General features: G+C 37.8%; 5 protein-coding genes and 1 long non-coding RNA gene across 9 annotated transcripts; 2 read left to right on the top strand and 4 right to left on the bottom strand.

Moving 5' to 3' along the window:
• Nucleotides 1–25,093: 25,093 nt before the first annotated feature.
• On the bottom strand, nt 25,094–33,338 carry otomp (otolith matrix protein). Its single transcript, XM_084410943.1, has 9 exons — nt 33,197–33,338; nt 32,420–32,556; nt 32,079–32,181; nt 31,350–31,535; nt 30,927–31,101; nt 30,286–30,353; nt 29,659–29,843; nt 28,129–28,300; nt 25,094–26,502 (listed from the first exon to the last, which is right to left on the bottom strand). The coding sequence occupies exons 1-9, from the start codon at nt 33,273–33,275 to the stop codon at nt 26,492–26,494; spliced, it is 1,116 nt and encodes a 371-aa protein (XP_084267069.1). The 5' UTR covers nt 33,276–33,338; the 3' UTR covers nt 25,094–26,491.
• A 1,554-nt stretch (nt 33,339–34,892) lies between these two features.
• acvr1l (activin A receptor, type 1 like) lies at nt 34,893–45,436 on the top strand. Its single transcript, XM_084410942.1, has 11 exons — nt 34,893–35,103; nt 36,243–36,315; nt 36,837–36,916; nt 38,661–38,912; nt 39,237–39,451; nt 40,763–40,862; nt 40,993–41,139; nt 41,236–41,511; nt 42,577–42,774; nt 42,902–43,032; nt 43,680–45,436. Exons 3-11 carry the CDS (start codon nt 36,850–36,852, stop codon nt 43,812–43,814), a joined length of 1,521 nt encoding a protein of 506 aa, XP_084267068.1. The 5' UTR covers nt 34,893–35,103; nt 36,243–36,315; nt 36,837–36,849; the 3' UTR covers nt 43,815–45,436.
• A 1,480-nt stretch (nt 45,437–46,916) lies between these two features.
• d2hgdh (D-2-hydroxyglutarate dehydrogenase) lies at nt 46,917–52,429 on the bottom strand. 2 transcript variants are annotated; one of them, XM_084410941.1, is made up of 10 exons: nt 52,263–52,429; nt 51,378–51,708; nt 50,652–50,709; nt 50,425–50,564; nt 50,094–50,287; nt 49,429–49,597; nt 48,992–49,135; nt 47,963–48,105; nt 47,699–47,864; nt 46,917–47,305 (listed from the first exon to the last, which is right to left on the bottom strand). In XM_084410941.1, the coding sequence occupies exons 2-10, from the start codon at nt 51,703–51,705 to the stop codon at nt 47,043–47,045; spliced, it is 1,605 nt and encodes a 534-aa protein (XP_084267067.1). In that variant the 5' UTR covers nt 51,706–51,708; nt 52,263–52,429; the 3' UTR covers nt 46,917–47,042. The 2 variants fall into 2 exon arrangements, with proteins under 2 accessions (XP_084267067.1, XP_084267066.1); XM_084410940.1 differs by having other exon boundaries at nt 50,425–50,709; nt 52,263–52,404.
• A 172-nt stretch (nt 52,430–52,601) lies between these two features.
• Nucleotides 52,602–61,438, bottom strand: znf622 (zinc finger protein 622). The gene is made up of 7 exons (XM_084410170.1): nt 61,317–61,438; nt 59,853–60,413; nt 57,723–57,968; nt 57,438–57,600; nt 53,785–53,900; nt 53,322–53,465; nt 52,602–53,145 (listed from the first exon to the last, which is right to left on the bottom strand). The coding sequence occupies exons 2-7, from the start codon at nt 60,409–60,411 to the stop codon at nt 53,012–53,014; spliced, it is 1,362 nt and encodes a 453-aa protein (XP_084266296.1). The 5' UTR covers nt 60,412–60,413; nt 61,317–61,438; the 3' UTR covers nt 52,602–53,011.
• Nucleotides 61,439–62,857: 1,419 nt separating this feature from the next.
• LOC311292815 lies at nt 62,858–65,421 on the top strand. The gene is made up of 5 exons (XR_014627811.1): nt 62,858–63,258; nt 63,668–63,719; nt 63,921–64,149; nt 64,233–64,330; nt 64,539–65,421. It is a non-coding gene; the product is annotated as an uncharacterized lncRNA (long non-coding RNA).
• A 4,587-nt stretch (nt 65,422–70,008) lies between these two features.
• On the bottom strand, nt 70,009–136,933 carry LOC311292211 (single-stranded DNA-binding protein 2). Of its 3 annotated transcripts, none has more exons than XM_084411809.1 (18): nt 136,707–136,933; nt 124,944–125,016; nt 121,399–121,460; nt 116,706–116,790; nt 87,508–87,597; nt 82,072–82,155; nt 80,147–80,206; nt 79,313–79,379; nt 79,117–79,184; nt 76,720–76,784; nt 76,565–76,610; nt 76,314–76,349; nt 75,717–75,771; nt 75,126–75,196; nt 73,734–73,812; nt 73,598–73,626; nt 73,402–73,503; nt 70,009–72,484 (listed from the first exon to the last, which is right to left on the bottom strand). In XM_084411809.1, the coding sequence occupies exons 1-18, from the start codon at nt 136,760–136,762 to the stop codon at nt 72,455–72,457; spliced, it is 1,158 nt and encodes a 385-aa protein (XP_084267935.1). In that variant the 5' UTR covers nt 136,763–136,933; the 3' UTR covers nt 70,009–72,454. The 3 variants fall into 3 exon arrangements, with proteins under 3 accessions (XP_084267935.1, XP_084267937.1, XP_084267936.1); XM_084411811.1 differs by having other exon boundaries at nt 72,003–72,299; XM_084411810.1 differs by lacking the exon at nt 82,072–82,155 and having other exon boundaries at nt 72,319–72,484; nt 136,707–136,907.
• Nucleotides 136,934–144,179: the final 7,246 nt, after the last annotated feature.

The raw sequence follows: 144,179 nt of genomic DNA, 5'->3' as shown, positions 1-144,179 counted from the left end.
GAGCAATTTCTACTCTCTTCGTCCACACCAGCCCTGGAGGAAGGTTTGTCTTGGCTGCCTGGCCAGAGCACTTCCTCCTTCAAGTATTCGCTATCCTTTCAATAGGTTGCACATCTATGAATTCCCCCTCTCTCTCTCTCTTCCCGACAAGGTTGTGCTTTACAGCTGTAATCTTCTCAAGCCTGTCCTTCAAAGCCACCGGAGACCCTATGTCAGCACAGCGTTCTTGAGGATAGGAGCTTTAAAGGCTAATGATGTCCATAGTGTGGGCAGAACATTGTTTTTCATTGGTTCGCTGGTGCCCAGGGGGTGGAGGGTTTATGAAAATGTCACTGATGCGCAGAGCGTTCAAAGATGATTGATTTCAATGACACAGTGAGTGACCCTAAACCTTGCACTTCTACAAGCTCCAGGGCTTCTGCCTTCACCTAATGGGCTTAGATGGAATTCTGTCAACACATCATCATCAACAACAACAACAACAACAAAACTCGTTCCCAGCAGCAATCATTGCAGAAGCACTGCTGTTTATTGTACTTTTCTTTTTTATTTGAACATTAAAGATGCTCTCACGGAACTTTTTTTATTTGTCATGAGTATTAAACTGATGTTCCAACAGAAAAAAAGTGATATGTACAGTTCAATGAATAGCAATGTATAGTTTCTGTGCTTCAGTATGCATTGACTAAGTTTCTTTCATGTCCCTGCAAAATCTGGAGTAATATTCATGAGGTTTGAAGAATATATAATATAAGTTACTTCCAGAACCCTTCTCATTGCAGGAGCAGGGTATGTCTTCCATGCTATACATCAGTTTTATAAGCCCTCTCCTCAGGGCCCTAGAATCAGCTGTAGTGTGCTCTATCATCCAGACTTCAGCAAAACGCCCTTTAGTCTACCTCTGCCTCTCAATAGCCGCTTTCCGACCGGAGGAACCTTTTCACAGTTCCTAGAACTATTGGCTAAAGTACCCGGATGTCGGCGTGTTCGCACCGCAGGAACTAGGAACAATTTTAGTTCTAGGAACTCCATTTGGAGGAACTAATTTAGGTCCTACTTCAGAGTAGGGTCTAAACCAGCACTACAGGAACTACCCGTGACGTTAGTATACGCTGATTGACCGAACGCACGCGGAACACCTGCACCCGCCATTTTTAAAACAGCAATAATGTAAACACACAGATTATAGCCTATATATTTACTCCAGAAACTAACTATACAAACATGAAAACAGTGATAGATGGGTTTCTAAACCTTTATGCTGAAGAGAAAATCCAAGGCAACTTTGAGAGGACCAAGCCAAACATATGTTTATCTGCCCAGCTAGCAACACTGGACATCAACCACAAGGCTAATAACCTTTTTTTCATATACTGTCTACTTTCTATAACAGTTCTATCTAATAACATATTAAACAGTACTGTTAGACAGATCGCTAACTAATAAACACAGAGAATGCGAGCATTGTTTGCTCTGGCGTTCACAGCGCCGCCAAATTAAAGGTCCGTCGCGCCGTCAAAATAAAAGTCGCCGTGGTTGCGTCACTCCCTTACCCCTCCTACCAGTTCCTATGGTCACTTGGCCAGTGCGAACGCAAACAGCAAAACCGAGTTTGGGGGAGAGTAGTTCTTAGAACTGTTTAGAAGTGGACAGTTCCTAGAACTAAGTTCCTGTAACTACTTGGTCGGAAAGCGGCTAATGGTTGGCCTAAAAATCCCCTGCTTTTAAAACTATATTTTCTCATTTATATTATTTGATGTAATTACTGTAAATATGATAATCATTAACAATATATTGCACTATATAAAATAATATAAAGTGATACATAATCTAAAAAAACATATAATTAAGTTATAAAATATCACTAACAATACCTTAGTAAAAATGAACAGACAACACAGGCTGAATGGTTTAAAAGCAATGATGCTCATATTTTTTGTTTTTTGAATGCAACCTTAATCAGGGTAGATGTCATATTGAATTTTACACATATGAAAACAAGAGTATTCTTCAAAACCTATCAAAAGAGTCTTTTGGAGTTTTTGTGTACTGAAAGTCTTTTGGAAATATGTTTCATCAGCTGAACAATCGGTATGTTAAACAACAGTACAATTCATTGTACTTCTATCCCTCACAGCCTCATTTTCATTCCTGTCAAAAATTCAATTTGGTACTACCCTCCCTGACTAAGGCCGGATTTAGTTCATGTGACCCAATTCCGATTTTTTGTGACACCGATCAGATATGACCCAAGAACGTGTATGAGCAGGAAAAGAGCACATGGATTCCGATATTCTCAGATCGGTTTCAGGCCTTTTTCATATGTGGAAATAAATATGATATGAGTCGGATATGTATATTTGCATCTACCATGTAAGCAGACAGATCAGATATTCCCCTGTCAATCCGAGACGTATGTCATTGAAAAAGCGACGGTGGCAAATGACGTCAACTCGATTACAGCAGCGATTATTGCTACATTAGCCCAAGGGCTCTCCTCTTTTTTTCTCTGCCTTAAAAAGTAAGTTCACCCAAAATGAAAGTTCTGTCATTAATCACTCTCCCTCATGTTGTTCCAAACCCATAAGACTTTCATTCATCTTCGGAACACAAATGAATACATAAAAAAGTTCATAAAGAGATCCTAAAACTAATCCATATGAATTGAGCGAGCCTCAATAGCTTCTTATGATGAACAGATTTAATTTATGCTTTTATTCATATTTAAACATTAAAGAATTAAACATTTATTAATGATTACATATGGGTCCTGTTTGCTCCATGCTGGGTGGAGTCTACCTATTTGTGGATTTGTCTCCACATATTTGACTCTAGAAGTGTTTCAAAATCCACAAATGCACAAGAAGCGAAATTCCCAAACGAATGCGAGGCAGAGTTGTGTTTGTGACATAAAACACATTTGTAAATATATTTTTTTATTTGCAAATCTCATTTTATTTATTTGTGAATTTTATTCATTTTTGTAAAACTCTTTACATTTATTTGTGGATCTTAATCTATTTATTTGTGAATTTGATAAAAAATTTGTGAATCTCTTTACATTTATTTGTGCGTCTTTTTGTGGAACAAAAATAACTCCATACCAATGCCATATTGCAGACAACTTGTAAACAGTGTTTTACAGATAGTTACGTGACGCTGCTTTTATGTCCTTCCTTTTGCAGATAACAGAAACCAGTATTACTTATTCAGCTGGTTATAAAATGTGTTGAAAGATGTATTCGCTCTGACAACGTTGGTTAGCGATTTAATCATCCACTCTCATACTAACATGTAGGCCCAAATTTTAAGTTTCATGCTTATACTTTGCAAATTATGTTTCATAAGTGTATTTGCAGTGTTTACTTATTGGTTTCTGTTGTAAGTGCATTACTGACATTTAATGAACTATTTCTGTGGTATTCAACAGCATGCCACATATGTTCACCACCCATGTATACAGGGATGATTTCATCCCGAATATTTTGTCCTAATTTTCTCGTTTGACTTCACTTTCAGCATCTTCATTCCTCACACAAAGCTATTATATGGCTTCAGAAGACTTGGAATGTAAAGAATGTGCTTATTTTAAAATTATTTTGTGGTGCTTTTTGAAGCTTGACACTGTTGACAACCACAGTCCATTACATTAAAAAGAGTGACCAGGATATTCATCTTTTAATCTCAACTTACTAAAGAAAGTCAAACAGATGTAAAATGAAATAACGAATGAATGGTAACTGATTTTTTGTTTATGGATGAACTATTTCTAAGTTCCAAGGCTATGGAATATTCTTTTAAAGATGACAAGCAGTATCACAACACTTCTGTAAATCTTTTGAGGGTGTTTGTTCAGTCTGCAACATTTTCGCATTAAGCTTCCTTCTCTCCTCAACCCTATTTACCCTTTCAGCCAACCCTGATCCTGATCAACACATTTCTCCATCTCTACATACCTCCTCCTCATCATCATCTCCTTTTCCTCCCCCTCTTATCTCTCTCTGTTCACAATCAGTACGGCTTCATGATTGTCACCCAGCCCACGTCTGTGGAGCAGATGAGGCCGCAGTCTGCTTCCAGGTTCTCAGTCTCAGTTCCTAGTGTGTATGATGTATGTATGATGCATGAACCGTGGGCTGCTGTAGATTGAGAAGAAATCCTGAGCAGACAGGAACATGATGCTCTCATCCCAAAAAATTGCAGCCCCTGAAACTATTTGGAACAGGAAATTCACCAACTAGCCTCTAATGAGACCCGGTGTGAGATATTGTCATTTGTCTTTCCACCTATGTGCAGGATTGTTGTGAACGGTGCAGTGTTGTCATTACTGAGGCACATTAAACACTATCAGCAGTGACTGACAAAGCCATTATCTCTTTTGCTGCTCCGCAGAGTATTAAGAAGTAAGTGCTAAGTAAACATCGCTTTTTTTTATTTTAACGCAGTAAGAGGAAAATGCTTACCAGTGGAATCAGTTACCTGCATGTAAAAAGTGCAAAACATTATTTTCTTGATAAATATTTGTGTGTTGTTTACCAGTACAATGTCTAAACATCCTTGAAACAAGATACATTTACTTGACAAGCATATTTGCGTAAGATTTAAAGGATTAGTTCACCCCAAAATGAAAATTTCCTAATAATTTACTCACCCCAATGCCATCCAAGATATCCATGTCTTTCTTTCCTCAGTGGGAGAGAAATTATGTTTTTTGAGGAAAACATTTCTGGATTTTTCTTCTAACAATGGACTTCATTGGTTACCATAATTTTTAAGTCCAAATCAATGCAGTTTCAAAAGTCTTTGAAGTGTTTAAACGGGCTGTACGCGATCACAGCTGAAGAAGAGGTTGTTATCTATTCTAGCGAAACGATAGGTCATTTAAAAAAATATATATATAATTTATAGACTTTTTACCTTCAATAGTTCGGATTGAGCTGATCAACAAACGGACAGGGAACTACGTCATCACGTTGAAAGGTCACGCTGGCGCCGGCAATACTATTTGAACTACTATTCATATTCATCAGAATGTTATTCATATACTATTCATATTCATATTCACTGAATACTATTACTATATATATAATAGCAAACAATAATATTTGAACTATCCTCCTACGTACGGTCGCATTGTAAACAGTGGGGACGTGAGGACGTAGTTCCCTGTCCATTTGTTGATCAGATCAATCCGAACTATTGAAGGTAAAAAGTCTATAAATTATAAACAAATTTTTTAAATGACTTATCGTTTCGCTATATAACAACCTCTTCTTCAGCTGTGATCGCGTACAGGAAATGTTTTCCTCAAAAAACATAATTTCTCTCCCACTGAGGAAAGAAAGACATGGATATCTTGGATGGCATTGGGGTGAGTAAATTATTAGGAAATTTTCATTTTGGGGTGAACTAATCCTTTAAGGCCGTTTCACACCGAGCGCGATAAACCTTAGCGAATCGCAGATGAACGGAGCTTTCACACTGAACAGCAAACATTTGATTGCCTTCGGATGATTCACACCTGTATGATAGGTGGCACTGACCGAGAATACATTTTTCCTCATGTATGTATCTAGATTTTCCCATTTGGCTTTGACCTTGTACAACATTGTACAACATACAACAGTAAATTAAGATAAATAAAGTTTAAACACAGAAACCATCATGGAGTGCGTGTAATAACTTCCGAATGCGATCTAAAGTGGATTTTGATTAAATAATGGGCAGGCATGCATTATTTGTAGTATTTTATAATAAACTCAACGCTACTTGCTTAGCATTTCTCATGCTAGCATTTCCATTCTTTATTGTTATAAAAAAATATCCCGAGCCACATGAAAAAAAACCCATTCAGAACATATATCGTCACAATCATATTTATTTGGCTTTATGTTTCATCTTGGCTATAGAAGCTTTTCTCTCAGTTATTTTTGTGAGGAACCTGTGCGGAACTCAGAACGAGGAAATAAACACAAAGTTGTCATTCGGAAGGGCAGGAGTTATGATCACATAATATGGGCCTTTACTTACAAATTGATATCTTGAATATATTTATTTATTTATTGCAGGGTTTTTTTCTTGTTTAAAGTCGGCATGAAACGGAAGTTGTGATAGTCTTTTCTTCCCTATTGTGACGTAGAAAACGTAGAAAAATGTAGGGCGGGTGATGATTCGTCCTGGATCGTACGTATAAGTTTTTACTTTGCTAACAAAACTGAGGCAGATCTGAATGCCAGTTTGCAGTCAGTTGTGGAGGACATTTATTCCCACCCTCTGTCGAGAGCCACGTCATGAAGAGAGCAGAGGCAGGGTATTCCAGAATGCAAGGTTAACTTACCGTCACATATACTCTGAACTCTGGTTAACCCAAACCTTGCTTTACTAGTATGCAGGTTCCTAAACCGCGGTCTGAAGTAAGATCAGTCAACCCGGAGTATGAAACGGTGACCACACAAAGACATTCTCAACCGAGCAGTGAATCCAGGAGTCACCATGGTCACTATAAGAAGCGTGCCATACTTCTTTTGTTTAATGCCGATTTACAGTCTTAGTGCATATCGACACCTACAGGGGAATTGTGCGGTATATTTTTTAATTATATTTTAATCTTTAATCAGTTTCTTATTACTGTGAACAAGCATCGTATTGTTTGTTTGTTTGTTTTTAAAAAGTATTTTTTGTTTAGCCATTTTGCTTTCACATTTCTTGTAAGGTGAAATGTATCCCATATGTATTTTTATTACAAATACATTATATAGAATGTTGCAAAAAAGTGAAAAAAATATATATATAATTAATGAAAATTAAATAAATTTGACAGATTTTTCTTTTTCCATGGTTGTAAGTTATTTATTTATTTATGGGGAAAAAATCTTTAATGAGTATCTTTGTCTTGTTTTTCAGTAAATGAAAATTCTCTAAACAGTTACACTGACCTGAAAAACAGAATATAAATATATTTTTTGTCTTGTGGCCTCTGCAGGTTTTTATTTTTTTAATACTGGTTTTAATGGTACACTTATTCATTTTGATCGTTTCACTCACTGATACAATGGAGTTCTTTGACTTTATACTGACATCTATAGGTGTGGATGCAGCCTGACACAAGAGCAAAAGAGTAAGCCTTTAAATGCAAAACCTCAAATTTCACATCTCTATATTAAAAAAGATGACTGATTTGTTGGGGATTCTACAGAGGCAAAAGGAGACCTCTCTGGAGAGAATCTTTAAAACTTGGCATTCTGCATTTTTCCATTAAGCTGTCAAAGTAGTTTTGTAATATCATGCTCTTATCGTACCATCTCCGAGCCCAGGAAGCTCCTGAGGTTTGGTGTTCCGATTCACTTTTGCTGTCAATGTCCCCTTAACCACATACTCATCTGTCTTTATTCTGCTTATGGGATTTCACTTTTCCTTTCAGCGAAGATCTGTCAGGACTCGGGGAGAGAGACAGTGCGGGATCCTGTATAATTGTGAAATTTAAATTTCTTGAGTGTGTGCAAGGCACTGGAGATATTTTTTATGGCAGAATCTGAGATGAGTTTAATTTGATTCATACCTTTATTGAAGAGGAAAAATGGCCAATTGCTATTTGGAATCGATCACGGAATTGCTTTAAAGTGTCCGTTCCTATTTCTTTTCTGACAAGTTGATGCACTTGGCCGGAGAGGCAGCAATCTTTTTGATAACAGCCAAAATGACCTGTCTGAACTGTGTTTGAGGACACAGATTCTCGGTTCTGACAGCATCTGTAAAATCAAATCCATACATCATGCCAGCTCTTGTCACTGTCTTGCTTGTCTGCTACCCGTGACTGGCCGAAGGAAGATCGGAATATGAATTCCCAGCCCTCCCTGCGACACGGCTTCGTATTAAAATTGCATGATAGTAGCATGATGGAACTGCAAGGGTCTTTCCCTTCGGAGACATCTAATAATGTCACCCTGCAACATTTATCACATCATGACAAGTCTGTTCATTAAATCTGCCATGTGATGTCTCCTCGGTCTACATCTCTCCCTCCCTTTTCCTCTCTTGTTGTTACCCTAGGTGGGATGCAGGATTACTAGAATAGCTAAAAACAGCCCAGGCCCATCAAAGTGTGGCCTGGATCTGTGCTCGCTCTTTGAAGGCAGAGCTGAGGGAAGCGGCCGTATCAAACATAATGAGGCCTGAGTTATGTAGGCCACTCACCGTTTTTATGTCATTTTTAATTGCTGTTATAGCATGGCCTCTACCCAGATTCCCTGGGCGGACGACCTCATATGGCAAAGGACAATTAGGGGCCATTTTGTCAGAATTTACGTCTTCATCGGCTATTAGACAAGCCAAAGATATGTCATGATTGTATTTTTCAAGTGGAGAATCTAATTGGTCCATTATGCTCTGACAGGAGACATTTGTACGAGCAGATGTGCTTTTACCACAAGCTACCTTGTTAAAAGGATTTTTTTATTTTGAAATTGATGTTTTTGTCACTAATGTTATGTGTCGGAAAAAAATGCCATTTATTATGTTGATACATGGCCAAATTAACTGATATTTAAATAGAAGAATTACTGTAAGTGCTCTGACACAAAGACATAGAGATAATTTACCCAAAATAATGTCAGCAAATAAGAAATTAATGAAATAACCATGTAAAGCCTGACATATGAAAGAAAGTCTGAAAAATGGAACAGTTTAGTGAGCTTTTTGACAAAATATTAAAATAGATTGTGAGAGCTGTAATGTAAATCAATGAGATCTTTATAATAGTATAGTAGAATACTTACATAAAATGAATATAAATATCAGTTGTCGCTCTAATCTCTCCTAGTAAGATGATATTTAAACACTTAGTTTTATTATCAAAGATCATAGTTTTTATTGTGGGGGGCAAAACATAATGCAATACAATGATGATTGAGAGATGTACAAATAAACGTTCCTCAAAAGCCTGATGTATATAATATTCTCACAATTTAACATGATTTTTCTAAAAATGATGTATGGATAATCAAGCTCACCTAAGCTGCTTTCGTCCAGCTTGTGTTAGCCAAAAAAAAGACACATACCATGACATGAAGGTGGTCATTTTTATCAGTTTTGATCATGTTGATAATTTAGAGGCCTTAGAAATGTGCATATGATACAGCAGGCTTATAGGGATACAAATCATTTGTTTTTAGAATCCAATTCTCATTCTCGGTTGCTGCAAATCCAATACGAAATGGAAAATGTGATATTTTAATATGGTGTATATTAGGCTATATGATACATGTGGTATTTAAATCATGTCCAAAACACTTTTTAAGCCTCTGTATCTTTCTGCTCTCCTGTCCTTGTTTTTGTCAATCTAATCACTAATGAGCAGTAATATCCAATGCAAATGTTTGCCGGTCGATGTCTCTCATCACAATGGTAATCAGTTTTAACAGCACTTATCGGCCGAGTGATTTCGGCGACTACCTGGAGTCTAATCAGATGTAATCAGCAATGGCGCACTGATAATGACCACGGTACGATCAATGTCCTCTAGTTGCGAGAGCAAATCATTAGGGGAACATAATCGTTAACTTTGACAACATTAAAAATTGATAATTTCATTTGCATCTTGTGAAAAATTGCGAGAGCAATATCCATGTCTGCAGACCCACTTGTCATCGTAATCACATTTGACTAAACAGCACCAGGTAAGGTGAAGGCATCAGAGCGCAGATGATCACTGCCAGCACTCTCCAAAGTGTGTTAGGAGGCAAAATTGTTGCGTAAAATGTGATTACGCGTTAATCTCTGGTGTATCTTTACACCATACCGCTAAGGTTGAACAGTATACCTTTTTGCGAGCTTTGGGTTCCTAGCTGATGTTGGCCAGCATGGCAGGGACTAAATGTTCTCAGTCAGCGTGTGAGATGGGCAGGAAGGATGGAAGTCCACTACCCTGCTGTTTGATGAATGAATGTGGAATTAATGTGGATGGGCTCTGACTGAAGGGATTGATACTTTTATCAATGCCCTTTTCCATAGCAGCAGATACATCAGCTAGCTTTGGGCATTGATAGAGAGGGAGACCGCATCTTTGTGTTGTATTTGACTGTCAAGCTGTGTTAGACTGTATCTATATTTGACATTTCAGATGTAAGAGTCTCTTATCTTACAGTTTCTGTCTGTTGGTGTACAAAACATTTATTTATGAGTCTTGAATATTATGTTCTTAAAGTCTCCCTGTGGTGAAAATCAAGCTTTTAATGCTGTTTATATGTTAATGTGGTGTTTTTTAAATGCTTTAAGACAAACTATGTGCAAATTCATAGTCAACACCATTGCTGAGTATTTTCTCTTTAAAACTGCAGTGAACCAAAGACAGTCTCAAAAAAGCGGTCTGAAATCACAAACTACCTTGTAACCAATCACGTCAAAGTGTGATCATTAACAAGTGGATCTTTGAGCTGGTGTGAGTGAGTGGAGGCGGGGCTAATTTGCATATTCATAGAACCGAGTATACTAAATGAGGCAAGGAGTTAGCCTACATTCAAGCTTTTAAGGCATGAAGAAATTATTTTCAAGGAGTAAACGTTTAAATATTACATTTTGGCGATAAAAGATACGTTTTAAGGGATATAATTATTGACTACAGGGGGACTTTAAGATACTGAGTGCACACAGTGTTCTTCTCACTTTAGGCATAAGCACTTCTCATGCAGATTTAGGGGCTGTTTACACGACACCGTTTTCTACTAAAAACTGAAAGCTTTTTATGAGTTTTGGCCATCCATTTACGACGACGGCTTTTGACAACTGTACTGTTATTGTCTCTGTGTAAACTCATGCGCATGCGTTCAGTCTACAGGTGCATAGGTTTTCTTCACAAAGTGACCTCGCCAACTACTGGCCTGGCATTCATAATATAATTCATAATTGTCGCACATCTGTGTAAATGGGGATCTTTTTGACAACGTTGACAAATGCAAAGGAAATACGATTCCTTTTTAGTACATTGTTGCCGTGCAAACGTGCCTTTAGACAGAATGACACTGAACATGATGCTAGATATATCTCCTATGGAACAAAAAGTAATCTATGATGTCTGAGATATAGCCTAATGATTAGACTTTACTCTGATGCATTGGTGTTCATGCAGTTTTAAATCTGGCCCGTGGCATTTTGTGATCCTGTTTTCCTCACTTGTCCTTGATCTGTCTATCTATCGTCCCTGTCTGTCTGTCAGTCAGTCAGGCCCACTTGACCTCGTAATCTTATTTGAATAAACAGCACCAGGTGAGGTGGAGCCATCAGAGTACAGATGATCACTGCCAGCACTCTATAAAGTATGTTAGGAGACAACATTGTTGCATAAAATGTGATTACGTGTTAATCTTCGCCATATGGTGTATTTTTACACTGTATCGCTGAGGTGGTACAATCTATCTATCTATATGGCATACTACACCAAAAATGTTTAATGTTCTAGATTAAATAAATTTTGATTAATATTGAAATGTTTGTTTTAATATTTATTTATGTATAAATTAATGTCAATGTTTTAATTAAAATTAAATATAAAGATTTTTATCGGTGGTATTTCATGAATTCAGTATTAATATTATATGAATTTTGTAAATTTTTCGTCATTTCAATACAGCGTATTACTGCTTCCTTGAATTCGAGTTTGAATTACGAATCTGAATTGATTGTTCAGCTGAATTCTGAATCATGCTCTACCAATATTGTCAAAATGGCATTAGTTAATCCAAATCAATTTAAGCCATGTCTTAAATATAATTTATACATATTCATATTTATGTACTTAATAATGATTTTAATGAGTTATTTTAACATGTTCTTGTGAGGAATCCAAGCAGATGTGACAAAATCTTTTTTTTCTGCTGGTCTTACAACAATGCATGCAGCTCTGCGCTTTCTTTCCCTTCTGTGCGAGTTTCCATCAACGTCCATCTCAGCTCATCTCCTCAGGAATAATGTGATTCTGCCGCACTTTGTTAGAATCAAACTCGTCTGTCTGATAAGCATCCAGCAAAATGCCAGACTCTACCATCTCCATAAAACAAAACAATTAAGCCCATATTCATTATGAAGCTCCATCTCAATAAGTGCCTGTCTATGTGATTATGAATTTGCTATTGTGAATAAAAGGCCTGTTTTAAATGGCTGTATATTTATCAAGTGGTAAATGCCATTGCAGACATGCACAGCAACCGAGAATCTGATTATAACTGAGACATTAATGGAAGGCTGAGACGTAACAAAATGCAAATGGGGTTTTCAAAAAACAAATTTATTTTCAAGTCAACATGAAATCAAAATTGACGCTATTCACTTCCTTAATGTATGGGCTTATTGAGCATGATTCATCAGCACATGTTATTCCTAAATAAAAAGACTTATTTGCATGGCCATCTGTTTTCGTACAAACATAAGGTATTCATTGGGGGTCAAAGGGGACAGGGTATTACATCTACCACTTGACCTTCATGATGAAGTGTTCTTAAACCCTAAAATCCATTAGTCCAAAAATCCTCGTTAATTATTTACCATCCAAAGCCATCTTGAAACACAGAACTTCCCCCATACGATACATAAACGAGAAGCCAGATTTTCAGAGGGGTGCGATTTGAAAGAAGAAAATCTGGCATGTGTGGGTGTGTGATATATGTGCCCATTTCTGTCAGGTATTATGGAGCATTAAATACATTAAGGTCTGGTAACCTTGAGCAGAACGCTGAGTTAAGGAACTGTGCCTGAAGCCATCCCTCTTCACCAGCCCAAGTGACGGAGCAGAGGCTGCTTCATTAGCCCCCATCTCAGTCCCCTGACAGCTTTACACACACACTTAGTGTGTATATCTTAGTGTATGTGCATGCACATCCTCTAAAATATATATTCCACTAAGGTGTCATTGGTGCTGAACGGAAGAGATTATCTCCAGAAAACTTAATAGCTGCCCTATAAACACTTTAGAGTACGTAAAAATGTGTCATCTGTGCTGCGAGTGACACAATGCTCCCATTATAATCAACAAATCAATCATTCAGTTGCACTGAAGAGCTAGTATAAAACTTCCACTGTTGATACACAATCAGACTTTCATGATAGAATTCCCAAAAAACAAAACAAAGGGCTTCCTGATATCAATAATTCACGGTAATCCTGAGGTCTGGATTATCCAAATCCTGGTCTGTTTTGGGGAGGGTATATCCATTATTGTCTTTGCCTGCCCTGGTGGTTTTATTGTCTACCCTGCTCTAGAGAGATAACAACTACAGCTGCCATTCTGTTTGATATACAAAGAGAAATATATTTATGCAGTGACATATGAATGGAAATATGAAAATCCCATTGCCAAGTACGGGGTAAGCAGTTCTGTGAAATTAATGATGCGCCACAGATCTGTTGTGCGAGGGGGTTCATATCTCAGCCAGTCTGTGCTGATATTCTCTCGAGCACTTGAGCTACATTTTTCAGGACACAAAAGGTTGCTAACACCACAAAGAGCTTGATGAAAAAAAAAAAAAAACAGCAACTGTAATTTTATGAAATATGATTTCATATGCCAGCAGTTGGAATGCCACTACATCTACCGGATGCTGGATTTTCAGCCTGTAGGTGGAAAGACAACAAACAGCAGCAGCAGAAACGGCAGCTTTGCCCTTCAGACTAGAGCCACCCACTATTTATTAGAGAGCGAACACACTCCAACAAATGGCTGTGGGGATGTTTACAATTCCTCTAACAAAACCAGAAGAAAGACTGATCCGCAGTCTGCCCCACTCTCTCCTTTCTCCATTAATGATTGCTCAGGTAGAGGGAGGGAAAGAGTGATGGATGCCGGCCGATGGCGTCTCTCCCCTTCTCCTCTGTGATGGAATGGGAAAAGTCAGCATTTGCCTGCGGATTGAGCTGCGGGTGATTAAATAGTCCAGTTAGTCCACAAAGTCGTTAAAAACATTAAGTGCTGGGTAATTAATCAGAGGCGCTGGGCAAATGAGTAATTGATTTGCCATTAAAAAAAGCCTTTCTTGCTCTTGGTCCACCCAGAACGCTGTTGTTTTTTTTGGGTGAGCCCAGCCTCTTTTGATACTGCAATCTCATTCTGCATCAATTAAGGCATCTCTCATCATGGAAAATATTAACTCCTTATACACTCTGTATCTGCTGAGTGATGCTCGTCGTGTTTTAGTTTTGTCTCTGAGGTAAGGTTGTGAAATAAATAGTCATACTCATTTAAATATTTATGGTTAAGAAAGCGTTTTTAGTTCCATAATTTAAGGAGGTAGAATTAAGCTTCAATATATCACATATAGGCCTAAATGTTTTCACAGAAAATACTGTTTATTTACACAATTTGATCATATTAATAATAAAGATTTGAAATGCAATCAATACAAATGTATTTTATATATATATATATTTATATACATTAAATTAAATTTTATTTTAAATCCTTTAAAAATTGTATTCCAATTATCACTATTAACTAAGACTCTTGCCTCTATAAACTCCTAATTACTGCGTATTACCTGTAAGGTCGTTGTCATGCATTAAAATGTGCTTCGGGAACTAATAAACAGCCAATACACATGCTAATAATAAGCAACTACAGTAGTCAACATTTGAAGTGGATCAAAGTTGTCCAAAGATAAGAACGGGTATTGTTCAGAATTCATTTATAATTTTGCTGAAAGGTTTTGCTCCACTTCAAATGTTGACTACTGTAGGAAGAATTGGACCCTAAGCTAAAGTGTTACCATTGTTTGGCTTTTATAAAATGACATGAAAACAATGTGGACATTTTGTGGTTCGATACGGCAAAATTGAAGTATGTTTTGTCTGTAATAATTGTTTTGGCAGCACTTAGCTTCTGAAATATGTCTACTCAGTTGTGAAAATTTGGTACATCTCAGGGAATAAATGGATACAATTAGTCAAGAATAATAGCTTTGCAAAAAAAACACACACACACACACATTACATTCATATGTTGTGTAACTGTTGTGAATTGGCAGTTCAGCCAATTTATTTTCCTATTCAAATACACACTCATAAATTGAAAGATTTCCAAAAAATTCTAAAGTTTAATCTTTAGATAAAAAAATCTGTAATCAAAAGTTAGATTAATATTTCTCATTAAATTTGTCATAGAGCAAAATATCTGACCTATAATAATCCACTTTCATTTTACTCTTACTGTTTGCCTACACTTGTCTCATTTGTTTCTACGATGTGAGAAACATGTGAGACAAAGTTTATATTAAATATATGTCAAGAAACCTCTCAGCAATAACATTGTCCCCTAGGATCGGCTCATTCTCAGAGTTTGAGCTCTTAGAATGAAGCCGCCGGTGAATAGCAAAGTAAATCAGCAAATACCGAAATACTGCAGAGCCACTCTGCACGATTCTAATTGAATTAGGCAGTCATCGTGGAAAAGACAGAGAGAGCACGGATCTGTACTGGAAGAGTTAGAACCCCACATAAAAGAAATAAATCCATTATGAAAATGGTCTTCGTCTCAGATGGGCAGGACATGTAAACAGAATGCCACCATCCCGCATCCCTCACTCTATCCTCCATGGCGTTCTGGAAGAGGGAATTCGTCACACTGGTAGACCAAAGCTTCGCTTTAAAGATGTACTCAAACGAGATCTGTAGACTTTGGCATACAACCTGAATCCTGGACCGTAGCGTCAAGGAATCGGGATCAGTGGAGGGCTCAACTTCACAAAGGAAGGCAACAACCTTCAAAAGTTGAGGGAAAGACGGCTGAAGTCAATCAACATGGACTAATGTGAACTTCCCAAGCATTGTCATTCATGACAGATGCATGCCAATCATCGCTTGTGAAACAACCACAAGCTTTCCATGTTATACTTTTATATGATCATGCTTTGTTTGACCCATAATGTATAATAATCATGTTTAAACAGCATGCTTTGGCTCCCAAAGTGATATTGATTCTCTCATTTGAGTGAATGTGGTTGAGTATTGATTATGCAAATCATCCCACAAAATCGTAGATTAATCATTCCATCTGACCACATTTGCACACTCTCTTATACTTAATTTCACAATATTGTACACAAAAAACAGGGTGTAACCAAGCAAAAAGCTACATGATTCACCAATACTGAAGTGTGCTACACTTAATGGGATGCAGTGGATTGTGGGAGTTGTGTCTGCCTGCCAACATGCCCGTCAGTCTACACTACCAGTCAAAAGTTTGGAATAATTCAGAATTTTGAATGTTTTTGAAAGAAGTGTCGGATAAAAGGCTGCAATTATTTGATGAGAAATAGGCTACAGTAATATTGTGAAATACTATTACAATTTAAAAGTAGTGTTTTTTTGTTTTGTTTTTTATCTTACAATATTTTAAAATGTGTACATTTATTCCTGTGACGGCAAAGCTGAATTTTCAGCATCAATACTCCAGTCTTCAGTGTCACATGATCCTTCAGAAACCATTCTGATATGCTGATTTGCTGCTCAAGCAATATTTCTCATTATTATTATTATTAATGTGGCTTGACATTAACACCCGCCAACCCACAAAATGCGGGTGGATTTCAGCAGTGGCGTTTAATGCTGTCACTTACTTGCCACTTTGGCGGGATGAATTATGTACAATTTTCAATTGTAGTCTTTTAAAAAGGCATCTGAAATGATAAACAATGTAGTGCAATATGAAGTTTTATGTAACAAAGTTCGGGAGGAGCATGTTCAGGTAATCATCCAATCAGCACAAGAAGAAGCCAGTATAAATAAAGCCTTCCCTTACCTCCTGTCTCATGACAAATTTCTCAGCATCCCGCCACCACCCCATCACCTCACATTCAGATGGGTCTGCTCATAGATACCCATGATCTATACATTCATAGGGGGGAGTACTCTGGGGTCGGGCCGAATTCCGGGCTCGGAGCCCTCCCCCCGGACAAATACGCATTATAATATTACATCAGATTTCATTAACATGTGAACTCGTGAAGTAGTGTTATCGATTTTTCGATACGATACTGAAATATCTGAAACGCTTCCAATACTCTCCAATACATCTCTCCAACAGCGAGTTGACACACAAATTTGCCTCCCCTCACTCACTCGTTTCATTTGCTCTGGATGAATATTGTTGGTGATATACAGGGCTTGAGTTTCGGCCTGGGATTGCTTGTTTTGCGCATAATTTTACTAATTCTCGCAGATTTTGTGCACGCACATAAATTATTTTTCGCTGCTTATTTCGCTTAAACAGTCAATACACATAAAATAATGTCAAAATGCCAGTCTTGGCGAGTATTCATGTAAACACAGTCAGTTATTTTTTAAGTGGACGTAAACAGTTGAGAAAGAAAAGGCATGTGTAACAGTATAATGGATCAGTGCGTCAGGTCTTAAAGTGACAGCAGCCTAATACCTGCTGCCAAATTATGATATGGAAAATATCTATATGGCAGTTTTTCTAATAGTATCGATGTCAAAATTGTCGCCAGTGAAAATGCTAAGTGGAAAAGGCTAAATTTGAGATAAGATTTTTTTTAGATAATACTTTTATTCAGCAAAGACGCAACAAATTGATCAAAAGAGACTTTATAATGTTACACACTATCAATATGTATTGCGGTTTCCACAAATGTTTTTTTTTAACATTGATAATAATAAGAATCATTATTAATACTTGAGCAGTAATAATAATTGATGATAAATGAGCACCAAATTAGGATAATTTCCGAAGGATAATGTGACACTGAAAACTGAAGTAATGGCTGCCGAAAATTTAAATCACAGAAATAAGTTAATTTTATAATAATTTTATAATAATATTTCACAATATTACTGATTTAACTGAATTTTTCATCAGATAAACTTGGTGAGCGAAGGAGATTTCTTTCAAATAACAATCTTAATTATTCCCAACTTTTGACTATAACAAGACCTGAAAAGAGCTGAGGCTTTTAGTTTATGGCCTTACATGCATAAACACACACACACACACCCTGACAGAGACAGAGATGGTAATGAGGAGGTGAGACTCAGCAAGTCATCTGTCGGGCAGTGGGAGATTGTGTTCCCCTCCACTGAGTCCTCTCTCCCCAGCCGCCCTCAATTTCCTGCTGTTAGTGCACTCATCAACGTTAGTGCTCTAAATCCTTAAACACTCCTACAGACCAACATTACCAGCCAGATTTTCTTTGGCTTGAGTCTGGAGTCTGCGGGCAGGCCGTGATTTCAGCGATATATCAGTTTGTGCTTCCACACACACACACGTCTGCTTGACATTTGTCTTATTTCCCTTAAGGATGTGGTTGGTGGCTGTTTGGTTGGGCTTCTGTGACAGTACTCAGGCGGAGGCAGATAGAATGACAGTGTGTGTTGATAAATTGTACACAGTGATACGTCTACAAATGCCCGTGACACGTAACATCATTATGGTGCTGCTGAGCCGAGCCAGGCATGTCCATCACCTGCAGAGACGCATAGCGATGAAATAGCGCCACCTAGTGATTAAAGTTATTTGAAGCCTTATATTTCAACCTCTATTTTCTAAAGCCCTAACGAGGATCTGTAGTTCACTGGAAAACCTGTATTTAACTGCCTAATATTTCTGGTATGCAAAGCTCACGGGCCTGATTGAGTTGTAGTCTTATGCAAATGTCAGTCTAATTTGTGACATATATAATTATGCAGATGAGATAAGCATCCAGTCGCAGGGGGAGGTGTGTGAACATCTGGAGTACTTGGCATAATTGTACTTGGCGTTTTGATAAGTGTTTTCCTGTACTGCACCTGCATATAGCTTATAAATACGCAGAATTGCGCTAAAGAGGCTTCATCTCAGCAATATTTAACTGTAAAAATAGTCATATTGGGAAATATTACATATGATTTAAAAGAACTATTTTGATATATTTTATTTAAATTCATCCTGTGATGGCAAAGCTGAATTTTCAGCAGCCATTACTTCAATCTTCAGTGTCACGTGATGATTCAGAAAACAGTCTAATATGCTGATTTGGTGCTCAAAAAAGAAAAATGTCTGCGAAAACTGCAGATTTTTTTTTTTTATGATTATTTGATGAATTGAAAGTTTAAAAGAACAGCATTTATAAAAATACAAATCAAGTAATGCATCCTTGTTGAATAAAAAAATATATATTTTATATATTTTGACCAGGTTTTTATTTATTTTTAAGACAGTGTCGTACTGTTACACAGAAGTAACGTGCAAATACAGAATGTAAATTATATATGTCTTTGATCATGAGTCTCTAATTTAGTTTAGATTAATTCAATAAATATGTGTGATATGACATCTGTACCAACTGTACGTGTGGATTCATAAGAGAGTTAAATTTTTTACGAGAGGCAGACATATCTCTAATTGGATTCAGGATTGTTTGGGTCCTGTAATGAGTGAGCTATCTAAGATCCAAGCAATTACCATAGTGCTAATGATGAGTTCAGGCAGGTGGAAAATATTGCACATTCCAAACGTGTATGAGGATGTGTGTGTGTGTGTGCGTGCGTATGTGTGCGTGTGTGTGTGTTTTAAAGCAGAGAATCACACACCTTGGACATGCATTACCTGACTACAGCCATGACATTTGATGGATGACTCCTCTACATCATGTTGTCATGTGTCAATTTTCATCCTGCAGTAGCTGGATGAGTTGTGTACCTGGCTTATATTAACCATGATCCTGCATCATTCATAACATACTTCAAGGCTCACTTCAATTATACTCATATTGTGTTTTATCTCATTTAATGTCTCTGTTTATAGCCGAAGTGTTGCAGAAGGAGGACAACCAGCTGACTGATGTACTTTTTTCAAACCCAGACATGAAATTACCATGTTCACCAGCTGTTATATAAATATGCAAACAGTGCGCTTTAATGAAAAGAATAAGCTTTAAAATGACGATCGCTAAAAAAAAAAAACATTCAATATAATTACGCACTCGGAAGTATCAACATATCAAGATCGATCCGCCCCTTGATTCCTGTAGGCAGCTGAATGAAAACAAGACTTGTGCTCTGATATGGCATTTCATTTACACCACACCAAAGCCCAAAACCTAAGCTTACCTAAAACTTTTAACACTATTCTCTTACTGCCTTGAAAGCACTGCTGTTTCCCTTACGGAAATTCGATTCTGGCCCTAATTGAAAATCAATCAATCAGTTCCAATCCGCTAACAAGTCAAATCCATTAATAATCCATTAATCAATCAAATAGCCCTCATCCCCTGCAGTGTCATTTTAGCTAAAAGCCTCAGTATAAAGGACGAGTGTGTGTGTGTGTGTGTGTGTGTGTGTGTGTGTGTGTGTGTGTGTGTGTGTGTGTGTGTGTGTGTGTGTGTGTGTGTGTGTGTGTGTGTGTGTGTGTGTGTGTGTGTGTGTGTGTGTGTAAGCTGAGGGTCAGGTGTAGCTGGCCTGTTTGCTGTAACTGATACATTACACATCCAACAAGAGCTCTTTGATAAGCGCAGGAGCTCAGCTTACCGGATGGAGAAAATCCTGTGTCAGTCACATTCAATCGTACATGCATCCCTTATCATACCCCGCACTTCAGCTGAAATGATGTGTGACGGGGACGGAGAAGGCATGGGGTGTGGGCAGAATAACTTTCACACGCATCGCCATGTAGTGTATACGTATACTGTATCTGCCTGACCTGAAGCTGTAATATAGAGGAGTTAAACCTTCTTGTGGCTCCATTTGTGGAGCCAGAGCCTGACTGAAGTAATGGTGAGCCTGGGTACACTAGCAGGCCAGACTTCTCTCCCACACAAGTGAGGATCACTGCACAAGTGTACCTGAAAGGTCTGTGAAGCAAAGTGCTTTGGCAAGACGGCTGCCAAATACATGGGCCTCTTTGCCATCTACTCTACACAGATCTGGCTTTGTGCGAAAGGTACCAGCTTGCGCCCTCAGGGGACTCGAGCCGACGGCCCCATGGGTGGTCTGAGGAGAACTACTGTAAGAGTGGGAATTATGTGGGAATTTCAAGTTTTCTGAGCAGAAGGCTTGCTTTGAGTTTTGTTGTGTTAGCATAGCTCCTTTCACTTTGTCCTACCACTGAAAGTGTAAGCATCTGTAGATATTTTTTTTCTGAAAGTCATTAACATCACATTGTCATTTCCACTACATTGACTATGTTATGGAAATGATGGTGATGGAATTTATATATTTTTTAAAGTTAATTTCATAGCTAGAATTTTATGACTTATTTACCTTATGCACCAGAGAAACAAGCGCAGTTATATTAATAATTTTGTGTTTGAACTTCCGTTTTTGCGGTAGCTCTGTATATTTCTATGGCATCGCTGTCGAAGAGTAATTAGCTTGTGAAGTGGATGTACTTATTGTAGAGTTAACGACAGTTATCATGAGTTTTGTTTGAAGCGGATGTCATAACAAATGTCAGTAGACCGGGAAGATTTTAAAACAAGCGGGTCATTCATGAATCCGTAAGATCTTACCTTCATGCTGTGAAATTACAAACCGCAAGACAGAACGCAGCGCTGAAAAGAGGTGGGCCTACATTAAGACTATACACACAATTAAATATTTTAATACTTTATAAATAATTTCAATGTGTTATATTTACCTTGATTCTTTATTTTCTTCACACACTTCTGTTTTATCTCAAGCATCCTCTTCACTGACTGGAAATTATGCCTGAGGGGCAGTCATAATAGTTATTATGATTTATTAGAATTAATTCATAATAAATATTGCAACATTAAAAGTCTGTGTCTGTGACAAGACTAAATTAATAAAATCTAAACATAAAAGACAAAGTATCAAAAACAAATTAAACAGTAAAATGTTTCCAAAACAGTTGTGCCCATTAATATGTTAACAAAAAGTTTAAATCTGTTAATTTAAATAAAAATCACACCCTGGTAGCCTACATTAAAGTATCTGTGGAAATATCCAGTATAATTTAAAGGCATCAGAAAAACAGAAATAAAAAGCTTTCCTTGAAGAGTACAAAAATACCTTGATCACTATGCATCTACTTTTCAGCTCTTCTGTTAATAGCCACCAGACTTAATAGTAGCTGTCCTGTGGATCCATCAAGTGTGGGTGTTCATTTTCTTTCTCTGTAATTCACTGCAGGCTTCATTCCCCTCTCCTGTCAGTCACCAGGCTGAATCCAGTGTCCCTCTTTGAGACTGTAATCAAAGCTACCATCATCATGCCTTAATAGCCGTCTCTCTCTTTCCCTCCCTTCAATCCAAATATAATTATGACTTACTGTCTGTATTATTTGGCAGTTTGTGTTTTCAATGGCTACATTCACACAGCAGAAGAAAACGGTTTAACAGTTGGGCCTACGTCGTTCACTCACAAAACGCAGACATAAAATGTTATAGTTAACCTTCCACTAAGAAAAAATAATCAATCACAACATATACAAAACATTCGCCCTATCAACAAAACAAGCACTGCAACAATGTTACAGTAATAATATTTCTGGTGAAATCCTCTGATGTCATGTTCACAACAATAGACAGCTGAGAGGCAAGATTGCGCCAGTTCCGTTTGTTTGAAACAAGAGCGAGTCTGCGGGTTGATTCGAGAGAGTTTTCCTGAGAGACGCTATCTATCTATAATATAACTATCCGTATAAATAATATTAAATAACACTGTATCAGCTGTACGTTTTTTTTAAATTTTTATTGTGGACGGTAGAGTTGAACTGGCTGGCAGCTGGTCCTGTCTATGAGCAGTTAGGTGAAAGAGTCATTTCCGCTGGAATCGATACGAAATGATTCTATTTTAAGATTCAGACGAGTTCAACCGATTCAATTTCCGAATCGGACTTGTTGATTGCAAACAGACGACTAACTGTTCAGTAGCCTACACGCGTCTTTGTTTCTATACCTTCAAACTAAAATAGCTATGTTGAAAAATCTATGATTTATTAATAATAATAATAATAAGAGTATGACGCTAGCTGTTTGAAATAGTCAAATGCTTCAACAATCACTTGGGACACACACATTTTTGCAGTTTAGGAACACTTGACAAAATAAATGAATCAAACCATGAAAATCAACTATTAGAGGTTCAGCTATTTTCACAGCTATTTTTGTTCTTGACAATGGCCTCTCAGTTTGAGTGTGAGAGTGAACGCTGCCACTGAGTGTGACTATGCATGACCCCCTCTCTCCCAGGAGTGCCCCCAACCACCAGGATAAGCCTGAAACGTGATCGAAGGGATTGTGAGGAGCAGAGATGTGAGGTGTACCTGAGACCCCGTCATGCCCATGCAGGGAAAGATTATCCTGAAGGAAAGAGTGAAGCTGCCCGTAGCCTAATCCTTTACTTAAGCAGGTGCCAGATTATTCTCTGGACTGGACAAGAGTCTGATATGCAATCACTGAAGTCTATGTGTATTGTGTTTATGTATTAGAGAGGAACAAACTGTTTTAACGAAAGACATAATGATGAAACAATAATACTGGTGTCTCTGTTCTATGCTGATCCATGATTTAAAAGGGATGTGTTTAATTTAAAAAGGCTTTTGTGCCTTTAAGGATTGTAAATGGGGATTATAAATTAAATCTTTTTATTTTTATTTCAGTTTTTTTTTGTGTGTCATGAAAAATTATATGAAAATTGAATGGGATAGTTCACCAAAAAATGAAAATTCTGTCATTATCACACTCATGTCGTTCCAAACCCATAAGGCTTTCGTTCATCTTCGGAACACAAATTAAGATTTTTTTTTTTTTTTGATGAATTCTGAGTGATTTCTGTCCCTCCACTGACAGTTTTCCCTTGAATCAGAATACATTTTCGAATTATGTTGTACTTTAAAATCTTGAATTAATGATATCTGCAATACATTCATGTTGGTTCTGTTCTGTTTACCCTAAGGGGCGTTATTGCTGCTCTCCCGACTCTTATCCATAGGCTGCATGGATGTGCAGGGAGTTCTTGCCCAGAACAGAACCATACCGCCAATCCAAACTGTATGCTAATTGTCAATCGTATTTGACGAAAACGGTCCTGACTGAACTTATATTTCAAAAGACCAAAGAAGATCCTTTTATTATAGTAATACCTTTGCTCTGCCAGTTTAAGCCCTGTTTACACTGACAGTGATTAAATATACTGTTGCCTGACTAGTATACGCATTGACTTCACAGTCTGTGCTCTCCTTTGGTAGTTTGCGTCGCTGCTCATTTGCATAAAGTAAAATTGACATTTTTTTTTCTAAATCAGCAACTCTCTTTGAAAACAAAAGACTGTCTGATATACAGAACAGAATTTTTGTCTTTACTGAGTCATTGACAATAAGCAAACAAAGTTTTGACACAAGTATTAATGTCTGTAGTGATTAATAGAGGATGTATACTTGCATACAAATGGATTAAAAGGCTTCAGACTTCATTAACTTGTGTCTGTGTTAATGACATAAGCTGCAGTCACAGCTCATCTTGCACTACTGCTGGTGAGTGTCATCTACATCTCAGATTAATGAAGCCCGTGTTCATAAACAGACCCACTCGATGTGTGAGCTGTAGGACCATCTGGTACCATCAAAACTTTCTTCTTAAACCAAAAATATTTTCCCTCTGTCTACATTTTCATTGGTCTATAATTGTTATTCATTGTGTGGCACGCAGTGTGGCAACTAAGACAGTTCAAGTCCACTTTTCACCTGGACATTTTTATTTATGCACTAATGACTTAATAATCATAGGCTCCGTAAAGCAGCAGGGCGTGCTGCAAAGCCTAAGAGAGAGACAAGATAATTAAACTTGTATTCAAGATAAATAAATGATGAAACATCTACTGAAAACACAGAGAAAGACAATAATTATGTGAGCGTGTGTGCGCACAAAGTTCTGACGAACATTTTCAAGGACGTTGGCACAAAATCCTCAATTAACCTGCAATCAATTTTACAAATGTTCATTAGCGATGTTAGAATGCCATAGACAGCTCATTATGAATTCATACGAGACGCTATTGTCATTAATAATACATTAGCATTCACACACTAGAGTTGGATGAGTTCATTTGAGTCATGGAGTTGATGTTGGCTAGAATGCAAAAAAGAGAATTGCAAATGTTTGACAACATGGATTTTTATTAATAAGAGAAGGCTCTATAAATCTAAGAGTGACGTGACTATTTACACAGTAGTTCAAGTTGGTATTTTGTAACCTTGAAGGGTCAGGAAACAGCACCGTTAAAGCACCTGTGTTATGTAACAACCAACCATAAATCTGTCCACCTTTAAGAGTTTTAATGTCCTATTATGTGCTACTTTGAGTATCTTTATATGTAATAAACTTTCCTTGATATCTGCACACTGCTAGATTTAGATACACAAAGAATATGAATATTCAAGTTAAAAGTCATTATCAAGCAGTCAGAAACATATTATGCGCAAGTACGCAAACTCAGATGTGACTGAATATGGACACTGCAAAAAAAAAAAAAAAAAAAATCTTACTTTGTATTTTTGTTTTGTTTTCCAGTCCAAATATCTAAACATTGCTAAATCAAGATACTTCAAAATACATAAGATATTAAGACTTATTTTCTGGAAAAAATAAATAAAAGAAATCCAAATTAAGTGAGTTAATGCTTAAAACAATAACAAATATCTGCCAATGGGGTATGAAAAAAAAAAAACCTGTTTTCTCTTTGAATTTAGTTTATTTTACTTACCCCGTTGGCAGATTTTTGTCTTGTTTTAAGCTTAAACTCACTTAATTTTCATACATTTTTCAGAAAGCAAGACTTAACATCTTAAGTCATTTTCCTTCTCATGTATCTTGATTGAAAACATTTTCAGAAAATCACTTTTTCGCAGTGTACGTACTGAATGTTTTCTTGCAGTCAGTATTAAATTCTATAGTCTGTGCCATTAAAATAGACATGACATTATTCAGGCATATAGTTGATCTGAAATAGAAAACTTGATGTAAAAGACACTAATTCCTGCTACAGCGACACTGAATAAAACACATACTTTTAGTCTGATGCCTAAAGAAAAACAATAACATATGAAATCAAACTTGTTTAACCAAAATCATTTGTGTTCATGTACTTGCGTAGAGTATGCTTTGGCCCTGAATGCAGACCTCATGTATTTTGTGCTCAGAAAACTTTGCATCTCCGGTTGAACTGTAAAGAATGGCATGGATTAACTAACAACGGTCAAGGCAAAATACCCTTCATGGTTTGCGGTGTGTTTCCCTCTAGTTCTTTTCTGCATAGAAGTTTGGGTCTTTTTGTGCTTATTTTTGTATTTTTCACATGGCAGGAACTTTAGCTTTAGCAAAGAGGTGAAGAAAATGTGATAAAATGAAGCCATACAAAGACTGCGAGAACAGAACAGTAATAACAGTACTACAAAACACAGGCCAGAGCTGGCTGGTGTTCAGCCCATATACGAGAGTAGCACACTTTACACAGAGTGCTTTAGGGTTAGTGTGAAAGCGTTTCCTCTTTCCTCATCAGATCAACACAAACCTGTAGTGAGAGAGAGAGAGACCAGAGTTAGCTCATGTGTACAATGCAGGTCATCTTTACACATCTGCTACATGGACATCTTAAATCCTATTATGAAAAATAGGAAAAATGCTAATAAAAAAAAAATATATATATATATTATCCAAACATTAGGGGTAGGACAGTGGCATTGTTCACCATCACCAAAAAAAAATGTAAGAGTTGTAAAAATGAAATTTATTCCTGTGATGACAAAGCTTTTAATATGCTAATTTGGTGTTCAAGAAACATTTCTTATTTATATCAATGTTGAACAAAAGTTGTGCTGCTTAATATTTTTGTAAAAACCGTGATTTCAGGATTTTATTTAAATAGAAATCCTTTGTAACATTATGAATGTCTTCACTGTCACTTTTGATCAATCTGATGCATTCTTGTTAAATAAAAATCTTAATTCATACTGACCCTGATTTACACTGATTTATTTCTGTATCTGTAATGTTTTTACCTGTGTATTTTTTTCAATAAAGGCATAAGGCTTTTTAAATAGGAGAATTAATTTGAGAGAGAATCATGATGCATTGGTGAATAACATGCCTTGCAAACATGCTTTCAGAACTCAAAACCTCAGTCCAAAAGGATACTTAGATCTTCAGAAGACCTTTACATTAGTCTTAAAGTTATAGCACTAAAGAATAAAAATGGTACTGTGCCTTTAATGCTTATGTAAATGATGATTTTGATGCACCTTCACTAACATCATAAGTATTCCCGTAAAATAAATATGACACGGAAGGGCGGGAATTGATTGGATTGTTGTGGTTTGCTATGGACCCTTTACACAGACTGATAGTAAAGTGACTAGTAAAGTTTTGTCATCTCCCGTTCACTATTATAGACATTTACCCAACTATGACGACTTTCACTTCTGAGAACCCCGAAAAAGTGAAAATTGTCCATTGCTGTGATCTTATGTAAGGAAGCTTGTTCCCGCCACAGAATAAAACATTTTAAAAGATTATTGCGACTTTTTATCTCACAATTGCATGTTTACATTTCGCAAATCTGAATTTATTTCTCAGAACTGCGAGATATAAACTCGCAATTGCAAGAAATAAACTCGCAATTCTGACTTTTGTCTCGCAATTGCGAGTTTATATGTTGGAATTCTGACTTCATAACACGCAATTGCGAGTTTATATCACGCAATTCTGACTTTATAACTCGCAATTGTGATAAAAAAAAAAAAAGTCATAATTGTGAGATAAAAAGTCGCGATTACCTTTTTTATTTTTTATTCTAAGACCGAAACAAGCTTCCATACTCAATGTGAGTGACAGGTTGTCCCGCCTTCCCGCCATGTAAAAATATCATCAGTGAAGAGAAGAGATATTTTGGCGAGATATTTTGATTAAAGATTATGAGGGCACATTTGAAAAAGAAAAAAAAAGATGTAATCAAATAAATTATTGTATGATGAACACTGCAATGTTCCATAAACAATAAGAATTGTTTTGATTTCATGGTGAATTTGAGGATGAAAATAAAATTACACTATGACCACTATAAGCCCCTAATGAAACATTTACAATATTGATGTTTGCATAACACAATAACTGTCTAACAGCAGTGCTCCAATCACTGTACCTTCACACTCGAACGCCTTCAGAATAGTGGTGTAACTGGGCCCCAGCCAGGAAGTGTAGGTCCCCATAACACGCAGCAGCTTTTTGGTGGAATCGCTGAACAGCACATCAGGCTGCCCATAATTCACCGAGCTGAACAAAGAGAATCCTTCAGTGGCATTAGCAAATGCGTTCTAGAAGACAGAAACACATAAAATAAAATAAGAAAGAGAAAATGCAATCAAATGGAATTTCTGGAATACTAGTAGCAAAGCAAATAAAAGACAGGAGTGGGTGTTAGTTGAAATATGCATGTTTTGTTTCATTTTCAAATATTGGATGTTCTCGACAATCTTTGCTCATATCTTGCACTGTGGTTTTCTCAGTATATGTGTGTGCATGCGTGCTAGTCCTGCTCTGGGATTTTAGAACAGAGCTCAATGTAGTTTCATCCTCCCCTAATAACAAACTGCAATGTAAGACGGTGTCCTGTGAAAATCAATGATCACCACAGGGCTCAGGCTGGATGTATTGAATGCATAAGTCAGCCTGATGTAATCTGTGTAATACTCCAGACATTTAGAGATACCATTGTTAATATAGGTTTTGGCAGGGTTCGTTTAATCATACCGTTGACCGCTAATGTTCAGGAACAATATTTCCAATGAGATTTTCATGCTCTGTATTGTACAAAGGGTATTTCTTGTTCTTTTTTTCCTCTGTTTTTTTTTTGTGTGTGTGTTTTTTTACTGTTTTTATATTATTTAATGGATAATGTAATAAAAAGTTAATCAAACCTGTTATCTACAGACTGTGTAACTGTCTGGCAGTACAAATGTCATTATATAATACGTGGCATTTCTACTGTGTGTGTGTAGTAGTGTTATTTTTGTATCATTGAGATACTATTGTAGTTTTTATTGAATCAGTTTTTATTTTTTGTTTTCATTTTAAATTGTAGTTAAATGTTTTTAGTAATTTTGTGTTTTATCATTTTTAACCGTATTTTATCGTTTTTCTTTAAAATATGTCTATTAAGTTTTTATAATTTCTTATTTCAGTTTTAGATTTAGTTATTTCAGTACATCAAGTTAAACTAAATTAAAATGGGAAGTGTTGCCTTGCAACTAGTTTTTTTTTTTTCAAGTAACAAAAACGTTTTTTTATGGTTTCATTTTTAGTTATACTATAATATAACTATAATAACCCTGGTGTGCAGTACAAATGCGGTCCAAAAGGTTTAAGACCACTAGTTCTGATTTAATAAAATTTCTCTACATTAAAAATGATAAGCATTACAATTTTAGTCAATTGTTACACATTTGAATTGCCTAGACCTAGAAAAAGTAGGCGAAGAAGTAAAAAAAAACTACTTTTTGACTTAACTACTACTACTAAAAGTAGTGCAGAATCTTAAATACTTCTTCATTTCACACAATAATACATTTCTTTGACTTTTTTTCCAAGGCTTAAGTGCAAAAAATCCTGGATTTTCTAAGTGTTCTCAGACTTTGGGACTCCAATGTGTGACTGTGTGGCCTTCTCTCCTGACCTGCACACGTTCCAAGAACTTGTAAACGCGGCATTTGTCCTCCAAACGTACTACCACAGCATTGGTTGGCACTTCAGCCAGGTGGCAGCGCTCATGTTGGAACAGGTTAGCTTCACTCCCGTCAGGACACAAGAGCTTCAAGTCTTCCAGCTCCATGTCCAGCGCCCAGGACTCCTGGTTCTTACCTTACATGAGTAATAAGCCAAAGGTTATTTACAGACGGTGAAATTTCTAAAACAGGAGGCATGATGGTATCCAACATTTGGATTAAACTTTGAAATATAAAGTAAGAAAGCTTGCAAGTCACGCCAGATTTTTTAAAAACCAGATGCTATTAAACTAGCATCTATAATCCTTGAACTTGGCTAACAGGGTTTACTGAGACTAAACAAGGGTTTCACAGATCCCAGCAGGCACACAAAGTGATGCATTGTTATGAAATACTGCCCCCCTGTGTCTGTCAGCCAGTGAAACATGATACAGATCATGAAGTAAAGGCTACAATTGTCCTCTTTCACTTCCTTAAAAAAAATACATTTAATAAGAAACCAACTTGAAATCCTTACTGCATCTGGACATTTTTGACCTCCTGTTTAACCAGCTCTTCTTACGCTCTGCATTACTTACCCTGCATGTTGTCGAAGACTGTAGTGTGCTTAACAAAAGCAACATCCCCGAGATTCTCTGCCACACACCTGCATTTTTAAATAATATATAATAACACATAAAAATGTATACACTATTGTTCAAAAATTGATACTTTTATATAGCAAGGATGCAATAAACTAAGAGAAAATTACTTTCTGTTCATCCTTCATTTAGCAACCCAACCATTTTCAACTAATAATAAGAAAAAAGGTTTCATGAGCCCTAAATCAGCAAATTAGAATGATTTCTTAAGGATCTTGTCACACAGAAGACTGGAATAATGTCTTTCCCAGCTTTGCCTATTGCCTATTCTAAAATAGAATAGTTATTTTAAATTATTTTTTAATTAAAATATTTTTCAATTAAAAATAATATTTCACACTATTAATGTTTTTGATTAAATAATTGGAGCCTTGGTGAATTTTCTTTTCAAATACATAAAAAACTTAATGACCCAAAACTTTTGATTGGTAGTGTATTGACATACACATACTGTAGCAGTTTGTTCTCAAGAAACCATTAAGCAATCCAATACTCTGGCTTTACAAAGAATATTCATATTTTGAATAATGGTTCCACTGAGACATATGCATTCTCTCACATCTCTGATTATACAGCACCTAAGAGCTCCAGCCTCCCCGAAGTGCCGTTCCCGAGGGTTGTTGGCGCAGATGTGACGGTCGTTCTCGTCACCAATGCAGGCCTCACACAGGTTCCTTGGGTTGTTTCCTTTGGGATCATGTTCTGGGTCCTTCACTCCTGGGACACAGCTATAGCCAAAAAAATCTCCTACCGCTGTATACCACAGGGAGAAGGATATGCCTTTTTAAATTGCTGCCAAAAGTTGTAATTAAATTCTCAGTTTGCATGTGAACCAGTTTTATTCCAATTTCCAAACATAAAACATTACTTTGTGTATGTATGTGCAGCTCACGAATAGTTAAACCAGATGTTAAGTACTTAACAAAACACAAAACAACAGCTTTGTTGTTATCTACAGTATAACTATTAGTATAATGAAATAAAGCCCAGTAACATCTCACCATGGGGAAAGTTGCACTGCTCATCCACACTGATCTGTGATGTGTTGACCAGGAAGCCGATTGGGACAGTCCAGCCCACTGTAGTCCGCATCCCTGGGTGACAGGAGCTGCGCTCGTGCATCTCCAGCAATGACAGATCACTTGATGATGTCCGAGCCAGAGCAACCACGTAATAATTAATGCCATCTGTGTCAGACACAAAACATCAGTGACATCAAATGAAAACATTTTATCCAGTGTTGGAAGTAATGCATTAAATGTAACTTGAGTTATGTAATCAGATTACTTTTTTCAAGTAACTAGTAAAGTAACGCATTACAGGAAATGTACAACCAAATATCTGAGTTGCTTTTTTTCCCAATTATTGACTGACAGCCATCCTGTCCCCATGTTGAGAGAAATCGAGAGTAAGGTGCAGAGGCATTGTGTGCGCTGTGTAAACATGATGGTTACTGTACTTCTACCGTTCAGCCGTGAATTAGCAATTCCTTCAACCTGAGGCTTATTCATTTCACTTTTGCTGTGAAAGGGCCTTTACATTTTAGAACTTTTTTTTTTTGTTATTAAAAACAAAGCCCAGCCCAGATGTGAGAAAAAGTAACGCAGCAGATTACTTTCCATAAAAAGTAACTAAGTAACGGAGTTAGTTACTTTTTAGGGAGTAACGCGATATTGTAACGCATTACTTTTAAAATGTATCAGATCTTTGACTGGTGTTTAAATACTCACCCACACCATTATAGGACTCTCCCACAGCCACATCTAAGCCATAGCAAAACCCAGCCGTGTAGATCTCATCAGCATACATAGTTGAGGCATCTGCAGTGCCATTCTGTTTGAATCACAGACAAATTATCCTAAATCATTTATGGAACCATTTCCATCTAAACATGTAAAAGATTCTGTAAGATTGAATTTTCAGTTGAGAAGGTAAGAAAATCAAAAAGGAGGAGCAAAGATTTGAACAATTTTAAGGTTCAATCTGAAATCTATAAACCTTGTAATATTACAGTTGTTTTCTTGCAGTATTTCTGATTTGATTTGCTTCTTGGGAAACAATTTCCTACAACCTTAATTTGCTTCATGCAGTCAGTTGGACTTTGGCCCCTCACACACAGTAGTTGTCCGCGGATGTTCCTGGCTGTGGCATTCCCAGCTAGATCCAAACACTTCTGCTCTTCGACATCAGACACTGTGCACCATCTGACTGCAAAGAAAAAATATGAATTCAAAATGTATACTTTTCCAAATGAATGAAAACATCAAATATATTTGTTAATTGTTCACACTACCAATCAAAAGTTTACATTGTTTTTTATTCATATTTTACACATTGAAGATTAACAGTACAGTCAGTCAAAAAGTGTAGGTGTATTCAATAGTCAAAAAATTACACAAATCAAAACAATTTTATATTTTAGCCAAGCCATATCAAACCAAATCAATCTTAATCAACTTAATTAGGAGACACTTTGGATACAAACAGTATTGAATGAGTAACCATGTATGCTGGACAATTGTCTTACATTTATCCTTCTTTTCCATGAATAAATAATATATCTTTATATTAATTGATTAAAATAACTATTAATAAAATAATACATTTAAATTCATAGGTAGGCACGATTTATATTTCCTACAAAAATACTGTCAAGCATGTTTCAACGAAACATAAGTTTAAGTTTGTCCAAAAACTTTTCATAATTATTGCTATATGAAGTTCTCCAAGCAAGGTGTCTCCTGTGTTCATTCTGATCCAGTGCAGAAAGCCAATCCAAACAAGATGTTACATCCAGCCATGTCATAACAAGATCAGAAAGCTGAGAACATATAAATATAGTACTTACTAATGTTGTTTTCAGTGGACATAGAAACCAGAACAAGCAGATACAGAACCACTGCAAGGTGTCCTCCTGGATGATCCATGCTGACTATGAACAGTAACCTTCCAAATGGGCTCAGACTCACAGGGTGCTGTGGGAAGTAAAACTAAAAAAAGGAAAAAGACAGGAAAAAAGGCTTGGGGCTCATATTGCTCCCTTTTTAGGGTACCCAGAAGTCTCAGAAACCAAGAGGGGAGGGAAAACTTTCCATTAGGTCTTTGCTGAAGTTTCTCTGTTTTTTTTTTTGTTTTTTTTAGATCTAACATTGTTAGGTTATTTTCCACTTATCCGATCATGATGGGCATCTAGTGTTTCTTTCCTTAACCAATGGGACCTCATGGCATGCAAGCTCTTGCACACTTCACTGCACCTGGCACCCGGGCAGGTCAGATCATTTCTGAGGTTATAATTAAGTAAGATACAATAGCTTTTTGTGGACAGCTTCTAAAGCCCCTCAAGATTAAACCAAAGGTCCTAAACTAGCCAAGTTTGATTAGAGATATGGATGGAGGGGCAACAGGAGGTTCTTTTGTGCCACTATGCAGTTGAGGAAGCATATAGGCCACTTGATACCTTCTCTGAATCCTAATTCTCATGTCACCTTCCCCATAATCAATGCTTTATTGAAGGAGACACGAGTCAGCTAAGAGATAGGAGACAGCATTTCAGAGCCAAAAACAAACCTATAAAGGTACACATACAATGATGTCCACATGTGGCCAAAACATTACAAAATCCTTGTTAATAAATGCAAGAAAAAAAAACATATATTGAATAATAAACAAAAAAAAATTTTTTTTTTTTTATAGCAGCAAAACAGTACAATATTTTATCAGTAAAGTCAGACTTTAAAGTGTTAACTAACTTCAGAATGCTATATTCAGTAACTAGATATATCCCTCTATGTTTCATGTTGTTGCATGCCAAGGAGGGAAAAAAAGCAAAAGTGCATTTCCCACAGAGTTGCAATTGCGTTCCACACAACATCGAACCCCATGCCATAAATGCCCCAAAAATTGCATTGCTTTGATTATACATAAAAAATCTATGATATTGCGTGGAACGGAATTGCCACTTGAGGGCCGTCAGACGCCTTATCTCCCTGCCCTTTGGTGTCCCTGACTCCATATCCTTTTTTCCCCATACAGAAAATGACACGGTCATTAATCAACAAGCTATTTTAGAGCAAAAAACTGTCAGGCCACTGGCTCCTTGACTATCATGGCAAGGACATTTGCTTTCTTTAAGCAGAGAGGCTATGTGTGTCTCTTTAACAGATTGTAAATAGTAATAAAAATGATCATACACTTTTAGGTAAACTGATAGGCCTACATGGAATTGATGGGCAGTATAAACTTATAGGTGATGTAAGACCAGGCTATTCCTGGTATGTATATATATATATTGCCTTATTGCTATCCTAATGTTCGTCTTGTAAAGAAGCATCAAGATGTAAATATTGTAAAATAGATTGAATTCATCACTATAGCTCACAGACAATCAACAACGTAACTTTAATAAACAGGTATTTTTATTAATTGGAGAGAAAATTGGGCACACTATCAGTGAACACTTAAAAAAAATGTTTGTTGACGAACTAAATTTCTACCTTGAACTAAAAGTTGTGTGGAACAAATGTGTCTTTACAAAATAATCAAATGCTGTTTTGTGCTTCCTGATACCAAATTCGGCGGACTGTGGTATCCCACAATGCTCTCGCGCGTCAGTTGTTTATGGTGACGTCACGGCGCAGTCTTTTCAGTCTCTCTGGGTGGCGGCAGACAGTCTGTCTGCGCTTAAAACACGACTTCGAATAAAACAGTGAAAACACGGAACGTTAACACAAACATGCATCTGCATTGCAGCTGAAGGTAAAAGCGATCTTAAATGTCACTTTGAATGGCTGGAAATAAATCCAGCGAGTAAATAATGGTCGTTGTTAGCACAGTTAGCACAACTGCTGCAAACAGGCCGTTTGTTAGATATAACGTTAGTAATAATACAGCCGTTGTCATGATATGCGACAGCCTCTGTTTTTGCGAGTTATTTTATATATTTGTTGATGTGTGTGCGTGGATCGTTGCTGTTAGAGATCTTTGATAATAATGTAGCGACTTGTATCTGTTAAAGCAGATCTGTAGTGTTATTGTCGCCCACCTTCGTGAATGCAAGAGCCTTATGTAAATAATCTGCTTGTATAAAAGGTTTTCATTAACAATTATGGGTGTAATACCATTGTATGTCAGTCGTCTTGATTGTTTTGTTGCATGTAAGACTCTTTCAGATAGTGACAATAAAGGCTCGCTCTGGTCTTTACTGAAAAGGCTCCCACGATCACTGAAATCTGGAAATACCAGTGCATGTTAAACTGTGATTACCAGGTCTATTCTATTCTTAACTATTACACTTGCTAGAAAAGTGTAACGTGTACAAACTCTATGAAATCATATAACACTAGCCTATATGTAATATGATCCAGGTTGTAAGAGCTTCGGAATATGAATGAAACCTTGAAACAGTATTGTGAAAGCATTTGGAGAAAAAATGTTACGTGAATTTTTCATTTCTATTTTAAGGTCTCTAATATTAGGGGAAAAAAATACATTTATCATGTGAACTACTTTGTACAGACAGTCGGATGTTGTTTCTTCCATTGAAGCACAAGATGCTGCTGTCATTAAAGTGAAAGAGCAACCATTCATTTGAATTTTCACTCAAATTGTTATGCTGATAATCGTAAAAAAACAAACAAAAAAAACAATTCTATTACATCAGACAAATGCAAAACAGAAGCATTTAGGGATCCCATGTCTTTGTAAAACCATAACTTTTTAAACATGGGTAGCAGCAGAAGGGAATCAGCTCTCTTACTATCAGTGTAAAGACACCCAGGCTCCCTCTTATCCTGTCACTCACTCCTTCCTGAAGAAATGACCAGGGAAAATTCACCGCTGTGGGAAGAAAAGAAAAAAAGTTTAACATGCTGCTTTTGTCTCTATCTTCTTTTTAGGATCCAATGGGAAGACAGAGTCTTGCTGTGCGTATACTGAAAGGCAGTGCTGCGAGTCACCTGAGTTGTACAAGTAAGCCTGTCCTTGTGTAAAATTGCATTTTGGTCATTTTGAAGTACTTTTTTTTTTTTGTAAGGATTAAAGAGGCGTTAGATAAAATGATGCAACAAGGACTCATAGTCTATAATTAATCATGACTCCCTGATTTGTGTCCTTGAATATTACACCGTTACGGTGAGTTCCTACACCCCCAAAATGCTTGTTCCTTTCTGCCTCTCCTAATGTGCTCCTCCACTGTCTTTGATGTCGTTCCATAATGGGCATCTCTCTCTCTCTCTCTCTCTCTGCTCCGTTGGCATGGAGACAGACCCCTGTCTGAACACACACACACACATACACAGGAGTGAGAGAGGCAGAGCACAGCTGCACTCTTTAAAAAATGTAATTAAGTCGTCATCTTTGTGTGTGTGTTTTTTTTAATTGGTGATTGATTCTGGCCCACTGTTTTGCAGAAGTTTTATTTAAACTGGACGGGTGATATGTGGCGTATCTTGGTTTAAATGTGCATTTGTAACACCTCACTTTCCTTTCAGTGCAGTGAACCAAATGGGGCATTGCAGCACCCGAATCATCGTCCTTTTCCTGCTTCAATTCTTACGGACATCGGCTAAAGGTAAAGACCTGGCAAATATAAATCCTTTTTTTATTTTTTTATTATTACGTTATTATGGTTTTATAATGTTTTAAGTTATTATTATGAATAAGAATGGTTATTATTATGAATCATATAACTATAATAATAGCAATTATCTTTAAAAAATAATAATAATTATTGTTATTTATGTATTTTATGTGATGTTTAGTGATGGGTAATTCTTAAAGTCCCCCTTTGGTGAAAATCAAGCTTTTAATGTTGTTTATATGTCTATGTGGTGTTTTTAATATGCTTTAAGGCAAACCATGTTCAAATTCATAAGTCAACACCATTGCTGAGTATTTTCTCCTTAAAACTGCAATGAACCAAAGACAGTCTCAAAAAAGCGGTTTGAAATCGCTGGTGTTTCTGACGCCACAAACTACCTTGTGACCAATCACGTCAACGTGTGGATCTTTGAGCTGGTGTGAGTGAGTGGAGGCGGGGCCAATTTGCATATTCATAGAACCGTGTATACTAAATGAGTCAAGGATGTAGAGTTACATTCAAGCTATTGTCAAGGCATGAAGAACTTTTTTTCCTTAGGGAAAACATTTAAATATGTAATTTTGGTTATCAAAGGTGAGTTTTAAGGGATACAATGATTGACTACAGGGGGACTTTAATTGCCAACTCACAAACCCGAACATAAATGTTGGGACAAGTTTGTTTGTGTTGGGTTTTTTCCAAGGATACATGACTGAAAATTGAGCCGAAGTGTCAGTAAAGACATTTGTAATGTTACAAAAGATCTATATTTCAAATAAATGCTGGTCTTTTGAACTTTCCACAAATATATGAAGCAGCACAACTGTTTTCAGCTGTGATAAGAAATTGGCTGCTGAAAATTCAGCTTTGTCACCGCAGGAATAATCGTTAAAATCGTACTTAGTACTATTTATTTACTAGTTAGTATTTAGTAGTTTTAGTGAACAGTCTTTGGTACAAACTGACAACTAGTTGGTTCTCTAAAGAAGCAGGCTGGAAACCTGTTAATGAATTTCCTTTAAAAAAATTAAAATCTGCCATCATTCACTCACCCTAATGTCATTCAAAAACTTGTATGACTTTCTTCTTCTGTGGAACATACAAATTTGAGAAATGTCTTAGTGTTTTGTTACCATAAAAAAATTGTGTTCTGCAGAAGAATAAAAGTCATACAGGTTTTGAGCCAGATGAGGGAGAGTAAATGATGACGGAATTTTTATTTTGAGTAAACTCTCCCTTTAATGAATGGAGCTGGCAATGTCAACCATCTTTTGCCATTCATGTGCACAAATGTGCATTAACCAGCAATAATTCATAGGGAAACTTTTAGCCACAGCACTGTAGGAATGGTGTACCTAGTAGTAGTTGTTGTACTTTCATTAGGTGTCAGTGGCCTCTCTTCTCGGGCTCTGTTAGCGTGTCTCACGAAGGGCATAAAACATGAATGCTGGGTTAATTGATCTGTGTCACTGATGCTCTCTGGCCTTTATCCTGTGTAGTCAATTTGTAAAGTCGACAGTTCAGTGTCACAGGAAATGAAGGCAGTGAAAAGGGAAGAAAACAGTCTCAGTTATCAGGCAGAGAGAGTCTCGTCTGTGAGGACTGGCGTCATGCAGCTCTTCCTTAATTAATTTCATTGTTCCCAGAGTTTTTGCAGCTGGGGATAACTGGCGTCAGACTGGGTCCCTTTTTCCTAGTTTTTTTTTTTACTACCTCACTTTCTGTCTCTGTCCAGATGTCTCCATTGACTGCATGTGTGTCGGCAGTGACTGTAATGAGCAGCAGTGCACCGGAGACCAGTGTTACACCTCTGTTATCATTATCAACGATGTGACGACGTTCAAACGTGGCTGCCTGATTGGGCCAGAGAGCAAGCGCATGACCTGCTCTGCAAATCCCTCTGCCAGTCACATCGTAGAATGCTGCTCCCAACACATGTGCAACGCCAACGTCTCCAAAGAGACCCTTCTACGACTACTGCTGACAAGTAAGTCAATTCATTCAAATGCTAGACAAACAAGATTTGTAATCTGCAACCTGTAGGAGATTTGAATACCAGTTTTGCTGTGGTACTGTTTTGTAAACAGGGATCAAGAGTAAGGACTTTACTGGCTAAAGTTCAGATATGTACCTGCCCTGCGAACAATTTCACTGACCATCAAATTAAATAAGAAATACAATTATTTGTTAGTTTTAATAAAACAAATTTTAGTTATAGTTGTTTAATTATAGTTTAGCAACTAATAAATAATTTAATGCATGGTAAATTGTAAATGTATGGTAAATCTATTTGCTTGTGTTTTCTGAAAAGGTCCAGAATCAGAAAAGGCTGTGCATTACCGTGTGGAGATGTTGGTTCTGTTTGTGTTCGGGCCGTTTGTGGTTCTGGGTTTGCTGTCTGTGCTGGCTTTGCTGGTGTGCCGTAGACTCCATCATGGGCGTCTGGAGAGACTGCATGAGTTTGACACTGAGCAGGGGGCCATCGACGGCCTTATTGCATCTAACGTTGGAGACAGCACACTTGCGGTACGTTATCATTATACACTACAACTGTTTCTGAAATATATATTGTATATTACAAATATCAGGGCCTGTATGGAATATGTTACATTTATTTTATTTGGTGAGTGAATTGTAATGGGAAACTTCACTCATGAATCCATTGATGTTCACTCATTCATTCAAAAGTTTGGGATTTTTTTTTAAATGTTTTTGAGTCTTTTGTGCTCTCCAAGACTGGATTTATTTGAATGAAACAGTAATATTGTGAAATATTACAATTTAAACTGTTTTCTATTTTAATAGAATTTATTCATGCGATGGCAAGGCTGAATTTTCAGCATCATTAATCCAGTCTTCATTAGCTACATTTCCATCCAAAGTTGCAAATGTAATTTATGCGCAATTTTTTTTTATATCGCGTAAAACATTCCCGAATAAAGGACTGTTGTCCAGTGAGTCGAAGAGAAAATCATCACTTCCTGATAAACTGAAGCTAAATATCACTAAGAAATGTAGGAGAAGCCACTGTATATAATAATTTTCATATATAATAAAATACTAGCAGTAAATGTGTTATCTTACTTTCGGAGGCTGAGGCTGATGCTGTTGTTTTGGGAATGCAGTCATGTAAGAGAGTAGAACTAGAGGTAATTCTACCGAACCACTTTGACGATCTTTTGCTCAGGCATTACAGAACAACCAAAACAGGATTTCAGATGCTGTACAAGACGACGGCTTGCTGGTTAGATCAGTTATACCATCCTATCATGCAAAGTCACATGATTTTTTTGATGCGCATCGAAGAATTTATTTCAATAAATGTGTTTCCATTGCAGTTTATGCGCATGTTCCGACTCAAATGAGCGCATACGTTTTTTAATGCGCATTTTTTAACATTTATGTGCATCTCGGCATTTCCATCCACCATTTTTCGCAAAATGTGCATAAAAATAGGTGGATGGAAACATAGCCAATGTCAAATGATCCTTCAGAAATCGTTCTAATATGCTGATTTGATGCTCAAGAAACTTTTCTTCTTATTAGCAATGCTAAAAACAATTGAGCTGTTTTGTCTTTGAATAATAGAAAGTTCAGAAGAACAGCGTTTATTTGAAATATAAATGTTTTTATACCAATGGAAAAGGCTACACTGTCACTTTTGATCAATTTAATGGAGCAGTGCTAAATAAAAGTATTAATTTCGTTCAAAACAAAAAATCGTACTGACCCCAAACATTTGAATAGTAGCGTATGTTGCAGTGGTTTAGCTAAAGTTGTTCTGTATTCCTTCTTTTAATGGTTAGATATTGACTCATCGGTCTTGTTGTTTTCTAGGACCTGATGGATCATTCTTGCACATCAGGCAGTGGTTCAGGACTGCCCTTCCTGGTGCAGAGGACAGTTGCACGGCAGATCAGCCTGGTAGAATGTGTTGGTAAGGGCCATTGGGTTTTTGGGGCCTTTGTATAGATTACACAATTATGTAATCTCTGTCTAGACAAATGTGCCACAAATTGGGGACAGGGATGTATGTGATATGATTTCTTTGTGTTTTATGTTCTCAGGTAAGGGACGGTATGGTGAGGTGTGGAGAGGTCAGTGGCAAGGAGAGAATGTAGCCGTGAAGATCTTCTCCTCCAGAGATGAGAAGTCATGGTTTAGAGAGACCGAAATATACAACACTGTTCTACTACGACATGATAATATATTAGGTGAGTCAGACATATTTTTTTTCTGACTCATAAAGAGAGGATAGCATCTTTTCAAAGCATTGTGGCTAATGTTATTTTAAACTCTTTTCTTTGCAGGATTCATGGCTTCTGACATGACCTCCCGAAACTCTAGCACTCAGCTGTGGCTCATCACACACTATCACGAGAACGGCTCTCTCTATGACTACCTGCAGCGTGTTGCCGTGGAGATGGCAGATGGACTGCACATGGCGGCGTCGGTAGCCAGCGGGCTGGTGCACCTGCACACGGAGATCTTTGGCACTGAAGGCAAACCGGCCATTGCTCACAGAGACCTGAAGAGCAAGAACATCCTGGTGAAGAAAGATCTGCAGTGCTGCATTGCTGACCTGGGTAATAATCTGCTGTGCTTTGGGGTTTTTTTGCCTTTTTTTTTTCTTCAAATTTGACCCTGTACACATATATATTTTTTTAATTCTTTTTAAAATAAATTTTCTGCAAAATGTAATGAATTTCTTGTAGTAACTGACCTAACCAAGGCTGTGCGGACAGGAAAAAAACATTTATTAAATCAATAATAAATAGGTTCTCTTCTTCTTTCTTCCAAAACGTGTTTTGTCTTAGCCTGATTCACTATGGTAAGCCTATTATAAGTGTTTTATATAGACCTGACAGGATGGTTTTCGTTGGAAATTGTGTACTTGTATTTCTCGTCTGTCCGCGTCTCGTCGTATCCGTCAATAGAGAAAAGTTGCTCCGGCTACTTTAACGCGTGTGTGGTGTGGGAGTGTCATAGGTTAGTTGTCACAACGAGCGAGAAAGGTTGACAATGGAGCTCGCGAAATCTCCAGGGAATCACCAGTTAAAAAAAAAACAAAAGCAAAATGCAGAACAGAGGAAAGTTTGCTGGCAAAAAGAGAATGCGACAGGGCTCGTACTAAAATGAGAATCAACATTGGCTTGCCTCTTCGGACATGGCAAGAACTGAGGGATTTGAAATGGTTTAAAAGTGCATGAGATTGCGTTTTTATTACTCAACAGGTGAACATGTCTTCTGTGGCTGCATTCTACACTATGAAATGAATCCAATTAAATGCTTTTTCGACTACTTCTGGTAGTAGTAGTAGTCATAGTAGTTCGACTACACTTAAATTTAAAAGTTTGAGGTCGATAATAAGTCTCTTATGGTCACCAAGGTTGTATGTGTTTGATCAAAAATACAACAGAAATATTATAAATGAACTGTTCTTACAAAATAACATTTGTTTAAAATATCTTTAGTAACAAAGTTAAAGTCTTTACTGTCACTTTTCATCAATTTTAATGCATCCTTGCGGAATTAATTGTGGAAAAATTTTACCGAACAAACTTTTAGTGTATAATAGTAGTTTTAGTGATTCACAAATGTACTTCTCTCCTTCGTCTTTTGTTCATTCCCTTCCTTGTATCTTCCTATAGGTCTGGCAGTAACACACACGCAGTCTGATAATCAGCTGGATGTGGGAAATAATCCTAAAGTAGGAACCAAGCGCTACATGGCACCGGAGGTTCTAGATGAGACCATTCAGACAGACTGTTTTGATGCCTATAAGAGGGTGGACATCTGGGCCTTTGGTTTGGTGCTGTGGGAGATCGCTCGCAGAACCATCAGTAACGGTCAGCTCACTGGACACAACATTATATTTTGTCCGTATTTAAGGGCAGTACAGTTATTGCCTATATCTGTTCAGACAGTTGTCCAAATGAATGCTCAGTGACTGTTTCTTCGACTGTTATCCTGTAGGAATCGTAGAGGAATACAAGCCACCTTTCTATGACCTGGTGCCTAACGACCCCAGCTTTGACGACATGAGGAAAGTGGTTTGTGTGGAGCAGCAAAGGCCGTTCATTCCCAACCGCTGGTTTTCAGATCCTGTAAGTACTGAGGAGACATCTCTGTGTCCCTGTAAACCTGTCTAGTGGATGTGTTAATAGTCCACTCATATAGAGTGCTGCAGGAATGAGTACTTGAACCCAGAGATGAGTTAATTTTTTCACTTCTAGTTGAAATGTCTTGAAAAAGACTTGATAACAAGTGGCTAAATTGGCCTACAGAGGTTGTGAGGGACATTCCACATCATCACGCCTTCGATGAAAACTAATCTGCTCACTAGTCTGTTTTTACAACTTTCCAGCTTACAGATTTTGAATAAAGACTGAAAGAGTTGTCGAAGGTTTAGTGGTGGTGATGTCGAAGCCATGCAACCGTGTTGTAGTTCGTTTATAGCCTTATAACTTTAGCTTGTAATCATCATAAACTTTTGAGCTTATTTTCTGTTATAATCTAAAAGCAAATTTAAAAAGTCCTATTGGCTTTTTGTCGAGGGAATCAGGGTGACTCTAACCTCCGGGTTGACCTACAAAAGTATGTTTTCTCTGCAGCACTCACTATCTTTAGACTAAAAATAATCAGTAGTTGTGATCCCTGTAAGAAAAACAAGGAACTAAATGTCTGATTATGCTTCTAAAACATTGGATCCTCACCATGATCTGAAAACAAGTGTTTGTGTGTGTGATCACAGACCCTGTCTGCTCTGGTGAAGCTGATGAAAGAGTGCTGGTACCAGAACCCATCGGCTCGACTCACCGCCCTGCGCATTAAAAAGACTCTGGATAAAATCCACAGCTCCCTGGAGAAGGGCAAAATCGACTGCTGAGAAGAACTACTGACCGCTCATTATACAGACACTGCTATATCCAGTCCATTGGATTCAAGCGCTGGCATCTGTCCCAATCCTGTTTATTCGCTTTGTTCTTCCTGTCCATTGGCCTAAAAACGTTTTATAGGGAATTCTGCTCTTTTATGGATCGTTTTTCCCCACTGAACCCGGTGGGACTCCTATCTCCCCTCAAGAAGCAACATAAAGAAGAGATGCACAGTCAAAATATAGACAGTCTAACAGGCCTTGAATTGAACCCTCTATCATGGATTTTTGTTTTTTTGTTTTTTACACAATCACATTGTCTATTTAACCATTGGCAAACTTTTAAGATTTGTACTTTTCGGAAAAACGAAGAGGACAGATTCACCCGCTGAAATGCAATCAGTACCCATAGTGTGTGTGTGTGTGTGTGTGTGTATGTGTGTGCATGATTCTTATTACAACCAGAAGAACTTTATAGCTGTAATGTCACTTGCTTTTAGAAATCTGATGGTTTTTGAGCTTTTAAAAGGTCCCAATAATTCTTGTAGATAAGTTAGGCAAAACTCAGTCACAGGTTTTGAATTTGCTACAGTAGACTTGTGTTATAAAGCTCTTCGGTTACAAAATGCCACTATGTACAGTAGAGAACTACAGACTGTCTTTAATTAGGCTTGTTTAGTGATCAGACTTGGTTAAAGGTATAGTTCATCTAAAAATGTCATTTCAAACCCAAATTACTTGACCAGGAACTGTCGAAATCCCTGAAAGTGACATAAAAAACAGTTGTATAGGTTTGTAAAGACAAAAGGGTGGTTAAATGATGACAGAATTGAGAAACTAAGAACTATCCCTTTAATTCCCAGTCTGGTTATGCTCATAGCACCCCATGAGGGCTTCCTTTGACAAGGCCTTTCTGACCTGTTGCCTCTATGCCTGCCTGACAAAAAGCCATTGTAGCACATCATAGTGCTTTTTTTTTGTAGCTGTTTGTCTTTCTCTTTGCCCTCACCGGCATGCATACTTGATGTTTCTTCACTGACAATCAGCCGCTGTCCAGTAGGCCTAAATTATTTGCTAATGTTGTGTACAAAACCCTATTTACGAGTGTTCAAGCTGACGCGTCAACACACTAACAGAGCTATTCAGTCATAAACGGACTCTGGTTTTGTGAATTTGTTTATCCTCACGCTTTTTCACACTTTTGTATCAGTTTTAAACATACACCATAAACCGAGAGAATTTTAAAACTATTTAAAAGTGCGGCGTCACTCTAATATAGGATTTATGAGGTTTACAAAGGAAAACACTATCGTTACATCCCAAGTCGAAAAGGTTTGTGTACGTTGCTTATGGATTGATTTGAGTGAAGTTGTGACGTTTTTTAGGAATTTGAAGATGCCGTCATGACACGGCTGTGTAGCGCTCAACACTGGTCACTTTTGCTCTCACATAAATGGCTGAACGTTTACATAATTGTGTTCTACAGGGGAATGATGTTAGGAATTAGACAACAGGAATTGTTGCATATTGAACTGTGAATATGTTATAATGAAGAACCCATATGTATGTTACTGGAATATAAAATGCAAGACAGTTATGAATTAAAAAAAATGCTCTTTTCATTGGTTACAACAGTGGAATGGTTTTTCTTTGTCATGTCCTTGTGCTTAACAAAAGGTAATTCATGCTGTAATAATGCATTCTTTTTAAGCGTACATTTCGGGAATTGTGTTGCACAATATCATGCATCTGTCTTGAGATTTCCTGTAGAGGGAGAAGAGCTAAATGAGGCATTAGAAAAGGTTTCCCATTGTCTGACTCTGCTGGGAAATGACCTGCTAATCTGTGGCCTTGTTTACAGGAGGTCTGGAGCCTCTCTTGGATAACCAGTGCTTTTATAGCTGGTAGTAAACGGGCTGAAGCTAAGGAGAACGTACATGCCAACTCTGCCACAGACGCAAGATCTTTAGTAGCAGTCTTTATAAAAAAATGGCTCTTAAATAAGCTAAGATAAAGTTCCATTGCTTTCTTCCAGAAATAGTTCTCCTGTTGACCTGGAAAGGAGTTAAATGTGGGTTGCACTTTATTTTAAGGTGACAGTTAAATTGTACTTACTCAAATAAGTACTGAGTAATATTAATAAATTACATGTGCCTACTATAGAGGAACGTTTAGGGTTAGTTACTTGTAATTATGCATAATTAACTGTTGTTATTATAGTAAGTACATGTAGTAATGTGTAACTTCCACCTTAAAATAAAGTGTTACCTAAATTTGTTTTCCATTTAGCACAACGGACAGATGATTTATGAATTTATTTGTACTTGATGGGGGAAATTACTCTGTTTTTATGCCAGTAAAGAGGCATCAGCCATTGTTAACCAAAATATTCTTTTGTATAAATGAATTTAACTTTTTGTTGGTGAGGAACATTAGACAAAATCTGATGTATTTACATGATATAAAATAAAATCTCATGCTGGGCTTTCATTTGAAGAATTCAGTGCTGATTTCATTCTTGTCTCCAACTACATTTTTATAGATGGCCATGTGGCTCAGTAGCTTTTAATGCCTAAAAACTGTTAAGGGCATATTTTTTGCACCATCAAACAAAACAAAACAAAAAAACTCCTTATCATATGCCAGTCAACAAACACCATTGGTTAAGCAGTGTTTTCCAAATTAACACAGTTTGAATTACTTTGGTCTATTTTCCTAAAAATAACCTTGCCAGATTATAGTTTCCACCATTATTTGATATGAATAACAATTGTCCATTGTCAGCATTGCCAAACTTTTGTAACGTTACTTTAAAACAACTGATTTCATCGTCAAAGCAACAACAGCATCTCTACCTGATCAATAGAATTGTTCAGATATCCGTCTTCGCGCTGATTAGGCGATCACCTGTCGTCATCATCATCATGGGCACAGCGGTGAGGTGTGCCTCGAGTCTACAGATTCATCCGCGCATAATAGCAGAGCCGAAGCACAACTCGCGTAATTACCAAAACAATGTTCCTCCGCAAGTAACTTGTAGTTTTATGTTTCAACCTCTAGAGGGCCAAAGGTTACATAGTGTAGTTTTAAAGCATCACTTCTAAAACACAACACTGAACAAAATAAATACTTTGATTTTAATCTATTATGCTCCGTTCAACATAAAATAGTTTTACAATAACACCGTGGTAAAATAAATACAGTAATTTTTCATAGAAATCATGAATACCATCAAACTTATTAGTGTATGTTGTCTGGCAGCATTTTGTAAGGGTTGAGAATGCCTTTAGGATCCAGCATGGCTTTAATGCTGCCCATGAGGGCGACTGTCTCTGAGGATTTACTGTAGTAAATGTAGTTTCTCTTCTTCAGACCCAAGCCATGCTCGGCACTGATGCTGCCTTTCCATTTGGCTGTCCACTCGTACACATACGGCTCAATGGCAGCCAGTAGAGCGGGGTCTTTAGAGGGGGACGTGATGTTCAGATGAAGATTTCCATCACCTGAAAGAAAAGAAAAAAAGAAGAAATACTGAAAACCAAGATATGAATTATGGTCAGGGTTTGAGGAGGTCTGAACCCACTGTTTAAGGCTTTGTGCACATAAGTACACTATTGTAGAATTTTTTTGTTTTTGAAAGAAGCTAGGCTTGATCAAAATCAAATAAATATGACAAATGTAAAAAATATGTTCTAAAATCAGCTTAAAATATCAAACATGTTTGATGACTAGATGACTAGACTAGAATCAGAGTCTGCGCACGATTTCCATTACAGAATTTTCTGTGACTGCAGACTTGCTCTGACTTTTGCAAATCATAGCAAAAAGTCAAGTAGTCTATTCCAGCTTTAGACACAGTCCAGCAATTATTGTAAGAAAAAAAAAGGTAACCATACCAACATGTCCATAACCGACAACATTCTTGGCCATGTCTCCAAGGTGCCCCCTCATATCTTGAACTAAATCGTAGATCTTTTCCACAGGGAGGGAGATGTCATATTTGTAGGTGTAGCCCTCATGTGTCAGAGCTTCTGTGACTCTCTCCCTCAGAGACCACAATGCCTGTATATAACACAAGACCTTTAGAGCTAGACAGAACAATCGTCACAGAAAAATGTTGAATTCTGCCAATCGATCCACTACACAAGTGAGCAGAGTGCCTTGATTTTTGTCGCCTCTGTCGCAACTGTCCCATCAGTCACCAGAGATGATGTCATGACCTCCTCAAGGAAGTTGTGTAGTTTTTCTTCATCATGGGTTGCGTTGGATCCAGCGGTCTCGATGACAATGTAAAAGGGACTTTCTGCAACACAATCATTCTACTTTAAAACATTTAAGAGTCCAATAAAAACAAATGAAAAATCTTCATTCATAATTTTAAAGTCCACCTGAAAATCCATTCTATTTGCTCTAAATGCATGTTTAAATGTAGCTTTTAACAGATAGTTCACCCAAAAATGAAAATTCTGTCATCGTTTACTCATCCTCGTGTTGTTTTAAAACCGTAAGACTTTCTGCCTTTCCTCGGTACACAAATGAAGATCTTTTTGATGAAATCTGAGAACGTTGACAGCTACGCAACTACCACTTTGACGCTTCAAATGGTGAACAGATTGAATTTAGGCTTTTATTCACATCTAAACATTCATCAGCTCACACATCAGTTGTGGCAAACGTAAGCTCAAGCATGTTCGCTTGACGTGGGTGAACCAATGAGGTTCATTCTCGTGTTACACATCACGTTTCAGCTTCAGCAAGAACCAATCAGGTTCATTCTCGTGTTACGCGACACGTTTGAGCTTCTGCATGAGGTTTGTTCTCGTGCGTCAAGCAGGTTCAGTTGAGCTTCTGTTTATGTTCGCTGATCAATGTTTAAATGTGAATGGTTGGTGAAAAGTCTAAATTCAATCTGTTCATCAATTAAAATTTTTTTTTACTAAACTGCTCAATTCATATGTATTAGTTTTACGATCTCTTTATTAACTTTTTGAAACGTCAAAGTGGTAGTTGCGTAACTGTCAATGGAGAGTAGGCTACAGAAAACTCTCAGATGTCATCAAAAAAATCTTCATTTGTGTTCCGAAGATGAAGGAAAGTCTTACGGGTTTGGTAATTAATGACAGAATTTTCACTTGTGGGTGAACTATCCCTTTAAATGCTCTTGTAACAGTAATGACACTACTGTTTACCAGTGATGGGGTTAGTGAGTTTCAGATGCTTTTCCAGAAGTTTCATACAGGAAGCATCTAAAAACTCAAAAGCAGACAGGATCTCTCCCAGCATCCCTCTACAAATCTGAAATGTTTCCAGCAGTTGCTGAAAGCTGGAGCACCCTGCAAAACACATGAGGAACTGCAATAAGTTGATGTAGCCACACAGTAAAGGCCAGTTTACACCAAGCATGATAACTATAAAGACCACAATGTACAATTGCGTGTTATGTCGTCTACTGCTCTAAATGCTCAAGCTCTTCTGTGTTGTTATATATCGTAATAGTTGTGGTGTGGACTTCCCTATTAGAATGATTATTAATACTTTATAGTTATATTTATCATCCTTGTTGTGAATGGCCCATAATATCTTTAGCAAGTTTGAAATGTACTTTACATTTGACGTGTCATTTTACCTAAAAATGCTACATTGACAGCTTTAGGCTTGCGGGGGCACAGGATGGAAACGGCAGTAATGACCCCTAATGTCCCTTCTGAGCCAATAAAAAGCTGCTTGAGGTCATAACCAGTGTTGTCCTTGCGAAGTGCGGCCAGGCTGTTCAAGACCCGCCCATCTGCCAAAACCTACACGTGAAAGATAGGCAAGAATACAACTTAAAGCCATTCAGGGACTTTTGGATATCATATAAAAAGAGCCTGAATTCTAACTCCACACATGTTAGAATGTATCAAATGTAACAAATGTAACAAAATAAGCTAAAATAACAATGAAAATCAAGATACTTCTTATCGTAATTCACCCCTTCAACCTGGATATACTGTATGAGATGGCCTGATAAAAAAAAATAAAAAATAATAATAATTCCAAGAAAAGATATGCAAATTAATATAATTTCACAATTCCATGGCCATTTTACTATACTTCATGAATGTACAATGTTGGATGAAAATTATGTTTGAAAATCGTTATCAAGTATCAACTGGACAAGTTATGGAGCCTTGGAATATTGTTGTGGACAATGGGGGGCCTTGGAGTCAAAAAGTTTGAGATCTACTGTACATTCAGAGTTGGAAAACATCTCATGTTAGTGTTCATTTTTGTTAAGATGGAGGTGCTCACCATTTCCAGGCCCAGAACTGTCCCTCTAAGCGACCCGTAGCGCAGCAGTCTGAGACCCCCTGCATTAGTGGACACATTGCCTCCTATATGGCAGCTTCCCTTTGCCCCTAGATCCAGTGGCATGATGAAGTCTTTTTCCTCGAGATAGTGAGACAGGTTCTCTAACACACAGCCTGCTTGACAAGTGAGGATACCTGAAAGCCAGATTAATCTCTTTGTAGTAAGGTATAATGATTTGTTTATTTATATTTAACTGTCCCTAATAACAGATGATACATGTAAAGTTATAACAGATAAAAAGTTGATCTAGCAAGCAGACATATATGCACACCTGAGATGCCGTCAAACATCATGACTTGGTTCATTAGAGAAGTGGAGAGGATTATCTCATCAAACACAGGAACACTTCCTCCCACCAGACCTGTGTTCCCTCCCTGCGGACACACTGCCAGATTCCGATCATTACAGTACCTGTGGAAAAACAGAGGATGATTCAAGAAAACAAGTCTTGTAACCAAATACACAATACAAAATTCAATGTGATCATGGAAATCTGACCGAAGGATCTGAGAGACCTCCTCTGTTGTTTTGGGTCTCAGGAGTACTTCACTATTACCTGCCAGAAACAACAAAAAAACATTAATTAAAATATTACCACTCTTGAATATTAGGGTAACACTTAACAATACGGTTCATTAGTTAATATATTAACTAACATGAACTAACCATGAGCAATACATTTGTTACTGTATTTGTTAATCTTTGTTAACGTGAGTTAATAAAAATACAACTGGTCATTGTTCTTGTTAGTTCACAGTGCATTAACTAATGTTAACAAGATTTTAATAAAGTATTAGTAAATGTTGAAATTAACATTAACAAAGATTAATAAATGCTGTGTAAGTGCAGTTCATTATTAGGTCATGCTAACTAATGTAGTTAACTAATGTAAACTAATTAACCTTATTGTAAAGTGTTACAAATATTACAATCCTCAAACATTATGATTGTTTTTTTTTTTTTTTTTTTCTAAATACTTATTATTAGTATTAAACTACTGAAGATTGTTTTTGAATCATTTACATTAGGGCTGCAAAGGCATTATATTGAGTTTGTACGATATATCAATATATTTTTTTCATAACGATATATTATCGATAATATTTCAATATATTTTTTCAACTAAAATGTGATGAAATCATTTATGTACATTGATAGAACATTCCCAAAACTTTTAAACTATTCTTTAGGAAATGCAAATAGTAAGCAAGATTTGCAAAACACCTTGCACTGTCTTAAGCCAGTCTATATTGCTGGACTTCAGCAGGTCTGGATCAGTGATGCTTCTTCCAGGCAGGAGTGTTCTGAAGAAGGCAAGGTCTTTCTGTGTGACCCTGGAGAAGGGTAACCGTGGAGGAGCATCACCCGGGTTGGCTGGGCTCGCTCCCAACCCTCTGCTGTGCACACAGCGATGCTGAATCAGCTGGCTCGAGGACACTATCAGAGCTCTGTCTGAGGTCTCTCGGCCCACTGCACTGAGAGCAGAGCTGTACTGTGACCAAATGAATGTGGACTTCAGAGGAAGTCTTGCGAACCTCGGAAAGATCCCCATTATCTGTAGTGGAGAGAGCATGACACATACAGAGTAATTACATTTCAAACTGCAAATATCGTAATTTTTTAACCTAGTTTGCCATTATTATATGGACAGATATTGTTATGAGATACATATTTAACTTTAGTCTTACTGCACAGGGATGGTAAGGAATAAATGATGGTTGAAATGAACCAACAGATATATCACAGTGATCACAGTATCATTTACATGTTGCAGAAAATTCTATAATAATGATGCGGTCTCATAATATAAACATTATTATATATTACATTCCGATACATCATTACTATATATATATATAGAGAGAGAGAGAGAGAGAGAGAGAGAGAGAGAGAGAGAGAGAGAGAGAGAGAGAGAGAGAGAGAGAGAGAGAGAGAGAGAGAGAGAGAGAGAATAGATAATAGATAGATGGTTATCCCATGGTTTATATCTGCACCAGTTAAATTAAATGGTTCAGTTTTAACACACATGATTTAGATGCTGGTGCCTTGATCATTTAGTTCATTAACATTCGCTATCGTTTTACAGATAATATCGGGTAGGAAACCTACTGTGTCCGAGGTGAAGGGAGTTTCAGCTGATTTCACATTATATCACAAAGGTACTAAATCTTCTGACATTTTGCCTACAACTAAAAGATCTGTACAAATATTGTTATTAACTTCCTCGTGACCTTCGAGCTTTAGCAGCAGGATTACACGGTGAAACAGCGCGGTCTATCGGCCAGGAGTACAATGGCTCTCAATTACTAGAATAAGCGTTTGGTTCCTGTATTAGTACCTTTTCATTATTTATTTATACCATATTATAAAACAATGATTTCATATCAGTTTTAACAGGCACTACATATTTATATTTATTTTCTGAAAGAAATCCTAAACACCAAGACAGACATTGCAAATTTTATTGATAATTCACACAGAATTATAATACAGAAGTTGTCAGTATAATATTTGTATCTTTTTATATTTTATTAAATCTTGTCAGATTATAAACAATAAAGGTCATTGTGAATACTCTACAAAAACAAAACTGGCAATCCCACGTTGATGCTTGAGCAGCACATGATTTGGATCTCCAGATATCTAAAGCACAATGTTTCCTCGTATACTCAATCACGTTTGTATGACGTTCCACCTTTATTCGTGACATTGGTTTTATTTCCAAGTCATTCTGATTTAATATTAGCAGCAGTTAACATCTCAGCTGAATCAATATACACAGATGATTCTCATGGTAGACTCCACTACTGTTAATAACTCTGAAAAGTTGATGTCTACTGATGCTTATGTCTACCGATTTAGAACATGACTTGAAGTCTGAAATGAGTCTGTTTGGTGGTGTTATTGCCCATGCCAATCTTAAGCATCCACTTGGACTTCATCCTTCGTACATACTGCATGTCCTTCTGCTGCTGGCTCATGAAGCCCTTACCTGCAAGACAAGGCACGTTTTAAACACTCAGTGGTGCAGAAATAAGTTAACCACCAGTGAAAGAGAAGGACTGGTAGAACCACATTTACAAAACCAAATGGTGGATTACTCTACGTCTGGACCATCACTAAAATATTTAGCTTGCACACTATCTACTACAGTAACATGTAACTTACCGAAGTCTCCTGCCCAGCCAAGAGCTTTGTACTGTTTAAGGACTCGACCAACAGCCTTCTGGTTATGTGCAGGAACCAGTGCCCTCTGAGCACCAAACCTCTGCTTATAGTACCTCATGAGGGAGCGGTGGCCGATCTTAGCACCTGTAACAAAGCAAAAACAGTTTGGTCCTATATGCATTTTAAAGGATTCAGAGAAATGTTCTTTCAAGAGTGAAAGCCTGATGTGTCCTCTGTTCTGTGTTTTTTTTTTTTAAATGGGTGATTCCCCAGAAGTTGGAGATTTAGCAGCTCCATGTCAACCTTTCTCATTCATTCGTTGTAACCTATGCCTCCACTTTTTACAAATATGACGAGAGTGATGCAAGTACACAATTTCCCACGAAAACCATCCCATCAGGTCTAAAATATAAACACTTATAATATTCTTACAATAGCAGTAAATACAGCTGTCAATCAGTACCTGATGGCAGAGTGAGCTCCAGCGTCTCGTCATCAATCTCTACAGTCTTTTCATCAGGCAGTTCACCATCCTTCATCTCCACATCATCTCCATCTTTAGCATCAGGATAACTGCTCCTGTCATTTTAGAAGGACAAGAATGTTTAATTGTTTACATTAAAAATACAATATTCTTTTATTACTACTCCTGATGGATCTGTCGTAGAAATTTTAAACTGTATATTAAACTAACCATGTTTATAACATTAACCTTATTTAACATCTAACATTGGAACAGGATGTACTGTACGAAACCAATGGAAAACTTGTGTCTTTGACTATGTGCGTATGTATGTAAAAATAACTTAGTTTTGGGAAATGAAACTAGACAGTCTGTTAGAATCTTGTGATTACAGATGAAGTCACCACAAGATCAGAGTTTGCTTTACCTAGTAACAGAGGGGTTTGCATATGAAGAGCCAATCAAATAGTGGGGATATTATGTAATGCAGCCTGACATTATGTCATACCTCTATACTATCAAAACTGTTGTATATGTGTTTTACGGTGGGATGTCTCAATGGAATTTGTCTGAGATCCTCCGGCCTTGATTCTTCTTGGGAGAGTTCTCTGAGAACTGCTCGAAGACTCTCCCGGCCGTTATTAAAGCATTTAAAGGACAATTGCAGGTCTGTTTATCAATTTATTCCTGCGCAGGAAGCTAGTTTAGGTAGGAAGCTAGTTTAGGAAGTAATTTAGTTTAGGGAAAGATTTCAAAGTGAGGACGTCGCCAGGAGACGATACTCAGAAATCAGCTACCCGAGTAGGGACGTCGCCAGGAGACGAGACCTAGGTAGTTAGGTTAAGTTAAAGGCTGGTGATCTATAGAGTGGGGACGTGAAGAACGGGAACCAATAAATGGAGCCAGGTAGTCCGGTGATCTATAGAGTGGGGACGTCAGGGACGGGAACCAATAGATAGAGCCGGATAGTTAGGTTAAGGGAAAATTCCTTCACAGGTCTGATGAAGTTTGTACTTAAACTTGAAACTCAGTAATGGTGGGGAACACTATTTATATCTATACTTATGTAAAACTTCTTTAAAAATAAGTCTTTTTTACATATAAAAGCCACAACATTTGTTATTCATTTTATACTTGTTGATACAATAACACTTTGAGTTTTTTTTTTTTTTGCAACGGTTTTTATCAAACTAAAACTAAAACTAAAATAACACTGTACCTAAAGTAAATTTATACAACTTCAAATGTTAAAAATGTATTACAGGGCTCGCAAAATCGCTATGTGATCTATAGATCACCAGCCTATTGATTCTCTATTGTGTTTTCCAGTCGGGCTACCAAAATGCATTACTGGCCTGCCCAACGGTCTATCTGAAATAGTGTAATCAAATTCCTCCCTTTATTCACATTATTAAGGAAAAATATGACCCGCCAAGTTTTTGATCATGCTGATTTATCCGCAAGCGCAATTTCTCATGAATCTCCGTGCCTATCACTGTAAAGCTGCTTTGAAACAAAAGAAATGTGTATTGTAAAAAGCGCTATATAAATGAAGGTGACTTGACCATCATATATTCTGCTATATAAACAGCATAAAACAATTAGAGCACCATTTACTTGCCTCAAAAAAGTCTGGTATTATTATTATTCCATCTTAATTAGAAAATGAACACTTTTAGCGTTGTCAGGCTTTAAAACAACAGAGCTGCGTGCTCTGGTTTATGGCTGCTATGAACTTGACCTGCCACAAGGTGACACTGTTTTTAAAACTCCTGATGCTTACAATCTTGTACCGGAACAATCAGAGAAAAGTGTCAAAACTTCAAAGAGTCATTATTTATTTTCATATTTCATATAATCTTTTTGCCCTGACAAGGCAGTTAGTTCCTGGATGTTTTCTGGAATAGGTTCAAGACACCAGAAACATAAAACCCCGGCAAGAAAAAAAAGAGCAGGGAAGTGGAGACTGATGCACAGGAGCACTTCAACATCGAGTGGCATTTTCTCATCTATGACTTCAGTTGATATCTCCGATTCAGAATCTGACACAGACTGATTCATGTTCCATAATGTTCACACACAGTTCAGTTCAGTTAGAACCAGATGCATATTTGTATTGATGATTCTAATTTGATTATTTTATATCCGATTGTTGATATGTGTTTTTAAAAAGTTTTTGCTTGATGTTTTGACTCCTAACTAGTGCTGTCAAACGATTAAAATATTTAATCGCGATTAATCGCATTAATGTCATAGTCACATTTTTATCTATTCTAAATGTCCCTTGATTTTTTTTTGTCACATTGTTTTTTTCTCATTTTAATGCTCTTATCAACATGGAAAAGTGGATCGGCTTGCTTTGTGCAGATGCTTTTTTATTGAAAACAACATTGGCATATACTGTAGTGTTCAATTTCACACTAACATTCTCACTTGGAGCAAATAATCGCATCAGAGAATACTTGGCCATCAAGTGGTATTTCAGACTGGACGTGCTGCGATGATAGCTCAGTTCACAACGACAAAACACACAGATCACTTTGGTCTTGTCAATGGAACCATTTGGCAAGTTTTTAAAAGTAAACTTTCCATTCAGAATCTTATTGGAATCCATTTCGGCGTCTCGCGCTCGCCATCCACTCAAAACGTTAGCCTGCTACACTTCGGCCGGCTCGCAAGCCCAAACAAGTGTGCGCGGCGTACCTGTTGTTTTGCTTCCGGTCTAGCTAGATCCAGTGTGGTGTTGTAGTTTTTCTAACGTTACTAGTTGTTGCAACAGTATGTGAAAAAAACTACAAAGTTTGCTAGGCCAAAAAGAGCGTTAATCTCGTGATATAAAAATTTACGCCGTTAAAATGGGTTTGCGTTAACGCCGTTAATAACACGTTTAACTGACGACAGCACTACTCCCAAACAATTTTCTACATTCAAAATTGTCTTTTTATTTGGGCTAGTAAAATTCATTTCGGGCTACCAAAATCTGAAGAGTGCCTGCCTTAAGTGCTACCAGCGATTTTGAAATTTTGCGAGGCTTGTATTAGAATGTATAACATTTAACACGAAGCAAGGTGAATAAATACTGTAAAAACATTGTCCACTGTCATTTCTTATCAATTATTGCATTAACAAATGTTAATATATAGAATTTTATTGTTACCATAGTTTGTTTAATTTTACCCTTTCTCCTCATTAAAGGGATAGTTCACCAAAAAATTGGTGTCGATTTACTCACGCTAAGGCCATCCAAGATGTACTGTATGTCTTTTTTTCTTCAGTAGAACAGAACAATATTTACCTGTAATTACCTGTAATCCACAGCCTCTGCAAACTGAGTGCTTCCTGTCACATAATTGCATTTTGTTTTGCCTGTATATGTTTCTTTAAGACTCTCAAAGTGACGGTAGCCGTTGACTTGCACGATATGAATCAACAAAGACCACGGTTTCAGCTAGAAGCCCGGTTTAAACTAAAAATCTTCCTTCTACTGAAGAAAAAAAAAAGACACCTACATCTTGGATGGCCTGAGGGTGAGTATATTAACAGAATATATAATTTTTTCCATTTAACTGATTATTAGAAATCATGTAATATGAAAATGACAATCCAACAAAACATCTGGTCAGAGGATATTAACAGATGCCCATGTTACGTACCTGAAGTCGTAGAAGTCTGCAAACTCAAGCGCCGCGTCTCCGTCTGTGAGGAGTTTGCAGTGACTCTTGTCGGTCATGTGTGCCTGAACTGCTTCTGTAGAGTAGAATGACTTGCCTTTTTCATTACACCATAGGCACACCTTACCAACACCAACCTTCTCTCCTACAGAAAAATACACGGAGAAACACAAAGATTGATGGCAGAAACATTTTCAAAGACCAACTTCTAAAAACCAAAAAACAATTCCATGCCGGTTCATAACTTCAGTTCTCTCTCTGGCTTACCCAGGTATAAAATAAGCCCTCTCATGTCCACCAGATACTCAATATCTGGGAGGAAGAAGCTGTGTGTTTTGGTCATGTGAGCCATGTTTCGGGAGAGCGTGCGTGAATGATGTCCACAGAACAGACAGTCTGTCGCTGGAACTGCACCAGGGGCCAGAGCTGCCCCAGATGTGGAGGCCTCCTCCATCTCCTCTTCATCCTCATCATCATCATCACCATCCATATCCTCATCAACGTCCTCCCATTCTTCAATGAAAAACAAACACTCTTAACTAGCTAGCAGTTTCAAAGCAAAGCCAAATCACATTTATTTATATAGGGTTTATACCATACAGATTGTTTCAAAGCAGCTTCACATTATTAAACAGAACAATGGACTACTTGCACAACTACTTCCGCGTTCTAGTTAGTACATATCGGGAGTTTCCGATTAGAGCGTTCAGCGCACCTACATTATCACTATGTTTTATGGCTCCCAATTGATTAAAACAATGAATAATGATCTCTGTATTAATTATCTTGAGCCTGCTGAAATGTTCCTATAAATATATTTTCTTTCCAACTGTGCATTCTGAATAATAAATAGGCTAAATATATTTATCCACTAAGCTGAAGCAGTCCTATATGCTCGTCTTCTCATTAACAGTTTTTTTCTCTTTCTGACATTTCATACCTGTTGGGTTTACATCTTTAAATGAAACTGACTATTAAAAGGATTGCTTGTGTGCGCTGGTGTTTATTCCAGTCTTTTAAAATAGCTGAATGAATGAATGCTCGCGAGGTGCCTGTAACAATGTTAAGTAGGCTAGGCTATTTAATCAGTGACGTACACAGCGTAGATGAGAATGACAGTCAACTACTTTGAATAATATTATAGCATTTTGAGCATAAACATGTAAATAGTGAAAAGATTGACATTGAAAATGACTTGATATTAAAATATTTAATCCAAATAAATAAATGTTTGTGGTTCGTACTGATGTTATTCATCTGTTCTCATGCACTTCAGCGTCGCGGTCACTAGTTTAGACGAACACTGACACCCTGTGGTGAAATTATGACGTATTTTTAACACCCGCTGCTTTCTCAGAATCAGATCGGCTTGGGTTGGATTAAAACTTCATGTTCCGATAAGTTCTGCACACAGTAAAAATCAGAATATACCTTCTGTCAATTAAAATTGCCACATTTTTTTATCTTACTGCGGACACTCATTTTAGGTGACTTTTGTTCAACTCATTGACCACAGTACATTGAAAGTAAACATAACCGGAAATAAGTGATTCGTACTATTTCCAAACGGAAGTTGGTCATGAACCTCAGTGCAAGTGGTCCATTAACAGTGTTAAAGTCCGCGTGAACCGGAAGTTGCAAACGACTTTTCTCCAGTGTTGTGACGTATTTCCCAGTGAAAAGGAATATTGAACAGAGGGCAGGGTTTTACTCTAGCGCTCCTCCTCTCTCCATCTCTCACTCATTACAGACTAACGACTTGAGGGGAGTGGTTAAGCGTTTCCCAAACCAAGCCGTCAAACCCACGTCATCAGAGAAGGGACGCCATTCCAGACCGGAAGTAACTTTTCAGACTTTGATTAAAGATTACGACGGCAAACAATTTTTTTCGGTGTTTTAACTTGCACGGATGAATTGTTCACCACAAGACTAGTAATATGCGCTAACAAAGTAAATAGGGTCAATTTTGATTTCAGTTGGACTTTAATGTTGTAAAATTAATCTTGATTTGATTCAGTTCAGTTCAATAACAGTGTCAATTTTGCAAAGTTCATCAATTATGAAACATTCAATTTCAGCCATAAAGCAGTTCTTCATAAAACAAGTGACTATTCAGCTCAGTTTTGCTCAATGTTGTTTTAATTCAGTTTAATATTCAGCTCAAGTCAGTTTAATGATGATTCAATTCTGTTCAATAAAAGGTTTAATGTTGCAAAGTTAGTGTCATTATCCAGCTCAATTCAGTTCAATTATTTTTTCCTTCTCGTCCGATAGTGTCAGTGCAGTTAAATCGGTAATATTAGTGAATATGAACTGTCTTTAACATTTCAACTGTGCAAGAAAACAAACATAATAATGACAACAATTTCTGTATCTGTGTTTTTTAATCATTCTTACCTTCCTCCTGCTCCTCCTCTTCTTCTTCTTCACCTTCCTCTTCTGTGATCTTCTTGGCCTGCTGTTCGAACCACTGCAGCCGAGGCGGTTTGTCGGGCCGCTGCCTGACCCGTTTCTCAGTGGGTGTGGCTTTAGAGGGGGTGTGTCTCTGTTGCTCCATGAGTGCTTTCTGAAGCGCTTCATTCTGTGCGTCTTTGTCTAGCTCCGCCCCTTTCTCCAGATTCTTCTCGTTCATTCGCTGGACAGTCTCCTGGGCGGCGGCCAGGGCTTTCCTCTCAGCCTGCTGGTGCTTGTTGGACTGAATGTGATTGGTGTAGGCGTTGTCAGTGGAGAACTTTTTGTTGCAGGTGGCGCAGTAGGCCGACCCGTCACCCAGGCTCTGCTGCTCAGCGGCGGCCCGCTGTGCCAGCACTCGCTCCTCGAAGTTTTCTGCGGTGACCGGAGGCATGTCTGCAACCTTTCTCTTCAGATTATAGCGGTGCCAGTCTGTTTTATAATGTGCCCGCTGGACCTCGCCATCAGAGAACTGCACACGGCAGCTGATGCAAGTGTACGACATGACTGCAGAAAAATAGACAATTCTTTAACCCTCTGGTATTCTTAAACTTGGGGTCTCACTTGTGATCCTGGAGTTCAAAACTGACTGAAGACAATAAGCATAATTATTTAGGTTTTTTTTTTAAGTGAAATAAATGTACTATATTATAGTCAAATTATATATATATTTATTATTTTTGATTTTGAGGGTAATTTCAGTTAAGTTTGTTTGTGTGTGTGTGTGTGTGTGTGTGTGTGTAGACTGTGCACAACTGTCTATTTTGCACTCTTGATGAGAAGTGTTTTTGTACAAGGAAACGTCAAAAATATTATCAAAATATCGTTTTGTCCAGCAAAAATTATGCAATTAATAAATTGTGTGGAATAAATACAAAAGAGCTGTATTATTGGTGTAACTTAGCTGTTGTTTACCCATCATCTACAGCAGAAATACGATGATATTGGAATTTGAGGGTAGAGCGGAGCAGAATAACATTTAAGTTATATTTTAAACAATTATTATAACTCATATACAAAGCAAACCACTACTACAAACAAAAATTGTGGAATTGTATTTTTTGACTGTATGATCTTGACATACATCTCGTGACAAGGGGTCTCTTCGCCAGGCTCTTTTAAAGAAACATGCGTACACAACATCAAACACTCACACGACACATAAAGCACGACGTTTTAGCATATAACGTAATATAAAATTACAATTCAATCCAGTATTGTCATATTAGATCGGATCATGCGACACGTTCATTGTGCTCTAACGTTAGTCTAGACTAGAGCAACATAAGAGCGTACCAAACCATTAAGTCTCGTAAAATTTGAGTATACTCATAACAAGAACATGTGGTAAATCTCCATAAAATAAATACATTATAATTCATAGTCACAGCTCAGAAAGTGTTATCTTACTTGGTGTATTCGATCCTCACTTGTAGAAGTTCACAACGTCACAGCACTGACAACACGAGGATGCTGAAACGAAACAACCTTTGAACCCGGTCACAAGTGATCTCACAGACACAGCGCCACCTGCGGTGTGGAGGATGTTTACTTATTTATTATGATTTACTCTGCAACAGTTTGATGCTAATCTACTCACTTATCAATTTGTAGGCGATTCGAATTTATAACTTTCTGTGACAGATTCAATGCAGCACAGGTTTAGTAGTTTAAAAACTGACCCACATATTTATTGACCACTAATGTAAATATATCGGAGGGAACATCCCTTTTGTTGCTTTATCATGCTGTAATTACATGTTTACAGCTTGTAATTACAAATTTCAGCCACCAATGTGCAAGGTTTAGTTTAGTTTCAGTTTTATTTTTATGAACTTTTACCATGTGTCCGAAATTGAATACATCCTATACGTTAGTATGTGAAAAACAGTATGCCAAAAGAGTAGTATGTCCGAATACATAGTATTAAAAAAAAACAGTAGGCCAAAAGTCAATGATGACCTAATTCTTCCATCAAGATTTTGAAGTGCACATTTGATAGAAATTTTATATCCCATGAGGCCATGGGAGAGTATTTATGAATCCCAGTGAAGCGACACAACCAAAGCTATAGAAGCCTGCAACCTTTAGCCAAAAAAGTGTAACAGCTAACGCTGCGGCTGTGGGTACACAGGAAAGGAGACCATAGGCCTTTTTTTTTATTTTTTTTTTTTTAATGGATGTCAATGGAGAAGAGGCTTCACTACACTGAATAAATCGCTTGTGTTTATATTATATATTTCAAATTTGCAGATAGATTAATGTTCAGGACACTTTGCTTAATAATAAAATGTATTTTAGAGTTAATTTTCATGCATATTTATACATCCAGTGTCCTGGGGACAGATATTATACCCATCCGGTGGAATATAGGTACTTATTTTGTAGTAAGTATTTACTTTGCGCCCATTTATAGTATTAAGGGATGTAATATGAATGTAATCCGGACATTCTACATTCACCATGTTGGCATTATCACATGAACTACCAGCGTCAGTTGCGTCGATTCACTGCCATTTATAAAACCTTTCCCGTGGCCTCATGGGATATTAAAATGTGTCCATCGTATGCACACTTCAGAATCTCGCCGAAAGTAGTAGGTCATCCGGGTACTTTTTGCCTACTCTTTTGAGTACTGTGAATTCGGACATACTTCTGTCACACACTGTTCTTCGCCTACTATATAGCAGGGAAGTATTATTTGGATGCAGCCATAGTCCTCATTTTCAGTTGTTCATTTTCTGGTGTCGGTTGTGCTTTAGCACACTGTTACATTGATTTCTCGTGTTGGATACACTGTTAGACTTTTCTGTAATTTCTACAGTTATTTACTTTAAATCCCCCAGTATTATACTGCTATTTCTCTTTACAGTAAATAACTGTGATTCCAATTGCATCATGGGAATTTTCTGTGACATCTAACACCACATACAGAGACTTACTGTATTTTTTAAATTTGCTGTATACTACTGTATTTGACGTAACTGCCTCTCTGGCTGGCACCATTCCACCGTGCTTTTTATTTCCTAATTTTTGCCTTACACCGCGTGTCTACAACGCTATAATAGCCAGAGGCTGTCTATATTGGACACATTGAAGCGACCGGACCTTTAAATGCAAACCTGTTTATCCCTTGTAAGAACTAGCGCGAGCGCTTGGACTCGTATCGGACTAACTTACGTCTGAAATAACGGCCGCGGCGCATCACTACACTGTCTGGGATTTGTCGTGTCGCGTCAGACAGACATCCAGTGTAGGTAATGGGGTCTGTCTTTTGTTGGATCGCGACGTTCGTGTCTGGCCCGGGGAAGAGACGGAATTCACTTCACCGAGAGAGGGATCAGCAAGCAAGGTAAAAAAAAACAAAAAAACAAAAAAAAAACCTTCTGTGTATGTTGACCATAGACTGGGTGTTGACAGGATTGTGCCCAGTTTAACGTATGTTATAACGTTAACGTTAGCCTGACGTTACTCGTCGTCAACATGGCGGTAACGAACTTTACCATGGTAAACGTTTCATTTTACACACTTTGTTAGATTATTGAATTGTCGAGTTAAAATATGCCAACGAGCAACGCGTTTACATTAACAGTAAATGTGAATAAACTAATGTGAAATTCTGTTTATAGCCTAATGTTTGGCCTACTGATGAGAACCTTTATAGTTTTAGCATTAGTTTGCAAACTATACCATATTATAGTTTTTATTTTATTTTATTTTTTTATGGAATTTAATATTTACTTCCATTTTTGTGTTTAAAGGCAACTGCAACAAAGCACCAATTCGCGCCAGTGACTTAGCAAGATTCCAGAGGTAAGTTAGGCCAGCCCATTTGTGATATATTTTGAGATAAGTTTACTGAAATGATTAGCATAACGTTACGGTATGTGAAAATTGCTTTTGAGCCACTGGTGCAGACTAGGTAGCTTACAATATCTCATAAAATCTCTATAAAATTGGCTAACTTTATATCAAATAAGTGACCTTTGCATTATGTCTAACTTTATTACACAGCAAATGAACCAATCAGAAGATGGACCATTGTCTTTGTTCAGTCTCACCAGATTAAATGTATCCAGGTAAGCACTGCAGTAAAACTCTCACTAATTCATTCAGACCAAATCTAGCATTCTAAACAACTTAAGTTTATATTTTTGCATTATTTTTATATTTTATTAGCCAGAAGACTCTCTCTACCATTGCAGTTCCACCTGACTAGGAAGGTCCTAATTTTAGCGCACAGGTGGGTTAACTACTGTAGGAAGGAGAACGATCATCACACAGTGATTTCTTGCATGTATCTTACTGTGTATTTGTCTCAAACAGGTACTCCTTCACTGCAGACAAGCTGAAATGGGCTAAAATCATCGATTTCAGTCTTTCTCTCTATGGATCTCAGCATTTTTGGACAGAATTTAGGATGTGTAAGTATTAAAATTTAATCTGGCATAATTTAATTTAGTTCTTTTGTATGCTATTTATTGACAAAAGCTGTTTACAAATATATATTCTTAAGTTTTTGTGAAAATAATAATAAAAATTAACAAAAAAGGAGGTTAAAAATAATGTGACACTAATATTCTCTCTCTCTCTCTCTCTCTCTCTCTCTCTCTCTCTCTCTCTCTCATATAGTTTTGGAAGCGGGATCTCCTCTGAAGGACTGAGTACATTTGTGTTTGTGGGCACACATGCAGACCAGGGAACACTCTGATGTTGTCAATCAAGTTCTGAACAGGAACCAATCTTTGGAGAAGTTCGTTTATTCACAAAGGTGGACAAAAACATTGTGTTGGCTTTTTAAAGATTATTTTGATGATGATTTTTACTCCTATGCTGTAGAAAAGATGGAGTAGACAGTCAGACATTGATAATAATAAGAAATGTTTCTTGAGCATCAAAGAGACTTCTTTCAAAAACATTACGACACTTAAATACTTCTTTTGGCCACCAGTGTAGCCTACATGAATCCAACACATTTTTGGAAATAAGTGAAATTATTTTTAAGATGGGGTTATGTGTCTTGTATTGTGAAAAGAACTGTGTTTTGTCCTGTTTTGGACATTTCCTTTTTGAATGCTTAAAAATGTATTTATATTCTGCAGTTTTATGAATGTAATGGTTGATATTTCATTATACTTGTATAAGCTAAACAACCAATGACTCTACATTCATTTAGTCAAATGCTAATGTTTTGTTTATGGTTTTATGTATGTTTTCAAAAATGTTTGCAGTGAAGGACAGCACATAATGTGTTAATTTAACACGTTTACACATCTTTGTGCTAACCTCTCTGACATATTTACTTTGTTAAAATCATTAACACAATGAATGAGTTAAAATTAACACAAAAAATGTTGTCTCTAAACTCACCCATTAATGTGTAAAAATTTCACACATCATTTCCAGCATTGGCATGTTTATTTTGTGATATATATGAAATGTTTTAAATAAAAAAATGGTATTTTGTGATAACTTTGTCTAATTGGTTTGTATGAAAGTAGTACTTATGTAGGATAAAAATAAAATTAATCTTATATCAAAATTATCAAATCTAATTTATATTTAGTACAAATAAAAATAATTACAGTAGTGTACTGATTAGCTTAGTTTTTACAGTAATGCACTGTACTGATTAGCTTCCTTTTTACAGTAATGCACTGTATTACACAAAACTGAAATACGGTTTGGTACTGTAACTCTTAATTACAGTAACTTACTGGCAACAGTGTTGCCAGTAAGTTACTGTAAAAAACCCTTGAAAAGTCTAACAGTGTATATGGCTCTTTTGTTTTGTTAATAAAGTAGCTGCTATTAGATACGCTTCACCTCACCTCATCTTCTTCCTCTGACCTGACACTCAATGGCACCTTTTTCTGTGATTAAGCCAATACCACCAAGGATGTGCAATAAAAAGATCAGACATGGTTCATAATATCAATGGACTTCTATTTAATTATTGCAGGTGGACCATAATAAGCTTTAGAATTGGCCTATAAGTATCATTTAAAAAGAAAATCCAAACACAGTGATATAGGTAACTGTTTAAAGTAATGTTCTTTTTGAATAACTGCTCAAAGTGTCGTGACCTCTTTCATGTTTCCTGAAGGCTGAAGCTTTTAGTACAAATTATAGTTTAGGAGATAATGATAATTGATAAAAGAAATTGTTGTGAATATTGTGACCTTGTGTAGCCAGCTTTAAACATGATTCAGAGCTCATGGACATCTGAGGAATGAATTCAAAGCCCTTTTTAATAATTAATTGGCATTGCAGTGCTTCCCATAAGTCTGACACTGGTAAATCTGCATGGAGGCGACGTTTCAATCAGCACTTTCTTTTTCATGACGAGACTCATGTATAAGCTGGGAGTTTGAATGTTTCTATACCTCAGGGACATCACAACCTTGGAGACTTCATAGCATTAATGCTGTTTGTATGACTTCTCGCTGGCACCGCTCAATTGAAATTAATTGCGGCCCAAGGGTCGCTGTCCCACCGTATTACACCGCATTCCAAATTATTGTGCAAATTGGAATTAAGTGTCATAAACCTTAAATATTTTGTTTTTCAATCAAACTCATGGATGGTATTGTGTCTCCGGGCTCTTTGGATCACTGAAATCAATCTCAGACACCTGTGATAATTAGTTTGCCAGGTGAGCCCAATTAAAGGAAAACTACTTAACAAGGATGCTCCTCATTATTTAAGCAGGCCACAGGTTTCAAGTAATATGAAAAAAAAAATGAAAAAAAAAATCTTTCTGCTGCGGAAAAGCGTCAAATAGTGCAATGCCTTGGACAAGGTATGAAAACATTAGATATTTCATGAAAACTTAAGCGTGATCATCACACTGTGAAGAGATTTGAGGCTGATTCAGAGCACAGACGGGGTCGTGCAGATAAAGGTATAATGAGGAAGGTCACTGCCAGACAAATTCATCGGATTAAGAGAGCAGCAGCTAAAATGCCATTACAAAGCAGCAGACAGGTATTTGAAGCTGCTGGTGCCTCTGGAGTCCCGCGAACCTCAAGGTGTAGGATCCTCCAGAGGCTTGCAGTTGTGCATAAACCTACTATTCGGCCACCCCTAACCAATGCTCACGAGCAGAAACGGTTGCAGTGGGCCCAGAAATGCATGAAGACTAATTTTCAAACAGTCTTGTTTACTGATGAGTGCCGTGCAACCCTGGATGGTCCAGATGGATGTAGTAGTGGATGGTCACCATGTCCCAATAAGGCTGCGACGTCAGCAAGGAGGTGGCGGAGTCATGTTTTGGGCCGGATTCATGGAGAGAGAGCTGGTAGGTGTGAAGATGAAGGTGTGAAAATGACCTCGGCAAAGTATATAGTGTTTCTGACTGGCCACTTTCTTCCATGGTACAAAAAGAAGAACTTCCGTAACAAAATCATCTTCATGCATGACAATGCACCATCTCATGCTGCAAAGAATACCTCATTGGATGCTATGGGCATAAAAAGAGAGAAACTCATGGTGTGGCCCTCATCCTCTCCTGACCTCAACCCTATTGAGAACCTTTGGAGCATCCTCAAGCAAAAGATCTATGAGGGTGGGAGGCAGTTCGCATCAAAACAGCAGCTCTGGGAGGCTATTCTGACATCCTGCGAAGAAATTCAAGCAGAAACTCTCCATAAACTCACAAGTTCAATGGATGCAAGAATTGTGATGGTGATATCAAAGAAGGGGTCCTATGTTAACATGTAACTTGCCCTGTTAAGATGTGTTTGATTGAAAATTTCAGTAAATATGACCTCCTAATGCTGCAAATTCAACAAATGACCATTTTCAGTTCTTTACAACCTATAAAATGTTTTCAAACTCTGTTGTGCATTATAATTTGGAACAGTGCATTTTGAGTTTTTAATTTTTTTCGTTGGGTGGTTTGTTCAATGTAATTCGACTTATACCCTAACTGTTGGTGACTTGAAAATTACACTGACTGTCATTTGCATCGACTATTTAGGAAAATCAGTGTAAAATATAATTTGCGTAATAATTTGGAACACGGTGTAATTAATATTCACACGCTTTCCTAAGAGAAAAGCAGCGGCGATTTATAACGGTTATCCTCCTCTTCAGCCACACAGCGAGGGCGCTTCCTGCAGGGAGATTGATGTTGGTGCCGTACACTCAGTTCTCAGGGGAAGAGAGAGAGAGGATGAAACAAGAAACCTGTGACATAACTAACCTCACCAGCACAGCCTGTCCACATAACACACACCATGACAATGTTTCTGCCCACAGAAGTGTGTGAGTGTACATATGTATATATTCAAAAGTTTGGGGTCAGTAACATTTTTAAATATTTTTGAAAGAAGTTTCTTATGCTCAGCAAGGCTGCATTTATTTGATCAAAAATACAGTAATATTAAGTATTTTAACTATTTAAAATAACTTTTTTTCTATTTTTATAGACTTAAAAGTTTAATTTATTCTTCTGATGGCAAAGCTGAATTTAAAGAATTGTTACTCCAGGAATGGAGTTACTGCTGCTCAAGAAACTTTTCTGATTATCATCAATGCTGAAAACAGGATTCTTTGATGAATATAAAGCTCAAAAGACCAGCATTTATTTGAATTTTACATTGTAACAATGTTAAAGTCTTTAGTGACACTTTTGATCAATTTAATGCATCCTTGCTGAAAAATATAAATATGTCTCATTAAATGTTTAATATACAATACCATTTAATTTTTTATTTTTTTACTTAATCAGCAAGGACGCATTAAATTGATCAAAATTGACGGTAAAGATTATTTTATAAAGACATTTATTTTGCAGTAAAGATTTCTTTATTAAATAAATGCTGTTCTTTTGAACTTTCTAATCATCAGAATCCTGAAAAACAAAAATCACAATTTCCATATATGTTTCTTGAGCAGCAAATCAGCATGTTAGAATGATTTCTGAAGGATCATGTGACACTGAAGACTGGAGTAATGATGCTGAAAATTTAGCTTCGTCATCACAGGAATACATTTTAAAACATATTCAAATAGAAAAGTTATTTTAAATTGTAATATTTCTCAATATTACCATTTTACTGTATATTTAAATTAACAAAATGCAGATTTTGTGAGCATAAGAGACTTTTGAACGGTAGTGTATGTAAGCAGGTGCAGTGAACAGAACACATAAAAAGAACACACATTTCAAAATAAATGGTTTTAATAAATTAAAAGCTGGGAGAGCAGGAAGTCTTGGTAAAAGGGGTTATGTTATTTTATTAGTCTTAAATTTGTATCTACAACGAAGGGACAAGCAAAAAATAAGCAACAACTCCATGAAAAAAAGAAATTAGAGAGAGCAAAAAAATACATTATTGAAGCACTTTTTCCATCCTTTTTTTTTTTTTTTTTTAATAAGCAACTTTTAAATCTAAAAGTAACTTTACAATATAAAGAAACATACAAAGAACATCTTAATTTACTACACAAGACAGAAAGAGTCCCTAAGACAAGGATCCAAACTACCCTAAACATGAAATACAAAGCAAACCCAGGAGACAGACTGCTTTATACTCAATACTGCTTTTCGTTTGCCAGAAAGAACAACGGTGGAGGATTTTTTTTTTCCTTTCCCACATCTGAAGCCCCTCCGCACCTCGTCTCCTCGCTAATGTTACAGTATCGTACAGCGTCACAATAGAATTACAGAGATGGCCAACGACGTGAGTGGTTTACATACAGAGGACTGGCCGAGGAGAAGAGAGACTGCAACCTAGAAAACACTATCTCAAGAGAACGGGAAGGACACTTCCCTCCATTTTATTATCATTTTTTTAAATCCTCACCCTTTTTTTGTTCGTTTTGTAAAATTTAAATAGATAAAAATCCTTCATAGTAAAGTTTGCGATGCGTGGTCCCTTTTGCACATAAAGAGACGACTTCCTGTGTTCACGTATGTCCATATAGGCAATGTGTTAAAAGGTGGGCTGCTGTCTGGAAAGTGCAAAGTGAGGACACGTCCGAGAGAGAACGGATGCATCGCGAGGCTTTCGCCCTCCGCAAGCGTCCTCCCGTGTGTCTGGTCTACGAGGAGCGAACGGTACTGGTTACTTTCCTAAAACATGAGCGCTCAGACGTCGTTTACTAAGTAGAGGCTGACAAAATCTTTACATTTGCATGATTTAGTACATCTGTACAGTGGGACAGAGTCAAGGACAGAGAATGGCGACTCTTTACATTTTTTTTTTTTTTCTCGTAGTATTCATTGGTAGTGACTGAAATATCAAAACATGTCAATGATATCAAAATGCATTTTACAGTATTTACAAAGAAAGAAAGTAATAAAATAAGATAAACACTGTATAAATGTGTGTTTCTCGGTGTACATCGTGTCGTTGAGCCGTGGAGAACTGAAAAACAGGTGCTGTGTGATTAATGTGTGTGTATGTAATCAGCAGGAGGATTTTAGCATTTAGCTCTGATATTTACCCGTTCCTTCTGACCCCTAATAACCATTTCACTGAGAATTCCAAAAACACATTTTGTTTAAAGGACACAACAGATATACGCAATGCAAAAGACAAAACAAGAGAGAGAGAGAAAAAAAAGGCTGTCGGGCACATTTAGCTCATATATCCCTCATTCAGTAGTCCCTGGATGTCATATTAATGACCCTTCATTTCATAAGTTTAGAAAAGGTCTGGATGTTGCTGACATCGCATGTTTTTGCACATTATATTCGGTGTAATCATAGACTGTAAAAAAAAAGATGGACGACGTGTCTCCACTTTCTTCCACTGTAGAAAAATGAAGCCAAAATAGCCCAGAAATGGCCGTTGACACCATGCCCCAGCCCGAGTTTGCGCAGTAGTGATCCTGAGATAGGGCCGCGGTATCAAGGTCCCGCCCACACTCCCGTAGACTCAATCGCAAACTAAAACCAAACTTGAAAAACACGTCAAGCGTGATGAGAACTACCTAAAATGACAGAAACCATCTTTGGGAAAAAATTACTTGAAGTGTAATTGGATTTTTTATTTTTTTGGGCTCGCGTCTCGTTCGATTACATGGAGAGGGCGGGGTTTATTACCTATACTACAGCCAACCGCCAGGGGGCGATCAAAATGTTTTGGCTTCACTTTTCAGGACGTGTGTGCGTGCGTCACTCTTGGGTGTAATATAGAGCTCATAATTAACAAAATGTGTTTGAGGAGGAGGATTTTGTTCCACACCTGAAAAAGTATCCAGTATATTGAGCACAGAGCCAACGGGAACCTAATTTGTAGTGAAATGTCATGTGACCTGTTCAGATTCATGCAAAAAGGAAAGCATGTGGGTCTCTGGCGTGGGACAGAACGATACAAATCTTCAGGAGGTATCTTAGACTGGCATATTTACATGTGTACAATATGTCCTGACGGGTCGCATGCGAGACGTGTGCGCGATAAATCAATTCATGACCAAAAACAAAAAATAAATAAGGTGTGAATCACGGTGTCGTGTTTGAGTCAAGTTTAGCACTGGTTGCTAGTATAACTGCATGTTTTCGGCTCTGGTATGACATCACTTCCTCTCTACAGATAGTTTGAGTCTTCAAAACGTGTTGTCAGACACACAGGCTGGTCTGAGAGGTTAAAGTCGCTGCTGGTTTGGGCCTCGCACCTCTTGGCCTCGGTCGTTCACTCAACAGGGACAATGAAACCTGTATACTAGAGACGTAGAATAAAAGGTGCGCTACCTTTTTAATCTGCAGGAGGTAAGATTTCACAGCAAACACAAAACGTGGTGTAGACCGCAAAAGTCGTGACACGTTATTGTGCATTATGGATGTGTGCTTTTTCTGTCAAATTCATGGTTTACATACATACAATGTGCCCCTTTCAAAAAAAAAAGAAAAAAAAAAAAGATTAAAACCTAATCAATAACCATCATTACAATATTAATAAAAATAAAATCAACAATTGATAATAATACAATACATACACAGAATAATGAAAACGCTCATTGCCGAACCCCTCGTAATGAGTTTCCTCTTGCATTTACAAAATAAAATGGAGGAAAAAGGTGCAGATATTTTCCACTGTAAAAACGACTGCATCCATTCAAGATAAAAAAAAAAAAAAAAAAAAAAATGAATCAAAAAAAGTGGAGTGAGTTCATAAAGGTCATAAAGTGTGCAGCCCGGTGAAGCTGCTCACACACACGCGCACGCGCACACACACACACACACACACACACCTGCCTTCATATGTGTGTTGAACCCCGTTAGTGTCCTGAACCAGAGAGGAAGTCCGGGAGGCAGGGAGATTCAGTCAACAAGCTCTTCCTGTGGCTCTGGGGCTGTTTCCTGTTGCCGCTGGCCATTTTGCACAAGCTGGGATGGGCCACTTTCATGTGAGTCCTCTGCTCGTGGGGCATCCCAGAAGGCTGTGCAGAAAAAGCCAGAGTTCCATGGGCAGAGGGTGCCGGGGGTTGATCGACGTGAAGAGGGGACGGGGTTAAAAAGGAACGGGGCAGTCGGAGGGGGTTTGAAAACGAAACAAAAAATAAAACCCCAAACAAAATGATAAAACAAGAAGAAATCACACACTCATCGTCATGTTGGGTGAATACTGGAAAGAGAGAAGGGGAGGGGGGGGGGATATATCGGAGGTGAGATTATGAGAACTCCACACAGAGCAAATACAAGATGGTTATGACATCACAGTCCCAAAATACAGCAAGAAAATGCATGATTTTGTTGACAAAGCAGTAACCAAAGGACAGAAAACTTGGAAATAAAGTGTCCGGGAAACTGCTGGTCTTTTATAACAAAAGCCATTTCCAGCACTCACTCTTGGACTGAGTCAGTAACACTTACAAATCAAATAATTTTGTATCGCTCTTTTTAATTTGCCACCGATTGGATATTCTGTTCTGAGTAACATGGTCAGTATGTGAGGCCTTCTGAGTGCCTGCTGGGCGGAGCCACACTAACATTCCAAAGTTTGGGGTCGGTATGATTTTTTTTATGATTTTGAAAGAAGTCTCTTATGCTCACCAACACTATATTTATTTGATCAAAAATACAGCAAAAACTTGAAATTTTATTACAATTTAAAATAACCGTTTTCTTAAATGTATTTTACTCCTGTGATGCAAAGCTGAATTTTCAGCATCATTACTCAAGTTTTCAGAGTCACATGATCCTTCAAAAATCATTCTTATGTGCTTATATGCGCTCAAGAAAAATGTCTTATCATTATCAATGTTAAAAACAGTTGTGCTGCTTAATATTAATGTGGAAAGCGTGATGCTTATTTTTCAGGATTCTTTGTTAAAAAGAACAGCATTTATTTGAAATAATTTTTTGTAACAATGTGAAAGTCTGAACACTGTCACTTTTGATCACTTTAATGTGTCTTTGCGAAATAAAAGTATTAATTTCTTTCAAAAAATCTTACTGACCCCAAATGTTTGAACAGTAGTGTATATGACTGGCAGGTGACGGGAGTGGCAGGTCTTTGGGTTTGGGTCAGAATCTACTCACACTTTCACTTTGGAATGGGTTGAGGAAGTTGCCTCCCATTTCTCCGTCATCCCGCGGTGTGCCCGGTGGGTTGTTCATGCCTGCCATGTTGTTGGGGGAGTTCTGCAGCGAAAGAGATGTTTGACAAAGACAGTTGAGAATGAGGTGTGAAAACCTTGGGAAAAAATACTGACTGGCAAACTAAAACCTTCCTTACCTTTGGCAACCCATCCATGTCACCAGAGCCTGAAATAAATAAACATAGTAAATGTTCATATTATTAAAAGGCTTTTTGTGGCTCATTAATCATATTTAGACATTATTTTGATGCAGTGTAATAAAATAGTGCTTACCTAACGATCCGTTCATATGATGGGGTTCCATGCCACCCATGCCGCCCATTGGTCCATCTGGACCGGGACCCATGGGGAACTGAGAAACACAGAAACAATCACAATCACATTCACATACAATAAGACTGCGTCAATTATTGAATTCAAGATATAAACATTTTGAAAAGGATGAACATGTCCCCTCTGATTTCTCTGAAAGCATGCATGCATTTTTATGAAAACAATGATCATAATGTGACATTTAGGATTAATATAACTAAGGAATAATGTACAATCAGGAGCTCATTATTACAAATAAATCCAGACAGGTCTTAAATCACACTGAAGGGATTTATTTTGAGATAACGATCGACTGGCATTATCAAGCTTATTACATGACTACTTAAGCAGATAAATAAACAATTGTACATGAAATGTTAATTTGAGTTCAAATCATATTATGTAAGAAGAAAGAGACCACGGAGTGTTATGAGCACTAGCTATTCAACAATATTATTGATCTGACTGTACTGACGCTGTTGTATGAGAACTGAACCGAGCTGGACGATGACATAATTTCTTGCTTTATAGATGAAATTAACTAATTTAATAACAGAACTGAATCAACACTGAACTGACTTCAGCTGAACAACAGCAGAAATGCATAATTTTCCTGTTACTGTTCCTGTAGCTTTTAAACAATCTGTATTGCAAAAAGCGCTACATAAATAAAGGTGACTTGACTAGACTAGCACAGCTACCATATGAAGGTAATCAAACAACAGCCAATTATACAGCTTAGCAGTCATGAAACACAGATATCTGACCAACCAGAATCCAGTATTTTCAACTGCCGTGTAATAAATCAGACTATAGAATATGTAGCTGTGGCACTGGAAAAACACCACAAATGTCAAAAATTCATTATGTGGATAGATATTACACAGTTTAAAAGTTTGGGGTCAGTAAGATTTTTTTTGTTTGTTTGAAAGAGATGAATGCTTTCATTAGCAAGGATGCATTAATCAAAAGTGACTGTAAAGATTCTATATCAAACAGCACAACTTTTTTTCAACACTGATAATAATAAAGTAACGTTTCTTGAGCACAGATTCAGCATATTAGAATGATTTCTGAAGGATCATGTGGCGATGAAGACGGGAGTATTGATGCTGAAAAATCAGATTTGCTGTCACAGGAATACATCACATTTTAAAATATATTAACACAGAAAACAGTCATTTTAAAAAGCTCCATATCACAATATTACTGTTTTACTGTATTTTTGATCAATTCAATTTAGCCTTGGTGAACATAAGAGACGTTTAACTTCCTTCACATTTCTTTCAAAAACATTGAAACAATCTTATAATTGCTCTGGAAAATACATATCTAAACAGGAATAATACATACATTGGGTCTGTTTCCTCCTGGTCCAATTGGGTTCATCATTGTGTAGATATTTTCACTGGAGTTTGTGGAGTCTAGAAAAGAAGAGAGCAGAAGGCCATTTAAGTTTGTTTCTAAGACCAGCACAACTTCTTCCAAATACGAGACCAGATAGCCAATGCTTTAGCGGCACACTAGATCAATACAGAACATGGTTGGACTGGATTAATCACCATAATAAATGTGTTCCTTTAATGATTTATGGCTTGTGTGTGAGAAAGAGTGTGAGAGAGAGAGAGGGAGGGAGACACAGCTCACACCCTTAATCTGTGGTTCAACATCACAAACAGAAGCGTTTGGAGTGGAATTACATTAACGTAGTGGGAGGGGTGGAGCTGAAGTCACATGTTTTGTTTTCCTGCCAGAGGAAGTGCAGGTAACCTTGCAGTGATATTGAGGGTGTTAAATAGGGTGTTTGTGAAGTGCTGAGCATCTTTCTTCCTGGAGAGACATGAACCGTTTCCGGCTGTGCTGATTATAGAGATGAGGTGAGAGCAAGCGTGTAGTGTGTGAATGACATGCATAAGGGGGAGCGACAGAATATATCTACTCTACCTCCTGGGCTTGGCATTATGGGAGTTCCTGGTGGACCACCTCCTCCTGGAGGACCCTGAGGGAGGAAACAAGCGCACAAACATGAGCCTAGCTTTTTAGTGTGTAACAGTATCAGAACTACCAGAGGAGCAGTTTTTAAACAAAGAAACACTAGGCACGGGGGAGCCATTAAGCCGCTTTGACTAATGTGCAGATATTTTACTTTTAAGAGAGGCAATGCTAGGAGCAAAACTAAGCAGGATGGTAATTGCTCAAGTAAAATCAATACATTTAGAAACTTTAATATGTGCTTAGTTATGCTTTTAGTTTCCAAAAGGAAGCACTACATTTTGCAGGGGATTTTTTTTTTTTTTTTAGCTAAAGACGAAGAGGGGAAAAGCAAAAGAACAAACACATTTGTACAAACTTTTACTGTAGATGCGATTAATTGATTTTACGATTAATCGATTTGCATTAACAAAACTACATAATCTTTTGATTAAATATTACAAAGACAGCTTTTAAGTTGTTTCTTTTTTACGTAATAACAATAAGACAATTTATATATACTACAAAAAGTACATTTTGATTTCATGTTGACTAAAGTTTGGTACTCACCACGTAATTGCCTGGAGACGAGGAGGAGTATGCTATCTGTCAACCCAAGCAAAAGAATATGAATACAGTTTATTTGGGTGAGAATAAAACATTAAACTACACCACTTAATGGTAATACTATGATATATGAATATTATAATCGTTGGTATATAATAAAGAACCAGGTCAGTGCAGCAGTAATGCATGTCACATCTCTGTCTGCAGCCGCAAAGTTGCATGCAGATAACAGCGTACAGTATGTATGAACTTACCGAGTTAGCATTGGGGTTTGGCCAGGGGCCACGTCCTCCAGGTCCCCTGTAAAAAGGATAGAAAAACAGAACAGACACAGAAAAAGGTTAACAAACATGATTTAAAGGGATTAAATAAATGGCGACAGGGAGTGATCTCATGTTGAAGAACTCACATGTTCATTCCGGGCATGCCTGGACCACCGAGAGAGTTTGGAGGAGGCCTCATACCACCATAGTTCTGCAATGGGCATAGAAAACAAAAACACAAACTTTTCAACAATGATTTTTATGGAACCATTAAAGGGATACTCCACTTTTTTCGGAAATAAGCTCATTTTACAACTCCCCCAGAGTTAAACAGTTGAGTTTTACCGTTTTAGAATCCATTCAGCCGAACTCCGGTTCTGACGGTACCACTTTTAGCATAGCTTAGCACAGATCATTGATTCTGATGAGTCCAGTAGCATTTCTTTCAAAATGACCAAAGAGTTTCAATATTTTTACTATTTAAAACTTGACTCTTCTGTAGTTAAACCGTGTACTAAGATCGACGGAAAATGAAAAGTTGCGATTTTCTAAGCCTATATGGCTAGGAACTACTCTCATTCCGGCGTAATAATCAAGGAACTGTGTGGCTGTACCATGGGTGCAGCAGGCGTAATGATATGACGCAGCGCCTGAAAATAGTCCCCAGCTCGGTAACTTCTTCCAACGTGACCGGGACTAAGTTTGTCTAACCTATTAGACCTATTTTCAGGCGCTGCGTCATATCATTACGCCTGCTGCACTCATGGTACAGCCGCACAGTTCCTTGATTATTACGCCGGAATGAGAGTAGTTCCTAGCCATATAGGCTTAGAAAATCGCAACTTTTCATTTTCCGTCGATCTTAGTACACGGTTTAACTACAGAAGAGTCAAGTTTTAAATAGTAAAAATATTGAAACTCTTTGGTCATTTTGAAAGAAATGCTACTGGACTCATCAGAATCAATGATCTGTGCTAAGCTATGCTAAAAGTGGTACCGTCAGACCCGGAGTTCGGCTGAATGGATTCTAAAACGGTAAAACTCAACTGTTTAACTCTGGGGGAGATGTAAAATGAGCATATTTCCGAAAAAAGTGGAGTATCCCTTTAAAATCTGTCTGGATTGGAATACAGTATTAACCTTCACCAGTGTCACTGCATTTAAAAATAAATAAATACAATTTATATCATTCTCATTGTATATAAAGAATAATTACATACAAATAAATGCATTGAAATAAATAATTTAAAAATTATATATATATATATATATATTACACATACATACACACACACACACACACACACACACACACAATTATAATACTTAAATTATACTATATTAAATGTTTTTAATAAATACATTTATTTATCTGCTTACTACATTTATTTGTATGTAATTATTCTTATATATACACAAATTCATTACTTCAATGAGCTCATTGTTTGCAATTATTACATTGTTTAAATTAATAAATTTTTAGCTAACTGTGATTTTGTATATGTACATTTCTGAAATACATAACTTAGACAGTTACCTCTGATAACAGATCATTCTAAATTGTAATATGGACTCTAATATGCACTTTCTGTAAAGCTGCTTTGAAATGATGCGTACAGAGAAAAGTGTGAACAAATAATTATTTAAAACATATATTTTTAAGATTTTCTTAAATTTTCTTAAATTAAAATATATAAAAAAACATTTATTTTAATACATTTATTTGTATATATATATATATATTCTATTTTATATTATATATATATATATTTTTTTTTTATTATTATTATTTTTTATTCTAAGAAATATATACAAATACATGTATTGTAAATGAATAATAAATAGATATTTTTATTTTTAAATTAAATAAAAATACAATTTTAAAATAATTATAATTGCATATAAGATTACATTTAATTACATACAAATAGTTGTATTGAAATAACAAACAAATAAATGCACACCGAGTTGAAAATGTCTGTTGTCTGCATTATTTTGGTACACAATTTTTTTCAATTCAGTGTACAAGGTCACAATTTGGGGGAAAAAATGTTTTTCTTTCGCTGTGGTGCTGATGATTCAGCAATGGCGCAGTGTAGGAATTACTGCCCTTCATCCACTGTCGTCCATAGCGGTGGGGATCCAACCAAACAGGTTGGGAAGCGATTGACACTATGCTAACGAAGTTCTGCTCAGGCAGACGGCGGCCCACCTGTCTGGCTGCCCGTGGGTGGAGGGCAAAATGTGACAGAGCCTTTCGGGCCTGAGGCTGCTTCTTTCTAACCCGAGCCTTTGTTCTGCGCTCTACCCAATTTGTCGAACAGATGCTGCACCAGCTGCCGATTTGTGCAGCACCTCGCTTGCCAAGAACAAGAAGGACAGGGAGAGATAGAGAAGCAAGGAGAACTCTGCTTTCAGCACAGGTGAGTAAAGAGGAGTAACAGGGTTCTTCAGACAGTCTTAGTCCTGTGGCGTTTGACTTGGACTACTTGACGACTACCAGAGGATAAATGAGTAAAAAGAGAGCAAAACTATGTGCCTACCTGAGGGCCCATGCCACCCATCCCTCTGGGAGGATTCATTCTCATTGGACCGCCCATGTTAGGATGTCCTGGAAAATATTAGATTTATTTAGATTTAGAGTTATTATACAGGTAATATCATTCTTCAATCTGTATGTAAATGGCTCTGTGGTGGTTATGAAGTGTTGGAGTGGGGGCGAGCGGACCAAGATGCTACCTTGTGGTCTGGTTGGGTCCAAACTGTTTGGCAGGAGTGGTTGTGATCCTGGAACACCTACAGGAGGCTGAGGAGGAAAATGAATGAAGGTCAAGGAAAGACATACATACATCATGTGACCCATCTACATTGGAACAGTGTGAATAGGAGAATTTCCTTCCACCTTTTCCTTTCAGAGGAAATTCAATTAGTCTCTTAAAATTTTACACATGCTAGTATTGCTACAGTACATCGGTTAGAAACATTATTTTACATTAGAACACCAGAGACCAGAAACATTACAAACTGGCTTTGATGTGTCAGTCAAAGCCATTCAAGTGTATAATGAATAAAATGAATGTAAATCAAATCCCAAAAAATCTATTAACACAAACATCATATGATGTTTGGAAACAACCACCAGGATTCCCGCATTCTGTCATTTTAGTAATGTTTATATATACTAATATAGCATTTTTTTATATTTTTAATTAGCTATAAAGTATTTCAGTTTTTATTTTATTTTTTAATTCGTTTTTGTTATTTTTAATATTTTTATTAGTTTTACTTACACTTTCTTTATTTCAGTTAGTTGGCAAGGTTTTTCTTCTATTATTTTATTTTATTTATAACAAAATTATTTCAATTATCGAAAACAATTTAGTTTAGTTTTAGTAAACAATAGTAACACTTTTTTATAACCCATTATAAAAAAAAATTTTTAAAAAAATTGATTCAGAATAGAAATTCCTTTTAAATGACCCTTAAAATATCCTAACATTTCCAGGTTTTTCCCTGATTGTGGTGAGCCTGAAGATGGAAGAACAACTGCCCGTGTGATGATGTTTTCCGTACCTGATTTGGCATGCGAAGAGACGGCCGTGGTCCACCAGGGTACCGTGGAGACATAAAAGGCTAGAAGAAGAAGAAGAGAAAAAAGGAGTCATTAGCAACATGTTGCCCTATTTAAAGAGAACGCGAGAGCATTGTATAGACCAGAATGAATGAGTGCAGCAGGCCAGGCTATAGCAGATGGAATGGACAGACAGATGCACGGAGAGCAGAAGCCAATGCAAGATGCCATCAAATATGTACATTTGACATCTCTCCTTCTGTCCGTCAACACAGACTGCTCCCATTCTGCCTTTTAAACGTGCACACACATACACTCTTGTGGTGTTTCGACAAACGCATAGTAAAGCATCGGCAAAGTCAGACCTCGAGCGGCTGCACTTAGACGCATCTCAAGTGAAAATCTGGTCAGGAAGGAAAGTGACCACAACAACCCAAACGAGGGCAGTATCGTGCCTGTCTCCTGACATACAAACCATTAGAGTCGTGTGGCTGCGCGTCTAGAGATGAAACCCGATGCCACTTCTGTGGTCAAGGCCTGTGGGAAGCTTCCCGAGAGACTCTCGCCAACTTTTAGGGCTCTGTTGAAACATGTCGGCGCTGAACGGAGGAGGGATAGGCTGCAAGTGTGTGTGTGCATGTGTTTTTACAGCTAATTGGAGTGATTTTACCATTGTAGGAAGATGTTGTACAACCGTAGTGCTTTAATATGCAGTGTGTGTGTTTCTTTTTCCAGGAGCAAGGAAGTGGAAGTGTCTGATAAGTGTAGGTTTCACTGTGTTTTGTGGGTGTGCGCATGTGAGTGCACATCCACGCGCAGTCCTTCTGGTTTCAGCGCAGTCAGTGTGCTTGTGTGTGTGTTTGTGAGGGCGCTGTGTGGCGGGAGGCTCTACAATATTAATGTGCTATTGATGGGGGATGGGGTGCGGCCCAGGAGTGGAGGCCCATCTCCAAGAACAAGGAGGGGACTGAATTATTTATCCTGTTCGCAGGGAGTCGACTCTATGGAGGGGGTGGGAGGTATACAGGATACTTCACACTCCCAATATAGAGAAACAGAGGGAGGAAGAAAGAAAAAAGAAAGAGAAGACAAAGGAGGAATGGACTTTAGGGTGTACGCCCAATGAAAATGGGATGTGAGGGATGTACAGTCTTTCACAACTGCATGTTTACCACATTTTTATTGTCCACTTGTATTGTACACAACAGTACAACCTATTGAACTGTACTTCTATTCCTCACAGCCTTTCTTTCAGTTGTAAAATATAAAATGTTTTGAACTAGATCGACTGATTCTTTGAAGAGATCAGATTCAAAAAGAACCATTTGTTCACAAATCAGACATCGGTACTTCTCTCATGAACAACACTAGGTGGATATCAAGACTTTCAGGGAATAACTTAATTGCTGTGTCTTTTTCTTAAACAAATCTATTGTGCGACTTCAAAAGACTTGAAATATAGCGCAAGAGTCACTTTTGTCATACTTTTATGGTAATTGTTTGTTCTTTCTTTCTTAAAGGGATAGTTCCCGAAATTTAAAATTCTGTCATTAATTACTCACCCTCAAGTCATTCCAATACCACCAGTAATACTGGTTTAGAAAAACATGAAGGTGTGTAAATGAACTATCCCTTTAAAAATGGCGTCAACCCTGACTAAAGTCCATACAGAGGACAATTAAGCACAATTCTGCAACGTTGGTTCAAAGAATGTGTTTCTGTGAATGTTTCCAAGAAGAGGACTTGAAAAAAAAAAAAAACTGAGAATTAAAAATAACCATGTAATTTACACCGTTCATCTTGCCCGAACGAGTTGATGCCAGCGTCGCCAACAGTTCTCATGTGTGCAAGTGTGACCGTGTGTATATCGAGGGTGCAAGCAAGGACACGGTGTGTGTGTGTGTGTGAGGATTGCTGTGTGTCTTACCTGGCCGTGTGGTCCCATCATGGGGTTGCTGGTATTGTGTGGGGGAGGCTGTGCGTGTGGTGACGGCTGCGAGCCGGGAGGCCCCTTTAAGAGAGAAGAGGGAGATGAGAGATGCACAGACGGCCTTCCAGTGAGGCCTGCTGCCGCCGAAGCCCTCACACACACACACACACACACACACACACACACACACACACACACACACACACACACACAAGACACAAACTCACTCACTCATTCACTAAATACTGGTGGGAAACCCAAAGCTAGTGTGTGGATTTCAATGAAAAACAGCAGTTTATGAAAATCAAACAAGCAGTTATTCCATCAGAAAGTTTTCAAAACATGGCAGGATTTTTTTTAGACCCACTTCATCATTTTGAAGAGAAAATGTGTTTCAGATGTATAAGTGATGAGTGTGTTCAAATTCATATTTCAACATCAACCATACAACCTCAACAACATCGTGGGACGTTAAACACTCAGCTCATGTTGACAATGTAAAAAAAGATCCAATGCATTGATAAGTGGAGAATTATTTTCATATGATGGCTATGATGCAGAGTTTTGCACACCACAAACATATACTCTTCAGAAAACATAAAATTAGTTTATAGACCAGCAGTGTTCATGTACTGTATGTACAGAAGAAATATTTCCACGAAACGTCACATAAAACCCATTAAACCGCTCAGTCACTCTATAATTATTTCACAGAGCATCCATTAGTGTTCATTAATGATCAACAGGCCATTGAGCTCAAGTCCAAAATGGTTCTGTAAGGAACATGAGACTTTGTGACTAATAACTAACACACAACAAAGGAGCTTAGCTTCTATTCCTCTCTCCCCGTGAACAACAAGGCCGAATGAGAAGCATATGGCATTATGGGTCCTGTGCACCTACATTAGGAGCGTTCATCCAATCACAGTTGCTCTGCAGTTCTGCCTCATTGGGGAAGGATCCCCAAACAGTGATATATAAAAATCACTTCCAACACCTTTGAGAAGATAATAACCTGCCACTTACTGGCATGGCTATCAACAGAGAGCCCTTCAATCTCCATTCTCAGGCCCTAAAGGGGCAGTTAGTTTGACAGTATTCATACACTGTGAATGACGGCCGCAGGACAGCTGCAATAGCTCTTCTCGACCACTCGGGGGCAGTGTTAACAAAGCAAACCTCTCAGTGGTGTTCGCGTAACTCACAGAACAACAATATTTATTTGTCTGATCACTGAACTCTTCACTATTCGAATTAAAAATATACCATAATCAGATACATACATTTCTATGCTAATCATTTCAAGTAATACTGTCTGATGTCAACAGATCAGCTCTTAAGTTGAGTGACTAAATGAAAGAATACTTTTAGAGTGAGACAGTGGTTTCATTGGTTTTTTTTCACTGTATAGTCTGTGTATGCGGTTGTGACCCATACTTATTACCGCCTCTTGACCTTTGGCCAGTGCTCAGACCTCAGACAAGCCCTCCTGCTGGTTTCAGAGGGGCTGAGGAAACCATCCATCCAACACGACCGGAAATCTGCCACACACACACACGCACACACCACAGCCACAGAACAACACATCTGTCCAGGGTATAACACTGACCCGCACACATCAACGAAAATAACACCACTGAATGAAACAGCACATTCAGAGTCGGAGCTGTGGCTTAGTGGTTAGTATACATGCGATTATACACTCTTAAAAGTAATGGTTATTTATTGGCATCTATGGTTCCACGAAGAACCTTTAACATCCATGGAATCTATCCATTGCTCAGAAGGTTCTTTATAGTGGAAAAAGGTTCTTTAGATTATTAAAATGTATAAAAAATTATTATTGGTTATTTTAAGAACTGCTCAATGAAAGGCTCTTTGGGGAACCCAAATTGGTTATTATATGGCATCGCTGGGGGAAAAAAACACTTTTGGAACCTTTATTTTTAAGTGTACACAAATTTTTCAATACAGTTTCACACTCACTTCTTCATAATTTCTATCCTTTCTCGATTGTTTGTGTGAATAAAAGGCCTGAAACATACAAGACGTGCGACAACATTTATCTGTGACCAATTAATGATACAAGCAGGTTTTATAAAAGTATGCATGAGGTAAGGAGTTTTTGAGCTGGATTTTGTAAGATTTGGTTTCTGATTTAGCTGTGACCCGTCTCTGACCTCCCTGGGAGAGTGGATCGCTGCAGGGTCTGGCATGAGAGCTGCTCTACTGACTGTCCCAGAAACCATGCGCTGATACAACAGGAATACATGAGCATATGTGTGTTTTCCCTGGCCACCTGCCTTTTTCAGAGTGGGTCTGAGGGAAGGATTAGAGGGGTCTAGGGATGCTCAAGGCCTCTTTAACTCGTAGTAGCGCTGAGGTCACGACTGTTCATTACACCTCATCACACACAGCAGTGATAGCGCTCGCTCTTGCCGCTCAATGCCTCTGCCTTTCTCTGCTAAACAATCTTGATCCTTGAGTAACACCCGTTCACTTTCTCTTCCTCTCCACCTGACTTCCTAAATAATAAAAGCAGGGGTGTGCAGTATATCTGTGATCACACAGGCAAATATCTGCATTTTTTCAATTAGCACTTCACAGTAAGGTTTCATTAGTTGACATTAGTTAACTACATTAGTTAACTAACTAATAATAAACTGCACTTCTACAGCATTTATTAATCTTTGTTAATGTTAATTTCAACATTTACTAATACATTATTTGTTAACACTAAATGCACTGTGAACTAACAGGAACAAACAATGAACAGTTAAACAAATACAGTAACAAATGAATTGCTCATGGTTAGTTCATGTTAGTTAATACATTAACTAATGTTAACAAATGAAACCTTATTGTAAAGTGTAACTATATTATCTTAATTTAAAATAATGATTCAGGTATGATTCAGGTCAGTTTACAATGTATTCCAATACACTCTATGGTACATAACTAAAAAAACATGATGGTAAATGCCCCAACAACAACAAAAATTCACTGTAGTACCCTGGTACGTTTTGGTAAAAGTGATTTAAATTGTATATTATATTGGTTTGATGCTTAAATTGACCTGAAACATATAAAATCCTAGTTTGTAGCAGTATTTTTATTTAATCAACACATACCACAGTAAAGATAATAATCTCTGCTATTGTACCGGTTATCTGCCATTACAAAAAAAAATCTCTAGTATAAACTAAAATGTATATATTGTGCATCACTAGTAAACAGATGAATGAACCCAAACCCACACATTCCTGTTCTCTCAATGATGCTTTAGAAACAGATCTCAGGAGCAGCACACACACACACACACACACACACACACACACACACACACGAGAACACCTCACACCTCTTCTCTCACTCCCTCAGCGCTGATCTGATATAAATAGCACTCCTCTGCTTCACCAAAAACCTCCTCCACACCTCTCCGTTCCCTCCTTTTCCTCAAACCTTTCCCCTATATAGCTCTCCCAACCCTCCCAATACAGCGGAGATTCCAGACAGCGGTGGAAAGCGTCTCCTCCCTCGACTCGGTCTTATCACTAACACTGCCAAATGCCAGGCCTGTCCATCACTGAACAAACGCTCCACCACCCCCGCTGCATTATGGGAAGGTCTGTGGATGTGTACAAGCATGTTTGATTATGAGGATATGTGTGTCCGTGCTTGTATGCGTGTTGTTATGCGAACTCAATGTTTCATGCAAACAGATGGGAATAAACAGGAAAAAAAGCTCTTTGACAAAATATATCCACATCTCCACTTCAGGACAAGTAGATGAAATTTGTATGCAAGTTAATAGGATTTTCAGTATTTCATAACTAGCACCACCATTACTAGTGCTCCCACCGAGAATTAGGGATTTGAACAAACCACTAACTATTCTGGATGCACCGATATTTAAATACTGGTTATTACAAATAAGTCACTAAATATTTTCATCTTATGGCCTATAACTGACAAATGGGCAATGTTAAAATTCTATACAAATATACAAAATATTTTGACATAATTTTTGCGAATAAAACAAAAAAAATGTAAAATGCTACAGGTGAATGAAAATAGATATCTATTTTGAGATTTGCTAAAGATTACATTTAAGTGTTATTAAATTATTAGTGTTTTTAAAGATTAACATTAGGTGAACATTTAGGTGATGCCAAATGTAATCTAAAATGTAAAAATAAAGGAAATGAGCAAGCATAATTAAATTTCCAAAATCTTGTGGAATCTGTAATTGTTTTATTGTTTCAATAAAAGTGTATTTAAAAAAAAATAAAAAAAATAATTATATACAAAATCAGCCAATCAATTAAATATTAATAATGATATAAAACACTTTATTATTGGCCGATAACATGGTACCAATATATCATGCATCCCCAGTAACATTTCTGCACTGTTTCTGTTTGTACTGCAGACACGAATGCTAACTCAAATCGAGTGGCTTTTCTTCAGGTGGACGATAAAACGGGCAGATCAGAGCAAATAATCAGAGAATGAAGGAGGGAATATATCTAGAAAACATAATATCATAAAGACTTGGGTTTTGTTGACCTGTACCAGCAAGTAACCACCTAGCAACTGTTAATACACTCAGAACCCCTTAGCAACTGCAAAGAAACACCATAGCATCATGGCAGCAATGTTTCATAGACGAAAGAGCCGTTTTTCTTAGATGAACACCTCTCACACTTTCTTCAGAACAAGAAAAAAAAAAAAAGCGACATCGCGTCTAACACCTTCATGAACACAACACGGCCTGCAGAATGGAATGAATAAAGCTGCGAGCAGATGGATGGAGGGATGATGATGAAGAAAGAGAAGGAAAGATCTTAGCAGGGAAGAAAGAAACATCAAAATTTGTTAAAGAGGAGAAACTCATTCAGAAGCACATGAAAAGTGGACATCCCATTCAGTCTCTCTCTCACACTCACAGTTAAATATGTTTTGTAATACAGTTGATTGATCATCAGTCAGCAACTGTTCCCATCGATTCATTATGGGAGCCGTATTACAGAAACATCCTAACTCCAGATCTTATCCGTTCAGTAACCATGGCGATTTCCATTTGGGATCTGAAAGACTTGAGATAGGAAGAGTAATACAGCTCCAGAAATGAAACTACAGCTATTTCCACTAACATTTAGTGCTCTGAACCTCCGTCTTACCATTGGATGGTAGAGGACTTTTTTTTCCAGAGTGGAAAAAGGCAAAGTTGGGAATGATCTCATTCTGATAGCAGAGCTCCAGGCTGCTGTCAAGCCGCCCACAGCCACAGACAGACCCACCAGCAGCCCACGCGCACAGACAGAGAAAGAATGAAGGAATGAATGAATGGATGGATGAATGGAGCGCAGGCGTGACAGGGTGATGAATGGAAAAGTAGGCAAGGAAGAGAATGAAACCAGCTGTGCTTACCTGAAAGAAACCAGGGGGCATGGGTCCGCCTGGCATGCCGTCGTTGGGGGGCATGTTGCCCATTACGGGGCTGGGGGCTGCTGCTGCACTCTGGGAAACAGAGAGAGGGAACAAGTTAGTATAGAGATATAGAATTAGTCAACCCTGATGCAATACTGATATTACACTACTACTTTTACTTTGATTGATGCTGATATCTGGGTAATTCGTGTTATGGAAAGTGCTGCACGATTCTGGATAAATTGAGAATCACGCTTTTTTTTTATTTTATTTTTTAATAGAGATCGCAATTTCTTCCACGATTCTGAAAAGACAAGCGACAACTAAACAAAATAACTAGAGGTAATGTAATGTTAATTGCTGCAGTCTATTTAAAATGTTTAATTAATTGTAATGATTTTGAATGTATGATTCAATGACTCACTCATAAATACTTCACTTATTTCATTAATGGGTGAATCAGCGTTTTTGAACGAATCTCTTGAATTAATGAATGATTCAGTGACATACATTTTTAAGTCACTTGTCGCCACCAACTGGTGTAACACTGTAACTGATACAATCATTATTTGAAGCACAAAGTTACTTTCAGAAGGATTTGCTCTATTTTGATCACTTTCGTAGACATCAGTGTTTATCTCGGTTCTTCTGTGATAATATGAATATTTCTAACACAGAAACAACAATACTGTGTGGTTAAAAAGGACTGTTTGTGAAGCTGTTTCGTACCTATCCATGACAGCTGCTCTCTCGGGCTAAGCGGCAATGCGAGCGCAGATTTGAATGTTCATCCACTTTTTGTCAAAGTTTTAATAGACACAGGCAAATCGTTGTAATTTAGGAATGACATCGCCTGGGTGCTTGAATCGAGATGGCGGTCTTTACATGATCAATCATGCAGCTCTAACATGTCCCTGTCAAGTCTTTATATATTGGTTAAAAATATTAAATGCACAATTTATAAAGATGAAAATCATTCAAGTTACTTAATCTTCTTTTAGATTCTACCATTCTTTTATGGTAGGAGAAGAAATTAAATGTTTCTTTGGCCATCTCGAGCTATAACTGTCTTACCCAAACGAAAGCTTTAACACCATGTTAAGCAGACAAAATACAACACGGACCACAAACAAACATTATAGGCCAAATTTGCTATGTTGGAGTTTGTCTAATTACCGCAAACAAAGCTTTTAGCTGTACAACCTCACTACACGGCTCTTAAACAGAGCATAATGTAAGTATCAGTGTGTAGTTAATACACAAGTAAGATCACTCTCGGTAAACCTGCACATTCAACGCGGAGTGTGTTGTTAACACGAGACGTTAATTTGCATCAGAAAAACGCCTGCACTACAGCACAGCTCTTGTGTATCTGTGTACATACTTCCCCTTGTAAAGGGGGCATAAAACAAGCAAACAGAGCGAGAGGAGCCTCAAGTGGAATCTCCTGAGCTAGTGGAACACTTAGAGACTGGGGCCCCTTTCCTCCGCTGGCCCCGTTCCCTCTCTCTCTCAAACCTCTTTAACAGTCTGCTGCTGCTGGGGGCTTGTGTGTTTGCCAGTCTGCCCTGTTCTACCAGAGAGAGAGAGAGCGAGAGAGAGAGAGAGAGAGAGAGAGAGAGAGAGAGAGAGAGAGAGAGAGAGAGAGAGAGAGAGAGAGAGAGAGAGAGAGAGAGAGAGAGAGAGAGAGAGAGAGAGAGAGAGAGAGAGAGAGAGAGAGAGAGAGGGGAGGATAGGAGACGAGGCACATTGTGTGCGTCTGTGTATGTGTGAGTGAAAACGAGAGAAAAAGAGACTAAACAAGGAGTGAAAGGGGGAAGATAAAGGAGAAAGTAGGAAAAGAGAAAGAGAGGGAGGATTAAAGAGCAAGAGCTGGCAGTCGGCTCACACACTCCCTCCCCCTGCTGTAACTCAAACCTCTCTACAGTCGTCGTACAAACAGCCACGCCACCCCTGACCTCACACACATACACATACACATACACATACACAAACTCACACAGCCTCTCTCTCATACACGCAGAAACCTTGGGGTCAGTGGGCGGAGCTTATTGAGCATGACTCCTCCTATATACTCCAAAAACACACACACACTAGGGCTCGATGATATATTAAATTCTCATGATATAACATTAGGCAACATTGTGATGACTTTATTGTGCTTTTTACTAGTCAATTAAGTTTTCCTAGACTTCTTTCACCATTCCTCCTTGTCGTGCATCTCGCGCAAATATGACATTGCCAAGACTGTGATGATGTCACATACCATAAACTTAAGTAGCAAAAAAAGTTGGTGAGTTCGATTCATTTTTATGAAGCATTTCAAATAAATTTAAATGAATTGATTCCAAATTATGATTCAATCATTAAATGTTTGAGTGCAGTGCACATGTCCCTGAAATATATTCAATATTTTAAAAAATTATGCTGCTGGCGACATAAAATGAAGTTAAATTAAAATCATGATGATTTTAAAATGCTTTTTATTAGGCCATTAAGTTTTATAAAGAACGTGTCATTAGTTTCACAATTCTTTCTTGTCTTGTTTCTCACAAGCATGACAGCATTCATTTAAACTGCAGTAGAAAAAGAGCCATTAGATTTGGCAAGATTGATTCATTTCTGTGAATTAGCTCAAACTGTCCCTTTCAATGATTTAATTAAAAACCGAATGAAGTAATTCCCTCATTTGTTTGTATCAACACTCAAATATGTTAAAGTCGGCATGAAAGGAAAATTCACTTATTTCCTAAATGAATGTTATTGATCTTATTGTGAACAAATCATCCATGCATAAGTTTAATTTCTTACAATATTTGTTAACCTTGACATTTTTTATCAAAATATCATAACTTCATCTTCCGGTGAAGATTTAAACGCTTAAACCCATTTAGTCCACGCAGAAGTAAATAGTTAACAGAAAGTGTCACTTTTCATGTAACAAAATGCCATAATATAAATATAAAATATAAAACATTTTAATTAATATGGAAATGATTAAATATTCTTCCTTGTGCTTTATTTCTAAAATAAAAAATAAAAAAACAGTATGGGTAACAAGTCTTGATTATTTTTTTAACTGTATTTTACTTCTTGCAATAAAAATTTCAAACCAACTTGGTAACAATAAATACATAAAAAAAATAAAAAAATCGAAATTTGAAGAAAAAAGTTTGAAATATATCAAGATATAATCTTCCTAGCTATATCATCCAGCCCAAATCTACGCAAACCAGGGCTCTGAACCGGTTCAAGGAACGAAAACTGGAAACGAACAGGAACAGGGACATAAAAAACGAAAACGATATCAAGTTTAATCGTTCTGAACAAAAATGCTTATTTGAAATTACCATTAACAGGTTAATAACATTACTTTATCGTTCGGTTTAATATTTTAATTTGGCAGTGAACCAATTATGAATTCTATGCAAATGTGACATTGAGGCATCCAACGTGAGTGACATGCCCAGTTGCCAAGTCATCATAGGTAAGTCGCAATAGCAATGTTGGATCTCAGGAGTTTTTTCGAGGAGATGTCACCAATCATTAAAGTCCCCGTGAACCGGTAGTTGCAAACGACTTTTCTCCAGTGTGAACAGAGGGCAGGGTTTTACTTTAGCGCACCTCCTCTCCATCTCTCGCTCACAGCAGACTAACAGTTGGAGGGGAGTGGTTAAGCATTTTCAGCCCAAGCCGTCAAACTGACGTCATCAGAGAAGGAACGCCATTCCAGACCAGAAGTAACTTTTCAGATTTTGATAAAAAATTACCACGACAAACAATGTTTTTCACCACAAGACTAAAATGTGCTAACAAAGTAAATAGGGTCAATTCTGATTTCATGACAACTTTAAAGAATTGCATTTAAAAGTGTTTTGAAACCAGCGAAAATTGCAGGTTAGTATAGAACTGCTACTACTGAGCAAATAAAATAAAAATAACTTTAAAAATTAAACAAGTTAGTATTGTGGCTTTATTATGGTAAATTGTCATTATTAACAATTTACCAAACTCAAGCTCAAATGGAGTTAAGAGGTTTTTCACCAGCCAATGTCGAAAATTTGTGTTTTGTCAGTCATTAGAACCGCATCTGAGGCAGCAAGTGCATCACATTACAACTTACTGGTAACAAAGTTTATTGTAGATATGTGGGCGCTTTGTTTTTCCTGTCGTTTAAAACATTTGGCCAAAATCGTATATATTGTTACCTTATTAAAATTCTTATTATAAAGACGAAGCCTTATTATATTGGCTACGACTAGACGGCAAATACAACTCTTCTCCACTCTTCTAATTCATAAAACATTAGCCTTTACAAACATCTCGTTTTTTAATAAAGAAAACGCAGTTCTTTATTTACCCTTGCACTACAAACAAGCAGAGACGGTCTCCAAAATGTGTTCAGAACTTCATTCACGTCTGAGGCGGTTGGAGCTACTATACGAGGTTTTGCCAACAGTTTGATGATTCATTGGCCTTTACAAGGTTTATCTAAGCTCTTGTATAAAGTATAAGGCAAAAAGGTAAAAAGAAATTGTGTTATTAACCGGTATTTTTTCAAATCAAACCGTTTTCGGAACGGTAATGTTTCAGAAGGAATTTTGAACAGAACAGAAACGTTAAAATACTGATTCTGCTCGGAGTGAACAGATTGATCCCCCTCCCCTGGTTTTTAAGCCCTGACGCAAACACACTCATGAGGCAGGAAGAAGGACTGAGATTGAGTTTGCTCAACCCTGTAAACACACACACACACACACACACACACACATTGTGATACTGGCGGCTGGTACCGATCCAATACTCAAGGGAGGTGAGTGTCTGTGAACAGGGTCTGGTTCCCTGTTTCGCCTGAGATCTGTGGCTCTTATAGAGCTGTTATACAGCATCACCCCCTGTGCCATACACACACACACACACACGCGCCAACCCAACCAATCCCAGCTAACACAGCAGTGCAAGGGGGCGTGTGGTGAACCGTAACCCGGGGCGACCAGAGAGTATTATCGCTCGGGCTCCAGCTCTTTTACGAGGAGAGAGAGAGACTGCGGTGGCTAGATATGGCTTCACACACACATGCACACGCTTAAACACACACAAAGCACTGTGTATACTGCGGACAGAGGGGAGGGACACCAGAACTGCAGTGTGTGTGTGTGTGTGGGTGTGTGTGTGTGTGTGTGTGTGTGTGTGTGTGTGTGTGTGTGTGTGTGTGTGTGTGTGTGTGTGTGTGTGAGAGAGAGAAAACCTAGTCCTGCGAGTAAGATTCGGCTCTGTTCAGGTGCATAAAGAGAGAGTGAGGAAGAGGGGGAGAAAGAGGCCTCCTTCGTCTTGTTGCCATGACAACTCCGACCTCAGCTCTCCCTCTACAGTGCCATTAAAACCCTCAGGCCGTCAATCATCCGCCAGTAGGGAGAGCGTGTGCATGTGTATGTGTGTGTGTATGCATGTGAGAAGGGAGGGACCAAGCTTTTCAGCGCTCGTCTCGTTGCTCACTGATTACTGCCATCATCTCATCAACCCATTAAACAGCAGCTCATTTCGGTATACACACCTCTACACCAGCCACTAAATAACAGTACTCGTGTAAACATAAACATACACAACACACGCTCTCTCGGGTATTACGCTTCAGCACAGTACTCAATACCCGCTGCACAAGTAAACAAACACTCGAGCATGCTCGCATAAACACTTGGGGTTTACATCTCAACACCAGTTGCAAAACTAATATTCGACACCCAGTTCACAGAGCTTGAGAAAATAGACACACGTGGCTCATACTAAAAAGTACTGTGAGTGTACACAGTATGCCAAGAGTATCAGAATGAAATTGTGTGACTACCATATTCATATAACTTACCTTAGCATGGTGAGGATATTTGCATATTTTTAAACAAGGTTGAGTAGAAAGATATATATATCTACTCAACCTTGTTTAAAAATATGCAAATAGTTTATAGTTTTACTTTCTCACAATCTTGCTCGGAATGGTGGCTCCATGTTCTTTCCCCCAAAATGTTCATATGAGAACTTTAAATATTCATTTTGGACATACAGTATAGTGAGGTAAAATACTGCAATAGTTTAAGGTGGCATGTAAATAGGGTGGGGATATATATATTTTAAATAATTAGCATGATGGTACTGTCCAGAAATGATGTTCTGTCATGACAACTCTCTGAGTAATTGGCATGGTAATGGGTATGACAATGTTGGATGTTTGGTCTTGGCGGAATAGATCTGCTATGCTGCTGCTTTTATTTATTTTTTTATTTTTTATTTGCTGTACAATATAGCGTACATGAATTACCCGTAGCAGATCTATACAGGTGGAGCTGGGGAAGGTGGAGGGTTTCTGAAAACGCGCTGCACTGCTAAGGCAAATGCTACCCAAGTATTTGAAGTTTGAGCAGAGAGCTGGCTACTGATATGGCAGGAACCAATCAGCTGCGCCTAATAGATAACAATGTGATTATGAACAGGTGAGTAAAAGGATCTATCAGCCTGCACCATCTAGAGTTTCATGCCAGAACTTTGTATTTGTTATTTTCAACAACACAAAAAAAAGGTAGTATCAGGTTTTTGTTTTGTTTTGTTTTTTGACCACTATGCTTTATTTATTTAATTTATTTGGTCTCATTTTTTGGGGTATTGTTTCTTTGCAAAACAGTTCCTATACACCACACTGCCACTCACAAACATACAGCTCAAGAAAATATGTTTCATAAAAACATCACCAAGGCTGCTTCTCTCATTCATTTGCATTTCAAGCTGAACTTCAGTCAATTAAACCTTTAAATATATAAATGTTATCGGGCCGAGTAGCGGGACCTGTGGCATCCCTGAATGCCTGGCTGCTGTAAATAGTCTCTTCTTTGAGGAAAGACCTTCAAGCAGCTGTGCAAGTTATTAAAAATGATTCAGCAGGCAAAGTGGGAGGCGAGAATCAGACCCTTCAGCTCAGTCCAGCATTCTTAACCTTTGCATATCTCCTCCTCTCCAACTCTCTCCTGATGGCATTCTCTCTGGTGGCTTCCATATCCTTGCTTTCCTCTCATTCGCGTTTCTCTCCACCCTCTCGCCCTGTTCCCATCTCTCTTGTACTCTTCTGTGCAGCTGGAGTTGAGTCTATAAAGATTAGCTGGAAAGACCTGCATGCATAATCAAGCTGAGGACAGGACAGATGTGTCGTTAACTGAATGGGAGATGTGCATGTGTAAGAAGCTGTGAAGGAAAGTGAAGTGAAAGTCGGTCGTGAGGTGAGGCTAGTCCACTAACTAAAGCAACTCCAAGCACAGAGGTACCAGAACCTCAACATCTGTCCTATGTATCTGAACTTTATGGGCCTAAACCCAGTTTCTATAGGTTGTCTGTGCTAAAGAACAGCTTCCATCCTAAAATGTAGCCTGTTTAATGTTTGTTTTATGCTAGAAGTCATATGTGTAGAGCTATGGCAAGAAGAAAAATATATACGAATATAAGAGGATGGGTGAAATTAATGAAAGGCACTAAACAGAATTAATTGGTTTGAAATAACAGTAGAGAATGAACCTTATCAAATTTTGTAATTTTAGCTTTTTTACCAACAACAACTAGCCATCAAATTCCCATAGCTTTCGGGTGTCCTTTGAAATATCTTAAAGCTAAGAGAGACATCATTCTCATTCACTTTTACTTTCGTCAATACAAATACAATCCTCATCCTTTATTGGATGGAAGCACATGCATCCCATACTGACAATCTTCTTCAAAACAGTTGCTAACATGTTACTTTAAAATGTGATATTGAACTAGTGTTAGCAGGTTAACCAAAGCTGAAGCCAAAGCACGTCCATCAGGGCATTATGTTCAGGCCTGGTAACGGTTTTAACGCAAACACACCAATGTCCCCGAGCATGTCCGTTCACATGAGCCTCACATGCCAGTGATCACTGACCCACTCGCTATCACCTTCCACAGATAAGACACAGAGATAAACACCTGTATGGGAAAACACACAGCAGATTCCATCTCAGCAAACTTAACTCAGGCACTGTGAACTACTACTAATGAGGCTAACATGCTGAAGTACTCTAACAGAACAAGAGAGAGAGAGAGAGAGAGGTGAAAGCCAGGCCTTGTAGCCTTTCATTAGGCCGGTGACAGCCCCACAGGGAGAATACTATGTCACAGACCTCTGTGAAACAAAAGAAATGAGGGGACAGAAACGGCTGCCAAGACCACACTGCTAATTGGAGATAATTAATGCCATTAATTAGGCACTGAGAGGGAGGGAGGCAGTTATGCAGAAGAGAAACAGGAGAGGGACGGTGAACAGTACCGGGAGAGCACAGAGTTTCTGGTTTGCGCTCACAGTGTCCAATTCCTCTGTGACCCGGGTAAGAGGGGGTAGATGGCACCTCAGAGCGCACCTTTTGGCCCACGGAAAATCCGCAATGCAAAATAAGGCAGTGCACTTTTAAACTCATAGTCGCGGGGAGAGTTACAGGCAATGGCCCAGCTAAAAGATACAAGGCAGGACTGATAAAAGGTATATTATGTACAGTACACTGGTTGCTCCCTCAGTCCACATACATTCCAGTGAACACGAGTTTATGTAAGTGATAATCCTCCGTTTTGCGTCGAGTGGTTCTATGCCTCCACGTTGTGCATTAAAATCGTTTAATGCACACTGCACAACGTGGATTATCCCGCTGGTATTATCCCGCTGGTACCATGGTACTTATACCATGGTCATCTGCCAGCATTGACAACTTAAAGCTGTTATATATATTGACCGGAAGGGTAAAAATGACGGTTATTTTCGTCAGTTACGGCTCATTAGATCTAGAAATCTGCCCGCCTTTAAATCAGACACATAGATAAAGTAGTGTGTAAGATTACATTTACTTTAATTAATTAACTATAGCATTTAATTGAATTAATTACAGAGAGAGAGAGAGAGAGAGAGAGAGAGAGAGAGAGAGAGAGAGAGAGAGAGAGAGAGAGAGAGAGAGAGAGAGAGAGGTGTGAATTACCTGCATCTGTGCAGTGTGTCTGTGAAGTTTAATCACTTCAAGAGCAGCAACGTTACCCCCCTCTTTGCTGAGAAATATAATGTAGCGATTCAGTATTTATTGATAAAAGTCACAGGGCAGTGTTAAGTTTCTGTGTGTGCACAGCACTATCTTCGAGCCCTGTGTGACGTAAAGTATGTGTATGTGTGCTTCAATGAAAACAGAACATTAATATAGAACGGTAATTGAACTGACTTGGAAATTCCTGTGCATTAAATGGTTTTATAGCACACCTTTCCAGCCAATCAGAATTGAGTATTCAGACAGACCATGGTATAAACATTTAAACCATATAATGTGAATTCCACCAACTGACACAGGTGTGACAAGGTGTTTTAATGTTTTTGAAAGAAGTCTTATGATTTGCAATATATAGAAAAATCATGAACCATTATTTAAAATAACTATTAATAACTTTTATAAATAAGAGCCAAGCCGTATATAAATTTACCATAGCGATATTGGATTTGTGTATTTTGTTGTGTAATAGATCTGCTCATGCAATTTAGGGTAATATACAACAGTACTAAAAAAACTACTCAACCGCTCAAATCTTTACTTGACTAAATGAAAAACCTGAAAAAATATCTAATTAACTGAGAAATACTTGAAGGCTACACGTCACAGTTTTGATTGAATCTTTTAATATTTATATTAATATTTAACTTTCATAATGAAATAATGTTTTCAGTCAAATCATTTAATTTTTACAGGTATTTGAATTGACTACTGAAATTTTGGTATAGTGACACCCTATGCCATTCTAAACCAAGGTATGAGTCTATTACTGAGGCAGAGGGACAGAAAGAAAAAAATATGCTCATAAAACCAACACGTTGGAATGAGCCAGCTAAACTCAGTTGTGTCACCTAATTTCTAGCAACTCTCTCCAAACCCTGCACATTAGCACACTCCTTCCTTACATACTGACCTGAGCCCAAACGTGCAACAAATCCTCCTCATGCTTTTGAAGTGAGCCACTATTGTAAATGAACATGGGTGAACACTGTGGGCCTTTGGGATACGACGTCACTTCGTTGTGGAATGCTTGGGCTAAAATGCAGAACGACTTTAACTCCGATAACAAATGACATTTCAGCGGAAAGATTGATTATATATGGGAGCAGGATTAAAACTCAGTCTTCTCACTCATTTGCTTCTTAATAAAAGGAGTTTGGTTGTGGTAAAAGTTACTAACTATACCATTTAATTATACAAAACGGTTTGTCACTACAAGAAACTTCTCAACTAAGCAGACAGGCTAAACAAGTTGTAGGAGAGATCAAGAAGACCTCTGATAGGTCAACGGGACCCTCTTTAATAGGTTCACGATCTAGCAAAGTCAACAACCAAACAAAAATAAACTACTTTTTTGGCTCTCCATGAGATCTCAATCACCACTGATATAGTTGGGCGATATTAGCGGTCAGCTGGTAGAGATTTTGCTACACTAGCAAGTCTTCCTTGAACTTTAAATGACCTCTCTATGACCAAAATAATTTGGACAAGCGCGGTTTGAGTGACCGGTTTTGGTGTGGAACCTCCTGTGTGCTCCGAACAAGCTCTCTAGTAATGTCCTCAGCAGGGCGCAAGCACACAGGTCAGATAAACAACCGGTCACAACATCTCTTAATCCAGAGTAAAGCCGGAGCTCACCCCGTAAAGAGTGCAAGAGCTCAGAGGATGGGCTGACAGGGCAGCGGACACAAACATCTCAAGCCTTACTGATCATTCTGGTGGTCTATGAAACTGCCTGCATGTAATACAGTGCTAATAGCAACAGGGGGCGCTCTGTGCAGCAAATACACTTCCCTGCCTTATATGAGATTTCAATTTCATGTTGTATGGTTTATGTGTAAATAAATGACTTGACATAATCCAATTATGTTGCTAAATAAATAATTAATTATGAGTTCATCCAACAAGTTCTCATCATTTACTCATCCCCATGTCTTTCAAACCTGTATGGCTTTCTTCTGTGGAACCCAAAAGAATATATTTTGAAAAGTCTTTTTTTATTATTATTATTATTATTTGTTCATAGAGTTGTTTTGGACCCCATTGACTTTCACTGTATAGACCATTTATATATTGTGTTTCACAGAGGAAAAAAAAGCCATACATGTTTGGAACAACATGAGGGCGAGTAAATGATGTCCAGTCTTCATTTTTGGGTGTGCAATCCCATCATTTCTTCAGCAAAATTCTAGCACTAATACTTTAAGAACAACCGCCTGGCATTTAAATCTTCTTTGGCCCTGATCAGATACTGCAGATAAAGAGCGTGGAGTCGAATAAAGTTGTCAGGGCTTCCTCTCGGCAGCTGGCAGACTGCGAACAGGCACTTGCATGTCATTGGGGCAACCTGCACCAGCATCTCCATGAATAAATAACAACACACCTCAAAATATCCCTGCAGGCCATGCCAAACACCACAGCACATACAGCTTTATCACTCCCTCAATGTCATGGAATTTCATCCCTCACTCGCTCACTCTCCTCCGTTGTGTTGGTGCGTGCGAGACAGCGTTACACAACGAGAGGCAAAAGTGTGTGTGTTGTAGGGTGTGTTAGGCATTAACTATACATTTACAGTGATCTTTGTTTTCCTTCAGATGTTTAACCCCTCCCCTCCCATCAATGCTCCTTTTCCATCCAACTTCTGGATCTGATTTGGAAAAGCTCACGCATGCACACATGGAGAATGTTTAAAAGAACTTCCATGTCATTTGTAATCATGTCTACGCTGACATACTGCTGTTAGAGAGTATGATTGCTAGATGCCCAAAGCTACAAATCATTTTAACAGCATATTTACAACACAACATACAAAAAACATTTCCCATTTTGTGAAACATCTAAATGGCATTATAAAGGCATGTTCTTGAGAATCATCGTGGAAAACCAGTAGCCTCGAAGTATACCGGGGAACTTTGCCTTTCTAAATTTGATCATTTAGTTACTGCTACAACACCACGGTTACAGTTTTTTCACCTGTAAAATCATAATAAATTTGTATGAGATCTTTAGGATTCTTTTGTTGATTTTGATATTTTGTTAGTTGTTTTTAAATTTCAGTGCCGACTAATGGAGATCGGCCAAAATTGTTTCTTAACGGTTATTTAAGTGATCTCATCAGAAATTATTATTAATTGTTTTATACTTTTGACATATATGCACATTATGAATATTTTACATAATAATAATAATAACAACAACATCAAAACAGACCCCAAAAGTAGAAAAGTGTTAATATAATAAAAAATAGATGTTATATGTTTTTATATTATGTTATATGATGTTATGTTACATGTTCAGACATATTTTCCACAAAAATCAGCACTGTTTTCAAGATTGATAATAAGAAATGTTTCTTGAGCAGCAAATTAGAATAATTTCTGAAGGATCATGTTTAAATTGTAATAATATATTTTTTGATTAAATAAATGCATCCTTGGTGAGCACAGGAGACTTTTAAACAGTATTATATTATATTATAAAAAATAAAAATAAAAGATTAATAATCTATCTCTCCCAAGTTTAAGTCATAATAGTAACAAATACATTTAGCAGAAACAATGGTTACATGGTATATTTTTCAAAGCGTTGTGGAGACTTAAAAATAATAAAACACAATATAATACGAACAATGACAGTGCAAACCTCCAGGCAACAGACTGACCTAGAACCAGAGACTTTAAGACCCTGGGGAGAGTCGTACCCCCTAAAACGAGCTCACACACACACACACACACACACACACACACACCTAAGAAAATTCCAAGCTCTCCCTCCCCCTTCCTCCTCTATGCTAATTCTGTGAGTGAACGCACAGGCCGCCGAGTCCCAAGAGAAGGAATAGTGTTGCTTGCTTCTACCCTTCCCTCTTGTACTCCCTCTATGGTTTCTCCCTCCCCCCTTTTGAACACCCCCCCCTTTTGCCAAGAGGGGATGGGTGTCAGCAGCTTGCAGAAGCTGTTGCCATGGAGACGGGTCCTGTCTGCTCTCCGTCCCCCAGGCATCCCAGATCAAGAAGGCAGAGGGGGGAAATAGAAGGATAAAAGAGTGAGAAAAATAGAAAGAGTGTGAGTGAGAGGGAAAGAAGAAACAGTGCAACAGAGAAAACTATATTGGTATGGCCGATATTTGGCTAATTTGAGCTTATAGACTTTGTCTGAAACCAGTGTCCGCTTGGCCAATTAACTGTTACTCCTGACTTGGTCAATGCATAATATATGTGTGTGTGTGTGTGTGTGTGTGTGTGTGTGTGTGTGTGTGTGTGTGTGTGTGTGTGTGTGTGTGTGTGTGTGTGTGTGTGTGTGTGTGTGTGTGTGTGTGAACAAAATAAGTATGTGATCAAATTGTGTTAATGCAATTATAACGCTAATAGTGTGTGTGTGTTCAAATAAAATAAGTTTGTGATCAAATTGTGATAATGCAATGATAACGCTACCAATTATCACACAAAAAAACTCAGTAGGATGATCATCATCACCCTTACAAGGTTTATTTTCAGATAATGATCTGCTGACTGAACATTACCCTTCTTATATCACACCTACTTATCAACTAAATAAATAAATAAAAGGACATTAAATATTAATATTGAGCTTTTATTGTCTAAGAATAAAAAGACTGTAGAGTGATACAAGAGACTAGCATAGCCATTTAGTAAATCGGCTGGTCAATTAGCGTCAACCATTAGTGATAAAATCCTACTTTGCTATGGATGACGGATGAGAAATGAGACAGCAAAACATGTTAGTGAAGGAAGAGTGTCATCGTAAAAGTATCATCGGTTCTCCAATCCAGCAAGATCACATATCAAATGCTGTCATGCTGTCAAATGGCACTGTTTAATTGGCTTGCACCCCCATTATGCCTGTAAACTTGCTCCAGAAGTTTAACGCGTCTGTTTCCAGTAGCTAACAGAAGTCAGTCGCGAGAACAAAAGGGGGTTTCCTGCTCTGGCTTAAGGGGGCGATATGTCATAACATGACATGAGAGATGTCACTTTAAACTCTGAAACACACGGAATGAGAACAGAGGAGGAGGAGGAGGAGGAGGCGGTCTGGCCTGAGGTAAAATAACAGATGTCTTTGTCCGCTGACTCCAGACTATCATTTAGACTTCCATTACATAAACTGTGATACCTCAAACAGTCATTTGCGCCCCTCAGGTGTTCAGTGCTGAGGTAAAGCAGCTCTGCGAAGTCACTCCATTTGCCTTTCGCAAGTCTGAAGCAATAAATCCAGTGTGAATATGAAGTGAGCGCATTAATGGCTGATAATGCAGGGGCTGGGAGGTCTTGTGCGAGATAACGAATGCCTTTTGCCTGTGTATGGCCAGCTCATCTGTTCCGTAATTTAACCAATCAGAGCCACTGCTCCTCAGTCACCTTCTCTGTCACCATCAGAGGAGAAAGAGGGAGAGCGGGAGGGAGAGGGAGAGGGAGAGAGGGAGAGATGGAGAGGGAGAGAGAGAGAGAGAGAGAGAGAGAGAGAGAGAGAGAGAGAGAGAGAGAGAGAGAGAGAGAGAGAGAGGGAGAGGAGAGAGAGGGAGAGATGGAGAGGAGAGAGAGGAGAGAGAGAGAGAGAGAGAGAGAGAGAGAGAGAGAGAGAGAGAGAGAGAGGAGAGAGAGAGAGAGAGAGAGAGAGAGAGAGAGAGAGAGAGAGAGAGAAGGGGGGACAGCAAAAGGGAGAGAAAAATTCCCTCTGTGCCTTAGCCAGATTAAACTGGCTTTGTAATCCGCTTGGTTTTCACCCCCTCGTCCTCAGATCCGTGTGTGCGCGCGCGGAAAAGATAGGGAAAAAAACACTGCATAAGTCGAAGTGGGAGAGGGGGAGTGAGATTTCCGTTATAAACAAACCGCACGTGTTCCAGACACTCCAACATAAATATAAATGAGGAAAAAGATAAAAAAAGGAGGCTAGAGAGATTGTGTGTGGGGGGGGGAGGTTGGGATAGGGAGCACGGGAAGCATTGGGAAAAAAATAGTGTGAGTGTGTGGGCTCCTATCGTAACAGGAACGAGGCGGGATAACGCTGTTTGCACACACACTCTCTTTCTGTCAGTCTGATGGTGTTGATGACAGCAGGACTGAACGGAAGATGCCAGGAGGTGACTGCTTCACACTGCTGCCAGATAAAGAGAGAAGAACACATCACATCACACAGCTAGTGGGTGGAAGTATGCGTGTGTGTATACGATCAGCCCACACTCGCTGGTGGGGAAGACCAAACATGCAAACGTATGAAAGCGACGTATGTCACGACTGGCCAACGATGGATTTTTTTCATTTGCCCTTCGTTACTGCATCGCTGCTTTGGAGAAGACACGAATTAAGCATAAAATAATCAGATACTACCTCCAGTACATCTGTGCTTCATGTGGGTCTCTTTTCAGTCAACGATTAGTGTTAGTTATAGTTTGTTTAAGTCCCCTTAAAACTCATCTTTGATCACCAAAATGACATATTTAAAAGCCTGAAATAGCTTGAATGCAATCCACCCTTGCTTCATTTATTATACGTGAAAACCATGAATATGCTAATTAGCCCCGCCTCCACTCACTCACGCCAGCTCAGAGACCCACTCAGTCAACTTTACTGTAGTAAATGCTGCGCAATGGTATCGCTCTTTACAACGTCCGACACATAATTAACTAAACGTAAAAAAAAAAAAAAAAACTCCACAGAAGTTGCGAAATCACGCAGTCTGTGATGGACAGATCGTTAACGGCAGGAAATCCAAACATTCGCCTATCATTCATCGACCTCAAATATGGCTAATCACTTGAAACAAGTCCGCTCGCTCTAATGTTCATCTAGATAAATGTCCGCTACTATTAGACGTATAAGTCTTTGTGTGGAGAGCACGCTTACTGCATGACATACTGGCGCCGGCGCCATCACTTGCATTTAATTTAAAATACTCCGTCATTTTTGGTCATACAGATAAGAGTAATGCAAACTGTAAAGGGTCGACTTTTATTTCTGTAAACTTACAATAACAACAAAACGCTGTGCTTTTGTAAAATAATGAAAACAATCAGGATGCGTTTTCTGCCGTCTTGGTCTTAGTCACGTCACAGAGCCTCACAGACATGAGAAATAGATCTATAGAAAGCTTGAAATATCTACTTTTAAATAAACAAATTCAAATGGAAAAAAAATATTCTCAAATTATGTAATCGGGCATATAGGTAGCTAGGCGGGTCCAGTAGCTACTGCGGAGAGGATGAGTATCATGACTTAATCTCTGCAGCCAAAAACAGAAAACATTATCAATAAATTATTAAAATGTTTAGACAGTCTTCTTATGTTTTTTCACAACACACTCATAATCATTACATTTGCCGGTGTGCTGTGGCAAACTTTATGCGTGCGTTTGAGCGCTGATTAGGCTAGGTAATATATAGGCAATTAAATGCTTGTTATTATGATTTATGGCTTATTAATATAAACGCGGCTAAAAAAATTGTCGGCTAATCGCTTAAATAAACAACTACTAGTCGAACAGAAAAATCTTTAGTCGAGGCCGAGGGCAGCCCTACATAGCAAAACATACAGACACTGAGACCTCAAAATATTTCAATAAGAAATTGGCCTCCTGAACTTAAAACTGAAGAAACGGTTTACATTTTTTATGAATGAAACTAACTGAGAGCACAGTGCAAGCGTGTTTGTGTCAGGTTAAGTGCCTGTTCATCATGTTAGTGGTGACACTGTGGTGTTCCTGTGACCTCTCTGACACTCACCTGAAGCCTTGAGTAATTAACGATACGAAGACGAAAAATGGTTTTATTGGTCTTCTTTAAGTGACTATTCAACTCCACTGAACAGGGTTACAACCACAGTAGTCATGCAAGGCAGAGATTATTATAATAGTAAAACAGATGCTGAACTGGACAGGTGTTTTTTATTTTTTTTATTAGTAAGTTAGTTGACTAACATGACCCATCTCTTGTGTCACTATGCTAACAAGCATAGAAAATGTAATAAAACTGTTACCACTGTAACCATGTCATACTGTGACCTGTGTGTGCGAGGAAAAGAATTCCAGACAACAATGCCCTCGGATGACAGAGGACAGCTAAGAGCCGAGGACGGTGTAGAGCACTAAAAACAGCAGTATTTTTCACATTAACGTTGCCATGGACACCATGTCAAACGTGTGCATGCTGTACGTGCGGACATGGTTAGTTTGAGCCTGTCTTGATGTGCTAGATCTGTTTATACCAACACAAGAAAAGGCCACATTAAAAACAACTCCAGAGGTCGCACGATGACTAAGAACACATCTAAAAAAGCAAATTCCTTCCTCTCCGTCTTCACAGCGAAGACCACCCTCATTAATTCAGGGAGGTGAAGCTCACAGATATCAGTGAGCAGAACAGAAACGCATCCCTCCATAAATGTAATGACTTAAAAAAAAAAGAAATGGAAATAAATCTATTTTCTGAATAAAATGTTAATCTTGCAGCTTTTACAAAAGGAAATCCTTGGTCTAGTCATTACTGCATTATTCTCAGCCAAGTCTCAATGCTGATGAAATCATGAGGAACTAGACCAACTGTTTTAAATATCCTGGACCGATTTAAAGGAGTCATGGATATGAGAAATCAAATTTGCCTTGATCTTTTGACATATAAGAGGTCTTTGTATCATTAAAACATTCTCCAAAAACAGCTCATTTGGATATTGTGGGATTTGTGACTAGTCACATGCATTTGCATATGACTTCCTCCAGAGCAAGACATCGATGAATCGTTATACATCATCGCACCTTAGGCCCCACCCACTGGCACTCTGTCGCTTAACGGCTGACATATGCCTACACTGGATCCAAGCATCGCGTCAAAAGCAAATAGAGCCCATTATAATCAATGACGCTATCTACACTTCAGGTTGAGTCTGTCGTCAACAGGACAATTGGAAGAGTGAAGAGCGTTTGCTTTGACGCGTCCAGTTTAAACAGCTCATTTGCATCTCTATACAGACTTCAGAAGGATCCCAGCATCAGGAACAAGTGGATGTTTTTTTTTTTTTTTTTTAAATTGCATCCTGGATCGCATTGAAGGATTATACGTTTGTTCGGAGCAATTTGTTTTAACGAGACACAATGGAGAGTTCACAAAAAATCTTTTGTTGAAAGATGAAGCAGCCAACTGTACTGGATTTGACAGCAGCTGCATCACAAAACATAAGTTAATTCATAATGCTTTTGTCTTTAAATGACTGTTTTAATGGTGTTTTCAAAACACTTATTCATGTGCAATAGCGAGTGGCATTGATACTGTTTCCTGCGCAATGACGTTAACCAATCAGTGGCTGTTCACTGACAAGCCTTAAAGGAGAACTCCGGTCAATTTTAACATTGAGCTCATTTTTTTGTACATTTGGAGTGCTGTCAATACAGAGAACAACGACAAAAATCGGTGTTGCCTACACCGAGTTATTCTATTTTTAAAATTTGCACCCTATTGACTTCAATGGGGCAAGTAGTAAGCCTGCTTTTTAGCCTCTTAACATCCTTTAAGTGTCATTACAAGTGCACAGAAAATGTGAGTGATTCCTTCTGAGTGAACACGGGTGGATCTGACTGCAGTAGATGTTAGAGATATTAATAAAAATGAAGTTAATTCAGCCAGCGCTCATACCTTTGTTTACATCTTGTTTTCGGTGGAAGGCCATAGTAATCAATTGTCGAGTTCAAAAAAATCCTCTGTGTGTTCAACATCTGATTCGGATGAACTATCCATCAGATCTGATATTCTCAGAACACCACACAGCATCGTCATCGGCTGGGCTGACAGTCTGAGTCTCCACTGTTGCTTAGTTACCTATGATCACGCGCGTGAACTCGACAATCGATTACTATGGCCTTCCACCGAAAACAGGATGTAAACAAAGGTATGAGCGCTGGCTGAATTAACTTCATTTTTATTAATATCTCTAACATCTACTGCAGTCAGGTCCACCCGTGTTCACTCGGAAGGAATCACTCACATTTTCTGTGCACTTGTAATGACACTTAAAGGATGTTAAGAGGCTAAAAAGCAGGCTTACTACTTGCCCCATTGAAGTCAATAGGGTGCAAATTTTAAAAATAGAATAACTCGGTGTAGGCAACACCGATTTTTGTCGTTGTTCTCTGTATTGACAGCACTCCAAATGTACAAAAAAATGAGCTCAATGTTAAAATTGACCGGAGTTCTCCTTTAAAAATGGGTCATTTCAGACATTTTTCTGCATAAATATTTGTTTTTTGTGCAATTTATTTTATTAACATTATAAGTGACCCTCAAGTCAAAATTTTTTAAATCCATGTCATGTCCCTTCAAAGGCTCTTTATGGTCTATTTGTAAAAGGATATGAAAATATAAGGAAACCAAAAAAAGAAAAGGAAAGAAAAAGAAATAAAGGATAAAGAAAAGACATGAAAATGGGTGAAAAAGAAAACAAGAAAAGAAAAAGAAACAAGGGAAGAATAAAAATGGAGGCCTGGTTCTACTGAAAAGCTGGTTCTACTGAATTCTGAAAAGCTCAAAGCCATTAACGCACTACTGATCATCTCCAAAATAATAAGCGAGCATAAACAGGCAGTAACATGTGCCCTTACTGGTTGTTTCATACAGAAATGATAGATTTGTGACACATTCAGTCAGAGAGTGTGTGTCAGGCCACTGATCTGATTACTGTAACTTTCTACGGCCTTTATTAACACGACTCGAGCCGAAAATACAACCAAACACTTCATTTGTGCTAATGCAAAATCTATAAGAATTTAGACGTGCTTTAACTAATTAGTGGGTCAACACCATGAATGTGTGCAACAGTCACACAACTAAGCTTCCCGGAACGTGTGGAAGCAGAGCTGCTCGGAGCATCACATGCATCTAATTGTCCACGGCGTACTGTTCTACATTACAGAGGATTCGTTTTATCGATTTAAAATTGGCAGAGAGCTCCAGTGGACAAGACTCAATCGCAGTCAACATAAAAGTGGGAGCTGATTAAACCAAGCTGTTAAAATAAAATATAAAGTAAATATTTATAATAATAGATTTTGTAAATTATATTCTAAAATTAAAATTCTGATACAAAAAAAAACAAAAAAAACAAAAAAACAAAAAAAGTTTGGGGTCAGTACTATTTTTTTAAAAGAAATTCATACCTTTATACAGCAACAATTGATCAAAAGTGACATTTACAATGTTACAAATGATTTCCATTTCAAATAAATGCAGCTCTTTTGAACTCTATAATCATCAAAGAATACTGAGGGAAAAATGTATTACAGTTTCCACAAAAATATTAAACAGCCCAACTGTTTTCAATATTGACAACAAGAAATGTTTCTTGAGCAGCAAATCATCATATTAGAATGATTTCTGAAGGATCGTGTGACTGAACACTGGACAGCTTTGCCGTCACAGGAATAAATTACATTTTAAAATAGAATAAAATAGTTACAGTTATTGTAAAATGTAATAATATTACACAATATTACTGTTTTACTGACTTTTTTCAAAAACAATAAAATTCTTACAGACCCTTTCAACTTTTGAAAGATGGTCTATCTATACTGTTACGTGGGGTGGGATTTTGGACCAATCAGATTGTGCAGGGGGTGGGGCTACCCAGTGCAATACAACAAAGATAGAAACCAAGCGATTGGCAAAAATGTCCAGTTGCTTATTGTGACTCTGGTTAGGATATTAACTCAGAAGAGATTATCATCGCGTTGTGCCTGGTTTCACAATGCAGGCTGTGGTGTTCTTACGGCAAGAAACCCCAGAAAAAATAAATTAAACAATTATTTGAAATCTGTGTTTTTCCTTCATGCTTTCCTTCACTTTCTCGGTTCTCCTTCATTTCTTTTTTCTGTTTCACACTCTCTTCACTTTTCACACGCTGCAAAAAGGACAGTAGGTCAAGGAAAGAGCGAGCGATGTGCTGGGGTTTCAGTGTGGTATAGAATGTAAATGAGGTGTGTAGTGAGACTTACTGCGGGGCCTCCGCCTGAGGTCTAACCGTACCACAGCTGTGACAAACCACCGCCACGCTTCAGGCCTATTTCAACCCAGTATCGACGAATGCTGCAGGAGTATTATTCTAAATTAAGCCTAGTGTGTTTTGAAATATTTCGAATGTAATGGCCCTTTTAACGTCTACATTTTTGATTGATAAATGAGAAATTTAAGTCACGAAGAGGGGAGGCAGCTCCACAGGCTTATTAAAAACATTAAATCATTGTCTGCCTGCTAAATTGGTCTGGGCAGGTACTGATAAAGCTCTTTTTTCTTCTGCGGTACTCTTTACACAAAAATCAACACTGCAAAGTTCAAATGTTGGTTCAGAGCGAGACTGAAGGCTTTGACCGGAGGGACTGCATGCTTTTGCTCTTTTTCACACACACAGGTAAAGGTGCAAGAGTATTCATCAGGGAGCCATGAGATGCTGCTGGAATGACAACGGTAATCGGAGAGCATTACCGTCACCGGCTGCAAATATATGCAAGACCCTATATATGATATACCCTACACAACTGCAGATACAAAAAAAAAAAAATACACCCTCTACAGCAGATGTCTCAGAATCATTATCATCATTTTGCAGCAAAACTGCCACCTCACACCATGTGCAAGATTTCAGCATCCTCACTGCGAAGACGGAAATTCAAGACATTTGGACTCGATTCGCACTTAAAGGTGACATATGCCCCTTTTCACAAGATGTAATATAAATCTTTGGTGTCCCCAGAATGTCTGTGAAATTTCAGCTCAAAATAACCCCCCGGATCATTTATTATAGCTAGTCAAAGTTGCCCCTTTTTGGGTGTGAGCAAAAACGCGCCATTTTTGTGTGTGTCCCTTTAAATGCAAATGAGCTGCTGCTCCCCACCTCCGTTCAGAAGACAGTCGATCCTTTACAAGAGCTTAGGATACAATAACAAAACACACGAATAATGTCACTCATCCAAAATCAGCCTTACAGAGAGACTGAGGAAGAGGTTGCAACTTTTAGACGCATCTGGACGCTTCTGAATGGTTAGTGGATACATTTATGTAGTTGTTGTGGAGTTACATTGATTCATCTCATCGACTTGCATGTACCATTGTGTTTAACTTTTAAACAGGCTTTGACACAGTTCCTTGAGGTCTTTATAAGGCAGCTGTGACTTTTTTTTTGGTCAAATTGTGTCCTGTGCTTGTCTGTGCAGCCAACGACAGAACAGTTTGCATGCTTTGCTCGAACTTTTGCCATTGTGTTAGAACTGGTTACACTGTTGTCGCTTGCGAAAACCAAATGGCGGTGCCGTCGTGGGTGGAAACATGCAGATTAAGGGGTGGTAATGTTATAATAAGATCCCCATCCTACGTCAGAAGGGAAGCGAAATCTGATCAGCCTATTTTTTGACATGCTTGCAGAGAGAGGCTTACCAAAACAAAGTTACTGGGTTGTCACTTTTCACATTTTCTGGGTTGGTAGATGCACTGGGGACCCAATTATACTTAAAAACAGAAAAAGTAAGATTTTCATGATATGTCCCCTTTAAGTCGTAAAAAGATTATTTAATAGTAATAATTTAGAAATTTTATAAATATCTTTGTTGTCATCGTGGAGTTCAATGATTAAAATAACAGCATTATACTGGCCATTGATCATTCTGATAACTTCATCAGCAATTGACAAATATCAGGTGACCACTAAACTGAACCCTGGTGTTTTGATTGCAATCATGTGGCTGGATTCAAGAAAACAACAGAAACAACAGCCATAGCGGCTGAGTTTCTCATTCTCAATCATTATCATTTCCTCTCACCGTGTGTCCCATTAATTAGTGCCTCGTTGAGCGCTAACGAACGCAACTTGTGTCAACAGCTATAATGTAACAGCGTAACTGGAAAGCGAGTAATCTGTTGTGTTGATATTCCCGTTTGTTACCATTAGCTGAGGCGGTGCAGTGGTTCTCAGATAAAAGGGGGCATGTAAAACATGCGTGTGCCGTCTGAATAAGCATCGAGCGCGTTGTACACAGATGTAGAGCGTTTGCACCCCTGGAGAAAAACAGGCCGTGTGTCCAAACACACGGCATATGCAAACATGCCTGAGTGTGTACATGTAAAGGCGCTCATACCCACACAAACACACAAAGGAAAGAAAAGCGATCCAAGGAAGCCTCTTTTGGTTCAGGGATGGGTTTGGATGCCCAGCTGGTACTTGAGTCTGGTGTACTTGCGCCACCCCTCACAAGCTGCTACCAGCCAACGCGCTACAACAGCACCAGACGCACGCCGTGCCAAGAGTGCCCTGCCAGCACTGCCTGCCAACCCTACCGAAGAGAGAGAACATTTGTGTGAAGAACGAGAGAGGCTAACAGGGAAGAGTGTAGACGAGCAATGGGTTTCAGGCTGACTAAGGAAGAGTAGAAGAAGGAGACGGGAAAAAGAAGTGTAGTGTGGCAGATCTGGGCTGGTAAACGAAAGGTTGCAGGTTTGAACCCTCATCAGCGATGACAACTGTGCCCTATAGTTAGGTCCCGTGTACTTTTAAAAGTTGAACGAAGAATGTTTAAACAGATTTAGGCTTTTAAAGTAGGGATGCACCGAAATAAAACCGAAAATTCTGCACTTGGCCGAAAGCGAAAAAAAAAAGGTCTCATTTTAAATGAGCTTTTTTGGTATAATTGTATATAAATATTAGAATATTTAATGAAATTCAATCATTTTAATGAAACTGAATTTAAAAAACACAAGCCAATAAAATAAAATAACCACACTTTTATTTATTTATCAGAAAATCTAATAATAATTAATATCAATATATTATTCAGTTAATCAGTTCTATGCAACAGAATCCATTTTTGGCCGATAATTGTCTCTGCATATCAAGCTGAGATAGGATTCAAACGTCAAAAATAGGACACTTCACCTTTAAGTCTCAACCATCAGATTGCGATCAACACAGTGAGGCAGAACTTGTAAACTGTGTGAGGGTCATTCTCAGCATTGTTTGGACATGACACACACAGAATTAATAAGCCGATGCAGCACCGGTCATAAGTGTGCGTGGTGAAGAAATCTGTGCTGTCTCGTCCAATCAGAACTGGCCTGTAGACCATGTGCACAAAGAATCAGAGTTTCCTGACACGTCCTGAAGCGTCAAGCGATATCATCTCTTCCATGTTAATTAGAGGTTTTATCCCTGCTGGAACGGTGGCAAAAAACAGGTCATTTGTGAGCCACATAGCTCCTCCCATAGTCAACGCTGATTGGTCCAAAATCCAGCTCCATATAGCTCTGTAATTAAACCTTAAATGTTAAACAGAAATTAGCAGGTTGGCAAGAAAAGCAAGAGCTGAAGACATTTTGAATTGTGACTAGTTAGGACAAGGAAGGATTCCTTCTTTTTTGTCCCATACCATTCCAAATATCCTTCCTTGATCCTTTCAACTCTAGTCCTCCTCCAGTGAGTCTGGATCAAATATTAACTATAACTGGGCATGCTCAGTGCAGCCCTGTGCGCCTCACTGGATAGCAATCATAAACAACCAGTGGCTTTTAGTTTTAACTCACGGCAGAGCGCCAACATGTTCGAGCCAACAATAAAAAACCCTGTGTTGTTAAGAAACTTTTCATGTTTGCGGACAAATTCTCCTATAATGAAGAAAGCTGTTTTGAATGCAATATCCTTATAATATTAAAAGACAGGTGAGAGAAAATTATTTAGAGTACATGTATATGTGTACTTCTCAATATAGATTCTTTAACTAGGGATTCTCTTAACAAATAGTCTCACTTCTCCTTTGTTTCCCACTGTGTATATGTGCATGTGTGTGCGTGTTATCATTATTCCTGTGTGTCGTCATACTGCCCGCACTGCCTCTCCTTCCCCCAAGCCAGCTAGCGAACAGCATCATGGGGGAAACAGCAAGATTACCCAATCAATCTTCCCCAGAGAGAGAGAGAGAGAGAGAGAGAGAGGGAATGAGGGGGATGGGAAGGAGAGAAAGGCAGACACGCATATACGCACACAACGTCTATATACAGTACGCAATTTCCATATTTTACTACACTAATCTTCCTGATGATATCATACCAGCCGGCAACCATCAGAATGATTAATTGGAGACCTAATACTCCAGACACAGGGGATACTTGGAAAAATCTCTCGAGGAGAAAGACTGTGATTGCACTCTGGATATGTTGCAGGCAGGACTCGAACCTCAACATGTCTAGTGCACTAAATAGGGCTTTTTCAGACTATAAAGGTAAGAATGAAACAGTCTCTTCTTCACTCCAATTGATGCGTTTTCCATCATAATTTGACATTTTTCCCATTACACAGTGAAACTACTGTTTATACAACAGGCAGTGTTTCCTTGACTGTCCAAACCACGTAAATATGTGTCACGTTATTGGCTGTCTGTTGATCTAGCCGTAACATTCTAACATTGTACAATTTTGGCACCAGAACATGGGGTTAACCCCGCAAATGTGGTGCTAACCCTTCTCCGGAGCAGGGTTTTATAATCCTGGGTAAAAAACAGTACTAACCCTGCTTCTAAATTACAAGTGTAAAACGTTCCATTACCCAAGGTTAAAAGCGGGGTTAAGAACGACAATAACCCATGGTTAAGCAAAGTGTGAAAAGCCCTTATGTCTGGTTCCAGATGTTGTCCACAAGCTCAGTTAACTAGAAGCGTTAACCTGAGGAATAAATATTCCATGTTTCTGCAAATATTAAGGGGAAACTGAAAAATATGGGCAACAGGTTGTAAACCAAGAATTATAAAATGGAAAAGAGATGCGTACAGTATTAGAAATATAGAGAGAAACGTTGTAGATGAAGCAGAAACAGATTTGTAAAAGATTTTAGCCTTAAATGACAAAACAGACACACAAAACTTTTTTCTCTGGAAAACAGAGGTAAATTTGTCTGAAGTTTGTTAATTAACCCAACTGAAATTCAAGACACGGATGGTCATGTGATTTCAGGACAACCCACTTTATGTAGAATGGAAAAATTCTATAAAATACAGTTTAAATTAAATCTATTTTAATCTTATGTGTACATGACTTTAGACATTTGTCAAGTCATTTTTTTCTCTTTATTTTTTTTTTTACATGATCTTTTTTTAATCAAGCAAATAAAAAATTGATTTACATATTTTTTACTATTTTATTCTATTCCTAGTAAAACTTTTAAAAATTGTGGTTTCTGATAAAAAAAAACACATCTTAAGCTGGACTAACAGAAGGTGTATTTGGATCGTCAAGCAGATCTGAGGTGTAAGCATGTTCTGAGTAAGAACGCGTTAATCAATGCTCATTATGAAGCTTTACGACTCAAGCCCGGCAGAAAGTGAAGAGCACACAGACGACTCTGGCATTCAGAGGTGTTGCGTCCCAAAATTCCATCCCCATTGCCAAGACACCAATCCCACAAGATCCCTGGATTAGCCCTCAACCATTCCCAGGATTAGAGGATTAGACCGTTATATTCCATTATCTTGTACCTAAAGGATTCCTGACTGTTTGGATTTTAGCGCAGCAGAAGCAGCCAGGAAGGTGTGGGCAATGCAGACCTGAAGACCCAAACAGGTACATACACACACACACACACAGCACAGGCCTATACAGAGTTGTGACCCAACAAGGGAGCAAAGGGATCAGAATAAGAACATGATAAATCACTGAACTCAAGGACACCCTAGTAGCAGCAAAGACCTTGCCAAGACAGGCACACATGATACTGCAGCTCTACAACACACATGGGCTCATTTACACACACACACACACACCCTTACAAAACACTGTTTGCAGTGGAACACAAAAAGAAATCTACACATACATTGATTGTTCATAAAACAACAGTTTATAGTGACCTTAAGCTCCAAAAGGACAAATAAGCATTGTAAACACCATAAAATAGACCTTATGACTCGTGAGCAATATTCCAAGTGTTATGATAACTTCTATATGACGTATGATAACTGTGATAAAGTCACTGGAATTTAAGCTTTCAAATCAAAAATGGGGCCAATGGCATAGGTTTGATGTCATGTCAAAAAAAAAATGTACCCATACATTTAATTACCATTGACCATTATTTTGTTTTGTTTTGACAGCTGATGGTTACTTTTGTTATATTAAAAAGATATATGCAAAAATTATTGTAAAACCCTTTTTTGTGTTCCACGGCAGTTCACTAAAACTATTGAAATAATTTTAACTAATTGAAATAAAGCTGAAAAAAAAAAAAAAAAAAATATTAGATGAAAAACAAACAGAAATGAGAAATTTTACCTTGGGAACTAACTGAAGTACTAAAATGAATAAAAATAGAAATATTACATTTATAAAAATTACAAAAGCACATAAAATACAAAAACCAAAATTAAAATTAAAATACTATAAAGTATAAATAATACTAAAATAACACTGTTCCACTGAATACATAACAGCATACAGGGTTAAAATGAATAAAATTATATTTTTTGGGTGAACTATTCCTTTAAGCAGATGAAGGGAATGATTGAAAATGCAGAATGGAAAAAAATCCCCACGTTCTAATCAGAAAAAAAAAGGAATATTTGCACAACTAATGAAAAGGATGTGCATATTTAATCATGTTTAACAAAGTCATTTAAACAAGTAATACATTTAAGATCAATGAGCGACGACATGCATGAGGCGTTTGCGATTAGCTATTAGTAAAATACTGCAAATCACATCCCAGAGGGCGGATACATTTTAGTCAAATATTTGCTTTGGTTTTATACAAGCCAGTGCAATGTTGGTCGGTGGAAAGAAATTGGATCCGTTTCCTTCCAGATGTTGACAGAACTCTTGACACTGTGCAGACTCCTTCTGAGCTGTCGTCTCCATAAACGCCACCAGTCAAGTTCAGCAGATAGTCTAGAGGTCGGGCTCTCTGAACTAACCCTGATACCATTATCCACTAAATCACATTCCCTTTTTTATCTCTCTCGTTCTGTCTTAGCTTATGTAAATGATGTTTCTGAAGCTACTTCACCAGATGTTAGAACATAGGTCTTGTAGAACTGACTTCTGTAAGCGAAAACATACACTAGAAAATTTGGTATATTTAAAACTAATTGTATCATATTAGTGACAAGATTATGAATCAGCCAATATTAGCTTTAGCCAATAACCTGATTAACATAAATCACAGTTCAAAACTCCGACAGCTTTCTCAATGGACAATATACAATTTAAAAAATATATATATTCAGTGAATTAAAAAAATAATAATTGTGTACCAAATATTTGTTTGTATCATTAAACTGTATTCATGTACTATCCATTTAATATGGGCCATAAGCTGCATTTAACCCAATAAATTACTTTAATTTAGTTTGTTTGAGACTCTTTTTGTAAGACTAAGACAACAACTGCATTGCAACACAGACTCAGCAAACCTTATATGACCTTAATTTTAACAAACATATGCATTAACCAAACATTTACAGTCAACCTGTTCTGAGCCGTCCATCTATCTTTCTCGCTCTGACTCGCACCCGCGGGCATCCCGGGAACAACAACTGACATTTCATTATGCCTTTCACTGTTACTGAAATATTACATCTGTGAATGCAGAGCATTCAGTATGTTAATCAGATTACATGTCTGTCTGTGCAAATTAAAGAAGCCGCACAATTCTGTGTTCCCAGGGATGCTGTACGGCTGCTTTATGAAGGCCATTGCCGGAAAAATTAACGGAAATAAACATCCCATACTTGTCTTCCTATAACACACAATTACATAACGTGAGCATTTTTAAAAAGGACAACCAGGGAGAAACATGATCTGGAGCAAAACACTCATGTACACACACAACGCATCTAACACACACTTATTCACGCGAAAACCCTCTATTCAGCTCACTTAACCTTTATGTGCTTATGGAGCGCTTGCATCATGTGACGCTTTGGTAAGCAAATCTGCCATGTGTCATTCACTAAACACCATCACATCAATAAACATGAACAACAGATTGAGGCTAAGACCCAACCCCAACGCACATTGCCATTGGACGAGAGGTTGAGGCTCGGCTCTGCCCACGCCACCTAGAAGACTAAAAGACTGTCAAGTTTGTCTGTCACTCACATAGTCGTGGAAGGCCTTGGCCTCGCTGGAGTGCTCACAGGTCTCACGGCGGTCTGGAGCGGCACAGTACAAATCCCAGAATACACTGCAACAAGAAACAGGAGAGATTGAGACCGTTAAATACAACATACATGAAGTCAAACCGGTTGAAATACATAAGCATCATACCACATACAAAACTTGTACGCAGCCGATACATTTCTTTGACTTCATTTGAGCTTTATTAATGATTAGGAAAGCCAGCATGGTTTAAAAAAAAAAAAAAAAAAAAAAAAAAAAAAATTCCAGTCAAACTTGAGCTGGATTCGTGAGATTTGAACACTCTTTTACCGCTCCCACCCGCTTGGCAAAAACAGCAGGTAACAAATCAATTAAGCCAGGGATTTCCTCAATTAAGAGCCTTTGGGTCCTGCAGGGCTGTTTGGAGGGTGAACAAGGTTTGCGTCCAAATGGTATTTTAATTACTGCACTGAAACTAAGTACCTGTTTAACTGGCCCAAATTAGATCACTCCAGGTCTTCAGATATCGATTTAATGGATAACCTATAAAATCTCCTGGAAGAAAAGGCCAGCGGCACTAAGGCTAACCATTGCCACACGACACACACGCGCCTGCTGTTGCTCTCACCAAGAAAGAGTAAATAAACATAGTTTATAAAGTATATAGTATCTCATGTATATCTAGTATATCATATATATAGACGAAACTATTTTTTGTTTTTATACTATTTTACCTAAATTGGGAAACCTGTTGATATGATTGCCTTTGTGCTGCTGATGCAGAAAACGATCTGCTTTTTTCCTGCAAATATTTACCAGGATAAAGAACATTCCTGAACACTTGTAGAGCAAGTGAAAGAGTTACACAGGAAAAGGAGAGAGAGAGAGAGAGAGAGAGAGAGAGAGAGAGAGAGAGAGAGAGAGAGAGAGAGAGAGAGAGAGAGAGAGAGAGAGAGAATAAAAATGAGGGACCCTTTGTATGTGGGGGTGGGGAACATTAATGGGAAGAGGAAACTAGAAACAGACATGGAAAGAGAGAGGGGAAAAATGGAGGGAGAAAAAGAGACGGATAGGAAGTGAGAGAGAAATAGGTGGGGGGAAAACCTCTCATGTTCCAGATAAATGGCTAGATAACATTTCAACAAACCTATTTTTACATATATTATAATACAAATTCTCTAAATTACAAAAAAAATGTCAATGTTCTCTCCAAAAACAACATGCAAACTGAGGGCTATACAAACAAATATAAAGGTTAATGTATGCTATGCATTATGCTAAAGCTATAAATAAATATAAATGGTTTAAATAATTAAACACGCATGTGTCAGCTTTATTTGAAATTTAAAGTGACTAGCTTGCTGTTAAAAGATGGTCCAGTATTTACTGGACTCTGAAATTATAACAATCACAGATAATATGCGTTCAGGAAAAACTTCTCTCCACCATTTTAAACAACTGAAGCATTCTACTTCTGCAATGGCCACATTAAACGATATGCATTTGGCAAAGCTTAATTTTCAGCACCATAACTCCAATCTTCAGTGTCACATGATCCTTCAGAAATCATTCTAATATGATGATGTGGTGCTCAAGAAACATTTATAATCATTATTGAATGTTGAAAATGGTTGAGCAGCTTAATATTTTTTTGTGAAAACAACTAAATGTCACATTTGATGCATCAATTTAATGCATCTTGGCTGAATATAAGTAATAATTTCCTCTTCTTTTTTTTTTTTTAAACTCACTGACTCAAAACTTTTGAACGGTACTGTAATTTTCTATTGGGAAATTGGTAGGCCCTTCAAAATCAAATAACCTGTGTAGTAAAGTTTAATGGCTGACTTGTATACATGGTCTAACCCCACAAGCAGGTTTGCCTGACTGACGTCATGGCACTTTCCTGCGAGCCAAACAATGCAATTACAATGAGTCGGGCTTTACGCGTGCCTATGATGCTAATTGGACGGAACTACATTCTCATGTTAATAGATTCTCTTAAACACTAAGCTCTTCTCTGGGGGCAATTAAGCAAATCCTAATGGTGAAGACAGTACGAGACAAAAGCTGGGGTAATACGACCACATCCATACGTATATAGACTTTACAGTAAGGAGCTCTTTCGCATGTGTATGACTAGGAGTACAGCGGTGTGTCATTTGCATTTGAGAAACAAGATAATCCCGACCCTCGGACAGTCGCTGACCTCAGGTACCGGAACATCCGCAAGGCTTACGGTTAATAACAGAATCATGGCAAATGGGAAATCCTCGCCGACTGAACACGAGCAATATGAGAGATGCAATTATGGGGAAGTTGGTGAGCCGTCACAAAGAGTTTCAATGCGCTAACGCACAGGAGGTGAGGTTTAACAACTCAGAGTTCCTTCCTCAAATCTGCACTTATCTGCCTTTATCCTATACGACTACTACCGACCGGTGAGCTGTTTTGACCCCCTGGCCCCCCACTGGCCCTCAGTTTGTCACTGACCACCCCCAATGGAGGAGAATATATCCAAATTGGGCCAGTGGGGGATTCAGACACTTCTCCACAAAGGGGAACGGTATGCAAAGAGTTAATCTGTGTTTGGGGTCTTTAACAGGAACAAAGGACAGCAGCAGAGACAAAGGTTGATGGAAGGGGTTTAGAGGAGGGATGGGACACGTCTTTGCACCACCATCTGGGCCTTTTGTCTGAAGGAGCGGGGTGGGAGAGCCAGACCCGGGCAGACGTGCCCTCCATAAAGGCTGCCTGACCCAATAATACATCCACTGCCATGGGTCAAACCGCAGCAGGTTAAACATACAGTTTGACGGCGGGTGTCACAGCCAACCTTAAGCCTAGATTAGTATAAATCAATACAGAGAAAGTGAATACAAACAATATTGAAGTTGCTCTTGTAATAGATATACTTTCTCTCATTGGTGGGGTTGCTTTTGAGTTAACAGTGAGGAAATTTTCGGTTTAACTGTAGCTTTCACATTTGTCGGTTAACCAGGTCAGGGTTCAAGGATAAGGATTTTTTTCTGCTTTCTCAGATGGGCCAATAGTTCAGATTTTAACTTGCCCTGTCAACATTTTTGTTGGCACAAAACACCAAAATAAAATTCTATGAATTTAGATTTTCAAATTTATCATTTAAAATTTATTTTAAAATATTTTTTTAAATATTATGTATTTAATACTTTAATATAAATTTTTTTATTATAAAAAAAATAAAAAATAATATATATATATATATATATATATATATATATAATATTATTATATATTATATAATTTAATAATTTATATTATATAATATATATTATATATTATATATATATATATATGAAGAGTTCAGATGCAAAAGCCTCTAAATGCCATCTGAAATTTTCTTCTAGAATGATGATTTTTATCAAGCTCGTATATTTAAATTCAATAATTGCACTTAAATGGCAATGAAGATTACCTATTAATTGTCATTTAAGTGAAATTACTGAACTTAAATATACGAGCTTGATAAAAATCATCATTCTAGAAGAAAATTTCAGATGGCATTTAGAGGCTTTTGCATCTGAACTCTTCATATATATATATATATATATATATTATTATATTATTTTTTTTTTATTTTTTTTTGCATAAACTTAAAAGTTTTTTTAAAAACAAAATGTGCAATAGTAGTTGTGAATACAGATCTTATAATCACACAGGAATCTCCAAGACAGCAATAAACACTTTTGCTGAAAAACAGTAACATAAGCCCCTTTCACACAGAGATTCCGGAAAACACACGGATAATGTGTCCCTGGGTTTGTCCCGGGATCGTTTGATTTTGGTTCATTCACACTGCCAGTGATTTGCCGGAATCTGTGAGTGCCATCACACACATCCCGTAAAGATCCCGTAAAGACGCGTGACGTCAGAATGTGAAAATTTTTCTGATTCGATCATAAACTAGCGCATTGCATACCGTTCCACTAAGCTGACGAACTACCTCAGCTTCAGCGTCATCACTACGACACACCACTTTTGTTCACACAGGGCGCGTTCCGGGACTGTTCCCGGCAATGTTACTAGGTCCTCATCCTGGCATCGATCCCGGCATCTATCCCGGGACGTGTTTGCGTTCACACAGGAGGCACTCTAGCAATTTTACGTCAATTTACCGGGATCAACACGCTGTGTGAAAGGGGCTGTACATTGCAAAACATTACTGTTTGATTTGTAATTTTCAACACATTCTTACTGACGCTACCAAGATTAACACGAGTCATTCTTGCAATTTCGACAAAATCTCATCTGTCAACCAGCTAGATAACTGTACCTAGCTGACAAGTTTAAAAAGCTGACAGGCAGAATCCTCCATCCTTGCTGTTAAGCAGGTGTAATGCGATACAGTTACAAGCTATAAATCCAACTCTGTAATAAGACTAACTCTGAGTAACAGTAATAGTGATGCTTGTCTTAGTAAGCACTACTAAATATGGTCGGATGAGCTGTGATTTCGTAGCTTAACGCAAAATGTGTGTGTTCAGCAAGTACTAAAAAAATAAATAATAATAATTATACAAAACAACTTGACAGTGTTGTTCTTTCATTGATAATAAAAGAAACATATCTGTCCATATAGAAATACTCACTTATTAGTACTAGATTGCATACAGACAGAAAGAAAAAAAAAAACTGGAAAAAACATGGGACTTACCACCACCATGAATGGAGGAATCCAGGAGGCTCCCCTAGCGTAATGTTCTTCTCCCATCGGATCTACAACAGGCAGTGAGAGGAAAGAAAGGAGAAAAAGAGTGGTTTTGAGATTGAAGATAATATGCGAAACATTTTCCTGTCAGACGTTCTGCAGATTGGTCCCTGACCCAATCCACATCCCATATATCATCCTGCTTTTTTCCACCACAGCATTACACTGTTCCTCACTCCATCCTTCTATGACAGCGGAGCTCCAAATGTTATAGGCAGAGAGGAGAAATATATCAGATGTTTCTGATAGGACGTGCGTTGAAGTAATTTTGGTCTGGGCAATTTCATTATTTTTTGGACTAATACAACAGAATTATGGTCAATGCATATCACCCTCACGTTGTTTCAAACCATGACTTTCTCTCTTCTGTGGAACACAATAGAATGTATTTTGAATTTGAAAATGTTTTTTGTCCATACAATGAAAGTCAATGGGGTCCAATGTTGTTTTGGACCCCAACAACTTTCGTTATACGGACAAAAATAGTTCTTCAAAATATCTTCTTTCGTGGTCTGCAGAAGTAAGAAAGTCATACAGTTCATAACAAGTAAATTATGAAAAAATACATATTTTGGTTGAACTGCAGTATGCCTTTAACAACATACAAAATGTTAAGAAGGACTCTAAAGTCAACATTCACAATGCAAACATAATTATGACCAATACTAACACTAACTGGCTTCCACCATGCCTGATTAATTAAGACACTCTCAACTCAGAAAGTCAGAGCTCAAAGAAAATCCAGAGATTCACAACTGGTAGTCACAATGTTGATGCCCTTCACATACCCACATCTCATAAATACGACTACTGCTACATGACTTAAAGGCAACGTCATTACTCAGCTTTATCCTGGTCAATCAACTATTGTGGAGACCTACATCAGGCTTTAGCCTTCTAGAGCCATGACCCTAAAAATTAATCATGGCTTCTGTTTTTTCCTACGCTTCATTCAGTCCTTGGGGCTCACTTTTACTTTCCATCCCTTCTGCTTGTGTGGAAATGACCAGGGCGCCTCTCATTAAGGCCATAATCTCAGTGTATTTAAGAAACGTTCCCCTTTGTAATAGGTGAGTAGAGGGACCTGAACTGACCATGGAAAGTGTGAGGAAAGAATTAGCCTATTATAACAATTATATATGGATGATTACACAGGAAACTGTAGCGAGAAAAAAAATTATTCTAAGAGGATAGAGAGGATAGGTTTGTTCACTGCAGCTGAAAGTGGATTACCGAAGCAGGTCTGAAGGTTAAGAACACATTATCAGTCAATTTCACCTCGTCGGGCTGCCAAACGGCACGATAAACATCTGACCAACTTGTGGTGCTTTTGAGAAGTGCTGCAGAAACAGGGAAACAATGCCGCAACGCAGCAGAGATGCCGCCAAGTCAACAGGGTGGAAAAAAACAGCCTGGGGTAACAGAGCAATGGGCGGAAATGGCTGTTCACAAATACACTGCAACTAAAAGTCCTGCCGGTCGGCGTAACATAAACAGCTATTACCAGATAATTAATGACGGGTAATTAATAATTTTGCACATGGTTGGTGCACACATACTGGTTCATAGATTCTGAGAGAGAAGAAATATGGGGAAAAGCAAACAATTATGTGAATATGTTGTGTGTTAGATATTTACTTATACAAACAAAAAAATTCTAAAATTATCATTTAAATGTGGATGAACAAATTTCCTGAATGTTACTGTGGCAGTACAGCACAGACTCACAACATCCTGACCAGTTCAAATGAAACAAATGGATTCAATTTAGATTTTATAGCATTACAGAATAGAACAAGCTTGATAGAAAACATGCTTTTGTAACATGCATTAGAAAAAGAAATTGTATATTGCAATGCTTGACACATTGCAAAATATAAATACATATTACTTATTGTATGCATTTACACAAAAACATTTATATTATAACAACACAAGTATACATATTATATGCACTCCTGGGCAAAACAAATATATATATAGTGTTATTTAAATATATATATATATATATATATATATATATATATATATATATATATATATATATATATATATAAAAGTGATTGGTCAGGAAATTAGCCAAATTTAGGCAAATGCACTACTTAAAAAGCCATTGCTGTCTCAAAAAAACAAAGGCAGAATGAAGGTTTTGGCAGAATATTTTGTGGGGAGCCTTTTTAGCTGCTGGTATTGGTTCACTGTTAACAGTCATTTAATGCTTTGGAGTACAGGAGAATATTGCAGAATGGCTTGCTTCCCACAAATGAAAAGTTGTTATCTAAAGAGGAATGATCAGATGTTATTTTTCAACAAGACAATGCTCCTGCCCAAATTGCAAAGAACGCAAAGAAGTGGCTTGAGAACAAGTCCATCAGGCTCATGTTTTGGCCTGCTGGTCAGAGTCCAGGTTTGAACCCTATAGTGAATATTTGGTCTCACATTAAACTCAAACGAACTGGGAGCCTTTTTTCAATTACTTTATAAATGGATAATACAATTTAAAATATCAAAATTGTTACCTCTGTCTGTGGGTTTTGCAAATATTTAACCAATGACAAGTATTAAAAAGTGCTTGTGACCAAATCTCGTAACTCCATTGCCTCGTCTCTGCTTATTTACGATACAAGGGTAAATAAAGAAATGGTTCTTTGAATAAGTACAGCGATTTCTTTACTCAAGAAACACTTTATAAAGGGTGATCTTTTATGTATTTGAGGAGCAGAGAAGAGCGTCTTGGATTTGCCAAAAAGCCTGTGTGTAGCGCTTCATTATAATGTGAGATTTTGGCCAAACGACAGAAAAAAACAACAACAGAAAAACAGGAGGAAAAAAAACGAACCCCCACATAGCTACAGCTACAATAATCTTCATAACTTTAAGCTGATGAAAACGTGATGTGATGGACTGACTGCCTCAGATGCAGCCATTGTAATGACGAAAAAACACGACATTCACTGAAAAAAAACGTCCTAACTTCATTTGAGCTTGATTTTGGTTAAGAATTTAATGACACATGTTAGTACATGATCACATATAAAGCCACAATATCAAATATTTTGCCATTTTTAGCTTGTAGTGTATATATGTAGTTTTCTAACTACAAATTTTGTGTGTGTGTGTGTATGTGTGTGTATAAAAGGATCACTTTGTAGGGTCCAAAATGTCCTCACTAATATAGTGAAACCAGACCACCGATTAGTTAGGTGGCTACTAGTTAAAAAGGCTTATAAATCGATCATGCTTCTATTTATATCTAATGCTGCACATGTTTCTGTGAGTGTCATGTTTAGGGGTCAGGTTAGGTGATAGAAAATATAATTATCTCAATGGAAGTCTATGAGATGTCCTCCTTAGGAAAAATTAGTGTGTGTCCGTGTGTGAGTCCGTCCGTGTGTGTGAGTCCGTCCGTCCGTGTGTGTGTGTGTGTGTGTGTGTGTGTGTGTGTGTGTGTGTGTGTGTGTGTGTGTGTGTGTGTGTAAATAGAGTCTTACCTCGGAAAGGAAGGTCTGTGCTGATTTCTGGGCCCCAACATGCAACAAGTACTCGTACACGTATAAAGCTAATCTAGAAGAGAACAAGAAAGAAACAGTCGTTATATTCATGGTATAACAGACTTCAATGAGAAGAAGTGTAAATCTAAATAAACTTATTTCATGAACTATATCAATACAAAAATAGTACATATAGACTATTCCCAGTTCCCAGTGCAGATCCGTATTTGTGTTGCTGCCAATGTAGAGCGTCCAATAAAGGTTCCATAAAGCTTAGCATGCTGCCTTAGGGACCATTCACACAGACAGAACGCGTTTTGCGGTAAAAAATGTGAGACGTAGTGCAGTGGAAAAAAAACTAAAAAAAACACCAAGTTCTTTTAATTTGAGTGCAGCATTTTCAGAACACCTTGTCATGCATGAGACACTGCAAAAAACACAAGACACAAGTGAGCACAATGGTCAAACACATCCGCCTAGTGCATGTTTACATAGAAAAACAACGGAAAAGCAGCGCAGTGGATTGGAAAAACACGTTCTGTATACAGCCCCTTAGAAGGTAGCTGCTTATGTAGGCAGCTCGCTAGGTTTTAGAACATAGCTATAGACTTTTGGTCCCTAACTTGCTGTCACTCTAGTTTGGATGCTGTTCATAAGTGTCCGAAAGAAAATCAGTGGCTACAGACAGACTGTTGATTACACAAGTCCACATGCACGCACAAAACACCCATCAACCACAGCGGCCGCGTATCCGATCTCCACAGCCCGTTTACTCTGTGAAAAGAACCGAGAGATCAGCCAAAGCAAGCACGGCTGGAGTTGTCACAGTAATCAGACAGCACCATCGCGGTTCTTGTGTTTTTGTCATTTTCTGTATCCATTTATGTCTGTTGTTTAGCCGCTTGGGCTAGCAATTACCCAGCTCCCAGTGTACCGCAGGGCTGAAACATACCATCCCTCATGCTCCTATCCTTTCCTTTTCTCTTCCATCAGCCATGAGAGAAAATAGCCCTGCAAAGCTCTCCTGGCAAAATTGCATCGAGAGACGGGCACAATTTGGTAGAAACACGGTTTTCGTCTGGATGCGGCACATTTGGGGCAAAAACACTTATTTCCACCAAAGGTAAGGTGATGATGGCATACACAACTAACACGAGTGGCTATGTGGACGTGTTCATGTCCAAATCTGACTTTTCAACACAGAGATAACATATTTGCTTATTTTATGTAAAATTAAGCACTGCTTAAACAGAAAAGATAACTTAAAGGTATAGTTCACCCAAAAAATAAAAATTTTGACATCATTTACTCACACTCATGTTCCATTTTTAATACAATGAAAATCAATGGGGTCCACTGTGTCTTGGACCCCATTGGCTTTCATTGTATGAATAAAAAGAGCTCAAACATTCTTAAAAATATCTTCTTTTATGTTCAAGAGAAGAAAAACAATCCATACTGGTTTGGGAATGATTAACATGATGACAAAAACAAAAAACAAAATACTAAACTAAACTATCCCTTGAAGACTAAGAACAGGAAATGGGAAACAGAAAACATTGAATTTGAATTTGTCACACACATGAACACCACGGCTCAATGTTTTGGAGCATGTATGCTAACCGTTAACCAATATTTAAGAAAATTAGCAATCTTGTTATAAACTTTAAAAAAAAAAACTATTCAAAACATTTTAATGGAAAACTTAAACTAAATGAAAATTAGAAACATTACCTTGGCAACTAACTAAAGCAAGTTTAAGTTGAAACACAAAAATGACTAACTGGGAATGAATTAAAACTAAAACTTATAATTTTACATTATAAAATTACTAAAATTAAACAACTGAAAATGAAAATACAAAATTAAAAACAAACAATAAATGTTAATAAAAACTATAATAGTATATACATAATACTAAAATAACACTGACTTTGGAGCATTCTCTCTAACACACATACTCCAACACAGTGGGCAGAAGCGTGTGTTTGTGTGGGAGCAGGAAGCTTTCCCAGGCATCAGCGAGGAGGTGAATGAGTCAGTGGAAGGAGGCATCCAGGGTGGCAGGCTCATAAATAGCTGAGGAGAGCTCCCTCTGATCAGCCAGTCAATGACTGTGATAAAGTTGGATATGAAAGACAGGGAGGAGATCCAGCGCTCCATTACAGCACAAACACTGGCGCACTGGCGCGGGAGAGTGACCAGAATGACAATGCCTCCTACCGAGAGATAGTGGTGGGGGGGAAGTCAACGACGACCATAAAACTGTGGATGAGAGCGAGAGGTTCAAACAAAGTCCATCTAAAGGTTCTATTGCCACAAAGGATCTACGGAATTAGAAAGTCAGCTATATATATCTACTTGTAAGGTTTTAAAATTAAGCAACACTTTTCAGTTCATGTGACAGGCAAAACAAACAGAAGTAGGTGTGGGAGACAGGGCTCCAGACTAACTTTTTTTTACTAGGAGCGCTGTAGCCCCTGACTGAAAATTTTAGGAGTGCAAGCAGAAAATTTAGGGGCACACCTTAAATCAGCTTGCAATGCAATTATTCAAATTTCCCCCCAAATAACTGTAATACTGACAAATCCTTTAATAATAAATAGACTTAACATACAGATATTACAATGTGCAGTTTTATTTTAAGTTTACAGGGCTCCAGACTAACATTTGAGGGCAGCAGCACCGGAGCCACTGAGTTCTACAAAAAATCTGGTAGCACTAGGGCTGACAATAAAGCACTAAGCTTAGGGTGTAGATGAAATTAACTTTATTATCATTCATAATGTCTAAATATTAATTAAAAAACAAAACAAGTGGAAAAAATGTATATTAGGGAGTGAAAACAGCCAATAAGCATCCTACTGTGGCAATTTATTTATATTTTTAAATAAGTGTTTAAATAAGAGTTTTCCTACATCTTAACATTTTTAGTTTTAGGACAATCTTTGAAGGATGAACAAAAAATGTGTTGGTCATCACATTAAAAATAACATTTATATATGATATTATAGTTTTGAGGTGCTGCAAAAAGATGTGTAACGTTAGTACTTGTAAGCGTTTGACTATTTCTGTCACAATACCATAGTTATATGGTTAGAGTTACTACATTAGCCTAAATCCATAGTTATGGTTAGAGTTACTACATTAGCCTAAATCCATGGTGAATGTTGCTGATTTGTGGACTGAAAGCCTTCTGTAAGGGTTTCTCCTGGTTTCCACGTCAGCGCTGTTTGATCTGATATCTAGGGTTTATAACAGGGAACTCTGCGCCGAATCGGAATGTTTCTCACTGGATCTCGCAGCGATGATATTATCAATTCTGAGGTGAATTCAATGGATTTCTTCACTGGATCTCCAGAGTCTGGATCTCCTGGTAATAGCGTCGCGTGATCGAGATCGGGCCGCGACTGACAAGTTCGAGGCGCTGCGTTGTCTATTATTGGTCCGAACTAATAAACGGTCCGTGAAGCATAAATGAGCAGCGCATTTTCGTTCCACTTTCATTTTGTTTGCATTCGTTGCTTGGCTGGCAACGTTGTGGTCGCGCCAGATCTAAATAAATATTTGGTCGCACCAGCAGGAATAAAAGGCAGAATAAAAAAACAATACAGCTCTTTAAAGAAAGATTGTAGTCTCGTGATACACTACAGTACACATTCTATCAGTAGCAGTTCTAGTGCCCCGTCCCAACATACTGTACAACGCCATGTACTACATACACATAATGGCAATGCTAGGGTTACGCTCACGTGACATTGCAGTACTTTGCCATCATGAAAGTTTATTATTTGCGTGCGTTTTAAAGCCTTGGCAGGTAAAGTTTTTAATTTTCACGCTGTTCTGACATAAGCTTTCTGAGCGCGTTCACCCGAAGTGCACGCACACTAAAAGGCTGTCACACAGCGTGTGAGTACTGAACAATGTTTTCTTTCACACCTTATTGTGTTTAAACTGTCAAATACACACAAGGTTTACATTAACACGTAGTTTATGTTAACAGTTCGGATACGTCAGTAGTATGTTGGATCTGTGCATTCGGTCTTAAAGTGACATCATCCTAATATTCCCGTAAATCAAACAACAAATACAAAGACACAACAAAAACACTCACTGCTCTTAACTAAATAACTTCAGTAACTTTAAGAATCAGTGTTAATCAGTTTAATTCTAGAGTGAAGTTTTATTTTTGAACTAGTTTTATTTTTACATTTGTTTATTCAATTTCTTACTTGAATGCTACATCAAATACACCTACTGTATAGCTTAAAAAAAAATGTATGCACTGTGTCTGTGTATTTCATTTGTATCTTATATTGTATTTTTCCTAATATTTGTCCTTTGCATCTTTGTCCTTATGTTTAATAACAAAGATAAAATAATAATATTTTGGTCGCATCACCAGTTGTGCTAAATGGTCTAAATTTTCTTTTTGGTTTTGTTACCTTGTAAGGCTAAAAATAGGGCAATTAGTTTGGCTGTACTGCTCAGTGACCTGCAAAATAGTCAAACCAACATGAAAAAGAATAGTTTTTTCGAATTGTGGCATAATTATTTATTTAGCTAAATCCATTTCAATGAATATACATTTCAAAGCCTTGTCTTAAATTGAACGGCACCCATGACACTCATTCAAGCTCCGCTAATGATCTTAGTCAGGAAAAATGCCATACTTAATTTTACCTGAATGAAAACAAGGCTGTTAAGGGCAGTCAATTTTTGATGTACAGTCTATACAATAGCTTCACATATCACAACTCCAGATATATTTACAATGTAAACAAAGTACGCAACAGTGTGTTCAATTAAACATACAGCACATCGGTCCTTCATAGGCATTTTCATTTGTATATAATTAAGCATGGCATCTACTCTAAGGACCTTAGCTCTATGCACCAATCATGATTTTTCATGTCCGATTCCGTTTTTTTGGGGGAAACTGCACAAAATAAAAACAGCAGATGGACTGAATGAAAATGCAAATTCACTCTCTGACAGTAGGTGGTGCTTATGGAAAAGCAGCTTCTTTGGGTACTGCTGCTGTACACAAAGCAGCGCTTATAAACACTGCTTTATACAGAGATAAGAGGAAAAGAAAATGCCATCAAAGCTTTTCTGAAGATAGTCAGTTCCCTTCATTATATTCGTATAAACCCTCACCCCCACCTCATTATTTATATTTTTTCTTCCTATATTTCGAGCGTCGCAAACAGTGAGCTTGCTGTGCCTGCACAATATTTGCTCTGCTGGCACGTCTGTGTTCCCTTCTTTGTGTCCATCTTCGATGTGCCCCGTCTCTGGCCTGTGTTAACATACAGACTTCGTAATATTTCCACACAAATGACGTTTTGGGAAATGATTGCAAGTCCAAAATAGCGATCAGTCAAAGTAAGACTATAAGCCATTCGAGTGTTTGGAGCAAAAAGCGTTCGGTTTCGATTTATGGCTGGTCGACCAGTGCATCTCTACAACGTAACCTCTGTAAGAATAAACAAAAACATGTCGGATATAATTCTACCATGGCATTTTCTCTGTAGAAGTGCATTAAATCAAAACTTAGGCTAACACATAATGCGACTCAAATGAACCTAAAGTGCAAGAAAACACATAGAGCTCTGAAAACAGTTGTGCGTCATATCCAGATATTTATTGGCTATGAAATAAACTGCAACACTGGAATTATTTTGTTCTCTATATTGTTTTCTGGAGGAAGTAAAAACCACCATTACATCTCTGACTGACTTACTGCAATGAGCAATTTTGTCAAGGTAACTGAACTGTTCCACTTTGCAATTTGCTACTCACTTAGCTCACTACCTCTCTTACCATATAAGCAAGAGTTTAGGAAAGCCAAAGGGGTTCGATCTCTAGGCTTGAAGAAAACATTTAGCAGCTGCTATCTGCTGAAGTATGAGGGAGCGTGAGATGATCTGGATCAAACTGTGGAATCCCAGGAGTGGGCTGATAAAAATTTCATGGAAGGGAGGCCCATGTGATCTGGGTGAAGGAGGGTACTGTGAGCTTTGGTACAGGGTACCAGCATCTGGCCCTGATGCATTATTGAACACCATTCATTCAATTGCGCCTTCAAGGAGAGTTGTCAGGAACATTGAGTGTGAGAGCCAAGAACGGGTTCTCTGGATTCCGAAGGACCGAGCAATTTAAGACATCACAGAGGGATGGGAACAGGGAATTACAGCTGATGGGACGCATTCCTGAGGTGCGGGCAAGAAGAAGCGTCTGGCCTTGCTGTTAGAGCGGACACTACAAGCAATGCTGGGATGCGGCCAAAATAAATTAGATCAAGTTCATTAGATAAGTTAATCACAGCAATTTCAGCAACCAAAAACCTCAATACAGATCTATGTTTTATATTGATACAAAAGTAGTACTTAAAAATTATAATAAATTTTTTGTAGATTATGGTTAAGTTAATCATCAAAATCAAGAAAACCTTTATAATACAACATGAAAAGGCAGATTTTCGGAAAATCGGAATGATGTATGCAACATGTTCCCACAATGCAAGGTGTTGTGGATGGTTTTCAGGACGTTGCAATGCGGTTGATATGGTGTGATGAGTGTTTTTAGCACGTTGAAATGCAGTTTCTAAGGTGTTCTGAAGGATTTTAGCATGTTGCAATGTGGATGCAAAGATGATTTGAATGTTTTTTCAAAAAAAATGTATGCATGTATGCTGTCGCCCGGATGTTATGGGTGGTTGTCTGGGCATTTATTTGTAGTTAAGTTAAAAGGATGCTTCACCCAAAAATGACAATTCTTTCATCATTGCGTTTATATCTTTCTTTCTTTTCTTTTGCAGAATGCAGAATGAATTTCACATTATTGATTTTCATTGTATAGATAGAAAAAAAATGATGTTTTATAAAATATCATCTTTTTGTTTTAGGGAACAAAGTCATGCAGGTTTGGGGATGAATAAATTATAACATTAGTTTTATTGTTGGGTGAACTATGCCTTTATGTCTGTGGGATTTTTTTCATCGTTACATGATCAACCAGGTGAAAATATTAATTATAAATACTAGGACGTTTTCACACTTGACTCATTTGGAGCATTTGTTTCAGAACCTGGTCCGTTTTCTCCCTTAGTTCGGTTTGTTTAGGCATATGAACTCGCCAATAGCAATCCGCACCAAAATAATCGCCTGAACGAGGTGGTCTCGGACCAATTGAAAACAAACTTTGGAGCGGTTCGGTTGAGGTGAGAAAGAAATCCGACCCAATGGACCAACGAACCAAGCGGTATCATAATTCATAATGGGAAATGGGTTATATAAAAAGCAGCGTGTCTGATTCTGTGTGTGAGCACATTAGTTATCGCAGTTGAAAACCAAAAAGCGTGTCCTAATCTTAAAATGTTGTGTATTGCTCTTCTCCGTGCATTGCAAGAATGCTGTCCCGGCGAAGCCTTGATTCCTGCTCGAACTGCATTATAAATTAGGCCTAATATGATTTTTTTGTATTATAGCCTAATTTTTTTTATTTTTACCAGTTAGCACTTTTCATGTTTCTTGCCTTCTTAAGATGATTCATAGAGCGAACTTGTCAGTCCATCTTAAGGAAACTCTGACCAATAAGAGGAAAGTTTTACGCACATGTGACTTGCATAAACACATTTTGAAATGTTCCCTTGTGAAAGCGAACCGAACAAATAAGAAAATGCTACGTTGTAACAAAAAGGAACAAATGCTACGATTCGGAACAAAGCAAATGATCTACAGGTCTGAAAACTCCCTACATCACTTTGAAATAAAAAAGTCCACCTTTGCTCAACAAGCCACATAATTTGAGGTTCATGTTCGAAGCACAACTGGTTTAAGAAACGTTAGGCCTACGTGCTGAAGATTGTGATTAAGAAATCTTCATTTGAATTAAGTAATAGTAATACTTGCCTTAGCTGGTAGGTACTGCTAAAAAAGAAATATATTCTATTTTATATTTACACACCATTCAAACACATCTGGTTTTATATGCCAGGTTCTCTCATATTCAAATGGCTGAGAGCAGGTGTTAATGTATGCAAACCTGATCAGCAAAATCTAAATGGTATGCTCTCTCCAGAGGAGCAAAGGACATATAAAGAAGCATATTATGGCGATGGGGAGGGGGTGGTAGAGACCTTGTCACTGGCTGGGGCCTCAGGAGCCTGCAGCATGCCGTCTTAAAGCTCAGCCTCCCTGTTCAAACGCCCGAAAAGAGGTCTGCTGGAGGGAATGCCCAGGGGGACAACCCATGAGTCTCTCAGCCCCTTCCCCTTTTGTTCTCCCTCTGGGAGAAAGTCTTGCCAAACGGAGGTGTTCAGACGAGCTAACTCCAGTGATGTTGGAGTAGTGCAGTATAGGTGGGTTTGTTTTGAGGCGAGTGAGGTAAAAAGAGCTGATGTTACGGTACTGCTGGAACATAAGGTCTTTCTGCAAAATAGCCTCACCATGACTCCCTGTAGCGCTGTGTGGAGTCTCGAGCGCACTGGGAAGTGGGAACATTAAACACAGGTCAGACTGCTTGGCCTACAATATAATGCAGGTGCAAAATAGTACTTTCATAGTCCTTTTCCCCCTTCCTTTAAGAGAAGGAAAAAGGGTCATTAAAGAAAAGTTCACCCAAAAATTTAAATTACCCCGTGATTTACTCAAGCCATCAAGTCATCCTAGGTGTATATGACTTTCTTCTTTCAGACGAATAGAATCTGAATCTGAGAAAAAAAATGAAATGTCCTGGCTCTTCCAAGCTTTATAGTGGCAGTGAATGGAGGATATGATTTTGAAGGCCAAAAAAAGTGCACCCATCCTTCATAAAAGTACTCCACACTGCTCTGTACTCCGAAGGCTTGAGGATGAGTAAATCATGGGGTAAATGTAATTTTTGGGTGAACAATCTCTTTAAGTTGCCTCAAATCAAATAGGAGCATGTTGGATGTCAGTAACATCAAGCGTCATGGGTTTCGACTCTTGTGATCAGACATCATGAAAACTGTGAGTTTAATGAATTATTTGATTTGAAATATGACTCACACAAAGCTATCATATGGCTTCAGAAACAGTGTTATTATTCTTTTGAATTTTCTATTCATCAAAATTATCCTGAAATAAATGAATCATGTTTTCACAAAAACATTAAGCACCAAGCAGCACAACTGATTTCAACATTGATAATAATAAGAAATGTTTCCCATGAGTACAAAATCAACATATTAGAATGAATTCTGAAGGATCATGTGACTCTGAAGACTGGAGAAATGATGCTGAAGATTCAGCTTTGTCATCACAGGAATAAATTACATTTTACTAGAAAAAAAGTAATTTTTCATTGTAATAATATTTCATATTATTGTAGTTTTAATCAACTAGCTTAATGTGTTGAGAACAAGAGAATAAAAAAAAAACTTTAAAACATTCTACCTGACCAAAAATGATTTTCTAATGAAAACTGAAATATTTACCACCCACCTGCAAAAATATATATAAAAATGCCACTAGATAGCAGCAACACTGGACTGCATTTAACACAGTTCAGCATTTTTAAATGATACTAACACTAGTGCATCAACTTTGGCAGCCTTAAAAAAACTAAAACTAAATAAACTAAAAACAAAAAAGTCTAACATTAGAATAAAAAGAAGTCTAAACCACCATGGACTAGTTTCATGGTACATTTACAACGTTTTGGTGCTTGACAGACTACTTATTATGCAACTGTATGGAAAACAGGTATTGGAAATTATTCCAAATGTCTCATTGTGCATTCCACATAAAAATTACCAGCATAACAGTTTGGAATGACATGAGGAAAAATAAATAAGTTTAAGGTAAAAGTAACATTCATTTAAAAGGGTTTGCTCAGGGACGTGACATTTTTCATTAGACATGAACCAAGGCGAGGACAAATCAGCTTATGAAAGCTCCAAAGGAAAATCTCTAAATGTATTGCTAGCGATAAACGGGTCCCCACGTTCTGCTCTCATCACAACAGAGCCCACACGGAGTCCTCACATCAAAGAAATCTGCCAAATGTATGCCTTGAGCACACCTGACATCTTGCCTGAGGCTCTCTGATAAAACCGTCTTTAAACATGAATGAATCACACATAACCGTCCTACAAAGGCACTGTTAGAAAATCATGTTTTCAACCCTCCTATCAATTATTCACCCAGCGCAGACGTGCGAGACAAGAGAAAAGGGTGAAAATGACAAGTTCCAAAAAAGTTTTCTGACAAAAAACATCCTTGCATCAACACTGCCAAACTGAGAATCCATCTGCTCCTTTGGCCAGAGACGGTGCACTTTCGATGGTCCATTTTATAGTGTTTTAATGCTCTGCCACAAGTTGTAATTTAAACTTTTTTACTAAGTAGCCTATAGAAACTCTCGACTGCTGAGAATACAAACTGCACGATAAATGTGAGTTCAGCAGGAATTAGGCTGTTTGCTAAAGTGAATCATTCATTCAAGCCATTTCTAGACATGCAAAAGGCATTTAACATCCATGATACCACTTAACTAAAACGAAGCATCTCGTAATTTTGAGTGGTCACTATTAGCGCAACCTGAATTAGAGGTTTAAACAGAACAACTGAAGCTGATCACAGGTGCAGAGCCAAGCAACTAGTCAAAAATTACAAGTACGAGAACAACACTGTCATAAACTAGCCATATGGACACTTATAAGCCATCACTGAATTATGATAGGTGCTGAACTAAAAGCAACTTTTGGACAACCGTACAAACCAGTAAAGGATTGGCTGCCACATGATTGCTCTGCATTAGATATAGCCGAGATATAAGTTCTTTTAAATGAGGTTCCCGCATTTTTTTGAACCATGAATTTACACTGACTTTTCCACGACCTTTCAAGCCACAATTACCAGATGAGGATTTTTAAAAGTCAATTCATAGAGAGAGTGCTTTTGAATGCATAATCTAGACAATTCAACGTATTATTGTACAAATGTCTCCAATAAGACCAATATCTAAGCTGATTAAACACTGCAGAACTTTAAAAACTATAAACATCCCTAAAGAAATATCTGACTTTGTGTGCAAGTCATACTTTTAAAGTCTCCTAAGATTGTCAGGTTTTAAATGATTGTGGGGAACCATGTTTAAACTACATTGTACACATAATATGCTATAGCTACAAAGCATCATTACTTGGATGTCTTTGTACACAATGAAGGCCCTAGCTTATATATTTAAGACAACAAAGTCATCAGGACACAATCAATTTAAGAAAACAGACAATTTATGACAACTTAAAGTGGAAGTATGATCAATGAATAACAGTAATGAGTAACTCTGTGCGTTTTAAACTAATTAAAAACTACTCACAAACATACTCATCAAATCAAACTATTTCATTACACTAGTTTGCACAGCTGCTCGTGCACAGTTTAACATGGTCTGTGGGATTTCTGTATGTCTCGTGCACTAGAAGCATCAGAGCATCTACATCATGCATTCATTTAAACGAACCCTCCACAAACTCTGCATCTGCATGGTACACATCTTCATATAAAACCTACTACCTGAATGCGTTACAAAGTAACGTTAAAGCGAGTACAAAGCAGCACGCATAAACACAAACATATCAAAACAGCTAAACGAACACTGCACAAAACCCTGCAAATAAACTACTTTGTAAAAGTGTCGCTGGTAACGTTAGCCGTCTCGTGCAATACAGCGCAGACATCAGAGAACGTGCAGGTTTTTACTCTATATGTGACAACGCACAAATTCACTTACTTCTCTCTGGCTTGACTATCGGATGGAACGACAGCTCCTTTCCCTTTGGCGTACATGGTGGACTCTGTTTGAAGACTTTTAACCTACTCAACACCTGTCAAAGGAAGCGGCCAGGAAAACGGTCTATCTCCATAGCTACCCGCTTAGTGTTTTCCTCCCTTTTCGTACATCTCCAGCATTGGCCACAAATCAGGCACAGTTTCTACTGGGGGAACTTGAAACAGTCTACTGGTGGATTTTTTTTTTTTTTTTTTTTTTCAATCGCTGTTCCAGGATAATGCTCACCCTCCCCTGCTGTGGAGAAAAGGAGGGGCTTCTTAAAGGGGAAGGCAGGCTGTATTCGTCGGATTGTTGTACTCTCCAGACCTGTGTAAATCAAGTGACAAACTTAACTGAAAACTAAAATATGTAACACGCAGAGCACTATTACTAGATGGTTAAATTTGCATTCTCAATAAAATTAGAAACAATTTTAAAAATGTTTCAGCAATAAATATGTTTATTTGACAAAAGAAGAGGCCAGACCAAGTCCCATATCATGTTTGGCTTTAAATCAATGTGACTATGGCTGCATCCGAAATCGTATACTTCCCTACTATATAGTAGGCGGAAAACAGTATGTGACAAAAGAAGTATGTCCGAATTCACAGTAGGCTACTCATAAAAGAGTAGGTAAAAAGTACCCGGATGACCTACTACTTCTGCCAAGATTCTGAAGTGTGAATAGACACTTTACTATCCCATGAGGCCATGGGAGAGGATTTATGAATGGAATTGAAGCTGACGCTGCAGGTCACATGATTATGACAACATGGCGAATGTCCGGACTACATTCATACTACAATCATACTATAGAACATACTTAGACGTCATTAGGTAATTACATATTCAAAATAAATACCTACTCAAGAGAGTATGCGATTTTGGACACAGCCTATGATTTGTTTTTCCAGGGTCTTTATTTTTTAATGTTCACTCATGGTAGGCAAGTTTATAATATATTTCTTCTTTATTTTTTATTTTATGTTTTTTTGTTTCTCTGAAATTCATTGTGACTTAATTCTAAAGACCCGAAAATATCAAATTTCCCAGGCAGCAACATAGTGTCATCCCAGATCCGGCCCACATCTGAGCCGTGTGGAATCCACGTGTACCAGATGTGGGCCGGATCCGGGCCGACACTATGTTGCCACCTGGGTTAGAGTTTAGCTGTGTAATTGAGTAGCTTTTAGTCCAGAAATACATATTTAAAATAAAATATGAAATAAAATATGTTTGGCAGAAATACACATTTAAAATTGTATTATTTATTTATTTATTTATTCCAGGAAAAATCAACCAACATTTTTATTATTCATTTTGCACTATAAAGATTTCTGATTTAAAAAATGTATAGAAAGCAGCAAATCATGGTGCAACCAAAGCCTATTGGCCCTTAAAAAGGGGGGCACAAGCCCTTTAAAGTCTGCATGGAATTAATATCTAGTTGTGAATGCATGTTATATTATGTAACCCTGGACCATAAAACCAGTCACAAGGGTATTTTTTTTTTTAATTGAGATGTGTACATAATCTGAAAGCTGAATAAATAAGCTTTCAATTGATGTATGGTTTGTTAGGATAGGACAATATTTGGCCGATACAACTATTTGAAAATCTGGAATCTGAGGGTGCAAAAAAATCTAAACATTGAGAAAAAGTTGTGCATTTATGTTCGCGATTGTGCTGCATTCACTCACAATTTAAAAAATATATATATATTTATGTAGGAAATTTACAAAATATCTTCATGGAACATGATCTTTACTTAATATCCTAATGATTTTTGGCATAAAAGAAAAATCGATAATTTTGACCCATACAATGTATTGTTGGCTATTTCCACAAATTTACCCGTGCTACGTGTTACTGGTTTTGTGGTCCAGGGTCACATATCTTATTGTGATGATTCATCCATGTATCATCCATGTTTCTTCTTTTTTAATTTTTTTAATTTTTTGACCACGTAATGTTTAATCAAGACGTCATAACTTGATCTTCCGGTGAAAATGACAGATATTTGGTGACGTAAGCTGGACTTCTGTAATCATTTTTTTCCACTTAATGGAATAGTTCACCTGACGTAGGACTTAGCTCCTCTTCTCTTATATTGAAATCCTGTTTCAATAGGAAATACAGCAAAAATGCTCTCATCAAGCTAATGGCGAATATTAACCAATCACTCCCCACCTGTGCTGTGTTTAGACATTGTAAGACAGAGTTCATTCTGTGGCTTTCGACCACCATTTAAGGTGTAATTAAGCATTAAAAATGTACTTAGTTAGTATTCCACTTCATAAATAGCAGCCATTTTTATCAATCTAATTATGACAATTATAACACTGAGAGTGAGTAATATGCTGCAGATTTTGTCAGCATGAACACTAAATGAAAAAACGAATTAAATGAATAAATAAAGTAAAACTTAATCAGTTAAATTAAGTATTTCCTCCTATCTACACACAAACACACAAAAAACATGCAGCTCATCCTGTTATTTTAAACTCTGTTTCACATGCATATACAGATATTGTGTAATCTTATTTGAACTTCCAAAAAGTGGCTTGTATTTTGAAAAATGCATTTGTCAGGTTCTGATTTACAGCATGCACTGTATAGGGCACATATCAATACTAGGTCAACAAGGACACCATAGGCTTGTGTAGGACAACTAACCACATCATCTCCATTACACAAGTGATGTTTATCCGGAATGTTCTTCCACGCTCTCCGGCCTCCTTCTGTGGTTCATGAGGCATGGCTGAGTCATGTTTATGGCAATAGCTCAGGCAACATCTTTTAAATACCAATACATATGCTTAGAGACATGTTGGATAATATATATCTACCTGTTAGAAATGAATCACTTGCTGCATTTGAATATAAGTATTGTCGTGAGTGGTTGTTAAATGTTTCTTTAAGACTTTGAAGAGTGGATTGCCAAAGCTGAGGTGATGTTTTCATGCTGTTTTTTTTTTATTGTGGGAAAGACAGAGCCACTGCACAGCTGACTACATGTTTGTTAGGGTTTGCCTCTTCCAGAGAGTGGAAAGAAATTCATGCTGATGACTATATTCCACAGGCGTCTCCCAATGAGAGCGAGGGTAAGAGAGAGAGAGAGAGAGAGGGCAAGGGAGAGAGACGGAGGGTGAAAGAAAGAGAAAGGAAAAGATATAAAGAGAGAGAGATGGAGGGTAAGGTGGAGATAGAGAGAACGCAAAAGATGGAGGGTGAGGGAGATGGAGAGAGCGACTTGGCGAGACACTCTGAGAATAGCAAATACCTGCATTCTCCACCTCTGCAGCAGTACCACAACAATCTGTACTAACAGACCCAAAACAGCCAACATTTCAAAATGACAGTCTTCAACTATCCTTGGATGTTTTCATTTAAAAAATGTTTTGAAATTAAAATAAGCGTCTACATGAGGATGGGTAGTGCTGCTTGAAATGGCATGTAAAATTGACTTCTGTTCCTAATCATGCAATGTAATGCAAAGTATAAACAGACACACCCGCTTAAATGGCAACCAGGGGTGCAATTGCATTTTTGATGCAACATTCATTGTTGACCACCGAGAGACTGTAATGAATTGCCTGGGGAGTAAAGGCAGATCGTGCAGAAGAGCCTGTGGAAAAACGCTGCGCTGTGAACAAGTGTGGTGAATGGCATCATTGCATGGAAACGCACCAAACCTCAAAACTCAGTATTTCAGTATGTTAGACCGTGGCAAAAGCAATGAGAATGAGAGTTTTAAAAGCAGCCTTATAGTAATCCCTACTCCCCATTCTATCACATTCTTTCTCTCTAGCATTCCTTGTAGGTTCCAAAGGGTTAAAGTTTGGCTAGATAGTGTCATGTTCAGTTTAGTTTTGTTCATGGACTTTGAGTGTTTTCTTCTGTCACATGTTTCTTTGTTCAGTTTCCCGCTACTCATCCGTCTCCATGGTTACCGTCATTATTAGTTCATGTGCATCAACTGTGTTTAGTAGTTATCCTCGTTATGGTCCGGTCACCGTACCTACACTGTTAACGTAAGTTTCCCTGCCTGTTACCTGATTCTTGAGTGTTACTATTAAAGTGTTGTTTGGATTTCATCTTCTGAGTCTTCAGCCTGTTCCTGAGTACACCGCAGCGTTACAGATAGGATGGGAAAGTTAGCCCCTGATAGTAGATGCAGAATATACTTTTATACCCAGCCAAACAAAATAATAACTCGCCATTTGGATTTAAACAGGCAAATGCTTAAGAGTCTATTTGGATAATTATTGCAGTGATTAATGTGTTTCTTGCATGTTATATGTTTGGCAACAGTTCTTCTAACCCTAATTGATGGAGTGTGTAGCTTTTCCTTTCTTAAACAACCACGTAGGAAGACGTATCATGGCCATATTCCAGGATGACAATGTCAAGATTCATCAGGCTCAAACTGTGAAAGAATGGTTTCACACATGAATTGGCAGCTCTGAATCCAGACCTTAAATTCATGGAAAGCCTTTGGGATTTGCTGGAGTAGACTTTACAGAGTGCTTGACTCTTGCATTGTCAATACAAGATCTTGGCCAAAAACTGATGCACCTCTTGATGGAAATAAATGTTGTGATGTTATTTCCATCAAGAGGTACATACATTTTGGTCAAGGTCTATATAATGTAATTCATTCCTGTGATGGAAAAGCTTAATTACTCCAGTTTTGATCATTCTGCTAATTTGAAGAAACACTGAACACAGTTGTGGCACTTAATATTTTGTTGAAATGTCATTTTTATGACTTTCAAAAAGAAAGAGAGAAAGAAAAGAAAGAAAGCTGTTTTGTCCTCCCAGTTCATGATAGTTGCTAATGAAATGCTTGGTACTGTGTGCGTTCTTATGGCGCCATCCGCCAATGAATGTCTCCAGAGTAATTAGTCACATGGCATTTATGGCTCAGGTGATTGGCTCAGAACTAAATGCCCATGAGCAAAATGGTCATGCATCAGTGAGCAACTGCCAATGAGATGACTGGGAATGCTTTCTCCAGGTGTTAATAGAAATTCACAATATTTTCATACTCATAAGGAAAGTATAACACTTCATAAACAAGCAGACCTCATATCTGTCATCAATCATCACCCAATCCACACCATTCTCCCTCCAGCACCATTTCTCGATCAAAGTGAAAAAATGATTCGATATGAATATAATGATCAAAGTTTTAAAAAACTAACAGTTTTTGAGCATCATTTGCTGATAGTCCCTTCCTCAGATGATGTTACAGTATGAGTCTGTTAACATCCCTCCAGTAAGATCCTGAGATGCATGCAGTGAGGTGGGCATGCAGGCACATACACTTCAGTGTAAGCAGCAGCTGAACCCTGCAAGTGTTCATTGAGCTAAACACGAAAACTCCAGAGAGGCTTACGTAAATATTATTTTGGTCAGTCTAACTGTCTTCCAGCCTGATGTGTAAAGTAACTAATGACTCTGACGTAAATGCCACAGTTTCCACTCCAATTATTATTATGAACATTCCCCACTAAATCTCCACCATGATAGTGATTAAACTAGTATTTTTCTAAAGGAAATAGCTAGTGTTGATAGTTTTAAAGTCTGACCATGTAAAGAGACAATAGTATGTGTGGAAAAATGTCTCTGAGGTAATAAGCTGTACGTGTGACAATTAATAATATGTGTATTATTGGACTCAGGTAGCTTAGCAGTGACAAGTTTGCCTCATTATCTGGTACAGCGAATGGTGATATGCAGCAATGAAAGTCAGGGGCAGTGTTAATTACTTACTACAAATAGTTAAATATATGCATCATTGCAAGACCAATCAAAAGTTAGTATGCAAATACTAGTACAGTTCTAATCTGCAAAATGCAACTAAGAAAGATCTCATAATCATTAACATAATGATTTTCTAAGCTGCATTGAAACAATGTGAATTTTGAAAAGTGCTATACAAATAAAAAACTCCTTTGAGAAAAAAGACCAATAACAATGAAGTATGCATGTATTATAAAGACATAATTTTTACATCACGATTCAGTAATGCAGTAAAATCAATAAGCATATGTGAGATTTTCACAATTTCAAATCTTAAATGTATTTTAAAATGTATAAGGTTTCCAAAATGTATTTTCAAATGTATAAGTTGTCATCATTTACTCACCTTCATATTGTTTCAAAACGGTACAGGTTCCAAAAGGGTTTTTTCCCATTAGAAAACCTTTCAGTAAACATTCTTTAAAGAAACTTTTTTTGTGTGTATGAGTGATGAACATTTTAATGATCTATAAAGAACCTTTTTCTACTATAAAGAACTTTTTGTGCAATGGAAAGGTTCCATGGATATTAAAGGTTTTTCATGGAACCATAGATGCCAATAAAGAACCTTTATTTTCAAGAGTGTATGATTTTCTTTATTTTGTGGAACATAAAAGAAGATGAACTATCCGTTTAAGACTGAAACTATAAGTTTGTAATGTTAAGCAGTTCGGGATGAATTAATCACACAAGTTCACTTAGGGTTAACGATCCAGAACAACCCCCAACGAGAAAGTTTGAGAATTATCAATCCACTGCCTTTGAAGAACTGATGAAGAAAACCAAGCATTAAAACAAAATGTACCCTGAAGTATTAATGCTATAAGCTGCACAAAGTTTCAGTGCTCTGTGAAACGTGCCTTATTTCTGACATCCGCAGTGTGGGCACTGCAGCCAGATTCTTGTCACGACAGTTGTGCATAATGTGCTTGTGGTTTCCATATTGAATTGGATTGGTATGGGGTTGCTTTCAAGAAAAGGATCTCAATATTAGTGCCAGTGAGAAATCTTCCTTGCTCTCAGTTGCGTGTTGTGGGTGGTAGAGGAGTGTGTTTGTGTGTGAATGTGTGAGTGGTTGAGAAAGAAAAAGCGGGAGGAAGAGAGTTTAAGTAAGTTGGACAAGAAAGTTAATGTATAAAAATGGATACCTTTTCTGATATACCTTAAAATGGCATAAATAATGCTGCGTCGGAAATCGCATACTGTATGGTACATTTTGTTTGAAACTTACTTCGCAACCATTAAAAAGGTATGTTCTATATTCTTTTTCTTTCTTTTCTCTTTTCTTTAATCCTCTTGGCCCCCTTGGGAGCATAGGGCGTCCACCATGGATTTCCACCTCACTCTCCTCTGTGCTAAGGACTTTACTTCTTGCCAGGAGGTCCCTGTCTTGGTCAGTTCATCAAGCGTGGACCGCCTCCAGTTGGATTTAGGTCTCCCTAACTTCCTCTTGCCTTGGGGGTTATAGTCCAGAGCTTGTCTTGCTATGTTCCTTGAATCCTTTCTTAGTGTGTGACCGATCCATCCCCACTTTCTAGATCTGATTTCAATGTGTATTTGCACCTGGTTCATGCATCTCCACAGGTCAACATTTGATATTTTATTAGGCCACCAAATCTTTAGTAT

This window comes from Rutilus rutilus (assembly GCF_951802725.1).
Source record: "Rutilus rutilus genome assembly, chromosome: 6".
In the NCBI taxonomy this organism is placed as follows: Eukaryota; Metazoa; Chordata; class Actinopteri; order Cypriniformes; family Leuciscidae; genus Rutilus; species Rutilus rutilus.
This window is presented reverse-complemented; position numbering and strand designations above follow the sequence as displayed.

Coding starts and splice junctions, on each gene's coding strand:
- otomp (XM_084410943.1), bottom strand. CDS start 33,275: ATGGATCATCCAGGAGGACACCTTGCAGTGGTTCTGTATCTGCTTGTT. Junction 32,557..33,196: donor GTCCACTGAAAACAACATTA/GTAAGTACTATA, acceptor TTTTCTTTGCAG/TCAGATGGTGCACAGTGTCT. Junction 31,102..31,349: donor GCAGTGCAACTTTCCCCATG/GTGAGATGTTAC, acceptor TGTGGTATACAG/CGGTAGGAGATTTTTTTGGC.
- acvr1l (XM_084410942.1), top strand. CDS start 36,850: ATGGGGCATTGCAGCACCCGAATCATCGTCCTTTTCCTGCTTCAATTC. Junction 41,140..41,235: donor ACGACATGATAATATATTAG/GTGAGTCAGACA, acceptor TTTTCTTTGCAG/GATTCATGGCTTCTGACATG. Junction 41,512..42,576: donor GTGCTGCATTGCTGACCTGG/GTAATAATCTGC, acceptor ATCTTCCTATAG/GTCTGGCAGTAACACACACG.
- d2hgdh (XM_084410940.1), bottom strand. CDS start 51,705: ATGGGGATCTTTCCGAGGTTCGCAAGACTTCCTCTGAAGTCCACATTC. Junction 49,598..50,093: donor CAGTTCTGGGCCTGGAAATG/GTGAGCACCTCC, acceptor TTTCACGTGTAG/GTTTTGGCAGATGGGCGGGT. Junction 49,136..49,428: donor TGTCAATGTAGCATTTTTAG/GTAAAATGACAC, acceptor TGTGTTTTGCAG/GGTGCTCCAGCTTTCAGCAA.
- znf622 (XM_084410170.1), bottom strand. CDS start 60,411: ATGTCGTACACTTGCATCAGCTGCCGTGTGCAGTTCTCTGATGGCGAG. Junction 57,601..57,722: donor AGGGCTTATTTTATACCTGG/GTAAGCCAGAGA, acceptor ATTTTTCTGTAG/GAGAGAAGGTTGGTGTTGGT. Junction 53,146..53,321: donor TGGCTGGGCAGGAGACTTCG/GTAAGTTACATG, acceptor CTTGTCTTGCAG/GTAAGGGCTTCATGAGCCAG.
- LOC311292211 (XM_084411811.1), bottom strand. CDS start 136,762: ATGTACGCCAAAGGGAAAGGAGCTGTCGTTCCATCCGATAGTCAAGCC. Junction 82,156..87,507: donor TGCCCCCTGGTTTCTTTCAG/GTAAGCACAGCT, acceptor TCTCTCTTAAAG/GGGCCTCCCGGCTCGCAGCC. Junction 80,207..82,071: donor TGATGGGACCACACGGCCAG/GTAAGACACACA, acceptor TTCTTCTTCTAG/CCTTTTATGTCTCCACGGTA.